The sequence below is a fragment of the Arvicola amphibius genome, chromosome 10 (genome assembly GCF_903992535.2).
Source record: "Arvicola amphibius chromosome 10, mArvAmp1.2, whole genome shotgun sequence".
Classification (NCBI taxonomy): domain Eukaryota; kingdom Metazoa; phylum Chordata; class Mammalia; order Rodentia; family Cricetidae; genus Arvicola; species Arvicola amphibius.
The window spans coordinates 50,450,493-50,594,671 of NC_052056.1; the positions used below are offsets into that span (position 1 = coordinate 50,450,493).

The following is a 144,179-nucleotide window of genomic DNA, read 5'->3' on the forward strand; positions in this document are numbered from 1 at the left end:
GATAGGCTGGGGAGAGGATCCCCAGCACCTGAACTTGATCTCCTTCTCATATGCAAGAATTGATCTCCATCCCATATACATAAAGGAGAGCAGCTCCAGGCTAATCAGGGTCCATAGATGCCATGCCAGCGAAGTGCAGTGCAAAGAGTGGACGGAGACAGACTGGCAGGTGTGCTGGTCGCTTTTATTTTCACTGAGATAAAACTTAAGGCATGAAATATCTGTTTTGATTCTTGGTCTCAGAGGTGTTAGTGTCATCATGACATTTAGGGCATTGATGGAGCCAAACAATCCCATCATGTCAGCTAGGAAGTCCAGTGAAAGGAACAAAAGAAGAGGCCACTGCAAAATAGACCTTCTAAGGATATATTTCCCAGTAACTTATTTCCTCCAATTACCCTACCTTTTCCCACTTCCAAGACTCTACCAAGGAATCACTTCAGAGCCCTCATGATCTAATCATCTCCAAACATGCCATCATAGTCATGCTTAGAGCAGTGCTTCATTAATTCCATAGGCATCTCTCAATCTAATCAAAGTTTGCAGTGAAGGATAATCATCACATAGGTGCTTACTGAACCCTTAGAAACCACCAGCTGTGGTTTTCCTCATATTTTAAATCAATCACATGAAATGATTAGAAGTAGACAGAATGAGCACTGTGGATCAAGTTCGTGGTCTAGCTGGTCTACACTCTGCTCCCCCAAGATACAGCCAGGAAGACAGTTTAGGAAATGAGTGAGCTAAAATTCCTTGTTATGTTATTCGTGTATTTATTTTGATTTGAGTGGTTAGAGAAGGGCTAGGCCAAGTTTTTTTTTTTTCTACAAAGGGTCAGATAGTAAATACTTTAGGCTCTATGATGCCCGTGGTCTCTGAAGATACCACCCAGCTCTTCATCGGTAGCTTGAAAGCAGCCATGGACAATAAAAGCTTATCTGAACAAAGCTTAATGGATTGTGGTGAGATTTCACCATAGCAAATGGTTTGCTGGCCCTGGTCTACAGGCTCAGCATCTAGTGATGTTCAGTTATCTTTTCCTTCTAATCACTCACCTCTTCCAGACTAAATTATGTTAAATTTTGCCAGATAATCACATTAGTCACTTTGTGATTCATATTATTGTCTGACTAATCTTTTCTCGATTTTAAATAAAATATTTTTGTATGTTTTCAGAATTAGTGTCTCAAACTTTAATATGATTATTAGAAGTAAAAATACCTTGTTAATCATTTAAAGATTATTAATATTCATTCAGTTGAGGGGATATGATATTTCTTGATATAGATGAGCAAAATTAAAAAAAGATGACCCATTAAACTATCAGTTTAAAAATCATTTGCTTTTCAAAACTGTAATATTTAATGCTATTGAGAAACAAAAAGGAACTTCTTATTATGCTGTCCTAAAATATGCATGAGGAAGTTTGGATTTTAAAGACTATTTTTGTATTCAGAATATTGATTGTTTAGCAGACATTCTCAGGATTTTATCATTTCTAGTTTTCTTATATGACATCACTTTTTTCTTGTCCTAGGTACACATGGGGTTTCACAGATAATGGAGAGAAAGCTACCATTTGAAGCAGTCAGTTTGTTGTAGCAAAATGTATTATTACCATATTGAGGATTTTGAAAGCAGGCTAAGGATGATTTGGTCTTCCTGTATGTGGGGAGTTGTCTGGGCAAAAATGGGAAGAATGGAAAAAAATGTCTTCAAGCTACGGCTAATTAATCAATCTGAGTAGGCATTACTATATGAGTTTGTGGGGGTCACTATCTTGGAATACAAAGACTGGTGATAACACCAGAAATTCATGTTCACACAGTTCTAGAGCCTATAAAGTCTGAGAAGATAGGGTTGGTGTGTCTGGTTTCTCCTTAGAGCTCTGTCCTCAGCTTGCAGGCAGATGGTTTCCTTCTCACTTTGTCCTCCCATGACCTTTCTCCTTCTTTACACACCCTTGCTATCTCCTCTTATTCTTGTGAGGATACCAGGCCTGTCGGATTAAAGCCATAGCCTCATTTTATCTCAGTTGTCTTTGAGAGGTCCTGTTCTCAAATACAGTCACATGACTCAAGTTTGAGGGTTAGAGATTGCACAAACAATTTGATAGGCTTTATACCTTAACTATGTCTATTAACTTAATATCCTTGTAGACTTTCAGGATTCCAGCCTTGGAACTTAACAAATGCCCAGTTCCTAAGGAAAGGATTCAAAGACCATACCTTGTATGGGCTGGCAAAATGGGGGTTGGTGGAGGAGATGGCAACTTACCCTGAACTATGGAACATGCAGACGTATTTCTCATATATTTCAATGACTTCTGAGAATTAATTCCCATAAGGGAGAAACATCGTCATGATAAGTGGACTCCACCTCTGACTCACCTGCAAATCTTGATCATATTCATCTGCAGACCATGTAGACAAGCTTGCAGATCAGCATATGGGCACCAGGACATCAATGAACATCCAATTCCAACCCAGATGTACTTTTACAGTTCATTCTGGAAGTCTCTATGAGGAAGAACAGAAGATAAGGATGAGAAACATCCTAATATTTTCTACCATAATCTTCCCAGCACTAGGGACCCATTTCATGAGGCCAGCTTAACAGAGCTGTGACCACAAGCCATTGTGATGACAGCTTACGCAACCAAAACCTAAAACAGTGTGTATTTGTCTTGCTCAAGTCAGAGTCCAGACGAGTCAGAGTTAGCAATGAACCACAATTCAAATTCCTTCAGAAGACAGAGCTTTTCTGCTTTGTGATGATGCACATAGAAAAGAGAGACCTCAGATGCATACAAGTACAAACTTGTATGATCCAGACTTTGAATAGTACCCTTCACTAAGACTGAGCCCATCACCTGGAACTTAGTCACATGGTTCCAAATTATCTCTAAGAGTTTTGAGACATGGAAGTTTTCATGATTCCTATCACATTATTTTTAATTGCTATTTTGAACACACACTACTGTCAAAGTTTCTTTTTGTCAGTATCCAAATACATTTCAGCAGAGTTTTTGTTTTCAGAACACAGTATTAAAGTAATTTAATAACAGGTAGTGAAACGATTAGAGAGAAATATACATGTGTGTTGTAGGCAGTTTAGTATCCCTTTACTAGTTATTATTAGAGCAGAGTTGCTAAATTGAGGTCTAGAATTTGTTCCAAGCACTCAATCCCTCTTTCCTGACTTGTACTGACATTTTCCAACCACTGAAAGTTTATGTAAGGATTATGCTTTCTTCCTTCCTCATAAATAGTAGATTCTGCCCTATTACAGACTTGATAGACATTTCAGATAATGTTAGAGCTGCCCCATAAGAAACTTGAAATAATCTGGGTGCTTTTTTGATTGGGGTGGGGGTCTGGAAATGTTTGATCCATATGCTATGATAGATATAGACTCACCCAGTTTAACATCCTCACCCTCCTTGTTTTGATATAAAAACTGTTCAAAATTAGGCTATCATTTTAAAGTATCCTTATACTTTGATTTATCTCAGGTATTTGTTTGTAGGTGGAATAAAGACAAAACAGAAAGTTGGTAATTGGGTTTGTTGGTGCACACTTATAATCCCAGCTACTCAAGAGTTTGAGTGGAAGGATCTTAAGTACAAAGCCCACCTAATCATTTAAAGTTGAGAAAGAATAAAAAAAAACAAAAGGGTGGGTATAGCTCAGGAGTAGAATGCTTCCTATCACTTACAACCTTAAGGTTCACTCCCCTATAATGATAAAAACTAGTTGGTAGCATGAGTGGGGCCATTAGTGTAACACTACTATATGACGGTATGGTTCAAAAACCTTCAGAATTGCTTTGCAAGAGGATTTGGAAAATTTCAGAGAAACCAGCTAGAGAAAGTATAGAACTTATAGGAAAAATTTCACAGTCCATAATGGCAAAGGGCTCAGAAGACTAGAATATTGCTAGGAAATATACAGAGTTAATTTTCTACTGTTTGGTCGCATATAGAAATAAGGAACTCTTACTACAAATCAGACCACAAGCCACCTTCCTCACACCATGATAAGAAGTTGAGTTCATTTTGTTCATGTCCTCAGACTAATATTGGGGAATCGAAGTTTAAAGGAAATGGACTAATTGGGTCTGTTGGAGATCTCAGACAGTAATCTAATCAGGCCTTGGTGAAAGAGTGTTTTGCTTGACGGTTTTCATTAGATTTGCAATGAGAGTTAAAACAGCAGAAAACAAAAAGAGTCCTAAACTCGCCCTTTGGTCTGCAAAGGAGTTTGGATAAATTTCCAATGGAGGGATAATGTGGAAGCTAAGACTAGAGCTATTATAAAGAAGCTGGTTTGTACCAGGATGGTGAGAGCTATACCTTGAACGCATTTTAGGAGTTAGCAAGGTCCTACCCATTGCAGACTCAAAGGTATAACACTGTTATATAACTTCAGTGAAATTTCTCTGAAAAGAGAGCCTTGGACAACGTGTTTGCTCAGAGTCACTCTTGAATTATCCTTGGCATTTGTTTCTCCACATTCAGCTCTCTGGGCACACTGAAACCACTTCTGTTGTGGTTCACGCTTACCAGGCCTTGCCTTGCTTTGACAGCAGGCCTCATATCATCCAAGTAAACCTTGCAGCCATACAAAATACAAGAGTCATGGAAGCTTCCATAGAGATTGTTTTTCTAAAAGCCTAAGAGTCTAGACATTGTATGATAATGTTGAACCTAACAATTGTAGAACTAAACATGAATATGCAACAAAAACTGAAGTAGAGATATCAGGTAGTTAGTTAGAGATGTGAAATGTGGCATGTCTGCCAAGAGCCGTGTATGTGTATTACAGTCATAAAGACTACAGGGTAAGATTTACCAAGCCCTCAAGAATCCACTTGATAACTATTTTGTTATATGTAATTTTACTATGTTAAAGTTAAAGCCTTCCTTTTTGTTTAAACAAAAACGGGGAAATGGTGTAGGAGTTCCTACTGTTTGTGTGTTGCTTCCATTGGATAATGAATAAAGAAACTGCCTTGGCCTAGTTGATAGGACAGAACTTAGGTAGGTGGAGTAGACAGAACTGAATGTTGGGAAGAAGGGCAGAGTGGCAGACACCAAGGATCTCCAGCTTGAGACGGACCTGATTAGAAATCATGCCAGTAATGCCACAGTCATGTGGCAATACACAGATTAGTAGAAATGGGTTAAATTAAGATGTAAGAAGTAGCCAATAATTATTTAGAGCTAATGGGCCAGGCAGTGTTCAAATGAATACAGTTTCTGTATGATTATTTCTGGTGTAAGATAGCCAGGTGGCCGGGACAACAAACAACCCACTCTTCCTTTTACATCGACTGGACATGGAGACTTAGAATTTATTGTGTGTCCTTCTGGGTATTAACCTCACTTTGGTCTTATACTTCCCATGCCCCTATTACTCCAATTTGGTTACATATTACTATTGCAAGATAAAACTATATGAATTGTTTTTATGGGGCTTACAACTAATAGTTTGTCTTGAGTCTTGGAGCAGACATTGGACTTGGTCTCTTAAAAAAGGCTTGGATTGTTCTAATTATTTGGATTCTTGTAAAGGATTTTGGATAATGGGATAGAAAAGAGGCCTTTGAGAGACAGATATAGGAAAAATCTATATAAAGTGGTCCCACAAAGGTCTATGTTTTAATGGCTTAGTTGTCAGCATTTGGTGCTGGTGCAAGGTAATATCGACTAATGGAAAGAACCTTCATTTCACTAGGAAGGAACTAACAAACTGTTAGGTGATAAGACCTGGTGGAAGGACCTTAGAGACTCTAATGAAAAAGATATCAGGAAACTGGACCTTGTGTTCTCTCTCTCTCCCCCCTCCAGCTGTGTGTGTGTGTGTGTGTGTGTGTGTGTGTGTGTGTGTGTGTGTGTGTTCTCTCCCACTCCTTCAATCTATCCTCTCCTCTTCTCCCCTCTTCCTCTCTCTCTTTATGTCAGCTTTCTGGCCACCATGGAGTGAACAGGTCCTCATGTGATCCCACCATGGTGTACTGTGCCACCACAGCTCCTAAGCTACCGTCAAGGGACCATGAACCAAAATCCATGAAACCATAATCAAATTTAAACCCCTTTTCTCATTCATTGAGTCATCTCTAGTATTTGTTATCATATACAAAGCTGACTAACACAACTCATTCTGCAAATTATCTAGTATTTCTCCTGAATTTTTATTTTTTTTCTACTTCATACAGCACTGTGAACACAACAGGCATCTATTCTTAACCAGGGTGTGTGTACTATATTCCCCTGGATGTTATTCTAAAATTATTATCAAACAGGCCATAAGCTATGGACTCCCTTCAGGTCTAGTCTAGGTTCTGAAGTTAAAAGCAGAACTTAGATCATCAGTCTGAAAAGGATAGAAGGGATCTCAAGGAGATGAAACTCTATTTAGATCTGCCAACTGGCTGGTGTCACAGCCAACCACATCCTTGAGCCAGCTTCAGAGTCAAATGAAGGTATTTCAAGTAAAGTTATTATGGGATGGAAAATGCTTCTGAGTACATTAACCAACTGTGCAATAGATTGTAGTGAACAGTAAAGGTGGGGACAGCAAAGTCCATCCTTAACAAGCACTGGAAACAGGACTACATTCAAATTGGTGAGTTCTGCTTAGAGCTCAGGTAGGCCTCCCAGACTGAACTCAAAGGGATTCATGCTCAAGGCCTGTGTTTTCTTTTGTAGGCCTTCAACTACAGCTTGATGACAGTCCACACAGGAACAATGATCTGAAGGTGGCTTGAGCTGAGCAGCAAACTGCTCTACTCCAGTCTGAGAAGAGGAACTGAGGGGTTTTGCAAGAGTAGACTAAGTATGGGTATGTTTTAATCAGGAATCAAAAAGAGCTCTTAGGAACCACAAAATAATGGTATTTTTGCATGTGCAGGTTGGAACCATAAGCTCTTTTATTAGTGATCAGTTGGTTGAAGACGGGTAGTTCCTGGTTTTGGAATTGGCCCAGTCCATACAAGATGGCCATTCATTGGTTGAAGACAGCATTTCCTGGTTTTAAATTGATCCAGGTCATACAAGATGGCCATTGTAAGTCTTGGGTTTAGCATGAGAAAATGTGGGGAGACCTGTGTATTAGGGGCTTTGTTCCCAAGTGTGATAGATTCCCAAAGCTGCTGAAACAGAGTGTCACCCACTGACGGCTTAAAAAGAAGTCTACTCTCTCACAGTCCTGGATACTAGACATAGAAACACAAGCTGTCTTTAAGGCCTGCTCTCTCTGAAACCCATAGAAGGCTCTTCGGTGTTTCTTCTTAGCTTTACATGGCTTTTTGGGAAGCATTTAGTATTCCTTGGTTGATGATGCAGCATTCCAGGCCCTGGTATTCATGTCACATTCTTAGTATAATTCACATCAACTTCCCTTTGTGAGTGTCTGCCTCTGTTCAGATTTCTATATGGAGACATTTGTGTGTATTGAATAGAACATCCCTAATAAATTATTTGTTCACCTAGATCCACTTCATTTAAGACCACATTTCCAAATATGTTCACAGTCTCAAAAACTGAAACTATATTTTATTTTTTATTTTGGTGAAGATATTATTTACCCATGACACTAAACCTTCTGTCAGAAAAAATGACTATTAAGCATCCATTAATAGTGAAAAGAGTAATGAATCTTGCCTCGTTTGACTACAGTCTCTAAGACACTTGTTGATTTAAAGCTTGGAAATATTTAAATATTCTTATAGATAGGATAATTGTCAGAATCCTAGTTTCTAGAGTAAGTTTATGCAAGTGAATTAGAATGAATTTTGTATCTGTCACCATTCTGGTAGAAGGTATAGAAGGACAAATCTATGCATTAAATAGGCCCACACACTAATGAATTTTAGGGCACCTTCCATACACTGAATAAGCAAGACTTGCATGAAGACAAATATCTCCACTTTCCCAGACAGTGAATGCATAAGCAAACAACTGTAGCACATAACTCTGAGTGTGCTAGAGGAAGCACACACTCGCCTCACAACCTAGAATTAAGTAAATGATTCTTTACTTGAGTCATAAACGGCATGGAAGAAGTCACTGGGCACAAAGAAGAGTCATGTTGGAGGAGGGGGCCCCTTGTTTGTACCGGCTGCCCAGCTCTGAAATAATCACACAGAAACTGTATTCATTAAATCACTGCTTGGCCCATTAGCTTTAGCTTATTATTGGCTAACTCTTACATCTTAATTTAACCCAATTAATCTGTATATCAACACGAGGTCATGGACTACCAGCAAAGTTTCAGCACATCTACCTCCAGCTGCGGATCTATGGTGTCTCTCTGACTCTGCCTTCTTCCTCCCGAAATTGAGTTCTGTTTGTCCCCGCCTACCTAAGTTCTGCCCCTATTAACATGCCAAGGCAGCTTCTTTATTCATTAATGGTAATCACAACACCAGAGGGACTCCCACATCAGAGTCAGGGGATGACCATGGATTGGGGATTTGGGGTTTGAAGGAAAATTCACATACTAGAGTACAGAATGGATAGGAAGGTTCTGCAGGAATAATAAGTGACTGAAAGTTCGAATGAAGCCTGCATGTTATTTGAAAATAATGGATTTCACAGAAGAATTGTAGGTGTCTGAGAGTGACACCACTAGATCTATTTTTCAGAGAGTTTACACTGGTGACTTTTGTGAAGACTATCTGAAAGCAATGGGAAACATACTAGCATGCTTTAAGCTTCAGAGGAACAGCCATGGGGTTATTTTGATTGCCACCTTTTGATTGACTAGGAAGTGCCTAGAGCATTTAGTGGGCAGGGTCCAGAAGTCCTCATTGAAAAAAGTAATCCCACAACACAAAACATTTCCCTTTCTAGAAGAACAATGGACCCCCAGTTAGAAATTTTGGCTAAAATAACACATGTTCCAGAAAAGTGCCAGCTGCAAGATGCTGCAATTAGTTTGGGCCTCCAGTTTGACTTTTGTATCTATGTGCATCAGCAACTTTTTTGGGTGCCAGTGGATATGGAACACATAGGCTGCTATATGCTATGCAAAATCCCCTCAGGCTGACTCACTTGAATACTTTTTTTCTCCTTCAAGAAAATTCTAAATATACTGAGTTGTTACAGGCTAGGGGTGTGGTTCCATGGTAGAATGTGCAACTGATGTATAGAGGGCCCTGGGCTTAATCTCCAGTAACACTCAAACACCAAACGAACAAAAAAATTAAAAAATAAAATGAGTTGGATTCATATAAAGTGGAATTGTGAATTTTATTAGCAAGTTAATCATCCACTGTGGACCACTTCATGGGAATTAGTGACAGATCACTTTCCGTGCTTGTTGTAAGTGCAGATACAAAACCCTCTGGGCTAGAGAAAGGAAATGAGAAGAACAAATGAGAAGAACAATTAGAGGGAATCTAGGCACCAAGAAGGGGAGGACATTGAGATGCAGGCTTTGGAGACCTGGCACGTGGGACAGAATGTCCCAGGTGTTTGTGTCACTACTCAAGAGGGAAAATTTGAGGCTCTCACCACAACCGCCCTGCATCAGATGCTCTGCAGAAGGACCAGGGACTCAGAAACTTCTCCAGGGCCACTCTTGATCTCAAGGCACACTTTAAGCAACGCTAGTCAAGGTGACCGTGCTTCCCCCAAAGACCTCTTGCTTGGAGCCACAGCGTGGCCAAATGGCTTTGAGTAATGGCAGGGGCATCCTTTTCAAACCTAAGCTGTGACAATACAGATAACCCTGTGCACAATGCATGCTACCCTGCTCCCGCCTAAAAAAAGAATTCATTAGGTTTGTGGGAATGTTAAACGTCACCTCCCTCGGAGAGTTTTAATGAGTACCATACAAACAAATCAGCGTTTATTCTTGTGCCCTCCTTTACAAAAAAAGAGCTCCTAAGGAATTGTGTGCAGTGAGCATCCACAAAACACAGCAGGAAAACACACCTCCTTCCCCCCGGACACACTGCTGGACAGGGCCCGCTTTTGCATAGGTGGAAGGAGGCCCTCTTAATGGTGTTCCGGTGGCTCAAACAATGCCTTTGAGCCTGGGATACCTTCTTTCTCTGCCCAAGGCTTCGTCTACTCCGAGAAAAGCAATAACTAGCGGACAGTGGCAGGACGATGGGAAAGGAAGAAATGAAAAGAGAAAGGGAAAGTGGGAAGCCCATGCTTTTCACAGCCGCTCTTTGTGCTACGGTTGCACATGCTCACAAAAGCCGTACTTCAAACACAGGGCAGACGCAGCAAAGAAGGCCTTGGCCTCCAGTGCGACAATCAGGAAGGAACTGGGGCAGCGCGGCTGCAGAGCACAAAGGCCTCCCTTTAATGGCGTCCTAGGGGCTGAACTTTCTGTCATCTGCTTTCCCACCTCCTCCTCCTCCTCACTGCAGAGAGAGGAAGGAAGGCGGATAGATGGCCACGGAGGGAGAATCCATTTACTTCCTGCAGCAGCAGGCTGGAATCTATTATTCCTCTACCTGTCTCAACCAGGCGTCTGCATGTGACTCCAACTTCTGCTCTGGGACACTTCTTTCTAGCACACTGAACAGGCAGAAAGACATTGCTCAATGAGTTAAAAGCTAATTCTATGTTTGCACTGAAGGTCATGTGGGGCTTATTTTTTTCCTTTGTGATTTAGGCTGACATCTCTTTTGTCTTGGACTCGCACGCAGGCAAAATCTCTTCCACCGACATTTGTTTGGGCAGCTAAGCAACCTGGAGTTGGAGATCTTGCCTAACTGTATATGACTGACTATGATAAATTGCTTCCACCCAGAGCTACTTGCCTGTGCATTGCTGGTCTCAGGTTGCCTAACTGGAATGCTGTCCTTCCTTAGAACACAGGCCTCCTTAGCCAGAAGAAGAAACCAGAGGCTCAGATACAGAAGTAAGCTGGAGAGTAGGTGCAGAGGTGTCAGAAGGCAGAAGAAAATGCCAGGAAGGCAGCCGCTGGGGTGAACTCGTGGACTGCTCAGTCTTTCCTTCCATAGTTCACTGGGCCCTGGGACGATGGAAGCCTTAAGCATGATCCATCTGCAGCTGGGAAGGAGGCCATCGATTGCCCATATGGTCAGGAAAAAGTTAGATGACCTGTTTCCAGCCTTAAAAATTAAGCCAATTAGCTCTTCCAACCTACCCTGACAATGAGAAGGAACAATTGAGCTGCTAAAAGCAAAATACTATGAATGAAACAGTGTAGATCTTGCTTTTGTTAAGTTTAACTACGTCTGCTTATGAATCAATATACCTAACATATAGAAACAGTGATGTATTTTGTGGCAAATGCCTGTTTTCTTGGGGGTCTTTCATGGTTTTATCATGAGAATTTAGAATACATGCTTCAGTCACGTGTTACACACTCTAAGATACTGTGTCAGCAGCAAAAGCAGACTGATCCCAATGGCTTTGGATGCTTATGGACCCTCTATTAAGTTTATAATATAAAGCTTTAGATGGTGATTGTTAGATGCTTCTCCTATCACTTTGATATGATACTCTGACAACAGCAATTTAAGAGATAAAGGGGTTCGCTTGGGTCACAGTTTAGGGGTAGAGTTCACCAGGGCAGAGAAGTCTAGGTAGAAATAGTTTGCAGCAGCTAGACACTTTACAACCACAAGCAAGAGCATAAATTAATAAGTGAATGTCAGTTTTCAGCTGATTCTCTCTATTTTTATATAGTCCTGGATCCTCTGCCCAGGGAAGTGGTGCCACCCATAGTGGGCAGATATTACCCTATCAATTAATAAAATTAAGCTAATGGGAGGCTGGCACACTCAAAGGCAAAGTAATTCTATATCTCATCAAGTTGAAAATTAACACGTTAGTATCCCAGCAACCCTTTTCCTAAGGGATATCCGTGTACCTTTGTGGGAAAAAATAACATCCTCCAGCTACCTGGTATGGGCAGATGCTGCAACTCCATAGCAAGTAGGAGGTACCCCCGAGAAAGAAATCCGTCAGTAAAGACATGAAGGGCTCAAGTATTGATGTAGAGGGCCAGGAATTGCAGGTCCTAGAACTAGCTAAGTCCATAGCTTTGTTTTCGACTCTCCTTACCACTCCCCAAGAATGGCTTGATTGCGGTCCATCCCATGTGCAGGCACGTGCAGTAGCTCAGACCCTGCTGTGGGAGGGGAAGCTGTTGATCATCTTGTTAAAAAGAGTGTGGGACTGTGGAAAGGGGACCGTCAATGAGATTTTATAGTAGTCATTTTTTAAAATTCAAAGAGAGTGGAGAGCTTTAATCTGTGTTTACTCAAGCTATTTGGCACATGGAGAATAAAATAAAGTCTTTGCTCCAAATTCCAGCCACCATGTCACTGTCAAATCTAAGCTTCTCCTGGCATAGAGGAGTCCACATGCCACAATCAATTTTCATCTAGGCACATACTTCTGTCTGATGGAAATGAGGTGTGGAAAAAGCTAAGGGTGTTTATTGACCAAGGGAAGTTAATCTGCATAACATGAAAATCCACAGAGGGACAGAGGAATGAAGAGAGACTTAATCTTCCTTCTTCTTTGGCAGATGTCTGAAGAACCACACACAAAGACACTGCATGTGCTTGACCTTGCTGTGTGTTATAAGATTTTCTCAATAATGTTGAAAGGTGAACAACTGCTTGCTCCCCCTGCCCAGTTATTCAACCATGCTGCTCTGCATCTCCTGCAGCAGAGCAGAACCCGGAGTTGCTTCTGCAATTCACTCTGCATGCTAACCTCATCCTCAACCTCTGATGAGGTGGACAAAGAAGTTTGGGTTAGAAGGATGGCGCTCTAACATTAAATGCACTGAAAGAGTCGTGGTACAGCTTCTTATTTGGGTCCTGGATTAAACCCAAGACATGGTGCATGCCAGGCAAATCCTCTACTACTGAGCTGTATCCCCAGCATGATAGAGTTCTTAATGATTGCCATGAAGCAGTGTGCTCTTGTCTACATATCCAAAACTAAGAACAGACTTCACAGTTAACTTTGCTCCTGCAGAGTGCTGGGGCTGAGAACATCTGTTACTGCCAAATTCCTGGAGCCTAAATGTGTTTCCAGAAGTGAATCAGAATTATAGAAGGGAGATGGAAAAGTAATTTGTGGAGGCTGTGCTCTGCACCCTCCACTCCCGGCACATCACCTGACACCCACTTTTTTTAACTCAATGATAAATGGCGTTCTAGTACTTTAATTCAATTAAAGCCATTGCTGCAGTTAGTCATCTTTCCGGCAAAACAGGTTTTGTATTATAATGTTTATATGGTACTTCATTTTTGATCTCGTTCCCTGCTACTCAGTCCCCAACTTTCCCATGGCTGCTGCTATCTCTATTGCTTCATTGTTCCCAGGCTGAAAGGCAGCAGAAGTTTAAAAAACACGGTGAGAGAAGAAATGGTAGAGACAGAAAAAGCCATGGCACCCAGTCCGACCACGAGCTGAAGCTCAGCAGCAGAAAGTCAACTGGCTCCCTGGCTGTCGGTTCAGTCTTTCTGAGCCCCTGTGAGCCCAGGTTATTTGATTCTGTGAGTTTTCTTTGGATATTCTTAACCCCTCTGGCTCCTACAATTTTTCCTACCCACTTCTTCAGGATTTCTCCGAACTCCGCCTAATATTTGGCTGTGGGTCTGCATCTGTTTCCATCAGTTGCTGGATGAAGCCTCTCTGATGACAATTGGGCGAGGCACTAATATGGTCACAGAAGATGGCCAGCTCAGGCTATGTATCCACTATTGCTTGGCATCTTAGCTGGCATCCTTGTAGATTTCTGGGAGGTTTCCTTGTGCCAGGTTTTACCTGACCTCAAATGCACCTCTTTTCCAGTAGTGCTCTCCCTTCTGTGCCCCCCTTAACCATATACCTGTATCAAGTCTTTTAAAGCAAGCATGGAGATCTCAATTAGTGTGTCAACAAAGAGAATTGTATGGTAAATTCCTATAAGGTAGATGTCCAAAATGGCTAGAAAATATGGCCATATGACTTACCCACAAGGAAACTGCACACCTACTGACCGTTCAGCCCAGTTACACCTTCCCTGCGAGAACCAAGGAGGGTTGTTTTGCTTGAGTGGTTAAAAAAGACAATAAGAGGAAGGGGGTCAGTCTGAAAAGGCCTACTCATTCTTCAGGGTGCCAGGCTTCAGTTCTAAAATGATTGTCTAAAATAAATGAATTAGGGTTTCTGTTGCTATAAAGAGACACCATGACCCCAACAACTCTTATAAAGAAAGCGTTTAATGGGGCTGGCTTATAGTTTCAGAGGTTTAGTCCATTATCATCACGGCAGAACAAGGCTAAGTGCATACAGACATGGTGTGGGTGAAAGAACTGAGAGTTCTACATCTTGATCTGCAGGCAGCAGAAGCAACCATGTCCCATATGGGGCATACCTTGAGCATATAAGACCTTAAAACACACTTCCTAAAGCAAGGCCACACCTACCCCAACCAGGCTACACCCCCTAACAGTGCCACTCCCTACAGGCATCAAATATATAAGTTTATGTGGGTCATACCTATTCAAACCCCAACATTCCACTCCCTGGCCCCAATAGATTTGTAGTCATAACATAATTCAAAATTAATCTAGCCCAATTTCAAACGTCCCCATGGTCTACCAAAGTCTCAGCAATGTTTAAAGGTTCACAGTTCAAAGTCTCTTCTGAAATTAATGCAATCTCTTAATTGTAATCCCCTGTAAAATAAAAATAAAAAAAGATTTCCTAGTACTAACATATTATGCATCCCTGTTATATATTACCATTCCAGAATGGAGGAAAGGGGAACATAGTGTGGAAATACTGAATACCAAAAATCAGCTAGACAAACTCTAAACTCTGTGTATCTGATGTCAAAGCACTCTTCAGATCTCCAACTCTGTTCAGCTTTGTTGACTGCAACACATATCGTTCTCTTGGGCTGGTTTCATTCCCTTTAATCAACTCTCCTCGGCAGGTATTCCATGACTTTGGCATCTCCAACATCTTGGGGTTTCCAAAGCAATCCAGGATTCAGCTTCACAGATTTCCACAGTGGCCTCTATAGGCTTGCATTCAGGGGCACCCCTGACACATGCCTGGCCTTGTTGGCTTTCCTCAGTCATGGAGGGAGATTCCATGACCCCTTTCTTCTATCTTTGATTCTAAAGCCAGAACCATGTGACTGAAGCCACCAAGTTCTGCTGTTTACTGGGGGTGGAACATGACTCCCTCATTTATTTATCTCATCACCAGCTTTCGGTTTGCCATGGTTTCCTTCACTGCCTAACCGTGGCTATCCTGAAACTGGATCTGTAGACCAAGCTGGCCTCAAACTCAGAGATCTGCCAGCCTCTGCCTCTTGGGTGCTGGGATTAAAGGCATACATCACCACAATTGGATCTAAGTTATTTTAAAATCCTTTTCAGAAATTAGAAATTTAGCTGGGTGAGATCTTGCCCTAAGGTCACCATTCCCTTTATTCTATTTCTGAATCTGTTTATCTCCTCGAACACAGAATTTCGCTCCATTCTACCTCCTGGTGCCTCTTTTCTTCTCAGTCTGTACATTTTGTGTTTTCACTTGCTTAGCTTATTCCTTTTCATTATAAATCTTCATTAGAGTTAGCACTAGTAACCAAATGACAGAGTCTATACAAGCCTGTTATGAGATTTCCTCTGCCAGAGGAATTAATCCAAAATTCCACTTTAGCTGCAAGCAGACTTTTCAGACAAGGGCAAAAAGCAGCCACATTCTTTACCAAATTATCACAAGACCAATCTCTAGGCTGCATGCTACCATTATTCTCCTCTGAAACCTCTTGATCCAAGCACCCACAGTTCACATCACACTCAGAACCACTGTCTTCCATGTTCCTACTAGGATGGTCCATTGAGCCCCACTTAAACATTCAAATGTTCAGTTTTATTTTAATACATAGTCCTAAAGTTCATTTTCCTCCAAACAAATATCATGTTCAGGCCTATCATCAGTCCATGGCACCAACTTTTGTCTTAGATAGGGTTTCTGTTTCTGTGAAGAGACACTATGGCCATGGCAACAAAAAACATTCAAAAGAAAAAACATTCAATGGGGGCTGCCTTGCAGTTTCAGAAGTTTTGGTCTGTTATTTCATAGTCAGAAGGAAGGCAGTAAGTATGCTGCAGACATGGTGTTGGAGAGGCAAGCTGAGAGTTCTACATCATCTGCAGGCTGCAGTAACAGGAAGTAAACTGTCCCACACTGGTCATGGCTTGAGCTTATAGAAAATCTCAAAGCCTGCCACCACATTGGCACACTATAATCCTCTAAACAAGGCCACACCTACTCAGCAAGGCCACAGCTCCTAATAGTGCCACTCCCTATGGGCATTCAAAACACATGAGTCTGTGGGAACCACACGTATTCAGACAACTACAATGATGACTGATAGAAGGTGACATTTGAGTCCAGGAAACAAAGGGAAGTCATGCTTGGCTGTCTGGTAGAATTGCCCTCAAAAGAAGCAACATCCTACAGCCTCTCCCAAAGAGGCCTTTTCTCTCTCTGCCATTTTCCCACTAGCAGTTGACATCATCCAACATACTCTATATTTCACTGTCATTTGGTTTGCTTCTTCTCATAAAAAAGTATGGTTATGAGGGGGGTGAGGGATTTGCATCTGTTTTGTTCATGGTTCTATCCTTAGCTCTGGAATGTAGGGCACAGGAAACAAACTATTGAGTAAATGCCATATTCATTTTCTTGTAAGGCCACAGGAAGTTTTCAGCTGTCCCTTTCTTACAAAGCAGAGCTGTAGCCCTGCGTGTGACATGTGTGTAATAGAGATTCAGAGTCTGATTCAAGCAATATGAACTGAATATGTGGGAGCATCTTATCAGGTCATGAGGAATGGAATCTCAATGCTGCCGCATGCAATTCCTTGTCTGGACTGAGAGACAGCCATGTAGCCCAGACACGCACGTGGGTGTGATTATGCAATGTTGAGGTTTAAGGAAAGCTTGCCTCCTCTGTTTGAATTAACCTCTCATATTCTCTCGAGTCTTACCAGTAGATTTTATGAACTCACATACTTCAACTGACTCTCTTCCGGGGAGGTGTTCTCCCACATAGATTGCCCTGCTTAGCCCCAGCAGAAAGAGAAAGACATACCCTTCCCTAGACTCTTTCATTCTTTCAGTGGCTTTTCCAGTTGGCAAACATGTGGTGGCCTTGCTACCAGTGTGTAGTCTGAGGTCATGGTTTAACCTGCAAACAGCCTGGACTCTCAGTTCCTGCACAATGCGGAGGTCCAGAGGGAAGCCTGAAGGGTGAAGCTTGGCATGGAAAAGCTGATCTCTCACCTGCTCCAAGAAGCCATTCTCTGTGATGTGGCTGGACACTGCCTGTAGCAATGGGCTCCTTCCAGCCTAGAGCAGTGTCCTGGAAATCCTGTAGTTCCCTCTGGTCCTTTGACCTTCCAGAGAAGCAGGCAGAGCCTCTGTGTCCTCGGCATCCAATGCTTGCTGTTTGGCTCCGTTGTTTCCCAGAGCTTGCCGAGAACAAAATGAGAGCCAGCAAGTTGCAGTAAGAATCGGAAAGCTATTTATACCATCCTGATTTTTTCACATGTAGTGTTTGCAGCACTTTCCAAAAGATGCCTTCCTGTGAGAGGCTGAGTGAGAACAATGTGTAAATGAAGTGACTGGGAGAAGAGGCTCGGAGCGGCTACGCCACCAACAGACTGCACAGGATGCTGACTAATTAGACGGGGGACATTTTGACTCTTGTTTTCTGGTTATGCACACACTCCAGGCCACTGAGGACTCCGTTCCTTCTACCAGATAGAAATAGAAAATATGAAAGAGAGGTGTCTAGATGTATCCTGTACACCAGATCCAGTCTTAAGCAAACAATTGGGAAAAGGGTGAGCAGAAATAAGTAATCAATGTACCCCTAAAGAAATGATATGATCATTCATACGCATTTTGACATTACCCTCTTTTCTTTCTAATTGAGTCCCCGATGAAAGAGGGATTCTCTTGTGCACATGTGAATGCCTAGTAGCCTCCTTCCACACAGTAGGTGTAAACATTGCAGTGTTGAGCACAGAGAGCAGGCGTCACTGCCTAGCCCTCTCACATTACAAGTATCACTTATCCAGAAGAAAAGGGACAGTCATGTAGGCACACGCTGTTAAAGGTCCCTTGACAGCACAGGGGCAGGATGTGTGTGTCCCAATTCTGGTTCTTGAGACGTGTTGTTGGAGACGTCAAAACCTCCTTCCCATGCAGCAGGAGGCATGGTGTTGATAAGAAAGTAGAGCACTTCAAAAGCATCATCTTGGGCTAATTAAGATGAAATGAACTACTTGCATGGCTTTTATTACTGGATAAGTGGTTCTTTTTTCTAAGATGAGTCTCTCTGACACTTACTTAGAGCATATGGGGCCTATCAAAGTCACTGAGGAGTAAGCCCATGATACGGGTAGCTAAGTAAGTAAACATCCAGAGAAAATGAAAGCTTGCTACTCTATCTTCCAGAGGGTGAGAAAGCCACCATGCTGAAGAAGTGAAATTGATGCTTGTTAATAGTGTCTGGGTTTTCCTTTTATTTTCTCATTGATCATTTTTATTGTTTTCTTCTTTAACACATTCATTATGAAGAAAAAAAAAGCAACAAAGCTATAATTTGGGAGGAAAAGGTATTGTCCCAAAGAATGTATTCTTTTCCTATTGTAACTCATCTCCTTTTCTTCATTGCAGTAACCTTGGTGTTTATAATGTACTGTACTGAAGGCTCATTTCTTAATTACATTCAAGTGTCTGCATAATGCTTAGAGAAGAGCCATTCAGCTAGAAATGATTGTCTACCATCAAATCAGAAAATGCCTAGTGAGTACCTACTTTGTATAAGATAGTAAGGCACACCCTGTAATTTGAAAGCTACCCTACATGGACATCCACATCTCTTTCTTCGGTTCATGTTTAGTTTACTTTTGTTTGTTTTTTTTAGACAGGATCTTGCCACTTATTCCAGACTGGCCTCAAACTTACTGTGATTGTCCAGGCTAGCTTTGGATGTGTGGTTCTCCTGTGTTTTAGTTACATTGGTAACACAGAGATGAAAAGTTCTGACAGTGGGCAGGAGCAGTTCAGTTCGTGGCGGCAAAGTTTGCATACCCACTTTGTCCACAAAGTAACAGAGAAGAACTAGAGAAAACATGGCAAGACACGAGGTAAAGTCTTCAAGGTTCCAACCCTAGTGACAACCAACCACCCAGGCTCCACTAAAGGATCTACAGCCTTCGAAACAGTGTCCAAGTTGGGCCTGAGCATTTAAAAATATGAGTTGGTGGGGACCATTCCAGAGTCAAACCATAATTTCTCGCATCAGAACATAACTCTGTGAGTGCTGTGATTGTTGACCAGTGTCCTCATGCTTGGGTCATATTTCTTGCTATTTGCATCTGTTTTTAGAACTGTTAAAGGCCGATGCTCTGCCAGTTCAGTCTATCCCTTTCTATGATCAAAATGCACCTCGGATTGTAAGACACCATTTACAGGTGTCCTCTGGGTGGGGAGGGGAATCACAGTTTAAGAACAGAAGGATGGGGTTATTTTCTTAGTGACATTCTCTGGGAAGATTCTGTGGCCATACACTGCACACGACATCAAGGGTGGCCTCTCTTCTCAATAGATCAATGACTTCTCTCTCCTTCTTCAAGCACTTCTTCAGCTTGGAAATTTGTCTCTCTGATGCCAAGAGAAACTGCTGTGAAACAGTAAAAGATTAGGAACTTGTACACGTCCTGAAGGGGATGGCAGCTCCTGTGTGTACACTCTCCTGTGTCTGCTCTCCTGTCTTAATTCCTAGAACTCAATCAAAAGCCAGGCAAGAGTGCTTGCTCCTATAACCCCAGTTCTGGAAGACAGAGACAGTTTGATCCTAGGGGCTTATTGGCCAAGCAATCTAGCTGAAACAGTGAATTTCAATTTCAATAAGAGACCCTGTTCAAAAGACAATACGGAAAGAGAGAACATGGCTCGGTGGGTAAAGATACTTGCCACATGTGCCTAGAAACCAGAGTTCTGCCCATGGAGTTCACATAAAAGTGGAAGAAGAGAATTTACTTCACTAAGTAAATCCTCTAACAACCACATGCATACACCTGCTCACATATGCAGACATCACACAGAGGCATCTATATGCATTATTTTAGTGTCTTTAAAAAGGAAATGGAGAAGCAATTAAAGAAGATACCCCGACATCAACAGCCACACCCAGTCTCCACATATGCTTACTTGGGCAAGGGACCGTCCACACATAGAATCACACACACATGAAAAACACACATATACACACACAGAGAGAGAGTGACATACACATAGTGGGGAGAGAAAGAGAGAGAGGGGGGGAGAGAGAGAGAGAGAGAGAGAGGAGAGAGAGAGAGAGAGAGAGAGAGAGAGAGAGAGAGAGAGAGAGAGAGAGAGAGAGAGAGAGAGAGAGAGAGAGAGAGAATGTTTGTGGTGATACCCATGAAAAGTAAAGAGCAAACAAAACAGAATAGATGCAGAGAGAGCCTCAGGCTTCAGTGTAGGACTGACCCAAGAAAGTGTGAAAAGAGGGATGGGTAGAAAGATTCGTTCTCTGGAGTGATGCCCTTAGCATCTCTCCAACACAAAGGTACTGAGAAAACAGCCTGAAGCTGAGCAGTGTGGGCAGGAATTACACTAGTGATTCTGTATGCCCAGTTATTGTTGAGAGGCAGTGAGAGGTATCGTGAGCTATACTGCCGCATTGCCAAGGCCGTGGCAGATCCCAAAGGCACTGCAGGTGGAAGCTGTCAGGTGACTGCACTTGTCATAGTTAAATGGCATGTTCTTTTCTGGAAGGGACACATAGCACACAAATGTGGATATCATAGTTATGTCATTCCTCAGATTGAGATGCGACCCTAACATCAATGACTTTGCCTTCCCAAGTGAGAGGAACATCATTACTATCAGCAGCCATGCTAAACTAAGATTAGAAATTAATACTGTGTTGATATTAGAGTTTCTTATAAATAAACAGTTATGAATTCTCATATTGCATGAGCAATATTAACAACAAATTATTCAAAATACAGTCCTGCCTCCGCTCCCTAGGTTAACCCATGTACTCATGACTCAGTAACTTTAAAATTAATACTTAATTGTGAACCATCAGAATAAACTTTAAGGTGGAATGGGCTTCTGGGTGGTGGAAATAACTTAACCAAACCTACAGAAGAGGGATATATGGATAAATATGGGGCTATAAGCCTGGTTCAGTAGGAAGGTTTGCAGGATATGAGTCAGGGATCAAAGAGGAAGATGTGAAATAAAGTTCTTTAACAGTATCCTAAATGCCCATCAAGCAGCAAGGCTTACTAACCGATTCAGTGCTACGGGAGTCACTGAGACTTTTAAGATGAAGGGTTTCATGGAAAAAGTCTGGTTATGGTGAGTATGGGACTGAAAGGAACAGTGGGACCCAAATACTTCTGTTTTTGTCTCCCAGATGCCAAAGGCAAGAGGGTTGGTTCCTCTACCACTTTCTGTCTTACACAGACTATTGGGACCCCGCGTCTCTGCCCTCTTTGTCTGTTTCCCAGATGCCAGCGGTAAGAGGGTTCCTCTGCCATGTTTGCTCTTACATGTTCTCTCTTACATGTTCTCTTTTACACGGACTCTTGGGCCCCGCGCCTCTGCCCTCTCTTTCCGTATCCTAGATGCACTTATTCAGGTGGTCAGTTTTCTCCCCAGTACGCCGTCCCTGCCATGTGCTGGCCTTGTCACAGGCCTGAAAGTTAGCATGACTAACTCTGAAAATTCCTGAAATTGTGGGAAATAAATCAATTAGCCAATCAATAAATCCACAAATACCACAGACCCTTCTTCTTTTAATCTGATTGTTTTATGGGGCCGCTTGCTTGTCCCAGCCACCCAGCGAGCTTAGCCCTGAAATAACCCTAAGATTTTGGGTAAAGTAAGACTGACTTGGAAACTGAACTGGAGACCATTCTTGTCATATTCTGGTGAATAATTCACATGACATGTCTTTTTGTGACAAATGTTCCAGGTAAATATTTGGGCCCTGCCCTGCCCTTATGGGAAGCTGAGCTTTGAAGATGACAGGCCATTCTGGCATGGAAATTTCAAGACAGCAAGGCATTCAGGCAGTGTCAGGAGTACTGGTGACCACTTTAGCCAGCTTTATCATGAAAAATAGGGCAAAACAAAGTGGAGATATCTGAAAAACTAAGTTTAGCACAAAAATAGGTGGGTTCAAAGATGCTGACAGGAACATAGTTGTTAAGGAGATCAGTGCTTTAAAAAGGGAGCCAAGAACTTTGCACCATGAGGGCAAGAAAGATTCACCAAGAGCATCTGAAGTCCTGACAAGCTCTTGCTCATCATGGGGTCAAAGGTGTGGCCATATAAACTTGCTTCTATACTCTGCTTTGAAAGGTGAGTCTTTGGGCCTCAGATAACACAGAGATGATGATTAAATCATTTCCCTGAATTAATTTCACCTTGGGTATGAACATCAGAACACTCAGAAGTGACTATAGCTGTGATCATGGTCAAGTGTGCCCTTTGTAAAGCTCACACTGGGGACAAACCTAGATGCCATTCACATAATACTGCTTTTGCAACATACTGAATGTCAAAGTTATAGGGTCATTAAAACTTCCACCTAGATTCCAAAATAAGTTAGGAAAGACAATAGTAAATAGTGGAATCTCTGGTACTGTGAATCCTTTAAGGATTCACCTTTAAGGATTGTCTCATGTATTTTGATCCAGTAACACAAGTTTACCAGCAGGTGGAGCCAGTGACAACATGTGAACATGGGGTTGGGGTGGGGGACAATGGGTAGATCTGAAATCAGCTTCTCAAGTTGTAGTAAATTGAGATATTTCTTCATTTGAGAAGTTAAATAGCTTCAAACAAGAATGACTGAAATTACAACGGCTCACTAAACATGGAAGGGGGTCATGAATGGCTCTTTCTACTTGCTTATCATTCATTGCTTTCTTTTCTCAAAATAACATGAGCTCCGCAGAGCCCAGGTGAGACAACCTGGCCCAGATTTCCTTCAGCCAGCCCCAGTCTGAACTATAATTAAAACACTGAGAAAAGATGCAGCAATGTCCACAGAACTTGCGCATTTGTCCTCAACCTCTGCTGATATTCAGACGAGAATTCCAGGAAACATGCATTTTCTATAGCTCATTATTTGAAGCTCAAAGTCAATTAGAACTTCAAGTGGTGGTTTGTTGGGAGGATGTTTGGTTTCTTGTTTTGCAGATGTGGCTTTTGTAATGACTTACTAATGGGTTTTGCTCCTACTGAGAAAATTTAGGTTAGGGTAACTTTGTTGGGATGGAAGGACAGAAGACCACATTGAACCTTACACTGACTTCTAGCTGGTAGGTGGCTGTTATGAACCAATAGAAATGACTCTGTTGTTACTCAAAACTACAGTTAACACGTTTTCAAAATTTGGAGAAAGTGAAGTATTATAAATCATATTATAAATATAAAATGTAATATATTTCTAATCCTAACATGAAGCTATACCCAGTATAGAACACAGGATCCTTCAAACGACTTTCACGTGCTTATCTCTGCATTTCAGGCACAGGCAGACAAGACACATATGAACAGAAGTCAGACTCTAGTGGTCGAAGTTCAGCTGAAAACACAAAGTCACAGCAGCAACTGGAGGCAGCAGAAACTTCCAGAGGCAGAACCAGTGCCATGCATTTCCCAGCTGTTGCTGTTGGCTGATACCCTGAGCTAGGCAAACAGCTTGGCAGAAGGGACCAGGTTGGCATCATGTCTGCCCAGTCTCTGATTTTGCTCAAATCAGAATTATGGCAAGAGAGTGGAGGGTGGGACGTGGGGGGGAGGGGAGTGCTGCTTTTCCCTACAGGACACCAGAATACTCTCCATTGACCTTGGGAGTGCAGCCATTCATGTTTTCTGCAAGATAGTTGCCAAGCAAAAGTAGGGTTGGCTCCTTCTAGATTTAGTTGTCATACTGGGGTACCCTTGTAATCAAATCTTAGATAAATATACAGTTTGCATTACATTCCAGTTTAGCCTGGATACAGCTGTTGACAAAACCACCCGCATTGAAATAAAGATGTTATTCTTGATAGCACAGCTTCACAGATTCATAGACTATAACCAATAATCCTAATAATCAAGATGTATATGTACATGTGTGTCTGTGTCTAATAATATTTTCTAGTAAGAGGTTTTGAATTGATTAAATTATTTGGAATAAAGCGTCACTGTGTCAAATGAATACCTATTGATTCATGTCACTTTTTAAGTTCAGTCCCTTCTGCCCAGTAGAAGAATGAGACATTGAACTAACAAAGCAAGCAGCTGTGGCTATTACAGACCATGGCAAACCTGTGAACATTAGACTATGACATACAATTGGTGAAAACTACCAACCACATTTTGATATTCTAGGGATTGACAGCTGTCAAAATGGACCCTGTATGCCTGTTCCAAATTTTGGGAGCATAACTAAACTTGATTTTCCATTCAGTACTCAAAAGTCTTGATTATTCCTTTCACACATTTGACTATTTCATGTCAGAGAAAATAACAACAAAAATCTATATACTGATCTTTTAGTATTTTTTTATTTTTATAAGACCCAAAAGTCAATCAATATGTTTACAAGTATTAGATGCAGCAGCATGGGCTGAATAAAGTCAATGAAAGGGCAGAGATAGCAGAATCTCATGTCAATAAACTCAAAGCTAAAGCAAAAGAATTTTGGGGAAAATGTGATAGATATTCAGGGGTTCTAACCTTTGAAATGTATTGGCCTAGGGCTCAAAACATTCCAAGTATCAAAATAGATTTTGTCTTCTCTTTTTTTTTAAAAAGAATAACAAGAGAGAAATCCAATTAAAATCTTCCACTATTTATAAAGTTCATCTTTACCCAGGTATTACTGAAGTGCTAAGTATTTGAGAAGGAAGCGCTTTTAATTCCTTCAAATGCTTGAGTCCAGGTGGGCCCTCAGTTCATGTGTGTAGAACGTGCAGGGGTCCATGCAGCAAAGATAACAAAGATAAGGCACAAACGTGTCTGCTGAAAATTCCAAATGAACACTCCATGGTACCCAAGAACATAATTTTGTCCTGTATTGATGGAGACCTAGAAGAATAGTACTTAGTGTAGGGGCAATGATGCAGAGCAGGGGGAAAGAACCCTCGGTTTTAGGTCTCTGCTTTTTACTCCAAATATTCCCCCAAGCAAAGACAATGGATCATGCGACAGCTCTGTGGTTCATTAACTGGCTATTCCAAAGCTGTGGTAGAAGCCAGTGGCCTCATTTTCTGCTCAAAGTGAGGAAGGGACACAGAACTTTGAAGTGAATGCTGGGCGGGGGCAGCTTCTTTACTGAGATTTTTCCCAGGAACAAATTTTTTTTAATGAGATTTGGATTTAGGAGAAATCAGTTAAAGAAGTTGGAAAATGAGTTACCATTCACAGAAATGGCTGTAAAGCAGTTAGGACAGTCCCCAGTGTAGATGGCACTCTCCTTTCTTTTCAGAAGTTTGGGGGTGCCTAGCCTTTTTATGATAAATAATTTACAAATGGTCCCCCAAGGGAAGTTGATAGTACTGCCCACAAAAAAAAATTACCTGAAAAGAGGTCAAATGGATTTCTTGAAGGAAGCTAAACGTTGGCTGCATTGAAAACACCGAGATCAAAGTATGAGAAGCCTTGAGTCATTGGCAGCTCCAGAGAGTTCTCATTGTGCCTGAACAGCTGTCTCAAGGTTTAAGTCCCACTTGGAGGGCTCTAGACTTGAATGCTGGCCTCAGCTGTAGAAGTGTTACCCCACTGATTCAGGGTCTCTTGGGCAGAGCCTGCCCAGCAAGGCCATACAAAGGATTTGCTTAGGGAGGCACCTCCAGTGTGCTCCAATTGTACTCAGCTGCAGGAGGTCACAAGGCCTCCAAAATACACCCATGCATTTCACCTTGTCATGGTTGTGTCCAAGAATGAATAAAACAAGTGAGGGAGAAATTGCTTCTGGCAGGAGCTGAACAGGAAAACCTTGCTGGGCAGTGCTATGACTAATTGCTCCCCATTCACAGAAGAAAAGCCTAAAATCCTTCAACTGCTGTCAATACAGGGAATGGGTTTCCTGGTGCAATTGTGTCAGGAGCAAACTGGTGAAGACCGCAGAATCCTTTCCCCATGTAGAGCGGGGGCAGAGATGGAGAGGAACAGAGCATGTCCTTGGGGTGAGTCACCAGGGCCAGCTCTGCAAGTCAGATAATTGCTCAATTCCTTGCCTCCCTTGGAAGCCCATGGATTGCTGCTAAGGCCTGCCTTTCTGTGGAAAGGGCTTCCATGGGTCTGAAACCTCTCAAAGTCTCTGGAATTTCACAGGACACACTGACATATACACTGTTTTCCAAGTTCAAGGAGAATAAGGAGTTTCTTTTTCACAAAGATCAATCAGAGAAGTAAAAGGCAGCTGCTAAGCCACAAATCAAAACTTAAATTGCATTTGAAAGAAACACTTGAAAAAGACATATTTATGTAACTCGGAGGGCACTTAAACAAGGTGATTAAAGAAATGTAAAAATTAAATGGCATACCATTGCTTTCAGGACTACTGGAGATTTTTGATCTCCAAATGAAAGTAAACACAAAAGATTAAACAGATACAAGAATTTCCTAACCTCGGATGCTAGGAAAATAATTCTTTTATTCCCTGTTGCCTTTTAATATATAAAATTCATAGAAGGCATCTTGAGGCTAATTGTGTTCCAAGGGGCCTAAGGCAGGGCAGGTTGGCAGTGGTTACTGAAGTTAGCTGACTCTGCTTAGCTGGTACCTTCATTTGTTACTCTATTTTTAGCTCCAGTGGCTAAGCACTATGATGACAACATTGCCCCAGTTAAGCATGTCAAATGTGCAATTAAGACCTTCCTAAATAGCGCACACTGGACACTCCTGTGGACTTTCACTGTTAAGGTAAACTGTTTCACCCAAGACAGTGGCAGGCCACATGTAGGCTTCATATTGCTACAGCATTGCTAAGCAGGAGGGACAGATCCTAGAATTCCTCCTTGCGGGGTTCTGTGTGAGAGCTGGTCACCAGAAAAATGATGTGGGATTCCCCTCTGTATGCTATGAATATCATTGGCTAATAAAGGTACAGAGCAAGGCAGGGAAACCTAAATGGAATGCTGGGAGAAAGGAGGAGGAGTTAGAGAGCAACCATGTAACCCCACCGGAGCCAGACGGAATGTTAGCTGGTTAGCCACAATCACGTGGCAATACACACATTAATAGAAATGGGTTAAATTAATATGTAAATGTTAGCCAATAAGAAACTAGAGCTAATGGTCCAAGCAGGGACTTAATTAATACAGTTTCTGTGTGATTATTTCCGGGCTAAGCGGCTGGGAGCCAACAAATGGCCTCCTCTTACCAACAGAAAAACTCACAACTGATTAAGCAAATGTGAAGGAGCAGATGTTCATTTCTTACTCATAAGGTCAGTAAATGGCACTGTGATCGCTCATATAGTATAACCAGAGGCCAAAAACTCGAGCTGGCAAAGATCAGTGACTGCTGTCAAGATTGATGACTCTGCCGCTTTCCTTCAGCTTTGCAGAGTCCCAGACAGGCTGCTCTGCAGCTCCAAGGCACCAGCACCCCTGCTGAGCACTCCCAGCTTTGCCCTGGAGCTCACACATCAGGGACAGTCTGGTTTGCTCCTGATTGACCGCTTCCATTCTCACTCCACATCCAGGTTTGTTTCCTCAGCTGACCTAGTCAAGGGAGGCCTGGCCCCCACAGTTGCATATGGCTGGATCTCAACTACAGATCCTATTCTCTGTCATTCTCGGGGGTTCTGCCTCTCTGCCCAATCCCGCTCACACTGGAGTTTCTGAGATTAATTCAGGGGCTTAGCACTGTCAGAAACAACCAAAAGGCCATTCTTGTCTAACAACTTACATGTGTGGGGCTTTGGTCTCTAGATTTGTGTCTCTCATTGCTGCATAGGGACCACAGCAGTTCTCAGACTCCTCTCCTAATACAATATCTGTGTCTTTTTAACGTTTAAAATAGATATGCCTGCCTAGCCTTCCACAGGAGTAACATTACTCTGCCTCATTAACTAGACTTTTCCGCATTCCTGTGCTGAGCTAATTTTGAGGTAGAACGACAATGACCAGGGTTGGTTCAGACAGGTCACAGCTGATCCTCTTGAATGTCAGGGCTATTCCAAGCACAGGATTCCGAATTAGAGTTTTGAGTGATGGGGACATAGTGTCTAGGAAGTCAAGGCAGCAACCTAGAAGCAAGAACTGAAGCAGAGAGCACAAAGGAACCCTCTTTATTGGCTTGCTTCCCCTGCCTTGCTCAACTTCCATTCTTAGATAGTCCAGGACCACCTGCCTAGGAACAGCAATGCTCAAAGTGAGCTGGACTTCCTATGTCAGTGACCAATCGGGAAAAAGTCCCCACAAACATGTCCACTGGCCAGTTTGATGGAGGCATAATCTCTAAATCGAGTTTTCCTCTTCCCACATGTGTCAACCAGACAAGCAAGATGAGCCATTACAATTGATGTGAGCTGCTTTGTCTTCGGGAAGCTGCGGGGTCTCCAGCAGGAGAAATTTTGTTTTAGAAAATAACCATTTGAGTTCTTTCAAATAGAGGGGTAGATCTCTATCCATTTGGAAGGAGAGATCTCTATCCATCTTGAGAAACCATCATGAAACAGCAAAATGTGTTAATATCCTTTTCAGGGATACATTTGAGTAAAACTGAATTGTTCACCTTTTCTCCACAAGGTGCCTGTCCTTTATACTACCTTAAAGAAAAGTCGTGGCTTAATTCTCCCCCAAAAGTAAATTATAGAGACAGAGTAAACAGCCTTCTACCTTTTTTCTGTTATAGACTTACAGGCCTTATTGTCCTTTTTTTCTTTAATAAAAGCCACAAGTGGGTAGAACACTTCATGTCTGAATGTGAAGGTAACATGAGTTATGAGGCTCCTTAACAATTTCTTTTTGTTTGAGCAATGGAATTTTATGCTCCCCTGAGTCCACCAGGCATTTTCAGTAAGTTTATATCCTTGCTGTGCTGCCTGCCCATTTTCTCCCGTTCCTATGTAAGATATGCTTATGTTTTATTTTGGGACAGTTATCGAGGCCATTTTTGTCGTTTCCTCTACCCATTTTGCTGTATAGCCGCCATAGCTTTTAAGTGTCCTACTTATCTGCATGCTAGCTAGAGAGTGGAGGAAAGTCAGCTAAGCGTGTTGGAAATGTCCCCTAAATTTTAGGTGAGGACTCCCAGTGTTATGCCTTGTTATGGGACAAAGTGAGCCTGGCAACAAGGATTCCTTCAACTTTGAGGCATTTCCAACAGTTTTTTTTTTTTTTACTATGTCCATTTAATAAGGAGTTCTAGTTCTATCAAGTGAGGCCACATTAACATTTTTACTGTCATATTAAAAGTTATCCAAGGCACCTTGGTGGTCATTTGTACTCATTGAAGTCCAGCTTTCAATAAACCAGGGACAGCTTTTGTCCTTAAGAATGTCACCCATCATTGTGTCTGAAGGTCTGTCTCTTTAGCAGAGTGGGAAGAGCCACATTTTCTTAGAACTCTGTAGAGAGTAGCTCTTTTCCGGTGTCTTGGTTTTCCACAGCTATGGCAAGCATTACCCTTTAGAAATTTCTATCTGTGATTTCTCTGAAGTAGCAGGTACTTTATTAGCCTGGTGAAATATATTATTCCCCATGGTTTAGGCTATCAATCTGGCTAGTTCTTTTGTCTGTGGTTACTTCCCAGGACATTTTGACTGTCTCTGTTTTATCTCTGGTGTGGAGAATTGGTGTATCTAGAGTGGCCCCATGTGCTTTTGTAGCTCCTTCCTGACGTATGGGCATACTGACCCATGAAATAATTACCCAGGAAAAATCTGACACTAGAATGTTTAATTAGCATTAACTATAGTAAACTTAACCATGTGCATTTCTAATCATTGGATTCTATAGTTTTATAAACACTTTTGTGACTTGCCTGGACCTTGGGCAATGTGAATAAGTATTCCCATTTTGTCTTCACTTTTTTCTATTTCCCTTTAGGAACAATCCTTTACTTAGGTCAAAACTACCATGTGAAATCCATTCTCATCTAAAGCCATTGCCTTTTTACCTTTAACCTTCCTTATCAAAAACATACTTCACCTATAGCTCTCTACTTCCTTTTCTTGATGGTTCCTATCTATCTTCTTTGTCTTTGGAAAATATGGTTTTTCTTAATAAAAAAGTCTATATTCCAATGAAAATACAGGAAGCTACATCTAACACTCCTAGAGGTATTTCTATCTTGCCTCTAATTAAAGGGAGGATAAAGGTCTGGTATCTCTGCTTCATTTTGTGTTTGTTTCCTTCCTTTAAATGTATCTGGTTACTTCTACACATTAGCATGAAGAACCATGAGGACAAGCCTTGCTTTCACTGTATTTATAAAAGGGAATTGGATCTTAACTATATTTAAACATATTAGGATTAAGTTCATATAATATCATTTGTAAGATTCAAATCACACAGAGTAGGCAGCAATGATTTTGTCTTAAAATAATCTTTTCTTAATCTGAAATTGGTCAAGATAAGGTCTTAATAAAAAAAATAATCTGTTTTGTGTTTCTAAAAAAAAACAGTAGCAAGCATGGGGGAAAGAAAGCTCAGGCAGACAGGCAATAGCAGCTCCCATTTCTTGATGCCGTAATGGCAAGTTTACAAAGCATCATCACAGAGGGCGGGATCTGGCTTGGCAAGTAAGGGTGCTTGCTGTCAAAGCCAAAAACTCGAGTTCAATCCCTGGGATTCACATGGTAGAAGGAGAGAATCAACTCCCTCCAGAAATCTCTTCTCTGGCCTGCACACATGCACCATGGCAAATGCACGTCTGCCACATAAAACAAACAAATAAATATAATGAAAATCATCCTGGAAACATTTACCTTTACATCTCAAGTTAGGCATGCCAAAAATAGTAATTTTATCATAAAGTAAGTTGGAATATGAAAGAAAGATTTAACTATCATGGATTTTACTACTCATTTCCAGCAATTTGGGAGGCAGATTGAGTTTTGGCCCAAGCGAAAATCATACCTAAAAACAATTATGTGGAAGCAATTATAAACATATATGACAGGATTACATTAAATCAGCCTTGCGATTAATTAAACAGAGTAGAAAGTTTATACCTCTACATCTCTGAGGTGAAGCAAAGGCCCCAGTGAAAGCAAAAGGGGTCGTGAGGTGAAGCTTGTTAAATAGGCTTAGGTTAATATCTTTTCCTGTTTAGGAGATAAAAGGCAGAGGGAAGGGCATCTTGGGTAATCTTAATATTGTAAAGAGCTCAATTAGCCTGTTGAGAAACACCCCCTTCCTTAAGTGACCTCTCTGATCTTGCCAGAGTTAACAGATGTCTTAGTGTAATTTTCAACCCTGTGAGGAGTTCATGCAAATGATCTATGGCATCTCCAGGGGTGCTGTAATCCCAAGCAGTGCTTCCTGATCTGGATGTGTCTGTACTGTGGGAAGATGGTCAAGAGGGTTCTTGTTCTAGGGGTCTCTCAGGTTAATTCTTTCTACTTGGGTAGAGCAGTGTCTCTCCTCTGAGGCTCTCAAAAGGCTCAAGAGGTTAGGCCCATCAGAGAAGTGGCTTGTCCCGACAAATGGCTCTGGTCTCTTTTTCCATATTGCCATTCATGTGTCTTACTAACTGGGAGACTAAATCCAGGCCTTTGCTGCCAGAATTGCATGTAGTAAATGAGCAGGAACACACACTGAAAATTGGCAGAGAGTGGTGACAAATGAGCAAGTCACTCATTTGCATGTCCCCTAACTTCCACCCAGGTCATCTTTCCCCTTTGAGGTACAACAAGCAGAGAGAACCAAGTCCAGCTCTCTCTATTGTGAAAGAGGATTCCCGTAAAGAAGCTGTGGCTGGCTACAAAGGCTCATTGAATGATCAAAGTGAAGAGCCAGAGGACTGGGGAGTTTGCCATGAGACTCTCTCCTAGTGATGTCAGAAAGTATGCCCATAAAGTCTCATCAGCATGACTACCTACCCATGAGCTGAACAAGGACCACCCCAACAGACATGCTCAACAGAAGTGGGTGTGGGAAAGACCAGGAGGCCTCAACCCTACACAAAGAACAACAGGCAACTAAGAAAAGCTGAGAATGGGAGAAGTAATCTCCAGGAAGAAGAACACATACTGGTTATACAATGCCAAAGGGTCAGTCCTGGAAACATACATACAAGTTACATTATACAGAGTGAGCAGGTTGTATTTAAGAATATATTTGAATATATTTATACATCTATAACAACAAGCAATGAAAAAGAGGTCATGGATTTGAAAGAGAAAAAGAGGGGGACACAGAAGAATTTGGAAAGAGAGAAAGGAAAGGGAGAAATAACATGATTTCATTATAATTTCAAAATTAAAAAAAGCACACCGTCAATGCCTGTCAAGAATTTAGGATGCTGGAGGTTCAGACCCTTGTGTGATCTGTCCAGGAACCACATGGACCACATTCTGCAATAACTATCACAAGACTGAGAAGCAAGCTCTTGTTCTAGGGGTCTCTCAGGTTAATTCTTTCTACTTGGGTAAAGCAAAGTGTCTCTCCTCTGAGGCTCTCAAAAGGATCAAGAGGTTAGGCCCATCAGAGAAGTGGCTTGTCCCGACAAATAGCTCTGGTCTCTTTTTCCATATTGCCATTCATGTGTCTTACTAACTGGGAGACTAAATCCAGGCTTTTGCTGCCAGAATTGCATGTAGTAAATGAGCAGGAACACACACTGAAAACTGGCAGAGACTGGTGACATAGAAAGACAATAGGGATACATGGAACAAATTCAGCAAGGAGTCCAGAAGAGGTTGAGAATGGGGAGAGGCATGGGAGGCTCCACCAGCTCAGGGGAGCAGTTCAGGATCCAGTAGAGGCAGTCTGGGCTGGATATCCCCAGAACTAGGGCTGCTCTGTCACATTCACAGCACACTTATCACATCTGGGCCTGCAGGTCAGACTCCCAAACACCCAGGTTTCCTGGCACCATTTATTGGCCACTGTGACTTGAATCCTTAGTTTCTGACTATCCAGGAGCACCAGACAGCCCCCTCCCCCTCTTACCAAGGGTCTCCAGCAAGGATATTAAGGGAGGTGAAAGCACAGGGAGGAAGCAGGAAGGAAAGGATGGCTGAGGAGGAGACCTGTTAGGGGAGAGAGATAGGGAAAATATTCAAGACTTCCTTGCCATTATTATTATATTATTATGTCCTTAGCAGGGAGCTGATATAGGAGTGGGACACAAGACAGTGTGCTGTTCTGAAGGGCACCTTGGTGAGGACTAGCTTCTCACCTTGGCACATGACCAGATAATCCTGTCCAGGTGATTTTCAAGCAGCTGGCATCCCAATAGCCCTTGAATGGTTCCCTCCCTCTGCTCACAGTTTGAAGCAGCTCCTATCAGTCACCCCAAAATGAGTTGGAAGTTTAAGAGATTAGAAACACAAATTTACCTCCTGGCTGGCTCACCAACTGACATTACCAGTTAATGTCAGGTTGTGAGGACATCACTATAGGGGTTTCAGGCACTTATATCCACAAAGGATTGAGCAGAAAACACAGGTGTAGCTAAATCAGAGTTACTTTATTGAGAATATTCTTCCAAGAGAAGAAAGAGCCAAGGGCGGTAACATGGAGGAAGTCCAGCAACTTTGTTCACTATAAACTTTTCTTTCTTTCTTTCTTTCTTTCTTTCTTTCTTTCTTTCTTTCTTTCTTTCTCTTTCTTTCTTTCTTTCTTTCTTTCTTTCTTTCTTTCTTTTTTGTCACCCATCTGCCTTTATTATAAACAGCAGGTGAACACTTGTAGCAATAGCAAAAATTTAATTTACAAAGGCAGGGACTTGGTGAAGCTTCATGGTGGGTACCCTTGGTGTGAACTTTATTTTCTAAGATGTATTTTGCTTTTTGTTTTACGTATCTGAATATTTTGACTGCATGTATGCCTGTATACCATGTGCTTGCCTTGTGCCCATGAAAGTCAGAAAAGGGTATCAAATCCTCGGAACTGGAGTTATAGATGGTTGTGACCCACCATGTGAGTGCTGGTAATCAAACATGAATCTTCTGCAAGAGCAGCGAGTACTCTTAACCACTGAGACATCTCTCCAGCTTAAGTTCTTAACATTTTCTTGGTTTAGCATGAATTTTTTATCTATTTGCATAATGCTAACTTTTCTATGCACACTCAATCTGTTATATGTTCAACTTGCAACTTCTCATGTCATATGTCTAATCAGCATTTTAAGTCTCTGCCCAGGGATGTGTTTTAGTATTATACTGAGCCATAAGTTACTCTTGGACAATGAAGAGTCACTACATCAGATTGGCAGCAGGTCTTAGTTGGCCTTGACTGGAGTGATTCTTGACTCTTTCTTTGCCAACCTGTGTTTTTCATAGGCTAATTTTAACTACTGCCTCACTAGGTAGCAGGGGTATTACAATTGATTGAATTATAATATTATCTCAAGGGAGTTTTTCTTTACATTGGAATCTTTAACACATTGCTGTTTATGAATATCTTACACAGAAATATACAAAAAGTTATCAATACTAAATACAAAGTATACAAATATGATACCAAGATCAATTGATAGAAAAGGTTAGACAGGTGGCAATCACACCACACTTGAGATAGAATCCTTAAAACATTACTGTTTATGAATATCCTATATGGCATCACACAAAAGGTTACCAAGACTATATACAAAGTATACAAATATGATACCAATATCAAATGATAGAAAACTTTAAATAGTTGGCAATCAAACAAACTACAATCTCAAAAATTTGATTACCTAAGTTTTAAAAAAGTCCAGTTATATCATATTGACAAACTTCCAAATACTAACTTCTGTAGTGTGGTGCTATGGGCAGGTCTGCTTTTCTTCCTGCCTGGCTCCCGCACGGCTAACTTAAAACCCAAAATAACAACACACAAATTGTATTCATTTAAACACTGCCTGGCGTATTAGTTTCAGCCTCTTATTGGATAATTCTCACATCTTGCTTTAACCAATATTTAATAATCTGTGTAACACCATGAGTGGTGTCTTACCGGGAAAGATTCAGCATGTCTGACCTGGCAGCTGGCTCCATTGCATCTGACCCAGAGAGAAGAGGCATGGAGATTGCCCGAGGCATCTGCCTCACTCCCAGCATCCTGTTCTGTCTACTCCACCCACCTAAGGGCTGGCCTATCAAATGGGCCAAGGCAGTTTCTTTATTAACCAATGAAATCAACACAAACAGAAGACTCTCCCACATCAAACATCCATCTTTTTTCTCTAAGTTGATTATTAAAATGATAGCAGCAGATCATCAAACCAGCCAGGCTCTAAGTTCAATCCCTGCAGAATGGTTATATGGAACTTCCCACTTGTTAGAAGGCTGATGAACAAGATGCCAACTGAAGAAGCCTTCTTCAAATAGTCCTCAAATCTATCTGTCAGCAGCTATGCTAGCCTGGTGTTGCCAGTTGTAACTCCCAGCAGACAGATCAGTTCTAGTGATGATGAGATCTCTTTTCCTAAGTAGTCTTGGGGACACTGACATTCTTACTCTCCAGGGTCCTGTAACTCATCCTAATGCTAATCAGTATTGCTCAAACAACCATTACCTAAGACTAGGGTACAATAATCACATCGGTTGTCTTGTTTCCAGACCGTAAATAGCTCTTTACAGTTCCACTAAGGATAATCCTGCTCCCACCTGCTCTCAGATCTTGAAGCAACCTCTAATCATACAGTTCTACTGAGTTATTGGTGGAAATGCACAGTAACATCCTAGCTTGGCTGCAACAGTGATGTTCATTGATAAGACATTTGTTTTCTAAGTGGAGCTGGAATTCTCTCCACACAAATACCCATTGCTTTAATGAAGGTAACAGATCAGCAATTGACGTTTACATCCTGAAGCGTCAATACAGTTCTGGAGGTCTTCAGCCAGTGTTGTTGCACAGGGAGTAATTTATAAAGAAAATAAATTTAATTATAATTCTTCAATCTTGGAAGTCCAGCATTAAGGTGTTAGCATCTGGTTTGAGCTTTTTTGGCAGAGCATCCCTTGGCAAAAGTCTGAAGGTCAAGAGAGGTCAAGAGAAAGAGAATGTACTTTTAGATCAAACCAGTTTCCCGGTAATTAACCTACTTCCATAATATTGGGGAAGACCTCAACACAATTGCTTCTTTTGGGGGGTTTACCCTCCAACACTATTACACAATGTTTCTAATACACGAGCTTTAGAGCTACATTCAAATCTGTGCATGTGGGAATTGTCAAATCTGACAAGCCATCGCCTGGAATGACAGTGAGAGAGGTGAGCATTATGTCAGTCAAGTAAATCTGCAGGTAAATGGAGGAAATCAAATAGAGGATTTCTTCTGCAAGACAAGCACAGGAATTCGCTTGCTGGCTGATGCTTCTGAGAAGACTAGAAGCAAGAAAATGAATCAATGTCTGTTAACCAAGTCAGAATAACCACTTTTATCTTAAACAATGATGTTACTTGGTTTTGTAGAAGTGGGAATGGGGAGATCCAAGCCATCACTATATCTGTGATCATAGATCTCTGAATCAGTTATAAAATAATAGTGACACAGCCTGGGTCATGTCAGCCAACTTTAATCTGCTTTCTAAATGTCCCAGAGTTTAAGAAGTTTTAAAAACAAGTCTCATTTCTACCCCTTACCTATATTCAGATTAGGGGAACATGCAAAACTGTAAAAAACTGATGCAACAAAACGAAGTAAACTATACATTGTGTGTGAAGTGTGTCAAAATTTTCTATTGTGTAATGAAGGAGCAGGAATAGGTTTGAATTCTCTGACCTTTGGTCAGGGTGGAGCAGATCCACCTCTATGGGCCATGTTAATGTCTTAAATACCAAATAACCACACCCTAGGTCAGGATATGTAGCCACAGCTGTTGTCAACAACTTTGAAAGAGCAAAAGTAAGCTCAAACTCTCTGACCTCCAGTCTGGGTGGAATACGCTCACACTTGTTGGTCCCCACAATGTTGTATGTCATATCCATTGGAGTTATCACCATTCATAACACTCTCATTAATAGAGATAGGGTGCATTTCTAAAAGAAAGAAAGAACAGAATAAAATTCTCTTTCTAAGAATTCACATTCTTCCTCTTTCCCATCTCTTTGTAATCATGAGAATCACCTTGGTTACTTCTCTCTTCACATATTATCTCAACAAACAATATTAAAAATACTTTCAGTGTAGCAATATGGCATCCAAAGTAGCAATTCGTTTCTATGATTGACTTAAGTGCTCCAAAGAGGAGAATAAATACAAGTCAAACAATGAGAAATTCATGATTGACTCCAGCTGTTGGCCAGGTTTCCACCAAGCACTAACAAAGGAAATATCCTGGCCAAGGAAGGGCTGAGAGTGGCAGTTAGGGCACAAGAATAGAATGTTGTTTGTCAGGGAAGCCCTTCTTTCTTAGCCTTGCTGAAAACTCTGACCATCTAAACTTAGCCTAGAGTAAGAGCATTTTAAGCAATAGAAAACTGAATTAAAAATCAAAACATATGAACCATAGCATATTAAACAACAACCGGGAACCTGGAGACAGGGTAGATTTTATAGGATTTAGTATAAGAGCTCCAAATATATCTTCATTACCTCTATCTACAGAAGTGTAGGATGTTTTTCTGTCAACTCAGTGGCTGCCCTTGAGTCTATTGATATTTTAACCATTGTTGCAGCCTCGATGTGTAGGTTTAAACTAAGTCTCTATCATTCTATTTGCCAACCAAGACTTGGAAGTCAGATGTGGGGGTGAAAATCTGCTAGATCAGAAAAACTGAGAAGCAACCAGCTGAAATTGCTTTTTGGCCCACTTGTCCCAAAAACTAAAAAGAAGCACCAAACTCTAGTAATGTCATTTCCTTCATTTTCATCTTCTCCACCCAAATTCCTGGCTTCTCTATGGCTAATTCATGTCAGGTAGTTGCTGGCTCTGCTCACCCCCTCCCCTATTCAAGGATAACAGTCTCAGAGTATCAGAGGGTGATCAGATATCACACAACAATAAAGAACATTTCTCTTTATGATCAAGAGGAACATACTACTACCCTTACCTGAATTGTGCTTGTTTACTTCATCAGAACCACATTCTACTTCTTCCTCTGGCTGGTGAACCTGGACGCACTGGTCTCCAGCAGCAGAGTATGTGTACCTTCTGGTCCCTAGTTTGGTTGCAGATCAGAGGGAAAAGGGATAAGTAGGTGTTCTTCCCCTCAGCTTCTCCCTTGCATACTCTTCTTACTTTGGCTGTGTCTTCTCACTGAAGGTCACTCTAACCTAAAGGAATGATTTGATGTGACTCCCAGTTGCAGGATTGGGGAACTCTTCTCTCTCCTTGCCACCTCAAGTTTAAGTTTGATTCTGATTCAGATGTGGAGAGCTGGGGGTTGAGGGTGAATGCATTATCTTCTATTCTAATTGTGTAAGGTCTGAGTGTTCTGTGTGTTTTTCTATAGACCTGGATGCAGGCAAATTTCCAGGGCAGAAGCTGTCGTTGTTAAGCAGCCTGTGATAACCCATCTCCCATAATTTGAATTTAATCCAACCACAGGACCATTATCATAACCCAGAGGATAAATCTGAAAAGAAGTTGAACTATTTGACATGCACCATCTCTGACTATTTCTAGTCAATTAAGTGGCGGGTTTAACAATCAAGGCCAGCCTGCTTATTAGACTGGATGATCACAAGATCAAAATTGGTGAAATGATCCTGTGATGTCACCTTGAAACCTTATTCTCAATAATGGTTTTCCAGTAACCAAAATCTTTTACTTGCAAGAAACACATGCCTGGGACATGAGATTTATCTGAACCCCCAGGAAACCCGGGGCTTTCTTGGGGGCCAGATGGTGCTCTTGGAAGCACTGTGCTGCTGTTGACACTAGTGGGCACAGGGATAGCTAATGTACAGTCACACAGACCTGCTTCCCCAGTCTGCTTGGTGTTTGAACACCTTCCCAGATTCACATTTCCTGGAATGTGGAAGTAAACTAATCCCTATTTTGTACAGATTCCTTCCAGGTCAAGTTCTGATCACTGACGAACATTTCAATAGAATCTAAGGATGGGTGGTCACAGTATTTTAAGGCATTGTTTTAAGTGATTATTGGACAATACATGTTTGTTTCACAAAAATTAAGAAAATTGTTTTTTGATGTGTCAAGGATTTCAAAAAACTACTCAAAATTATAGCAATTTTTGAAAGCATCATACATAGAACAAGGTCTGTGCAGCACACAACTGAGTCTGGGGACATGAAGGAATTACCTGCATGAGGTGGAAGGTGGAGAATTAGGATTCAGGCATTATGCTGACCTGTCACCTGGTAGGATGCATTCAGGCAGTATCCTGGCCCACCCAGGGTCCTATGACTGTTATGTCACTATGTAATCTGTGCACACGTGCAAAAGGTCCCTTTAAGAGACAAGCTCTGCCCATTTCAGTTCTCTTTCCCACTGTTCTTCTGAGGAGACAAGCAGGTCTCTGTCCCTTTCTCTCTTTTTACCTCTGTCTCTCTTCCCTCACCCATTCCCTTTATCTCAATAAACTCCTCACTTAAGCTCTGTCTACAGCATGTTATTTGTTTCTCGCCCACCCTAAGGACTCTAGGTTCTCACCCACTGGTGTCTTTTGCATGCAGAATCCTAACAGGGAAATCCATGATCTACTCGCTACAAAGACAACTTTTTAAAGCTTAGTTTTATTTCCTTCTAGCTATTTTTTCAGTGCAAGCTGATCAGATCATTCTGTTTACTAGTTTAAATAATAATTTGAATTTTTTTGTAAAAGAGCACCTATGATGTTCAATTCATTAAACGATGTTCCCTACCAGTGATTAAAATAGTCAAAACCTGGGAATAGTCACAGTAAGCTACAGTGATTGTGCTTATATATGCCTTAATGTGCCTCTGACCTTTTGCTCAGGACAAATTTTAAGAAGCAGAATGTTTAGGTGAAAACACAAAAGAGTGCGAATGGATTTTGATAAATTTTAGAATGACTTGCAGAAAAATAAGGTGTTTACATCCACAATCAGCAGTATTACAGGTGCTTTGTTAAAGTCAAATTCTCCATATTACCTTCAGAGTCTGTAGAGTCTCTTCCCACTTTATAGCAACAGCAACATGTTGCTAGAAATATCAGAAGCAGTGAAACTGATGCCCAAATTCCAACATGTTTTTTCTGTAAAAGACTGGAAGCTGAATAAAACAAAGTAACAAGGGCTGTGAGCTGAAGGAAACATATAAAGTGAAACAAATATGAGAAGGCTAGTGCCCAGATAGATGTTTACTATTTTTAAGATTGGTTATAGGATCACTATAATGTTAATCAATTTGGGTCTAGGTAAATGGAAAATTTATGAGAGAAAAGAGTTTGAAAACTCGAACAGCAAGCACTCAACTCTGCATTTTAGTTTTCTATTGTTTTATATTATATAAAGAAATTAACATTTTTAAAGGACTGATTAAGAATGGAAACCTGGGTTAGCCTGTGGTTCTCCTCAGACCCTCATCCAAGAGTCTTTCCACACTGGTCTGGAGAAAACAGTCCTAAGGGAACAGTGATAGATGTTCATGGTAATGAGATAAAGGCTTGGGGCTGATGGGGGATCTCACCAGCCAATGATCTTTAAGAGGTGAGACCAGGTTAGGGCATGACATTTTGGGTACCCAGAGAAAAACACCGGGTGGCCCAGGGTTTGCTCTCTCTGTGGTTCCCATGCTATACAACTGGTCATGGGCTTCTTGTTCTTGTTTCATGAGTTTGCCCCTTATAATAAAGAAAAATAGAATTGGTTTATCTTGGGGTTAGCCTGGTGTTCTTTAACCCGTGTTACTTCAGCATGAGGCAATCATAGTTTGAACTCTGAGTTCATGAACAGCTTGTTTTACAAGACCTAGTTCCAGGACAGGTCCCAAAGCTACAGAGAAATCCTATTTCAAAAAACAAACAAAAAAAAAAAAAAAAGGAAAAAAAGGAATAACTGCGGGAGTCCACGCTTCCCATATGCTGGCTTGGACTAGGATTATTAAAATTACTATAAAGGAAGCATGAACTGGTGTTGTGGGATTCCCCTCTATATGCTGTGAATACAGTTGGTTAATAAAGAAACTATCTTGAGCCTGTGATAGGGAAGAATAGAGCTAGCTGGGGAAAACTAAGTTAAGTGCTGGGAAAAAAGAATGGTGAAGTCAAAGAAAAGTTATGTAGCCCGGCCAGAGATAGATGCTGGAATTTTTCCCAGTAAGCCACAGCCACGTGACAATACACAGATTAATGGAGATGTGTTAAACTAATATGTAAGAGTTAGTTAATAAAAAGTTAGAGCTAATGGGCCAAGCAGTGATTTAATTAATATAGTTTTGTGTGATTATTACGGAAGTCTAAACATCTGAAAACCAACCAACAATTAGTCTCCTACAACAAATTGGCATGTCAATGTGGTTAACTAAATCTACATAAAACCTAAAAGTTAAAAAGGAATCCTAGACACAAGAAAACAGAGTTAAGCAAGGTTGCCTTGAACATCCCTCAAAAAAAATCACTTTGCCCAATAAACAGCAAAAAAAAAAAAATTAGACAGAACTACACCCATATTCCCAAATATTGTCTATAAATGTTTATTCACATTTAAAGGGGGATATGCTATAGAGATTTGCATTGGTATAGATCTTGGTTTATTTATACAAATTTAAGGTCAATTTTGTTATATAAATTTCTGCTCTTGATTAAGGTATTGTGTTTGTGCAACTCATTTAAAATGTAATATATAAATAAGAATTATAGGTTAATAGATAATCAACTATAATATTCAAGTGTATAATCATGTAAGGTTTTCTAGATATATAGAGATATATTTCAGTTAGATACATATTCTTCAAATCTTTTCGAGATCTTCAGAATATGGCATTTAAAATGTTTAAGAACTTAGGACTTTTCATGACAATGAAACACGTCTGCTCTAAGCAGCACCAATTACTTCAAGAGAAAGATGGGCATTGAAGAGGCTCCTTATGGAGTTGGTCAGCCATTTGGGCAAGAAACTGCTCTTGCCTGGACTGAGGCATAAAATGGACATGCAGTACCCACAGAGAGATGACCGCTGAACTCGCCTAAAGGTGAGATGATCCTTCAAGGTTTCTGTTTCATGAAAGAGTCTGCCAGACATTCTTCAGGATGCAGAGAAAAGTGACTGACAAACTGCTAATATAGGCAAAACTCTCTTTAAAATTTTCTGCTTTGTGGAAAGGTCTGCTGGATACTATGGGTCTTTAGGTTAAAAATTGATGACCCATCAGTACAGGAAAAGTTTGGGAGGTGTCTGTCGAAGTAGCAAGATGTCTCTGTCATTCTTAGAGTTTTGAAAGTTGTTTACAATATTTTTCTTGTTTTCTTAGGTAATAATATATCCTTCTGGAGTCTTTGATGGAGTCGAAGAACTTATAGTTATAGTTTTCCTTAGTTATGATAAAATATAAAGTAGATATAAATATTGTAACTGTAATTATTGCTTGATACCTGTTTTGTTATTAACAAAACAGTTAAAACCTTCCTTTTATGTTTAAACAGAAAAGGGGAGGTGATGTGGGATTGCCCTCTGTATGCTGTAAATACAATTGGTTAATAAAGAAACTGTCTTGAACCTGTGCTAGGAAAGAATAGAGCTATGTAGGGAAAACTAAGCTAAGTGCTGGGAGAAAGAAGAGCTGAGTTAAAGCAAAGCCATGTAGCCCTGCTAGAGACAGACACCAAAACTTTTGTCGGTAAGCCACAGCCACATGTCAATATACAGATTAATGGAGGTGGGTTAAATAAATATGTAAGAGTTAGCCAATAAGAAGCTATAACTAATGGGCCAACCAGTGATTAATTAATATAGTTTCTGTGTGATTATTCTAAAAGTCTAGGAAGCTGGGAACCAACAAGCAGCCTCCTCCAACAAACTGGTAAAGGGGTTTGGATTACTAAAGTGAAACCCAGCTGATCTTACAATCCTACCAAATAGTATGTAGTATTAGAGCACAAAGGCTGATGTAGGGTGAAACAATCTTTATGCATTGTTCTTTAAAATGATTATCTTTTTTATGTCACATAGAAACAGTTCTGAACACAGTTATTATTTAATAAGTCTGCATCCTAACAAGGAAAATATTAATCTTTCCATTTAGTTGCTGATTCTGAATATCTGTCTCATGAGGAAGAAGAGTTTAAGTAGAGAGGACATGTTCAATTTCTAATGTATATCCAGATGTATGTTTTCCCTTCTGAAAATAGATCTGGAACAATATAATTACTTCACCTTTTTTCCTTTGGCCTGTAGTCCCTTCCAGAGTGAAAAGATGGATACAAAATCACATATTAACTCAGAAAGACAATTTAGACAAGAGTGCTTAGGTCCATTCAGTTCAATGAAACTTTCATTGAGCAGATCTAAACACTAGGAATACTAAGTGGATTCCTAGTCTGCATTCTGTGGCCCCATGGTGACACACTTTCTCCAGCAAAGTTACATCTAGTCCTACAAGGCCATGCCTCCTAATACTCATAATAGTGCCACTTACTATGCACCAAGCATTCAAGCACTTGAGTCAATGGGGGTCATATGTATTCAAAGCACCACACTGCATCATGCTTGTAAGTGTGATCAAGATGTAAGCTCTCAGCTACTGTTCAGTGTCATGCCTGCTGATCTACTGCCATGCTCCCTGACATAATGGTCATGGCCTTACCTTCTGAAACTATAAGGCCCTCAATGAGTTTTTTGTTCTATATGTTGCCTTGGTCATGGATGACCTGTTCATTGATAAGAGTTGTGTATTGTAATATCCCACTAATAATATAGGTTTTGTTATGTGATTTAAGCTTTAGTAATGTTTCTTTTACAAATTTGGGTGCCCTTGTGTTTGGGACATAGATGTTCAGAACTGAGATATCATCTTGGTGAATTTTTCTTTTGTTTTTTTTTTAATTTTTATTTTTTGGTTTTTCGAGACAGGGTTTCTCTGCAGCTTTTTTAGAGCCTGTCCTGGAACTAGCTCTTGTAGACCAGGCTGGCCTCGAACTCTGCCTCTGCCTCCCGAGTGCTGGGATTAAAGGCATGCGCCACCACCGCCCAGCTGAATTTTTCTTTTGATGAGTACAAAATATCCTTCTCCACCACTTTTGATTAAATTTGGTTGGAAGCCTATTTTGTTAGATATTAGAACGGTTATTCCAGCTTGCTTCTTGGATCCATTTTCTTTGAAAAAATCTTCTTCCAAGCCTTAACTCTGAAATAAAATGTTTATCTTTGATGTTGAGGCCTGTTTCTTGGGTGCAGCAGAAGGATGAAACCTGTTTTTGCATCCATTTTGTTAGCCTGTGTCTTTTTATTGTGAAATTGAATTCATTGACATTGAGAGATATCAATGACCTATGACTGTTAACTTTTGTTGCTTTGTTGTTGTTGTTGTGTGTCTGTGTCTGTGTATGTGTGTGTGTTTCCCTTATTTTTGTTTTGCTGGTGTAAGATTAACTATTGCCTTGTTTTGTGGGTATATTTAACATCCTTGGGTTGGAGTTTTCTTTCTAGTACCTTCTTTAGGGCTAGATTTGTGGGTAGGTGTTTAAATATGGCTTTGTAATGGGATATCTTGTTTTCTCCATCTATAGTTATTGAAGTTTTGCTGGATTTAGGAATCTGGGCTGGAATCTGTATTCCCTACAGTCTGTATCACATTTGTCTAGGCTCTTCTGGCTTTTAGAGTCTCTATTGAAAAGCCAAGTATAATTCTAATATATCTGCCTTTATATGTTACTTGGACTTTTCTCCTTGTAGCTTTTAGTACTCTTTCTTTGTTCTGAATATATGTTTTGATTACTATGTGGTGAGGTGACTTGCTTTTCTGGGTCCATCTATTTGGTGTTTCATATGCTTTTTGTACTTTTATAGGTATACCCTTCATTAAAATAGAAATTTTTTCTTTGGTTTTGTTGAACATGTTTTCTGGTCCTATATAACGAAGGAGAAATGGGTTGAGAAAGAAATCAGAGAACAACACCCTTCACCCTTCTCAATAGTCACAAAAGAGAATATCTTGGTGTAATTCTAGCCAAACAAGTGAAACACTTATACAACAAGAACTTCAGGTCTTTGAAGGAAGAAATTGAAGAAGATACACAAAGTTGGAAACATCTCCCATGCTCACGGATGGTAGAATTAGCAATAGTAAAATGTCATTTTATCAAAAGCAATCAACAGATTCAGTGCAATCCCCCTAAAATTTCCAGCACAAATCTTTACAGACCTTGAAAGAACAATACTCAACAACTTTATATAAAAAAACAAAAACACCCAGGAAAGCTATAATAACCAAATACAACAAAAGAACTTCAAGAGGTATCACTCTCCTGATTTTAAACTCTACTACACAGCTATAGTAATAAAAACCTCACGGTATTGGCATAAAAATGGACAAGTTCATTAATGGAATCAAATCAAAGTCCTACATATACACCCACACACTTATGGACACCCAGTTTTTGATAAGGAATCCAGAATTATGCAATGGACAAAAAGGAAGCATCTTTAACAAATTGTGCTGGCATAACTGGATGCTAGCATGTAGAAGAATGCAAATAGATCCATATCTATCACCCTGATCAAAACTCATGTTCAAGTGGATCAAAAACCTCAATAGAAATCCAGTTACACTGAACCTAGTAGAAGAGAAAGTGGGAAATAGCCTTGAACACAATGGTATAGGAGATAACTCCCTGGATATAACATCAGTAGCACAGACACTCAATAATAATGGTACCTCATGAAACTTATAAGCTTATGTAAGGCAAAAGACACTGGCAATAGGTCAAAATGATAGCCTATAAAATGGGAAAATATCTTCACCAACCCCACATCTGACAGAGGGCTGATCTCCAAAATATATAAAGATCTCAAGAAACTAGACATCAAAAAACAAATAAACCAATTAAAAAATGGGGTACAGATTTAAACAGAATTCTCAGCAGAAGAATCTCAAAGAGCCAAGATATACTAAAAGAATTGCTCAACATCTTTAACCATTAAAAATGCAAATTGAAACAACTCTGAGATTCTATCTTACTCCAGTCAGAACAGCTAAGGTCAAAAACACTAGTGGCAGCTCATGCATGTGAGGATGTGGAGTAAGGAGAATACCCCTCTAATGTGGTTGAAGTACATACTTGTACAGCCCCTTTTAAATCAATATGGCAGTTTCTCAGAAAATTGGAAATTAATCTACCTTAAGAGAACCAGCTATACCACTCCTGAGCATATACTCAAAAGATACTCGATCCTACCACAAAGACACTTACTCAGCTATGTTCATAGTAGCTTCATTCATAATAGCTAGAAACTGGAAACAACCTTAATGCCCCTCAAATAAAAACGGATAAAGAAAATCCATTTACACAGTGGATTATCACTCAACTATTAAAAAAAGAAAATCATGAAATTTGCAGGCAAATGGGTGGAACCAGAAATATCATCTTGAGTGACGTAAACCAGACCTAGAAAGACAAACATAGCATGTACTTATTAATAAATGAATATTAGCTGTAAAGTAAAGGATAATCATGCTACAGTCCACAGACCCAGAAAGGCAAAGTAACAAGGAGACTCAAGGGCAAATGCATGAATCTCTCAGGGAAGGGGAAATAGAACATATATTGTGGGTGGACTGAAGGCAGATGGGGACAGGCAGCAGGAGGGATCATGTGGGGGAAAGATAGAGAGAGAGGGAGTACTGGAAGAAACAACTTGAATTCGGGGAACAATTCAGGGGCAAGGTAAGAAACCTGGTGCAATGAAAACACCCAAAAATCCATTAGGGTGACACAAGACTCCTAATAATGGGGGATATGGAGTCTGAACTGATCATCTAATATAACCAGGCAAGGCCTCCAGTGGTTTGGGACCCCAACCCAGCCACAAAATCTTCGAGCTACAACTTGACCTGCTAGCAAGATGTGCTGGAGCAAATGTGGCACAGAAATTGTGAAAGGGGCCAACCAGTGATGGGTTCTGCTTGAGACTCATGTCATGAGAGTGAGCCTATCCCTGAAACTGCCTGGAAGATCAGAAACCAGGGGCTGAACAGCCCAGAGACCAAGGATAGAACCAGACAAGCCCTGGGAAAGAAGTAAATCAAATGATTCCTAATGATATTCTGCTATACTCATAGACAGGAGCCTGGCATAATCACCATCAGAGAGGCTCCATCCAGTAATTGATGGAAACAGATGCAGAGACCCACAGCCAAACATTAGGCAGACATGGAGAAAGGACTGTAGGAGCCAGAGCAGACAAGGACACAACACAAAAGCCCACAGAATCAACCAACTTGGACTCACAAGGGCTCACAAAGACTGAATTGAGAACCAGGGAGCCTGCATGGGACTGACCTAGGCCCTCTGCATGTGTTATAGTTGTGCAGCTTGATGTTTTTGTGGGGCTCTTAATGGGGATCAGGGAGCTGTTTCTGACTCTTTTGTCTGCTCTTGGGACACTTTGCCTCCTACTGGGTTGCCTCGTCCAGTCTTAATATGAGAAGAGATGCCTAATCGTATACTGCAATTTGATATGCAATATTTGGCTGATATTCCTGAGAGGCCTGTTCTTTTCTGAAGGGAAGTGGGAGAGACAAGGAACTAGGAGGAGAGGGGGAGGTAAACTGTGGTCAGGATGTAATATATGAAAGTATAAATTAGAAAAAAAATTAATGATGATCTTTTGAAACCAGACATATAGCAGGGTACTCCCTGCATGGTAGTCTGGAAGGGCCATTGGGTGAAGCTCTGAAGGTGAAGCCTGGATTGTGTTAGAGACCCCAAGATGGTGGAAATGTGAGAGCCAAGGATGGCTATATAGAGAGTAGAGCCATCTCAAAAGAACGAAGTGTTTTTCAGTCAGGAAGCTAGAAGTGTAAAGCCATTTAAGCCCTTTGACATCACACATGTTGGTGTTGGATCTGTTAGGTTTCAGTCTTGATTTTATAGCAGATAATAGTTAAGGGATCACCTTAATCTTAGAAGAGACTGGACTTTTAAATAGTTTTAAGACTGAAAGACTACAAGGATTTTTGGAGTTGGACTAGATGCACTTTGCACTGCAATATGGCCACAAGTTTATGGGGACTAAGGAGTAGAATATAGTGGTATGAATAAGAATGGCCCTGACAGGTTCACATATTTAAATGCTTGGTCCTTGGTGGAACTATTTGAGAAGGATTAGGAGGTGTGGCTTTGTCAGAGAAGGTGTATCTCTGTGGGTAGGCTTTGAAGTTTCAAAAGTTCATGTCTTTCCCACTTAGCTTAGTTCTCTCTCTCTCTCTCTCTCTCTCTCTCTCTCTCTCTCTCCTCTCTCTCCTCTCTCTCTCTCTCTCTCTCTCTTCTCCAGTACCATGCTAGTCTGCCCATTGCTATGCTATCTTCCATAATGGCCATGGGCTCTAACCCTCCGGAACTGTGATCCCAAATTAAATGCTTCCTTTTGTGAGTTGTCTTGTTCATAGTGTTTTGTCATGGCAATAGAAAAGGAACTAAGAAACCAAGCCTCAGTAAAAAAAAAAATTCTTTTCCAGTACCATGACTGTTCATTCTGGTCTCTTCCCCGAAAGAATGCTTCTGCTATGCCTCTTCTAGGGAGTGTGGGAAGACTCTTTCCCTGGACATACTTGACAGGGTATATTTGAGGATGCAAGGTTCAAAAGAACAAAAACAAATAACTTTTCCATAAATGGAATTTTCCTGTTGCTTCACTTTGGCTGAACTGAAAACTGAATCTCTGCTTAGGAAGATGGGGCACATGTAGTCTTCACACATTTGCTTCCTGATTGTTTTTCTATACTCCAAAATGAATCCAGTATGAGGCAACAGTTTTAAAAATAGAATTTGGGCTTCACTGCATTTTACATAAAACCAACACTCTTATTGGAGAGAAAAGTAGGAAGTTTAAATGCATCCTTATTTTTCATCCTATATCATCAAAAGGAGTTTTATCATTCAGTATAGAAGCTTTCTTTGGAAGCAACATAACACACAGATAACTAAAAATTTATGAAATGTAATAATTTTTATAATCTCAAATATCCTTATTAAGAAATGAAAGAGAACTGTTAGTGCTTCCTCTATGCCAGGGTGGTAGAAAATGGAGGGGAGGCCAGCCACCTCACCCAGAAAGCCAATTTCACGTCACATATTCCGAGCCTGGTCAGTGGACAAGGAGCAGTTCTTAGAAACAAAGAATTTTGGCAACTGACTGCAGTGAAAAGTGAACGGAACCAGGCACATTCTTTGTGCTTCAAATACCATGTGACTGTTTCCACCAGATTAACAGACATTACCATGTTTCCCAGCATCCAGCAGTTCCCAATTCTAACTTTCCCTGTGCCTAGAGCCTCAACTCTTAACCAGGTCATGAAGGTGTATTATATACACAGCAGTGAAGAGGAGTTGAAGGTACTAGAACCACCAAAATGCACGTTTTCCTTCCTTTCAAAGTACAGAAAACAGAAAAGGTGATCTTCGAAGAGTAACTTTGGTCAAAAGATGGCATGTCACCTACCACCATGAGCAAAGGTATCTCCATCAATGACATCGTGAAAAGTCTTAGCAAACCCTTGTTGCAACACCCAAAAACCATTAGTGTGCCCTATTTGCAACTTACCTACATGCAGCCTGTGAACAGTGAGTAATGTGTACTCAGTAGAAGAAACATTACACAAGTATTCCCCACTGTCTGAAGCACGAAGATCTTTCAATATTAAGAAGAAGTCACTATGATTTCTCAGCTCTTTATTCCCTGAGAATTGAGGGTCTTTAGTAGTTGTGTCCTGTGAAGAGCTCGGATGCCAATCCAAGACAGCGGATGCCCCATTTACAACCTTGAACCAAGAAACTTGGAAATCTTGATTTTGTAGAGAAAAATTGCGGCTGGTTGTACACCAGAGAGAAATAGAGTCACTTTCATTCTTCCAATGACTACCTAACAACAGAAACAAAAAGGAAACTAGTAAAGACCAAACTTTTGGGTGGATTTTGCAAATTTTACTTAAGATTAGGAAAGAATACAAGCTACATTACTGATGTCTGTGGGAAAAGCATTCTCGTGTCTGTATTGTAGAGTTTCACACACGAGAAGCTGCCCTGGTTCTATTTTAAAGTTTCCCGCTAAGGTTATAGTAGATCTTCAAGTTGTGCTGGAGTGGGGTCTTTCAGGGAGGAAAACTGGATTTTAGCTCTTCTACCCTGAAGAAGAACTCTGGAGCATTGGACCTGCTGCTAAGCTGGCAGCCTGAGGTCAATTCCCAGGAGCCATGTGGTAGAAGGAGAAAACCAACTCCTGCAAATTATTCTCTGACTTCCTCATGCTCAATATAGCATTATGTTGCCCCCAATAAGTAAAATAAAAATGCTTTTAGAGATCAATATTTAAAACCCAACAATAATCATAGTTAAACTTAATAAGTCTTTTAACTGGAGAGAATCAGGGGCTGTGATCTGCTAAAAGACACATATTCCTGTGCAGGTGGGAAATCCTGTTTGGAGGAGGAACCATAGGAGGATAAACATTCATGGACAGATCCCTAATGTTTTCACTCAGTGTAAAAGTGCCTATTATGATACTATTTTATGAATAGGAGCTGATGCTCAGAACCAATGTAGTCAAATTATCCCTTCTGCAGATTGGTTTTCTTTCTTGTTTCCTTGTAGATCTATCCCCAGCACCTCCCAGCCTCTAATATAGCACTGTACACAGAAAGTCCAGTGGAACCTACCTGCCAATGTCCACTCTCCTCTCCATGTTTGATTGAGAAGTGAATTTTCAATAGTACATTCAAAAGACGAATTTGATCCTGTAATATTCAGTGTACTACTAATATTAAAAGGACCCGGAGCTCCGGTAACTTGTGAACTGTTTACAGAGACATTTGAATTGTCCATTTTCCATGTGATATGTGGATAAGGGTAAACACTCGGGATACTGCATACCAGAAAGCTCTCCGTGTCCTTCTTTTCATATTTTATTAAAGGTGTGTGAAAAGCTGCACAAAACAAACAGTGAGTTATGAAGAATTGGGCCATTAGTTTCTTTATCAATACCTTTGTAATAAAAGCTAAATTTTATAAACAAAATCTCTTAATTTCTTAAGAAAAAATAACCCCCCCCAAAAACTAAAGAAGCTGATGATTGTGTATTGTTGTTCAGGAAGAATAGAAAGAACATGCATGATACACAACCAATAATCACTATTCTCTGGAACCTTCTCTGACAAATTTAATGGCCTCACTAAGCAAGAAAATGGGGTCAAAATCTATAGAGTTCAGGCAGCACTTTCTGGAATTCTTAGCTACTGCATCAGCCAACTTAAGTTTTATTTTTTTAAATAAAATTTTGATTCAAGATATAAAACAGTTAAGTGTGTCAGAGGAAGAAAGAGTAAGAATTAAAATTTAAAAATATATTAGATGATATCCTCCTGACTCATACAATACTGAACAGCACTCTATTGTACAGAACACTCTAGCTGTGCACACACTTACACACACTCATATTCACTTGGCAGAGTACTTAAAAATGTGATTTTTTTCTTCTGGTCCACTAATGTATAGCAAATATTGCAATAGAATAAATCATATGATTTTTGTGATTTCCTGAAGCATATGAAAGCAGTTCTACATTATTATATACAAAGTCACTTACATATGCAATAGTTTTATTGTTTTGTTTCATTTGAAACAGGTTCTCTTTATGAAGTAGTCTGCCCTCAAGTCATGGATCCCATTTTTTCTTTTTCTTCCTTTCTTTTTTCAAGACAGAGTTTCTGGATGTATTTCTGGCTGTCCTGAAACTCAATCCATAGACCAAGCTCTCCTTAAACTCACAGAAATCAACCTGCCTCTGCCTCCCTAGTGCTGAGATTAAAGTGTGCCCCACCACCACCCTGCAATAGATCCTATCTTTTCAGCCTCCCTAGTGTTGGAATTATAAGTACATGTCTCCACCTTGTGTTCTGTAATAATAGCCTTATGTCTTAAGATCTATTCTCAGCAATTGAGACATCTAAGTCACAACCCTCCTCTCAAGGCTCAGTGGCTATAGTAGAAGAAGGGAAGATAGAGTGTAAGAATTACAGGTTGTGGAGGACTGAGGTAAAGTAGTGTCTTTGGATATGACAGATCAATTGCATTCATGAATTTACAAAAGCTATGGTCGCCTGCACAAGACCTGCAAAAAATCAAGCCAGTCGATATGCCAGTGTGGGGAAGGCAAGGCATGAGCTTCCATGCCTGGCTGAGGAGCTAGGAAAGGGATCAGTTTCTTTACGAGTATGACCCTCTAGTAGGTTGACGATGGTCTAGTAGATGGCCCGACACTCATACATATATGGGAAGCACTAATTACATACAATGGGTTATTTAAAAAGAAAAAACAAACAGGAAGTTGGGAAGGGAACATAGATCCAAAGAAGTCAGAAACAGGGAAGGGGATTGGATATGATCGAAATACATTGCAAATTTGTATAAATGAAAACAGTATATTTATTTAAAACTACAAAATACCACTGAACTAACAACAAATTCATAATAGCAGCAAAATTGACTGTGAAATAAAGCATACTATCTAACGGCCATGTCAACATCAACATGCCATATCAACAAGAATTCTTGGTAGTACTATTAATTATGAATAGGTCATAATATTATTTCTATTATTTCTTAAGTTTAAATTGCATTTTAGGTTAATTAAACATTAACGTAACCATTGGCAACCATGAGTACATTAATCAAACAGTGTGGTTAGAGTTACAAAATAGTTATTGCAGAGAAGATAAAGTGTTGCAATACCAACAGTAAGTTCTATTTTATTTCAAAAGGGCCAACTTAGAACCTAGACAACAAAGAGGACCCCAAGAGAGACATACATAGATCTATATAAGAAGAAGAAAAAGACAAGATCTCCTGAGTAAATTGGGAGTGCGGTGGGTCAGAGCAGAGGGTAGAAGGGGAAGAAATGAGGGAAGCAGACAAAAATGTAAAGGTCAATAAAAACAATTAAAAAGGCAACTTCAATTCACTATTTCCTGTCACCATGTTGGAAGAGATGTTTAGGGCTGATAATATTCAGTGCTGGTAGAACTACTAAGGAAATGAATGTACTTAGGTTGCTAGTGTTATTGGAATATTAAAACCTTACTGCTGGTATTTTTATTTCAGATAATTTGTCATCGTTTTATGTAACTATAAAGACATGCACCATAACAGAGTCTGTGATATATTAAAAAAAAAAAAAAAAAAAAAAAAAAAAAAAAAAAAAAAAAAAAACACTGGAAGCCCTGAACACTCACCAACAGGGGGATTGGATAGATCAATCATCACAAGCCCATACTATGAGATATTATACATTGGGCACTGTCTATGATATTATGCCTTGAAATAATGAGGTAGATTTGTAGGAAGTGACTTGAAAAATATCTTACCATAGTAAATTCAGAAAAAGCTGTTTCAGAATTATATCAAATTATATCATTACACCTTATTAAAATGTGCATGCTCACTGACCTCCCACTTTTAGCACCACTGTGTTTTCAGTTCGTGTACTTGTTGTTCCCACATAGCAGATATAAATTCCTTCATCCCGAAGACTCAATCTTCTGACAGTTAAAGAGGCATTCCCATTGTTAATTTCACTATGAACGAGGGATGTCCTGTTTGCATAACTAAAATGCTGTTTTTCCAATTGGTCCTCACCACTGTAGTAACTGTGAACGTAGTTATCTTGACTTAGCCAGTGAATTACAACTTGAGACCCACTCGTAAACAGGCAAGGGAGAATGACATCTTCATCATATCTTCCAAGAATGAGTTGCTCGTTATTACTGTTACGGTGACTGAAGAGGACTGGGAGGAATAGGTCTACATGCAGAGCAGACACAAAATGAATAGGTTAGTGGCAGGTGCTTGTCAGGGTTTATGTCAGGACTTCCCGAGAGAACCGCCTAGAAAAACAGCCTGACCACATCTCAAGAAGCTCTGGTTTGCTAGTCATTAGAAACCAATCCTGATTCTGTGATGGGGTATCTTCGCTTTCAGTTGAATTGAGTCAAAATAACTGTGAGATTGGCAAAGTCCAAGGCTTAAGCATATTAGTTTGCGACCCTCTTTTTTACTTATTTATTTATTTATTTATTATTTTTTAAATTTTTTATTAAAATTTTCTGCCTCCTCCCCGCCTCCCATTTCCCTCCCTCTCCCCTCACTCCCCTCCCCCTCCTTCTCCAGCCCAAAGAGCAGTAAGGGTTCCCTGCCCTGCGGGAAGTCCAAGGTCATCCCCCCTCCATCCAGGTGTAGGAAGGTGAGCATCCACACAGGCTAGGCTCCTCCAAAGCCAGTATATGCAGTAGCATCAAAACCCAGTGCCATTGTCCTTGGCTTCTCAGCAGCCCTCATTGTCTGCCATGTTCTGGGAGTCTGGTTTTATCCCATGCTTTTTGAGTTCCAGTCCACCTGGCCTTGGTGAGCTCCCAAGTTTGTGACCCTCTTGACCAGCAGTTTGTCTCTCTCCAAATCACTGCTGTGGTACTGGGAAGAGTGAATTCATAAGAATTCATCTTTGATATCTACTGCAATATTAGTAGGTTTTGAAGCTAACTAGATCCAGAAAACCCTAAAACTGGGGAGAAAATAGTTTTACTTAGTCAATAAGTATGTGGAGAATTTAGAAAACAATTTTGGGTTCAACAGTCAGTTAGTAATCTGGAAGACAGTCTCAGTCCAAGAGGACACAAACAGGAGACAAAAAAAAAAAAGAAAAAGAAAAAAGAAATGAAGTATTTCATTGACTCTGGCTTTAAAACTGTACTAGTGATTTTTCGTTGTTGCGAGAAGACACCTGCTAAGAGCAACCCAAGGGAAGAAATATTTATTTCAGCTCATGGTCTCAGAAGGTTCAGTTCATCCTGGATGAGTTGATTGTTTCCAAAGCAGCGGTGAGGCAGATCATTGTGATGGTGGAAGCATCTGGCAGAGACAGAGAAAAGGAGAGGAGACAAAACCAGGGTATGGCTCCCAAGCTCCCACAATGACCTACGTCCTTCAGCTAAGGCCCTGCTCAGTGAGGTCTGGACAATGACGTGCAATAGCCGTACATTTTGGTTTCGATTAAGTGACTATTAAGCATGAAGCAAGCAAAAGTAAAAGAACAAATAGCAAGCAGCGGGTAGATATAATCTGAAGACAGAGAGCACAGCACCACCCCTCATGTGCTTATAGCATCAAGCAGAAATAACCAGAGCAGCCTAGCTAAGAGAGAAACAAAGGTAACACCCTCAAATCACCGCCGGAGTTCCCAGCTGAGCGTCTCCCCATTGATAAACTTCTAGTTTCCTGTTCCCATTGAAAGGTTTTTTTTTAATCTCAGGATAAACAATAGCAATGTCTGTGAGGCATGGTTTGGCTTCTATGTGTTTACAAGAACAATGTTTTTGGTGCATTTATCTGTTTGCTCCCCACCCATATTTCCTGTTACAGAGAGCCAAGTGGCCAGCCTAACTCAGCCCAGGATTTTAGAGGTTGCATGCTAAAACCATGCTTGAGTCTTATACAAGGCACGGCTCCAGTCTCAGAACCTGCTTTCAAAATGTTTAAGTAGCACATTGCTAGATCCCAGAAAGTTCATATATTCAGAAAAGAGCTCCCACTGGATTACCGAAGGATTTCTGCTGGTTAAATAAAAGCCAGCATTATTCAGGAACTTGTGAAACCAATTGCCATCTTCTAAAAGGGATCATTTCCCTTACCTCTGGTGGAAGGAACAGATGGCTCTCTATGGACATGAACATGGGGTTGCATATCAAAACCCATGCTGGCCTCCAGACTCCCTCAGTCTCTACTCACACTACTACTTATAAATTTCAAAGCCCACTATAGCCTCCTGGACTTCCCTCTCAAGTCCCCAGCTACTCATTCTCCTTATAACCCAGCCACTCTTCTATTCTCTCCCTTGCTGTATCCTGCCTTTTGTGCTGTCTCGTGTTATCTCACTGTCTCCACTATTCTCTCCTGATGTTTGCCTGTCTCTCACAGATAGTGCTGGCCATTCGCTCTCCTCCTCTTTCGCTCCACTCTGGACTCCTGCATATGCCTCTGGATATATTCTCTCTTTCATTCACAACAACCCTACCCTCTTAACCATTCTACAGAGCAGACATTTTGGTGGCTTCTTTCCTACACCTCCTCACATACACACGTGACGATTTTCCAATATGTGTTACAGTCCCCAACTCCTGAGTTTCCAGAACTTTTCAAAATAGCACTAGTAACTGGAAGCCAAATATTTAACATGGAGTCTGTGAGGGACAATTCACATTCAAATCGTAGTAAGACCAAACTCACAATACTCTATGAGTCAGACAAACGAAATTTGGGGAATATAATTATGAATAGAAATATAAAATTCTAATACTCTTGAGTTATTGGATTTGACTGTTGTTTTATTGTGAATGTGAGATTTCAAAAATCAAAATAACTCCAAACAAGTAAGGGTTTTGTAATGAAAACATGCTTAACTATGTCACAGCATTGAAAACTGTATCTACTTTGACTAATCATAAAAACTGTAAGTAGGTCCTATTTTCTTCACTGAATTCTGAGATATTAAGTGAGAAAGAACCTTCTGTTATGGACAATGGAATAAATCCTTTTGGAGTTTTGCCAACATTGCCTAAGACTGACCACTTGAGCACTGGCATGACTATCTTCTACCTTTGTCCTTGTCCACTCCCCTGTGGATGTTTCTCGCTGACCATGCTTTATTGCTCTTTCTCAGAGAGACATAGAGTCTCTGAAGCAAATGCGAGAGATATGGCATTACATTAAGAGGAAACACTTGGAACAGTAAGGAAGAAAAGAAGTGACTGTTGATTCTCTAGCTGTACTGCCCCACCCCTCTACTCCCCACTACAAATGGGAGCACATGAAACCCCAAACCTTCTGTACAGCAAAGAACACAATCAGTGAGTAAAGAGACAGCCTACTGAATGAAGAAAATCTTTACCAATTAAATGTCTTACAGAGGGTTGGTGTCTAGAAAATACAAATAACTCAAAGAAATGAAACCTCAAGAAAACAAACACTGAAATCTTAAAATGGGGCATGCAAGTAACTCAATGTAGAATTCGTTAAAGATTAAATAGAAATTTCTTCTAAATTAAGAATTTTTTTAAAAAAATGTTCAGCATGTTTTGCCATCAAGAAAATGCAAATTAAAACTACTTTGAGATTTTGTTTTACTCAGATCAGAATAGCCAAGAGTTAAGAAAACATAGCCAGGAAATGCTGACAGGGATAATGAGAAAGGGGAACAATTATTCACCGCTGCTAGGAGTGCAAAATGGTATAGCCATCATGGAAATCAGTGTGGAGTTTCCTCAAAAAACCTAGAAATAGATTTACCACATGTTCCAGCTCTACCTCGTTTGTACAGATGCTCGACGTCATTGCATCTTACTACAGAGATATTTGCTCTTCAGTAGTCATTGCTCCTTTATTCACAATAGCCAGGAAGTGGAAACAGCCTAGATGTCCACTGCTTGATGAATGGGGAGTGAAAATAGTGCATATTTATATAATCACATACTATTCAGCTGCATGAACACAGCCCTAGAACGACTCCTAATAACATACCATAGAGCAGCACATCACTCAACTCTCATCTCCAAGCTGGGTGTGGCAATGGAGAGAGTGGAAATGGGAGGAGTCGGAGAAGTGAATATGATCAAAGTGCGTTGTGTGCAATTCTTGAGGAATTAATAAAAATATTTAAAACAAATAAAAAACAAGAAATAAAGCTTCACTCTAGAGTCTGCTTGGGTTATAGTCTTTTGAATGACTACCTTGTAAGCAGCTATTTTGAAGAGGTTTTTGTACATTTAATGGGTTATGTGCCTGTGACTTTCAGCAGTAAAACTGTGTATCTACATCGTATATATTTATAAATGGTAACGGTTTATGTGCTTCATGTGTGCAAAGTGACCTGTAAAGGCTGTTTTCATTATATTCGGATGGAGAGCCTGGAATCTGGATTGTTTTTTAAACAAACCCCCTATGTGGGGCTGCAGAGATGGCTCATGGTTAAGAGCACTGACTGCTCTTCCTGAGGACCTGGGTTCAATTCTCAGCACCCACATGGTGGCTCACAACTGTCTGTGACTACAATTCCAGGGGACCCAAAACCCTACACAGGTATGCAAAACATGAATGCACATAAAAATGAAAATAAATAAATAAATAACAATATTTTTAAAAAAAAAAAAAGCCCTCTGCATTCATTTGTCCTGACTAAATAACAGCTTTACCAGTACTGACACACAGTGACCATAGCACAAGACTTGCCTAGGTCCCAGCTAGACAGGGTCAGGGTGTTGAGAAGGGGACATGAACACAAGCTCCATTCCTAACCAAGAAACTATCTCCAATTGATAACTCTGGCAAAGGAAAAAAATAGTATTCTCCAATAGAATCTCACTGGAAATATAACCCATATTTTAAGACTGGCTCCATGTGCAGCAATAGATGGCCAAAAAGAACTCAAGGGTATTTTGGGAGTATTTTTTAGTTGTTGTTATTTTGTTTTTGTCTTATATTGCTTTGTTTGAACATTTTTCTTTAACCTTACTGGTCTTTTGCTTGTATATTATGGTTTTTAATTTTGTGTTTTCAATGGGTTTTGTGTGTGTATGTGTGTGTAGGTGTATTTCTCATACTTAGTCTTTGTTTTAGTCATTTGTTATTATTATTGTGATTAATATTTCTGGTTCATTTTTTTCCTTTTTATATAAAGAGAGAGAAAGAAGACGTGGAGTTCAATGGGTGGGAAGGTGACAAGGTTCTGAGAAGAGATAAGAAAGGGGGAACCATGGTCAAAACGTGTTGTATAAAAATTATTTTCAATAAAAAAAGGTGTTTTGATTTCAAATTATATATATATATATATATATATATGTTTTATATACTATACACTTACACTGAATGTATGTATGAAGAGTCCAAGAAAAAGAATATAAAAATATAGATTCCAAAAATAAGTATAAATAAATAAATATAAAGTTGTAAGCCTAGGAAAATGAGAGCAGGCTGTCAGCAGCTTTCTCAGCAGCTTAAGGATTAACTATTGACAGTGGGTTACTATGCTTTAAAACCTATAGTTCTATTTGTGAGGCTGAAGCAGCCCTCTGCAAACTTTGGGTTGCTTCGAAAACTGAGGGTCAGATTTTAGATAACTCACCGGCCACTCATGTCCAGCAATTGATGTGAGCTGAGTTAAGTTTTAAATGATGGGATGTACATGACTTTTGACTTTTTGCTTGTGCATTTTCCCATACCCTTCCCTGCCATGCTAAATTAGCAGCGTCGGGGGAGGTACAGAGCCTTTGTAAGCACTGTCAGGGAACACCAGGAGAAAACAATGGACTAAATACAAACACTAGTTTAGCTGAAAAACTCTGTTGATGGAAATTGCAAAGAAAGGCAATTTGTGTCTAAGTTTCACCTCAAGATTGTAAAAATTCCTTTGTTATTGCCTAATGCTTGTTGCTTCTAATATAAAAAGGGAGGGTTCAAAAGCTGTCCTTTGCCACAACCTTACAAATCCATCTCTGAGTGTGGTCTCAGGTAGCTGTTAAGCGTTTGTGCTCCATGGAGATTTAATTTTTAATTTTTTTTCTTGGAATAAAGTTTGCTTCTGGTTTACTAGACTTTGGTGGTCTGCCATCTTTGCACAAGCCCCCTGCTTCTCCCCCCAAACACACCGTGAACCTATTATGTGTAACTGAAACCTTTCTCAAAATCTGTAAGAAGTCAAAAATTTTAGTTTTTGCCAGTGTGATAGCCCCATTATTGTATTTGGCTGAAAGTTCTGAATTTATCTTGCATAGTAAAGCTGACTTGGTATGTAAAGGACTTTTGTGTGCTTCTGCTATGATGCTAATTGTTGCTGGCTCTTTTTTTTCTGTGTGTGATAAACCTTCTAAGAGTCGATGCTTATGAAAACAGTTTATCTAGATGGCATTCTCTAAAAGGAAAATAATAATGATGGTTTAAAAAAAAGAATGTCGATGATAAAACCTTGGAAATCTGTCAAGCTTGGGTACCAAACTTCCACTCTGGCACTGCACCAGTCAAACATTCTTTTCTAGTGATGTTAGTAGCAGATAACATATTAGAGAGCTAGAAATAGAGCACAGAGAGGAAATGTGGCTTTTAACATTCGTGTATACTTCTGGGCTGCTGTTTCTGCTAAGACACAATCTGATCACTCAGGAAAGAAAGCTCCCAGGACTGAGGAGATAAAGTTTGAGTCCCCACAGCTGAAATCAAAGCTGGATCAGACTTCTGCAGATTCAGGGTATTTGAACATACATAGTGAGATGACTGAGGGAAAGACCCCAATTTAAGTACCACTCGCTTGGAATGCTCCCACCCACTGAGATGGTGGGGCTGATCAATTTGGAGCTTACCAAGCCCAGCTGTACTGGGACTGAAAAAGCATGAGATAAAACCGGTCTCCCTGAACATGGTAGACATTGAGGGCTACTGAGAAGCCAAGGACAATAACACTGGATTTGGACCCTACTACTCATACTGGCTTTGGGGGTCCTGGCCTGTTTGGATGCTCACCTTCCTAGACCTGGATCGAGGGGGGAGGAACTTCGACTTCCCACAGGGCAGGGAACCCTTACTGCTCTCTGGACAGGAGAGGGACGGGGAGTGGAGGAAGGAGGGGGTTAAGTGGGAGGTGGGGAGGAGGCGGAAATTTTTAATAAAAAAATACAAAAAATAAATAAAAAAGTACCACTCGCTTACATATGGAGACCCAAAAATGTAAGCCTACTGCCACCTTGTCTGATCATCAGAGAGTTCAAAGGTTGCTCAGAATGGTTGACAAGTGGAGCTGCATGTTCTGATTCAGGATGTGATTACCTGGTTCTTTTGACATGAGGATGGCTCACACAAGTAGATCCATTCCATCCTGGCAGATGATCTGGATATGCAAGTGTAATTTTGCTCCTTCATTTGTAATTGGAGGTTACCTGGGGAATGGCTGCCTTCAGGATACTTGGTCTAGAGTGGTTTCACTACCTAAACGACCGAATTCTATGATTTGATACCTCAAATTTTAAGCAATTAACTGTTCAAGTTGTCCTTTGTCTATCTTAAAGAAGTCTTTTTTGCCTTCTTCCCCCCTTTGCATTGGGCTATAAAAGAATAGGAAAAATTAAACATGGGCAATTTCAGTATTCGCTGGAACGTCCTCCCAACACTATTCTATGGTTTCTGTTTTATTATTTTTCATGTATCTTCGTATTCTTTGCTAATTTTTCTAAATCCCCACACCCATTCCCTGGCAAGTGGTATTTTGTCGAGGCTGGTCCCCAGCACCTACATTCTGTGTACACATTATACACATAACCTAATGGAAAATGTTTTCACTGTCACCTGTCACACGAGGTCAGCGGTGGAATATCCCAACTGTGGTGTCATGTCAATGCTCAAAATGTTCTAGGCTTTGGAGCTGTTTGGATAAGGAATGTACAATTCATATCCAATTTATTTAATCTCAAGTGATGCGAATAACTAACATCCCGTATTACAAAAAAGAAGTTACCAAAAGATCCACAAGGGTACAATGTGACAGCGAAGAAGATACACAGCCGCGCTTGTGCCTTCATGTCTTGTGGAGGTCATATTATCTGTGCTGTTGAACACAGAAAAAAAATTCACATTACGAATTGTAACTTCAGAAGAACCATAGTATACAATTGAAAAGAAGTACAGTGTCTGACTCCAGGAGATTAAGTTATTATACAATCATACTAATAATTTGCTGTAGCCATTACACACAATATTATTCAGTTCAGTGGCATTGAATCCCTTCCTGCCGCAGAGGAGAAAACTCAATTATGATACAAGTTGAAACACTATGCTCCTGTTTCTCATTTGTTTGTTTGAAGAACATGCCTTTGTGCATACAAGACAGTAGCAGGATCCATCACCAAATCTACATGACGATGTTAACGCTAAAGGGTGGACTTGACACCCAGAGCTGGGTGTGCAGTGTGTTAGTCACTGATAAATGGCTGCTGAATGAATAGGGATTTGGCGGTGATCCTGCGGTGGCCCTCTAGACAATAGCTGTTACTTATGAAGCCTTCTACAGGGATTTGTAGTAAAATATACTAAAACTAAACTCAGTTCAATATTAAATGCTGATGATAGCTATGGCGTTGTTTATAATCATGCATAAAAACAGTCCAAGGATGACACCAACCTTGGCACACACCAAAGGCTGCTGTTAAAATGGGGCCTGGAGACAACACATAGTGTCTGTGGTTTCAGTGAGGGATGCTGCTCATAGTCTCGGATGTTTGAACACTTGGTCCCCAGTTGGGGGTCATGTTTGGGGAAGCTTAGTTGGTGTGGACTTGCTAGTGGAAGAGGAAGTATGTCATGGGGTAGTCTATGGACTTGGAGATTTTATAGTCTGGCCTCACTTCCAACCCCCTCTCCCACTTCATTCTTGTTGTTAAAGAAATGATCTCTTAGCTTTCTGTTTCTGCTGCCATGCCTGTCACTTGCTGTCATGACTCCCCACCATGACAGACACTTATTCCTCTGGAACAGTAAGCCCAAATGTGTTCTTTCTTCTGTAAGTTGCTTCTGGTCATGGTGTGTTATTACAGCGACAGACAAGTGTCTAATACAGATGATTACTTACTTGTCTACACACAACATAGTTTCACATAAAATAGAACTGATTTTCTTGAATGATGGGATTAGAGTTAATTTTTCTCTTTAAGAAGCAGTGTCTTTAAGAATAGCCTATAATTTGTTTTAAAATCACTAGAAGATTTTGAAGAATCATTTGGCAGTTCTACAATCGAGAATATTTTAAATGTGCCATAAGATATAAAATTTTAGAATGATTAGAATTATTCTAAAAATTTAAATTAGACTCCTTCATCAAAACAAAACCCAGTAGCATAATAATTTATAGTTTCAATTTTACATTTTAAAGGCTGGAAGGAAATAATTGAATTTGCAACTTTGCAAAGAGTTTCTTCAACTTGACTCATCTTCTGACTTTCTATTAAAATGTGTTCATTTTCTATTAAACTTGTTCATTTTTATTAAAATATAGTTGCATAAAAATCAGAAGAGCAATAAAGACAAAAACAAACGCTAAAATATAAGCAGAGTGAACATTTGCAGCAGGACTAAGGTGTTATCTATCAGCTTCTATCCCTTCAAAGCAAAATATTTGGCAAAATGAAAACTTTTAAAAAATAGCATTAATTATTAAAACAAGGTATATTTCTTCTTACAGACCTAATTACATGTGCAAGGTATGAATAGATACTATATCACAATGACAATCTATATGAAAATATCAGTAAACTCATATTTTTAAGATTTATTAATTATTTTGCCTGTATAATGCCTCTGTGTGTGTGTGTGTGTGTGTGTGTGTATACCTCCCTATTTTCACCTCAGTAATCCTTAAAAAAAATCCACTAACTATCTCCATTTTTCATTTTTCCCCTTTTAGGCTCACCTTAATCGATCCTATCTTTTTTTTTTTTTTTTTTTTTTTTTTTTTTGTAGGCCGTATCAAAATTGGCCTTTTTCACTGGCATCGAGAACTCCCATTTGATATCATGCCCTCTTACTCAGTCCCAGAGTGCCATAGCACAGTTAACTGCTAACTCCCCCAACTCTCCCCCCGCATCCCTGTCACCTCACTTATGCCTGAAAGGCTGCTTCAAGGTACTGTTTTCCCTGCTTTTTCTTCTATTGGATCCCTTGGTCCTTTACTGGTTCTCTACTTGTCCTGATTGTGTGGAAATAGGGAGTGTTCTCACGCTTTCTTCTACCCATGCCCTCTGTAAGTGAGTTCTTTATTCCATGGAAATGCAGGCTGTCAGAACCAAGGATCCTGAAACTTCTCCTGTGAGCCAAGCCTTTTCACAAAGTCAGTTTGAGCCTGAGATATGTGCTTTATCCCCCTTTCATTTGGCTCCATTCTCAACAAAACCAAATGGTAATAATTATCATGTGCTCCCTCAAGTATTCATCCTCATAACTGATACCAAATTCTTCCATTGTTTAAGCCAAAAGCTAAGCTTCTTTCTTCCAGTTCCTCAAGCCCACATCAAGTCCATTGGCCAGTCTGTTGTCTCCTTCTCTCCCATTCCTCTGTAATCATGTGACTCAAAGCACCACTGTCTCGTATGTAGAAATCTAAAAATAGACATCCGGATGATAATCCTTGTCTGCCCTTGCCTCCTTATAGATCACTGTCAACACAACAGTCAAGAATCATATTTTTAAAATATATAAGTCATTCTGTGACATTATCCTAATTAAATCCCACAGTGGCTTCCCACCACCAAGATGAAGATTTAAATTCTTCCTCCTGCACAGTAAGCTCTCCATGCTCTGCCTTCTTCCTTCTTCAGCCTCCCCCACAGCATCCAATAGTGTACATTCTCAGAGACTCATGAATGCAAGTACTCCAGTCTAAGGGTCAGCATAAGCATGAACTGAAAATTGGGTCCTTGAGACAATTTAATTCATGTATTTTGAATAAAATGACTAATTACAGTAACCTACTTATCATCTAAGATAAAGGGGCATGAATAAAGTACACAAAAGCTTGATTTAACACTATAGAAATAGTTTCAGCATTCAGCTAAGTGAGGCAGGCAGTTAATGAGTATTTGGCCCTATTTTTATGCCTAGGTTTTATTTTTAGACATTTATTTTTTCCCCTCAAAGCAGCAGAAAGCATCTACCTTGGATGAAGCTGGTTGCCCAAGTTGCAATCAGCTGGCTTACAAAAGGGTTCAAATGTTAGAAACAGTTTGTGCTAGTACACTCTGACTAGGTTCCAGATGTGAAGGAGAAAAGCAGAAGACAGCCACTGGAAAGAACACGAGCAAAAGGAATCCAGATGCTAAAGGCTATCAGTCAGAGGAGAAAGCTGAAGCTATTTCCACAATGGAACATAAGGGTGAGAGAAGAGCTAGCCCTGTGCTCATCTTATCAGCTACAGACACTGTCAGCAGCAGATGACAGTGATGCCACACATCACTTGGGGCCGGACCAGGGGCTTGAACTTATACATTGCCAACACAGGCCAGTACTGGTCTCCAGCCAACAAGTCAGCAGCTCTATTCTCAAAAACGTGCAGTACATCACACATCGCGGGGCCAGTCAGCCTTCTGAGTTCCTTTGAGAAAAAGGCAGATTCCAGGATACTTCTTCCTCTTCTGCATTTTAAAAAATTTCACTGTCTCTCCACAGGGTCCATGGCACTGAGCCAATTTGTAAAAGAAATGGAAACAGAAGGGCAAACTCTTTGTAGCATCCTGGGGATTTCTCCTTAGCGTCTACTTAGATTTTAATAGTATTGCCTTTGTTTAGACAGAATAAGAACAAAGAAGAGGACTAGGATTGCCTCCTCTTTATGCAAATATCTCCCCTGATGTTTTACAGCAGAACTCCACCACACAGGGGACTCATACACTAAATTGAAAGTCTGAATCTCTAGGGGGTACCATTATTGCCTTAGGATCTATTGGTTGAGATTTCTGTTTTGTTTTGTGTTGGAAACCAGGTGAAGAGTCCACACTGATGCATTCTGGGTAAGATGGAAAGGCAGAATTGTTGAGCAACAAGGGTGTAAGAAAGGGGGAATTAAGCAAGAGCGGAAAGTAGATACAAGATGATGGTTGTCTTCTTGGCAACCAGATAATCAAAGAGCCACTGGCTCAGCTGAAAGCTCTAAGGACCACAGCACCAAGAATCCCAGGACGAGCACAAATTTTTCCTATGGCCAGAGGAACTCCAATTTTCTTTCTGGTTGTACACCTCACCTCTTGGGACAGCCACTAAGGAAGCAAGACGCTTTGGTTTACACACATGTATGAAATACGTGTGTGTGTGTGTGTGTGTGTGTGTGTGTGTGTGTGTGTGTGTAAATGCACATGTGGCTGCTGGGCCCCACAGAGTCCAGTGGTGTTGGGTTCCCTTGGAGCTGGAATTAGGTAGTTGTGAGATGCCTGACATGTGTGTTGACAATCAAACTCTGGAAAAGCAGTATGTGCTCTTAACCATCTCCCTAGCCCTACTGTATGGAATCTTAACCTTAAAGCACGCTGCGCTACTCTAGAGGGTGAGGAGCCGCAATCTCGATGAGTCTCTCTGAGGCAGGTCTAGACTGTACTGACTGCAGCTTCTCCTGTGGAGAGTCCAGTGGAGGACCTGCTGAAATTGGTGAGCCAAGGTCAGACGTTGACACATAGAAATGTGGCAGTTCAATTCAGACCTGGACTTTTTTCCCCTTAATCACCCAAGAGACAGTCCACACCAAGTGTGGTTGGTAACTGATTACAATCAAAGTACCCATTTTTTTTTAAGTTCTGCCTTGAGACGTGAGTTATTTGGGAAGAACTTCAGATGAGGAAATACGCTCCACCAGATTGACCTGTGCTACATCTTTTGACTGATGATTGATGGAGGAGGGCCCAGTTCACTGTGGGTGGTACTACTACCTGGGTGGGGTGTACAAGAAAGCAAGCTGAGCAAGCCAACAAGCAGCATCTTCTTTGGTCTCTGTCTCAGTTCCTGCCTCCAGTTTCCACCTTGATTTCCTTCCATCAAGGTTAATGGGCTGTGACTAGAGTTTGTGAGAACCAAATAACCCTCTCCTCCCCGACTGGCTTTCAGCCAAGATGTTTTTATCACAGTAATAGAAACCTTAACCAGGAGAGGTACTCATTTAATTTCTGATCTTTTCCTAATTAGAAGACAATTAATGGCCTGCCCAGGTCCCCTACAATTGCCTTAATCAATTTAGCTTTTGGATGTGAGTTATCCAACTGCTTTTACTTGTTCAGTAACTGGAAAGTTCTTCAGAAGGCAGTGGCCTGTGGCAGAAGCAGTAGCATCAGCGAAGTTGATTATTTCTCTACTGTCTACCCTGGTGGTAGGCTTAACACAAAACACCTTCTGCAGTTCAGAGCTTCCCTGAGTAAAAGCTGAGCCTTTATCTGGTCACACTATGCCACACTGACATAGGATGCTCCATAGGATTATTTGGATTTATCACCCAACTCTGTGAATTTCATCGTATTTATGGAACTGTTGTTACTTCCTTACAGGGCACCAATCTGAACCCTTGCTCACACATTCCCTCTCAGTTTGCATCTCCGGACATAAAGCCTAAGACTTGGATGTGAGGCCATCGTCTGAGAGGATCCACATGTGTCTCTGTGCCTTCAAAGACCATTTTCCAGTTTAGCTTCTAATCATGCATGAAATGCTGCAGGGGGGAGGTAAATTATAAAACCCTCCACAGTAGTATTCTGTAAAAGAAGGAATATTGTCAGAGTGAAAGAGTGGGCTTTTGGTTTTTCCTTTCTTTTTTTTTCTTTTTCTGTAGTGGGGATGCTGTAAAATCACAGGAGAAAAACTGACAAAGAAAATCAGCACGGGTAACAAAGTAGACAGCAGGCACCTTGTCAAGCACATAGAAGTGGGATACAATTGAAGAAGACTCCATTAAGAGTATAGAGCGTGTGCAAACGTGAAACCTAGGGCTTCTTAAAAGGAGTGACCGCTCCCTCTTTAAATCATGTCAGTAGTGCCAACTGCACACTAAATGTTTGTGGAAAGCCATTTCTGTGCACTTCTGCTCCCACGTGCTCCTTGAGTAATTTAACAGAATGGTATGTAATAGAATGTTAATTCTGCAGAAAGATGAGAACAAACAGAATTTCTGCAGCAAGGAAGTTGAGTAAGATGCATGTTTAGGAAAGGCTAAATGAAAGCAAAATTACAGAAAAGGAGAATTTAAAACCTCTGTTCTCTGATGAGGGATAAATGGCAAAAGCCTGAAAACAAACTGTAGAATCCCCAATGTGAACAGAGTCTCTTGAAGGCAGAGATGCCTGGCCATGTGCAAGCAGTCAACATTGAAGATGTGAGATATGACATTATAGGCGTGGGTAGCACAAGAAAGGAGACCCAGAGAAGCATCAAACAGCAGTTCCCATGTTCAGAGCAAAGCCTCCCTTCTCCCTAAAACCTAGACCACAAGTGGATTCCTCTAAGTTTACAAAATTTAGAATTTAATTGACTATGTAACTTTCTTAAAAACAAGCTCAACTACTTTCTTGTAAAGCAGATGCAAGGATTTCAACTGAAGCAATGAACAGTCCCAAATCCTACAAATAAGGTATCGCAGAGGAGGCTCACCAATATGTGGAGACTGAGGAGGCATGCCACACTGACATAGGATGCTCCATGGGATTATTTGGATTTATCACCCAACTCTGTGAATTTCATCCTATGCTGGTCAGAAGCACTGCATATAAATACAGCTATGGCAGCCGCTCAGTGATAGATCCAATGCACCTCATTTCCCAGGGGGAGTTTAATCACTCCATTTTAATTTCTGTCTCCTTCCTTCAGATTAGGAAGTAGGAAGCTCCTCCTTGTATCTCCATATCTAACTGAATATCAGAATCAAAGATTTGAAGTGCAGAGCAGGCATCAAACCAATCTTGAAAAGACTCATTCATAGTTGTGTATATGACTTTGAACTTCTATCCGGTGATGCTATATGATATATGACTTCCAGCAAGCATCCTGCCTAGGTACACCTGGATTAGTGACTTCCTGTCCTTAGGATTTAATGCTGCTGCTAACCTGACTGCCTGGTATATAAGAAAAGAAAAACTACCTGGCATAGCTCAGTGAATCACTTCTAACGTACAGTGGTTATCATGTTTGCTTTGTGCCAGTGAGACTTCTGTAGCGCTCAGGGTCAGTTCTGCCAAATAACTTTTGTTTATAAAGCGTTGTGTCTGAATCCCTGAATTGTATAGACGATCCATTCCTAAGTTAGAGTCAGAAAATGTTAAGATTATAAGACACAAGAACAAGTACCTCGAATTTATTCTGACCTCCTAAGAAACAGGACTAAGTTTTTGTCATGCAGCAAATTTGGCATCTTTTGGACCACTAAAACTATACAAGCTGAACATCACCTATGGGTCATAAACTACACGGATGAGTCAGATAGTCCTTAATCTCAGAAAGTTCAGTCTAGCACCAAAAGACAGGTGGATTATGAAATAAATAAATCACGGTACAGAAACATGAGCAGTAGTAAGAGCTCTCATGAGACGCTATTAAACACTAGAGCCTGCTGGAGTAGGGTACTTAGAAAAGGCTTTCAAGGCAACAGCTTGAAGAATGAGGAGAAACCAGCCCAGAAGGGAGAATAGAGAAAAGAGGGGGGAGGTTAGATATTCTAACAGAAAACAGAGCTAAGCTGCAGCCACATTGCAACATAAATCTTAAGTGCTACGACCAAGCAACTACATGAAATAGAAAGTACTGGAAAGAGGTGGAACGAATGTATCCTGATTATTCTTAGAACTCATACTAAGCACATATGTGCTAATCATAAAGTCAGACTTATATTTCAGAAAGGGTGCACCAGTACAACTATAATGGTTGACAAAAGGAGCCGGTCTATGGCTAAGATGGCAGCAGGAAATCATTCCAAAGCAGCTCACCAGTGTGAAAGGGGTAAACTCTCTAAGGACCATGTGGAATGCACCACTTCCTTTCCTTCCCGGCCCACAGAATTCCTCTGCCCAGTCCCATGCAGGATGTGATCACTTCCAGCTAAGTGGAGAACTGAGATGTTCAGGAAAGGTAACTGAAATGGCCAGGACTGGCTCAAGATAGGATTTGGAGTCCTCCGAAGCTTGATAAGCTGGTGGTCACACTGAAGTGAAGCTGAGTTGTGCGAAGTGTAAGCCAGCCAGAAATTCTCAAGTTCCTTGAAAGCTGGCCACCAATGGAACTGCGTGTTTGACTCTTGAGTGTGGCACCATGACCACAATACCTGTGTGTCCACTCTTTCCTACTCTTGAGTTTGAGTCTAATGGAAGTGATAAAGTATATTCAGTAAAGTATGTTCAATCTCTTCCACTGCTTTGTTCCCTAATAAACTTCTGAAATCAACATAAAAAAGAACAACAGCCATCTGAACAATGAGAAGGAAGAGAAGTCTGCAGGAGGATGTCTGTTGTTGTAGCTTGCTGATTTCCTCCCTGTCTCTACCGTCTAAGCATCAATTTGCTGCCTAGAGGGGCAGTACCCATCTACCAGGTATGTGAGGAGTGAAATAGTTAAATGTCACGGAGATGGACGAAAGGACAGAATAATGAGAAGATCTACATGTTTACCTTTTGAGTCCCTCCTCCTACTTGTTCGGAATCCCCTACTCCTGGACTGTTAATTAAGCAGTAGGTTTAAATTACCTTGAAATGAGTCTTCGGATGTCTCCAGGTATTTAGAAGTGACACTGAATTAAAACAATCAGTGAAGAAAAACAGATGAAGCTTTTTCTTATTTTTCTAATAACAAAGTACAGAAGAAAGCAATCTCTCGCCCTATCTCAGCAAAATGTCACAAGAAGTCCTATTATCTTTTACCAGAGTAAAGAGGCATTCATGTGCTTGGTAATAGTACAAGTAACATTTAATTCGAAGCTACAAACATTAGATATGAGCCATTGGAATTTTATAGCTAGCTGGATGCACCTTATGTTGTGTATAGAAGGTTTCTAACAGAAAAAGCACATTTACCTTAAAATTCCTCTTTTCTTTTAGTATCAACATTAAAACAGAAATACCGACTTTCAAATGAAGCATCGTTTTACAAACATGAGAGATTTCCACTCCACCAGAAAAGGGTTTGTCTGCCTATTTGACTCTCCAGGAAATCGTGCTTCCTTATTTATTTCAAACAAAAAAGGAAAGAAATAAATCCTTGTTTTCAAGGGGATTATAAAAATAAGCCTATAAAACAGTAAAGAAACTTCAAAGTAAATACCTGAGAAATAATGAAGCTGACATTTTACACTATAACTGTTTGTACTTCAAGGCCATAGAGTTAGTGCTGAGTCAGCTAAGACATTAAGAAGGGCAATAGAAAAGCTTTAATTTGGCATATAGGCTTTTACTTTTTGAAAAATTTAAGTTTTACTCATTCTGACATACATATATGTTCAGTCATACAAATTAAATGCCACAGTGCACCTACCTAGTCAAGCTCTACCCAGATCCATTGGGTTCTAAAGTTAGAGATGCTCTGGAATTGTCTGATCATAGTAAAGATGCTGCAAACTCAGGCAAGGGGATATGAAAGATGAGAAATCAACCAGTGGTGCATAACACATAGGAGAAGTTCCTATGAGTGAGGCATCTCACTGCCTGTGTATTGACAGTGAAGTCTAGGCCTGGTATAATTTATTGCCAAAAGATGATTGTTTCTCTTGAGGTGGCTTCCAGTCTCTTACTATTGGAAGATCAAGTGTTACCCACTTCAAGCAATACAAAATTCCCCATCTCTTTCTCAAGCAAACCCAACTTCTGATAAGTCCTCTGAATCTTTATCTTGGACCCTGATCTCATCTCTCCATAAATCTTCCTGTTTTTCAACAAGAAATTCTCATTTAGAAGACTTTCCTATACTTGCAAACACACAGCATAACATTTGTTTGTGCTATTGTTCCTTCTATGTGTTATCCTAATTCCCAACTACTTTTACCTTCTGAGCTTTTTCTGGGATGATATCTTGTTGTTGGAGAAGCTAACAGTCCATGAGTCCAGTTGCATAAAGAGCAACAAATTCACATTATTGCACTGACCCAAAGAAACATATTAACTAATAAATTTTATTCAATATCAGTCACTATTGTATGTTACCCTTTGGAGACTCTAAGTACAGTGGTGTAACAACAAGAGATTCTACCTCAGGCAGTGGTGACCCACATGTTTAACCCCAACACTTGGGAGGCAGAGGCAGGTAGATTTTTGTGAGTTCCCGACCAACCTGGTCTACAAAGCAAGTTCCAAGGCAGCCAAGGCTGTTACACAGAGAAACCCTGTCTAGAAAATAAAGGAAGAAAGAAAGAAAGACAGGAAGGAAGGAAGGAAGGAAGGAAGGAAGGAAGGAAGGAAGGAAGGAAGGAAGGAAAGAAGGAAAGAAAGAAGAAAAGAAAAAAGAAACTTTGCCTGACCTCTTATAGTCCCTCAGAGCAGCCTGGCAACTGAGCCCAGAGACAGCTGCAAGAAACAGGGGAGTCATTCTGTTTGGACACCTTGGCTCATTAAAGGGCTGGATGCCCTGTCCAATGATGTTCAGCCTGCGTAGGCCATGTGAATTATTCTACTGTGAAGATGACATTATTAATGGCAGCACTAAAAACATAGGATGGTTAGGTAACATCTGAGCAATTTCCATACCAACAAATTTGAAATTTGAAATGAAATAACTTTCTGGATACATATATCTGCATAATTGTACTATGGAGATATTAAAAACTCGAGCAGGCCAATAACAAGTTATAAAATTGAATCAGTAATAAAATATATCCACAAAAAAAGCCTGGGACCAGATACTTTCTTTTCCTAAATTTTATTTTATTATTTTATTAATATTTTTTCATTTATTTTTACATACCTATCACAGTTTCCCCTCCTTCTTCTCCTCCTCCCCATTCACTCCTCTCCCATCTTCACTCAGAAAGGGGCAGGCCTCCTTTGGGCTTGAACAAAGCCTGGCACATCAAGTTGAGGCAGCTCCCCTCCCTGCATCAAGGCTAAGCAAGTAATCCAGCATCGGGAACAGGTTCCCAAAAGCCAGCTAAGCACCAGGGACAGATCCTGATCTATGGCTTGAAGCCCTACAAACAGCTATACAGCTGTCACACACATACAGAGGGCCTAAGTTGGTCCCATGTAGGCTCCCTAACTGTTGGGACCAGATATTTTCACTGGTAAATTTTGCTAAACTATTAAAAGAGAATTAAGACAAAGTTTTAAACTATTTCAAAAACAAACAAGCAAACAAAACAAACCAAAAAAAGTATAAAGAAAGGAATTTCCCCAAACTCGTCCAATGAAGCCAATACTACCTTGATAACAAAACCAGATAAGAATAAGAATATAACCAAATATAGAGAACTATCAAAAATCAGAATCCCTAGGAAATATAGATTTAAAAATTCTCAACTAAAGACTAGCACAAAAAAGAGCACATACCAGGATCAAGGAGGATTTATTAAAGTGATATAAGGATGGTTCACTGTACGTAAATCAATAGATGCCATACATGGCTTTAAAAAAGCATAAGATCATTTCAATATATACAGATGTTGTATTCATAAAGTCTAACACTCTGTCCTGATAAGAACACTCAATGAATTACGTGCAGCAGAAATGTACCATGACAAACCGCTACATGGCAAACCCTTAGCCAGCTGGTGAGGAAAATCTGAAAGCATATCATTCATGGTCTTGAACCAGTCATATGTCTACTGTCACCATTTTATCAACGTAGTAGAAGTCTTAGCCACAAGAACCAGGCAAGAGGAATAAGTAAAAGGCACCCAGATAGGAAAGTATTATCTCTGTTTAGAGATGCCATGATTTTATAGATAAGAAAGTCTAACAAATCCACTAAGGAAATCTAATAAAACAATAAGTGAGCCTAGTAAAATTGTAGAACACAAGACCATCATACAAAAAATGTATTGATAATTTTTTCTATCACTATACATGTACTTTAGATAGGTAACAGATTAAAAATCTGCTTTGGCTCATAGTTTAGAAATTTCAGTCCATTCTCATTTGGCCGCATCACTTTGGGCCTGTAGTAGCAAATCATGGTGGGGCAAAATCATGTACCTCCTGGCCAAGGAGGAACAAGGAGAGAGAAAGAGATAGTGTTGCTCAACTACTGAATACATGTTGTCAGAGGTCCAAAGACATTCTATTAGGCCCTATTTATTTAGGGTTCTATCACCTCCAGTGACACCAATGATTAGACTAACATTTAAATACAGGCTTATGGGGCTACTGAGATGGTTTGGAGGTTAAGATTATTACTGCTCTTCCAAGGCCCAGGGTTCAATTCCCAGGACCCATAATAGGGGGCTCACAACAATCTATAAAATCAGTTCTAGCCTTCTTTGCTGGCCTCTATGGGTACCAGACATACAAGTGTATACATAGGCATACATTCAGGCAGAACACCGATACACATAAACTTTAAATAAACTTTCAATTTATCAAAAAACCTAAATATAAGAATTAAAATTACAAAACTACTAGAAGAAAACAAAGGAAGTACTATAAGAGCAAGACATTAGTATAGACAATGATCTTGCTAGATAAGACTCTAAAACGATAGACAACAAAATCAAATTAGACAGTTGGAATTATATCAAAATAAGAAGCTTCTTTATGCTGAAGAAAATAGTCAATGACACTGAGACAAATTGTGGAATGGGATAATTCATCCAATATGACATCAATGTCAAGATGAACAAGGAAATCAATGGAATTTTAATAATATTCCAGGCTTTTGTTTTTTATTGAAAATAAATTTTCATTGAATATATTCTGATTATGTTTTACTCTTTCTCGTCTCCCCCCTTCTCTCGACCTCCCTACCCTTTTAACTCCTTACCTTCTTTCACTCTATCTAAGAAGGCAGACAGACAGAGAAGACAAACAAGGAAAAAACAAAATGAAAACAAGAAACAAAGAAATAACACAAAAATGCACATATACACAAACACATACACAAAACTCATAAAAATACAAAATCAGAAATAACATACAAGCAAAAGAACAGTAGAATAAAAAACTAATTAATTAATTAAACTAAAATTTAAAACGGGCCAATATGAGACACACACAAAAAAAATTCTCTAAAATATTATTTAGTTCTTTCTGTGTTTGCTATCTACTGCTAGTCATGATGTTTGCCCTTCTGTGTGATATGCCCAGTGAGACTCCCTTGGAGAAACTAGTTTTTCTATCTTAAGTGATTATTAATTAAAAATAGCTTTTTGGTTGGGGATGGGAGCTTGTGTCTATTTCCCCATCTCAGTTCTGGGACTCTGAATTGTTTGAACCTATGCAGGCCCAATTCTGCTGTCATAATCTCTATGAGTTCATATGAGCATCAGTTTGTTGTGTCTGGAGGATACTGTTTCCTTGGTATCTCCATTCCCTCTGACTCTTAAAAGTTTTTCACTTACTCTTCTTGAGCACTGAGGAGAGGGATCTGATGAAGACATCCCATTTAAGACTGAATGTTGCAAGATTTCTCACTCTCTGAACATAGTTCAGGTGTTGGTTCTATATCAATCAGTTCCCAGCTTCTGCAGGAGAAAGCTTCTCTGTTAATAAGTGAGTGAAATACTGGTCTATGGGTATAGAAGAATGTTGTTAGGAGTCATTTTATCACTATGTTCCATTAGCAGAAAAATAATGTTTGATTTTGCCCTAGGTCCATTGCCTTTCTAGGCTCAGATTCTTGGCAATCCAAGCAGTGTCAGGCATGGGTTCCATCTCATGGAGGGGACCTTAAATTCAATCAGACAGTGGTTAGTTACTCCTACAACATTTGCCCCACTACTACATCACCACATCAAGCAAGCATGCCAGAATTGTAGATCAAAGGGTTTGTAACAGTGTTGGGTTTACCTTTCTCTTCTAGAAGCGTGCAGTAACTTCTAATACCATGAACACTATTCAGTAAGGGTGAAGAACCTTGGTAGTCAACAGCTTGATGTCTGCATGGTCAGTGGGTCATGTAGGTGTTTGTGAGTATTTTATTGAGTATTTTTACATCTATGTTCATAAGGAAAATTTGATCTGTAATTCTCTTTCTTTGTTGGGTCTACATGAGGGTTTCTTATCAGAATAACTGTGGCCTCATAAAAATGAATTAGGCAATATTTCTTCTGTTTCTATTTTGTAAAATAATTTGAAGGGTGTTGGTGTTAACTCTTCATTGAAAGTCTGGTAGAATTATGCACTAAAACCACCTGGACCAGGAATATTTTTTTCTTTTTTCTTTTGGTTTGATACTTTTAATACCTGCTTCTATTTCACTAGGGGATATAGTTCTTTTTTAGAATTATGGTATCCTCTTGGTAGATTTTTTTCTTTTGATGAATATGCACTATTCTTCAGACAGGTTGGGTTTGAAGAGTATTTTGCCGGGTATTAAAGTGGCTACACCTGCTTTCTTATGTGTCCATTTTCTTAGAATATCTTTTTCCAACCCTTTACCCTGAGGTGATGCTTATCCTTGAAGGTAAGGTGTGTTTCTTAGATACAGCAACAAGATGGATCCTATTTTCAAATGTGTCTTTCTATGAAGAATTGAGGGCAATGATGTTGAGAGTTATCAATGAATAGTTTATTGATTCCTGATGTTTTACTGTTATAGTGTGGATTCTTCCCCCACTGCCCCACTTTGATTTACTTGTTGAGGATTATATATTTGTTGTGTTTTCTTGGATGTGGTTATTTCTTCAGATGAAGTTTTCCTTCTAGCATCTTCTGTAGAACTGGAGTGGTAAACAGATACTGCTTAAATAGGGTTTTATCAAGAAATATTTTCTTTCTCCATCCGTTGTGATTGATAGTTTTGTTGGTTGTGGTAATCTGAGCTGACATCTGTGTTTTCTTAGAATTTTACAATTGTTCAGGCTCTTCTGGCTTTTAGAGTCTCCATTGAGAAGTCAGGTGCTATTCTAATGCAGTGGTTCTCAACCTTCTTAATTCTGTGACCTTCTAACACAGTTTCTCATATTGTGGGGACCCTCAATCATAAAATTATTTTTGTTGTTACTTCATAACTGTAATTTTGTTACTGTTACAAATAATAATTTAAACAAGTGTTTTTAGATGCTCTTAGGCAACCTCTGTGAAAGGGTTGTTTGACCCTGGGGTCATAACCCACTCGTTGAAAGCCACTGTTCTAATTGATCTGCCTTTACATGTTTCTTGGTCTCTTTCCTTGTAGCTTTTGATATATTTTCTTTATTTTTTATGTTTACGGTTTTGATTATTATATACCAAAGGGACTTCCTTTTCTGATCCTGACTAGTGTTCTGTAAGCTTCTTTTATCTACCTTGAGAGGGTACCTCCTTCTTTAGGTTAGAACATTTTTCTATAATTTTATTAAAAATATTTTCTCTGCCTCAGACATAGGTTTCCTTTCCTTCCTTTATTTCTATTATTCACACATCTGGCTTTTTCACAGTGTCCCAGATTTCTTGGATACTACGTGCCTAAATTGCCTTTTTTTTTTTTTTTGACATTCTTTTTGACTGAAGTATCTGTTTCTTCTACCTTGTTATCAATACCTGATATTTCCTTTTCCATCTCTTTCCTCTTTCTCCCATGGTGGCTACTGGGGATCCTGTAGACAGTGTTTATGGGTATTAGGGGTTGACACAAGTGGATTCTGAGTGAGGGAGGATAGCAAGGTTTAGCAGAATCCCCAGGGATGGAGGAAGGAAAAGAGAAAGAGCAGACCTTTACAAGCACTTTGCTACAGAATTTGGGAGAGACTGAAGATATTGAAATAGTGAAGAGGAAGGAGAGTGGAAATTGTCTACCTGCATTCAGGTCAGGTTTTTTCACTGAGGATCCCAGTAAAGTTAGTTGTGGTATTCTAACATATGAAGGCAAGTCCTGTAAAGGATACTGTTCTTCCTACCAATCCTGAGGGCACTTTGAAAGTTTCTAGCTACAGAACAGAAAATGCCAAAGACATCCTTAAACCACAAGAGAGATATCCAGCCATTCCTTCATACATTTTGGTGGATTTTGTTTGGTTTTGTACTGGTCTTGAAGAAAACAATTGGTATAACAAGTAAATCAAGATAAATGAAATAATTAGTGTGAACAATGTTTACTAGAAGATTTTACCTGCTAGGAACACCTACAAATTATTTTCTTTATGTTCTTTATCCCATTTTGGGTATTTTAGCCTTTTAGAGTTCTAAACAAAGTATAATATTTAACTATAAGCAATTTATAAATACATCGTATATAATATTACATATTTTAAGCATAATCATGTGTCATATTATAATTACCATTTTATAGTCAAAGACAAGTATTTAAAGGCACTGAATAACTTGTTCAAGGTCATACTTGGCAAATGTCAGTCGGGACTTTGAATTTCACCAGGCTCACGAATTTTGAGATTTCTGTGGGCTGCTCTGCTAAGAAATCTTAAACTGAAAGCATGATTCATCACCCCAGAATTATTCCCCTGAGAACCAATCATCAACAAGTAAATGTTTCTTTTGTGAGTCATAACCCTTTTCTTAGTCTTGGTCCTAGTTCCTAGAATTTATTTCGTCTTGGCAAGTGCTGGCTGGTGATTGTGAAATCCTATGTTGCTTTTCAGTCATAACTTGTCTTAGACCTCAGGGAAGAGGTTAGTTAGTGCAACAGTTCCAAATCGCCTCTCTTTCATTTGCTCAGCTTTCTCCTGGTAGGATAAGTATATATTCCATTAATTATTCATGGAAGCCTCTTTCCTTTACAAAAATGCTCCAGTTTAGATGATGAACTTCATGATTATCATATCATCATATTGCTGTTGACTGCTCAGACATTTAGAGCCCCGGCCAAGGACGTAGGGGCCATTTCTTCATGCCTAGTAACCTTCCCTGTAAGTCAGTCTTTCTTCCCCAATTTTCATTTCTTTCTGAGAAGGATCATTAATCTTAGCTAATCACAGTCACGTCCTACTATTCCAACCGAGGATAAGCTAATAACTCAGGCACAGCGGTCATAACAACCTATCCCTATGCGCAGTAGGGTAAGTGATGCAGGAGAAGCCACACCACTACTGAACCTTAACCAAGATCTACCTATGCAGCAGCAATAATTCCTACTAAACAAAAGAAAGTTCTACACAGAAAGGGAAGAAGTAACCACCAGGGCCTAGGGCGAGTGATTGTTGGAAAGCAGGTGATTGCATGAATAAGCAAACATGCTGTCTAAAACACATGCTCTCCTGACTTGGTCCATACATTTTTATTCAGTTCTATCAACTACACTGGTGTCTTTGCATATATGCTAATAAAATCCTTTCTGTCTTATTTAATTTGAATTCAGTTTCTATAACTTGCAGATAAAAATATTCTGACACTTCCTATCACCCAATTCACCCGTCAATGATTTATAAAAAAGAAACGAAAAATGCAAATATTGCCCCATTTCCAACTTAGAAGAATGTCAAAGAGACATATATAGAAAGATGCATACTTATAGGCTCATGTCATTAGTCCAAGCGACATATATGGATAAATGTACAGCTACACACTGGGTTTCATTTATCCAAAAAGCTTCATGCATTAACTGTTTTCTATTTTTCTTATTTTGGAATATTAACATGTATATAGTAAGATATCTTACATACACACATATCCTGAGTGTAATCTTATACAATATTTTTAATAACTTTGTACTTGAAACAAAGTTTGATGAGGCAACTATTCCTGCTTGTGGCATCATTGCTATTGTTTAAAGACTTCGGTTTTAGAATATTTTATTTCAGAATTTTTGGTTGGGCATGTTTAACCTAGCACTCTTTTTCACATGCATATACTTATATACATGTGCATTTGCTATTCCGTTGTGGGAAATACACCAGGAAACAGTCACTTAAATCTCAGATAATGACATGGACTAATTTTAATTTTTCTGAAAAATAAATCAGTGATATTTATCAAAAGCTTTTAAGTGTAAAGTCCTTTTTGTCTGTGGTGGTTTTATATATTTGAAGGCTTAGTCACCAGTGACTGGAAACATTTAAGATCATTGGAAAATTTAGAAGGTATGGGCTTGGTAGAATACGTGTGGTCTTATTGGAGGAAGCATATTACTAGGGATGAGCTTTGAGGCTTCAAAAGGCCAAGCCAGGCCCAGTATCTCTCTCTTTCTCTCTACTTGCTATCTGTGGATGAGGATGTAAAGCTCTCAGCTACTGCACCAGCACCCTGCCTTTTTGCCTACCACCACACTTCCTGCCGTGATGATAACGCACTAACCTTCTGGAGCTGTAAGTCAGACCCAGTTACATGCTTTCCTTTTATAAGAGTTGCCTTGGTCACGGTGTCTCTTCACAGCAAAAGAACAGTACAAAACAGTATCATTTAAGATAGGTTTAGTGACAAAAGAACAGGTTACAAAAAAGTGCGAAAGTTATGCAAAAGGAAGGGAGTTTCAAGGGGAGAGATTAGAAAAGTAGAAGAACCTATGTTGTCTTAGATAAAAAGAACAACAACAACTCTGGAACTGAACAAGGATCAACTAAGTATCGAAACCAGCAGAGACCCAGACAGTCCAGGAATGTCAGCAGTAACACTAGAGACTAGTAGAATTCTGGCCTACTGGGCTCGAAGCAACTTCTACTCTGATGGGTCTTTGTTCCACTTTCCAGCTTTCTTTTTTTTTTTTTTTTCCAGCTTTCTTAAAGAGACCAATCTTTGGTTATGAATGTCTGTGCTTGGGAAAGGAAACCACAGCTAATACACAAACTGGTTAGAAGAGGAAGAGAGAAGATAACAAAGACAGAAGCTGCAGTTTATTTAAATCTCAAATCTCTGTGCACTACTTTTGACTACCCAATCCACACTCATTCCTCTAGCTCTCTGTCTCTCTGTCTCTCTGTCGCTCTCTCTCTGTCTCTCTCTCCTCTCTTTCTCTACCTATCTATCTATCTCTATCTCTCTTTCTGTGTATGTGTCTCTCTCTTTCTCTCTCTCTTTCTGTCTTTCTCTCACACAAAGCTTCCTCATCTAACACTAATAAATGCTCTGATAAAAGTGGCAAGCTTTGCCTCACAATGAAAAGTTTAAGCTCCACAGGGCTACTGCATCAAGAATCAAAGCTATGCTTTCCAGGCCGCCGCTGTTCATGGAGGTCAGTGCTTCTCAAACTGTCTGTAGGAAAGGGGCAATAACATTTGTTTCACCATAGGTGAAATCACTGGAGAAATGCAATAAAAGTGAATTTGTAAAAATTAAATTAAAGGGGCTTCCTCTTCAAAACTCAAGTTATTATCACAGACAATAAGCACAATGTCACAGTAATATTGCAATACTCTGTTTCTGTGCACTAGTGCTAGCCTATGAACTGTTCCTCTACTTTGACTTGTACTGCTCCAGATGATATCCATTGCTGGCCCAGTTCTTCTTCAAACAGTCCAAGAGACACCCTGCACCACCACCACACTCTGTAGAATTTGGAGACAAAAGATAGCATTTGCTTTAAGCTATAATACAGCTAGCAAGAAAACAGCCTTCATTTTTCTGTCACTTATGCCTAAACCAGCTGTCTCCCCACTAGAGTACCCTGTGTTTTGGTGTTTGAGCTCTGTCAGTTCTAAGTGGCTTTGCCCATAGGAGGGAAAGGAGACCCCTATGAACCCTTGTCACTGAGCACACTAGGAAATGAAAAAGATCATCTACTGCCTATCATGTTCTCCAGATCTATTTGTACTTTCCCCCTTATTAGATAAGCTCAGTCACCACAGATAGAAAAGAATTCCATCTTCTGCCATTTCCTTTTCTCCCAACCTCAACAGATCCAGAGTAGCTCATTTTGTCTTCTAATTCAGAAGAATCATACGTATTCCATGGTTTCTCCCTGGGCACAAATGAGCAATGAATGACACTATAAGAAGCAGTCGGTCAAGATTTCGCAAGAGAGTTAATGAGTGGAGGTATTGGCACATCATTGCCCCTTCCACTCCATGTCTTCTAGCTATAAGAAACAGCACTATTATTTTGAGGCCACAGTCGATTCTCACTTGGATTCTGCAAATTGCTATGTTATCAGGTAAAGGACTGTCCTGTGAGTTTCTAGGACTTGGTATTAGGGCCATTTGACCCAGTCATGAGGCTATCACTTTCATCAATAGAGAAGATGAAACAACGAATTACTTCTGAATTTGCTCATCAGCTTCATTCTTTAACCAAGGAACTTCCTTCACAACTATTTTGGGTAGAAATAATAAGATGGAGTATGAAGTATTTGGAAGAAAGTCTGGGGTTGACAGGTCTGGCAGAAGCATAGCCAAGAGAAAGAGGAAAAGGGAATGCTGTTCCCTTTCTTAGTTGGAGTGGTTAAACATAAAACCAACTAGAGCTGATGGTGATGCAAAATCGGAGATGTAGGCAGGTCCCGAAGGTGGGGCAGATGGCAACACTCATATATGGTTGTAGCCTTGTCTGCTTTGATGACAGGAAGGTTATGGAGTGTGCCTAAAACCTCTTTTCCTACCCCAGTGGCTGCATCTTCCATGCTCCATTTCATTGTCAGGAAAACCCAACTTTGAAGGAGGCTTTCAGATGGATGCGGGTAGCCATCTGCACAGTTAGGTTGGTCTAGTCTCTGTGACATGCTTGTTCAGTGGCCTCCAGGGCTATCTTATACTCTGGATCCATTCTTAATGACCCACGGTTTCAGGTTTCAGATTTTTTTCTTCAGTCCAGTAGTCAGTTTTTTTTTTTTTTTGTTTCCTTGATTGGCAGGTGCCAGAATGAATACCAATCCTGTCTTTATGATCTTTTCACCATGAAAAAATGCAGTGAGATGCAATGTTCAATATCCCATCTACTTGGAAGTTTTCCTCCATCATCTATGGTCATCCAGAGGTAACCCTGCCAAGGGTAGGGTGGCTGTGAAGACACTACTCAGTACTGATGATGTTTGGTATCCTTAAAAGCCATTCTCCTGTGCCTTATTTTATTTTATTGCTCATCATTATTGTGTGTGTGTAGGTAATGGAGGGATATCTTGGGTACTGTTTTATTGCTGTGAAGGGACACCATGACTAAGGCAACTCAAGGGAGAAAGCATTTAATTGGGGGTTTGCTTACAGGTTCAGAGGGTTTGTACAAGGCCAACACAGTGGGGAGTCTAACACCAGGCAAGCAGGCATGGCACTGGAGCAGTGGCTGAGAGCTCATATCCTGTACATCCTGATCCACAGACAGGAAAGAGAGAGAGACAGAGAGCGAGACAGAGAGAGACACACACACAGAGACACACACACAGAGAGAGGGGGAGAGAGAGAGAGAGAACTGGAAATGGCTTGCTTGGGCTTTTGAAACTTCAAAGTCTATGGCTAGTGACACACTTCTTTCAACAAGGCCACACCTTGTTGGGGGAGGTTGTTTCTTTGTTTGCCAGCTGCTCAGACCTGAAATAATCACTCAGAAACTATATTACTTGCAATACTGTTTGGCCAATAACTTAAGCATGTTGCGAGTTAGCTCTTATATCTTTGGTTAACCCATTTCTATTATTTTATATTTTACCATGAGGCTCATGACCTACTGACAAGGTCCCTGCTGGCAGCTTGCATCTTTCTCCTCTGGTGGCTCCATGACACAGTTCCCTAATTAGCCTACTCTCTCGCCTTCTATCTGCTTGGAACTTCTGCCTAACCTTATTCTGCTAAAGCACTGGCCAAAACAGTTTTATTCATTAACCAATAAAAGCAATACATAGACCAAAGGACTTCCCACACCAACACCTCTTAATCCTTTCTAAATAGTCTACAAACTAGAATCAAACATTCAAATATATGAGCTTATAGGAGCCACTCTCAATCAATCTATCACATTCTGTTCCCTGACCACCATAGGCTTGTGGCCATATCATAATACAAAATGTATTTAATCCAACTCCAAAAGCTCCCATAGTCTTTCAGTCCCAACAATGTTTCAAAACCCAACATCCCTTCTGAGACTCTAGGCAATATTTTAGCTGTAACCCTCTGTAAAATCAAAAAGCAAATTGCATACTTCCAATATATAATGATGCAGAATACACATTCCCACTCCCAAAGCGAACAAAGAGACCATAGTGAGTAAATGCTGGACCAAAGCAAAAACGAAACTCTAAATTCTGTTTCTATGCTCTGTGTCTTCCACTCCTTCCAGGTTTGCTGACTACAACATGCTTCTTCCTCTAGGGCTGGTTCCATGTCTTATCTGCAGCTTTCCCTGAGAGGTATCTTATGGCTCTGGCATTGCCAACATCTCAGGGCCTTCAATGGAATCCAGGCTTCACCTTCACAGCTTCATGCAATGGCCTCTCCAAGCCCTCATCCAAGGACTCCTCCGCCACATGTCTGACTTTGGTGGCTTTCCCTAAGTGCTGAGAAAAATTCCGCAACCTCCTTATACCCCGTAATTCTTTCTTAGCAGTTCACTGACAGGGAACCAAACATTGAAATATATGAGCCTGTGGGGACTGTTCTCATTTAAGCCCCCACAAGCAATGTCAGAGGACAATTCTTTCCTTCTACTCTATGTGAGTTCCCAGGGACTGAACTTAAGTTACTTAGTTTGTAAAGCAAATACTTCCTCTCTGAATCATCCTGTCAGTCCCATACCCCGTTTTTTTCAAAGCAGCTCTTCCCAGAGCCATAGCAACATGTGAGGAAGGACCATAAGCATGGTAGTCTCAGTGGGCATGAAATCAGCGCACTCGTAAAACATATTTATTTTGTGTGGCTTGATGGAGTTCTGACAGGGAAATGTATCTTTGTCCTTCCTTACTTTGCTGTGGTTCTGGATTCCTTACCATGGAACTTAAAATTCAAGTACCTTCTTGATTCAGAATCTGAATCAGCAAGGTTTCTAAAAATAATAGCCCCAGCAAAAGGTAGCAGTCTTTCTCCAAAATCTGAGCATGTGTGTCACAATTGTGCTAATGGCGTTTGCCAGAGGCATTTTCCAGCATTTGGATCTGCCTGAGTCATTGCATAAACTTGCTCTAATAAGGAGATAACATATGGAATAACAATTTCAAGAAGAATTAACACCAGACTAATTAATTAAATATTGGGAAGGATTTTTTTTCCATGACTTAAAGTCCTATTAGGGCCCTAGCTTCCCTGAAGTAACCTGGCCTCTGAAATCTGATAGAATTATTTCTAGCTTGAAAGTGACTTCCACATGTGCCTAGTGTTGCAGCAAAACAATTTCTTCTGAGTATGGGATGACCATTGAAACCAGTAAATTCATTGGTTTCCCATGCAACACACAATCAACGCCCTGCTGATTTCTGTATACGTCCTTAGGAAGACACACGAGAAATTAACAAAACCAAAGATAGGTCTAAGTGGACCAGTTTTATAGCTTGTGCCATAAAAGTGAGGCTGTTTCATTTGAGAGTTGAGTATCCACAGGATAAATCCTAATATAACCTCCTTCTACGTGGTGTCCAGTAGCACACCTCCCTGGTGAATGTGGTCTGCCATATGAGTCTGGGGATACCCTCAAAATTCCAGATGGTCCAGGTAATGCATTGCAGTCCTTGCAAGAAGCACATACAAAATAAGGTTATAAGGAAGTTCTGTGGCAAGTTGTGAGGCCTTTGCTGTGACTGATAAAGCACAAATGATGTTGCGCTTTCTGCCCAGGGGGGGAGCTGTCCTGAATAAGAAAGAGATGTGTGGAAGAATCTTCCTTATTAGCCCTGATTTATCAGGAAAAATTAGGTCAGAGGAAGAATGAGATGCAGGTATTGGCTTGCTGATACTTGCAGCTAGGGGCAGGGCATGGGGTAAGGGGACAGTAAAACCTGTGCCGATTAAGCCCCTCCTGAGGTTCAAACACCTAGGCGCATTGGGGAAAATCAGTAAATGGGACAGCACTGAGGAGATGAAATGAACGTAATGGTCCCAAGAGAGGCGATGCTTCATGTCCAATGTACCAGGTCAGACACTGGATAGTAAAAAGAGAAGTTAAGTCAGCGACGATGCCATGTGCCTGTCAAAGTACTCAGGATGATGAGGCAAGACTGTTTTAAGGTGAAGGACAATCAAGGCTACAAGGGAGTTTCTGTCTCAAACGCATACTTTAATTTAGTGGAAAATTCAGGACTATTTAAGGTTTTAGTGGCTTTATTGAGTTTCATGGTAGGACATGATTTTTTTTTTTCATGAGGTAGGATTAGCTTTGGTGGAGCTGAGTGAGTGAAGTCATCATTTAAATTGGATTTGTGAAGTCCGAAAACATTTAAGAGGGGCTGAGGGAAGGGTAATGTAGACAAAGGGGCTTGTCTGGGTCACTTGAAAAGAACTGGCTAAATTTATATCATGTGGGAGTTGCTGGAGAAAATGATGACAGAGGACCAGAACTTGTGCTTGTGCTTGAGAAGACAGAAAGCCTTTGCTCCCCTATTGTTTCCTTTGCTCCAGAGCTATAAAAATGCACATGGCATGTGTACTTGAAGTTAGAACAGTATCTTGTCTTAGAAGAACTTTTCTTCATTACCAATCAGGTACAATCTCTCTCACTTACTTTTAAATTAACATGTTGGTTGATCTCTCTCTCTCTCTCTCTCTCTCTCTCTCTCTCTCTCTCTCTCTCTCTCTCTCTCTCTCTCTCTCTCTATCTATCTCTCTCTGTCTGTCTCTATCTATCTATCTATCTATCTATCTATTTCATCACCCCCTTATCTCTATAGGATAAAATCCTGGGGTAACAGACCACAATTATCCCAAAAGAATGAGTTTCCATGGTTTGTAATAGCAGCCCCAGTTTCTTCTTTAACTAAGTGGTCTGTGTGTCTACCTGTGAAGACCAGGCAGGATGACTGGTGGGCCCAGGGTGAATTTCCTTTGAGCTGTTGGCCAGGCATACCCCATGAGGTTTGCTGCAATAGTGCCCATAGTGAGTATGCTGATGCTGTAATGCCATAGTGTACTCTGCAGGCTGCTTGGAAGGGCGATCACCAAGGGTCCAGTCCGGCTCTGAATCCCACATGTTCCTTTGTGAGTGTGCGAGCTAATATGTGCCTGCTGGTGTAACAGTGGCATTACTGTTATAAGCAAAACCAATTACTTTTGGATTGTATTTAAGTCCTGCTCTATAGAAGGGAGCCCATGTTTCATATACTTGAGGGTAAAATCTGTGATTGTGAAATCATAAGTCCCCTTGAGAAGGCTATTAATACCATTTTTGTTTAAAAAAAATAAAATGTGTTTGCCTAATTCTCTTCTGAATATTTGTATTCACAACCAAAGATCACTGCTGTTGCCTATAATAATGAAAGAAAACCTCCTTGGCAGTTGTTGATACTTCAGACACTTTAGCTGCTGAGAATAAGTGTCTTTTATTGTGGTTTATTCTGTCATGCTCTTGCTTATACTGCTTGTGTGGCATAGTGACCCAGTATGTGTTACAAATGCATATTCTCCCCCCTCCTTCTACCCTCTCTCCCCCATTTGATACACACACACACACACACACACTATCCAAGACTATGGGAACATAATGGAAAAGAGAGCAGAATTAATGTATGAGCCAGAAGAGGGTGAAGCGGTGTAGTGGAGGTGGTTCCACTGGGCATGACATGACTGTTGGATAATGAGGCTGGGCCACTATGGTGAAGGGATTAAGGCAACGCCATGTCGTCCTGACTCCATTCTGTATCTGCTTCTACACTCCTCAGCCCTCTACCTACCTCCCCATTAACAACCACATCTGTTTTGACAACTCTGGGTTTTCCACGACCTTGACCATGTTCTGGATGCATTAACCAAAATAATTAATGTTTGTACAATTTAAGAATAAACAAAAATAACAGATAATAGTATAAATCTTTTAATTAATGATCTTGTATCTGAAATAACTATGTTCTGCCAAAACAGATGTTACAATGTTACTCTGATCCTTATTTAAGATTGATGTAAATGTGGTCTGTGAGGTCTTCTGGCTTTAAAAATGCTGTGCCCTGAGCTTCTCCAACAAGGATCTTTCTGAGGCACTATCCCATAATAAACTCTTACACTCTTAATTGGCTTAATACGTGTGGTACTCTGTAATTTCAGGTGTGGTTCATTTGAGTGGTATATAGAATATCAAGGCTTACATTGTGGTAAGAAAATAAGCAAAGCAATACAATGATGACTAAGCCCATGGTAATGGCAATGATGAGGTTATTCCATAGTAGCAGGGGTGAGTATCACTAGATTCTTACTTGGGATTCCACCCACCATGCCCTCCTGCCTGTCCCCAACTACACATGTCCTTGGGAGGTGCTACAGTACATAGGAGATGGGCATTTAATTAGGGACTGGGACGCTAGTGGTGCAGCTTTCATGAGTTATCACTCATGCTAAGGTGGACCTTTCAGTGATACAGCTGCTTCTAAGCCACCCTGTATTCCTGCACATAACCCCAACAAATTAATTGGCTCACCAAGCTGGACTTGAATGGAACCTTTCTTTCATCTGTCTTTAGCCTATCTGGAGCACACAGCCATTTCTTTATGTATCCCCAGGAAGAAGCACACTACAGCTGGGTTTCTTGTCATTGTCTGCTGGTTTTTCAGCTTTTTGAGCCCATTTCCCTACATTAAGCTCCCTCTATTAAACATACTTGATGTGAATGATATTTTTCTGAATACAGTGGGTATCAACCATCCCATTTTCACTAGTACCCATGGGTCTATAATTAAGGCTTTTCTCTGATTACATGTCTATTCTTGCCAACTTTCTGAGTCCCCAAATTGGTACCTTGCGTTTTTTATATGTACAGAAATGTGGTATATTAGGAAAGCCAGGGGGCAGCAATTTGTTTGCTCTTCAAACTAGTAGATTAAAATAATGCTACATTCTAGGCTGTTTTCAAAGCATAGAAGGATGGACATATGGATATTTATACCTTTTTCCTTTCTAATTTTTTTTGTTTTGGCTATGATACAACTTTGATGACACATGGAGAATAAAATTTTTTGTTTCATTTTCCAAAGTTTAGATAAATAAACATGGGCTTTGAAGACTGGCTCTAATTAATCCCCAAAGCTCCTATATTTAGTTAGAGCCAGAGATTTCTGCTTCTTTGGGTTATTTCCTAAGCACTGTATACAGAACTGTCTTTGGATTCATGGCCGTAGCCATCTGGAGTCTGCGGTGTTTTGTCTTTGGCATGACACTGATCTATGCTACGTTAGAATCCATTAAATTGTACAGCTGACTCACCTGTAGTCCTGGCCTTGGAAGTGGAGTAATGTGCATTTCAAAGGATTCTGCAGCCTGCTTTAGCAATCTGTCTCATCAGAACGAATATTCCTGTGGTCCAGGAAGCAGAATAGAAACAGAGGTAGTTGAAACACACATAAATGAACATGCAACGTGCTCGCGCCTGCATGCGCACGCGCACGCCCGCCTGAGCGCGCATACACACACATACACACACAAATAAAAAAGGAAATAGCAGAAATCGTGATACTCCACTTCTATGATTATTTCGTATGTTTCCCTCTATAGCTACAATCTTTTGATGAACAATCCTATGTGAAGACCCACATGGCAAGGAACAAAAGCCAAAGTTTCAGAGCAGTTCATATGAACGGCTTGGAAGCAGTTTCAACAGCTTCAGCTACCACATCCTTGGCCACACCTTAACTGAAACGCCTCAAGAGACTCTGTGCTTTTGGCAGACTCTACCCTTCAGGGCATAATTGTCATGCAGCAGTAGATAGCCATGTTAGTCAACTTCCATCACCCATGACTAAATACTTAGGAAAACCAACTTGAAAGGGGGAAGGTTTATTTTGCTTTATGATCGTAATGAGTTCCGATCAAGGCCACTTGTCCATGTTGGTTTGGGGACTGTGGCAAGAGGCATGCCTCACTCATTTTAAGTTCATAGTCTTCTAAGTATGTTTGAACCTGATAGAACATTTTGCCTCTCTCCCCAACTCAGCAATAATGAATTCTCATTGATATGCACCATAGTCAAGCTAAAGACAGCAATTTGTTCATCTTCTCCATCTCGATATCTGTGATTAAGCTGGTTTGCATCTGATTTCTGCCACTCTCAATGAAGGTTCTGCCTGGTAAATAGTCTCTGCAGAATCAGCCTTGTGTCTCACTCCTTAATTTTCTCCTTTTATGGTCTCTTTCTCTCCAAGGTCAATTTGACTGGTTCTGAATCATGTTAGGCCACACCTCTGTTTCTTTGGGTACAAAAGAAAAAAATGTGTTTTGTTCATCCGTGCTTCTAAGAGAGCTCCTGTGGCATTTTCTCCCAGGGAAGACTTAACATAATGAAAATATAGCCTTTTGACTAAGTGATCTGCATTTGTTCCAGGGTAAATTTCCTCTACAGTGTATGTGTTTGCTTCAAAACTTAGCTAATCAAACACCTTCTGGGTACTGAGCCAACCATCCAAACTGAAGCAGCCTGAGCAGTCATTGTGGAAAGCAACACAGTAAACAAATGTCACACATGAATCCAGCAAACATTTCCAAGTTCTGAGATGCAGTCTCCCCGTACTTGTTGCTCTCGGTGCAAAAGAGTCTTTGGCAGCATTCGCTCAACCCCAAAGCCTCCGTCCTCCCAATTAGGAACTGCAACACACTGGGCTCTTTTCCAGTGAGTCCCTCTCCCCACATCACAGACATTATTTCATTTTCTTTTAAGAATCCATTGTTGTTTGAGTCTGAAATGTCTCCTATGGGCTCATGATTTGAATGCATAATACCCAGCTTATGGTTCTATCTTATTTTATTTTTATATTTGTTATTGAAGTGTGTGTGTGTGTGTGTGTGTGTGTGTGTGCGCGCGCGCGTGTGTGCACGCGTGGGCATGTGTGTGTGTGTACATGTCTGTGGGCCATGGCTCACAAGTGGAGGTCAGAGGACAGCTTGCAGGAGTCACTGCTCTTCTTCCATCATGTGGGTCCCAAGGACTGAAACTATCAAGGTTGGTAGCTGGCTCCTTTGCTGGATGAGCCATCTCTTCAGGCCCTCTGGTGTTGTTTTAATGGATGCAGCACTTTCAGTAAGTAAGGCCTGGAGGGTGGGAGGAGCTTACTAGGAATAGGGCTCTGAAGGTGATAACTGCCCCTGCTTCAGCCTCTCTTCATTGCTTCTTGGTCCACTGAGATGTAAACAAGGCATATCTGTAAGCTCTCGCCATCACGAGACGGAGCCACTCTGCCATGCCTTGTTGATACGAGGGACTGCAACCCTATGAACCCATGAGCCAACTAAGCCTCTCCTTCTTTGAGTTGTTTCTTTCAGGTGCTCTGCTCACAGTGACCCAGTAGCTACATAGGTGACATGTAGATAATACATTTAAACCTTACAATCATTAGACAAAATAAATAAAATAATATTTCTCTCCTAACTGCCCCCTGTTATGTAATGCTAGATTTTACCATTCCACAGGACAATTTGCTGTCCTAATTCTAAATTGACTGTGATAGCAATGTATTATGCCCACCCAATTTCCTTTTCATTTTCTAATTAGCATGTAAACTATAGGTTTTCTTAGGACATTTTTGTACATGGTTAGTTTTAGTTGATCAACCCCCTCATCTCTCCCTGTTTGCTCTCCCCTCTTATACCCTCCAGGATTATCCCTCGCACTTCCACATCACAAGTGTTCTGTTGCCCTATACATCACTCTTCTAAATACCTTTGCCCTGTATCTCATGAACATCTGCTGATAGGAATGTTTACCAGTGCAACCCCCAATATGGAAACTAAGATTCAAAGTGTCATATGATCAAGCTACCCCACTCAAAGGTTTATATGCAAAGGACTGTACACCACAGCACAGAGATACATGTGTTTGTATTTCATAGGCGGGGATGGAATCAGCCTAGATGTTTGTATCCACAGATAAAGAGGTCATCAAAATGTCATTCGCATATACAATGAAATTTTATTAAGTTATAAAGAAAATCAAGTGTCCTGAGACTATAAAATTTGAGGGAAAGTGGATGAGATTGGAAAGTCTTTTATCAAATGTGGTAACCCAGGCTCAGGAGGATTAACACTGCATGTGCTCTTATGTGAGGATCTAAGCTTCTAATTTGTGTATGTATGTGTTTATGTGGAAATGAGTGTGGTTAGGAGTCACTATACAGATGCAGTCCTTTAGTTAGCCTGGTGACCATTCTCAAAACTTGCCCCTGAAAGGAGAAACCAAGTAATTCTAATAGCATTGCCTTCTAGTTACACACATCCAGAAAAACCAGGAATATAACCAAGTTCAGAAGAATCGGCATAGATATTAGATGTTCTTATACCATAACAACTAAAATCAGATGGATGGATTTGAAGCCCAAGTTATTCCATGACCAAAAAGCATGATTCCTCTCTGCCTCAGCTTCACATCTGAAGTCCTGGGAGGGTTATATAACCACCTCAGATTCATTGCTCCAAGGGTTGTCTTAACAATGTTCGAAACGCAACTAAAATGTATATGTATGTATCAAATAGATATCTAGACAAATCATACTGAACTTGATTGCTTTCCTCCCAACTCACTACAGGGGATGCTTTGTGAGCTTTAGCATAATTCAGAAGAGGCCATTATCATCTTATCTTGAGAAAGTTAGGCTTTTCCCTCGTGCTGTATTAATGAAATTACATCAACTTGACCCAGAGGACGAGAGTCCCAGCAAAACGGAACATAAATCCTTTTTGAAGGATGTTATACCAAGTTGAAAATTATTTCAATATCTTGCAAACAAATCATGACACATGATTAAAAATATAACAAGTATTCAACGACAAGAAAATTATCAAATAGTCAGGAAAACTTCAAATGTTGGAGGTTTTCAACACAAATTTTAAAATACTCATTTTATTCAAAGAAATAAGGCTAGGGAATTCAGTAGTACAAAAGAATAATAGTAAGGAAGAAAAAATAGTAAGGAAGAAGCCTGGATAGATTCTGCTTAATCAGAAAGAACCTCCAGCATAACACAAAGAGAAATAAAATGACGGGAGACATTAGGATGGAAGACAAGAAACAGCGGATACTACAGATAACAGTGTGTGTGCTATTATATTCCTTAAGTGATACCCAGGGAAAGGAAAAACAGTGCATATGGAAACTATTTGAAGAAATAGTGAATAAAGATTCTCTAAAACTTAAAATTAGCAAGATTCAAAGGCATAGAAACCCTCAAACAAAAAGAAATTAAGTTACACCATAGTAAACTGTCACAAATAATAGAAAAAGAAAGTATTTTAAAAACCAGAAAGGACAAAAGAACACAAACTAAAAAGATAGACTGCCTTCAAAACAGTAAATATTAGAAAGATGCCTGACTTTTAAGCACTCATAATAGAAATAAAGGGATAAGAAATAATAAATATCTCCTAAGTGCTGAAAGGGAAAGACAAAACCTTTCAACTCAATAAACTGGTGAACATGAGACTAATTTAAGCATGTATCATAGCAGCAATAATGCCAAAAGGTTTAAAGAATAAACATTTCAAATATAACTTGAGTACATTATTAACACACACATTTTAAACATGAATGAAAAACAGGAAGGGACAAGAAGGGCCTCAAAAGTTTAGAAAAGGCTAAACAAAACCTTAGTTGCTTCCCATTCCTTATGCAGACAGTAAAATACCAACTGACTTACGGTCCTAAGAACCAAGGACACAGCTAGTAATCCTGCAGAAGAACGTAAAGGAGTGGATAAAGTTGACTGTCCACTGATGGGATCTGTCATCACCATGGAAATAAATCTCTGGGCACTTCTGTGGAGATTATGTAGATCTAGGCAAACCCCTTAAAGCAGGGCCGTGCCCTTCCATGGTCTGAGGTCTTGTACTGAACAAAATGGAGAAAGTAAGGCTAGGTACAAGCTTTCAACTCTCTACTCCCCAGCCAGGAACACAATGTGACCAGCTGTCCCAAGCTCTGGTTGCTATGACTTCCCAGAACTATGAGACAAAATAAACTCTTCTTGTATTTATCTATTTTTAAGTTATTTTATGACAGCCAAAAGAAAAGTAACCAATACAGTGAGTAAAGAAAACTGAAATAATAAGTTATTGGTAAGGTTCCAACAGAAGGAAGATTGGGCAAGGCAGGCAAGGGACACACAGAACAGGAAGGACAAATGAGAACCCCAAGTTAGACACAGAGCAATTCCTGTTGTACAATTCTAAATACCTGAAATAATCAAAGCAGGTGTGTCTTAACCATATGCATGAGGCTCCATATTTAGGCAACAACATTAAAGACAAAGAAGAAATACCTACAGACAGTATGGAGAGGCATCATGTGAGGTAAGCGGAGACATTACTGATCTGGAAGGGACCTGAGCAGCTTTGCACAATCCTGAGAGTATTTTTTTGCTTGGCTAACCTGAGGAGTTTTATTTTGTGCTGATTTGTTTAGCTATGTCCCATTTCATATATGGCTTTATTTTATTCTATTCCACAAAAACCAATAAAAGAATAAGACAGATGTAATTATCTGACTATGGAATAATCTTCAGAAACATAGTTAAATATGATCTAACACAGAATAGCAGGCAAAATATGCTATTCTTTGTGTTTTTAAAGCTCATGTGCTCCTATCATGATTATATCATACAGTCATTTTTTAAGGATACATAATGCATTTAATCTGACTCACTGACTTGGAGCAGAGACTAGAACTGTGGTATATATGGCTAAAAAAATAATTTACATCTTTATGCTTTTATTGTGAAGATTACTTTGAAATTTTATTTTAACAATACAAAAAACTTTTACTCATTTATAAATTAACTATGAAAACAAAATAGTATTACCATGAGATGAAATGATTGTTTTCAAACAAAGAACCTCATTTCAATTTCTATTTTTAGCATTTTCTAACAAAATTTTTTAGCCAGATAAGAAAAGTTAATTCCCTTTCATTGTAGCTTCTTTCTAGACTGATGGCTGGAGGGTTTGCATCTCTATTACAATGGAGGGCTATTAATATCAGGAAGCAGATATAGGTCAACCAAATGGCTGAAATCAAGAGTCAACTGTAGATAGAGAAACTAAACATTAGTCTCTTAGTAATGCGGACAGTAGATTGCATCAGAATCTAATAATATAATTGAACTGCGCTCTGAGAGCAGTAAGAGCAAAACATGTGTGCTCTTCAGGAATTCAGCAGTCCCAGGATGATAGCATCCACAAGGTGTGAAGAAGGAGCTCATGGAAGGTTTCTGGGATAGCAACACAAATTAGACACTTGCCTTTAATTTTTTCCTCATCTCCTTAATTCAATAAACACTTGGCAAAGATATTTATTTAAAAGACACAAAGCCATTAAACAAAAGAGGGAAAGAAAAGATAGCAGACTAAATTTGGGGGTCCATAACAATAGATAAGAACTGACTTATTAGGCCTAAGAAAATTAACATTTATACAGTACTAGAAAACTGTGAGAGTCAACCAGTTTGTACGAGGGTGTCCAGAAGACTTAGGAACTGCTTTTGGAACTGGTTTGGGGAAGGGATGTGAGGGGACAATTAACACAAAACAGCCCTCTCTGAAAACAGTTTCTTATAGTCATCCAATACAGGGAATTGGGGCCCATCTCAGTTAATAGGTGCTATGAGATTGCACCTCCTAACAATGTTGGAAGCTATGCCCGTAAAGTCTCACCAACATGACTGCTTACACATGAGCTGAACAAGGAAGACAGCAATAGACAAGTGGAAGAGGGGAAGCCCAAGAAGTTCCAACCCTATACAAAGACCTACAGGCAACCAAGGAATGCTGGGGAAAAGCACACCAACTGGCTATCCAACACCAAATGGTCAGCCCTGAAAATCCACATGTAAGAGCAAAGTTATGCAAATTGAGCAGTTTGTGTTTTTGTATTTGGAAGTGTCTACGTGCATGTGTGTGTGTGCATTTGTGTGAATGTGTGTATAAAAACAATTAATAAAAAGAGACCATAAATTTGAAAAAAGCAATGAAGAGTATATAGGAGAGTTTGAAGGGAATAAAGAGAAGGGGGGAAATGGTCCATTTAGAGAAATGTACTAAAATACAATAAGATCATTTTAAAATGCTCAAAAGAAAAAAAAAGTAGGTGTGATGTCCTGCCTGGTGGACATCTATATCATCTATATCATCTATAGCTGGAAACAAGAAACAAAGGCATCATTATTGTAGACCTTCCTAAGAAGAGCAGGAGAGTGCCCAAACTGCCCAGAAATTTGCCTGCAGGATCTCTGTGGGGAAGGGAATTGGGGCTGGTGTGAATGGGAGCAGCTGAATCTGTTTTATATTAGGAGAGAAACTGTGGGGAGTTTATCTGTGTGCTCTGACACCTCTGCTGTGCCAGGAGAAAGAGGGAAAAGCTTCCTCATCAGCTGACTGAAAGAGAGTGGAATGAACAGATCACAGCGGTCAAAGATTATTTTTTTAATGGAGTCAAGACAAAACATAGTGGTGCACACCTTTCATCCCAGGTCTGTGGAAGGAGAGGCCTGTGACTCTCTGTGAGTGTGAAGACACTTTGGTCTGCATAGGGAGCTCCAGAGCTCCAGGCCCATCAGTGAGGCCCTGTCTAAAACTTGAAAAGGCTCCAGATTCTACTGCACCACGCAAGAGGAAATGTCTAGGCATTGCTCTCCAGGCTCTTTCGTCCATCCCTCTTTGCTGAACAATTGCGCCTACTCTGGGAGATACCTGGAGGCTTGTTCCCTACAGAAATTAAAAACATGAATATCCAAGTTGACAAGCCAGACACAGTTTAGAGCTGGACTGTGAAGAGGACTGAATAGTTAATGAATGAATCCACTGCTGTATAGAGGCCCTTGCAATGCCCTGCCCAAAGGTAACAAACCTAGGTGATTAGCATGATCCAAAGTGCAGGCTCTTGCAGCCTTCTACGGGCTTCTTAGATCCCCTTTCTTAATATTAAGGAGACATTCAGTGACTTTCAGGCACCAGGAGGAAAGCTGTCATAAAAAGTAGAAAACACAACAGCAGCTTCCACAAAAGGCATCCTGATTAAATAAATATGTAGGTAAGAAATCAAAAAATACAGTAAACTGCCTGCAATAAAACTGTCTTTTTATTCCCAGAGAGATAAGAAAATGCTGCACCCATAGAAGAGGAGTGAAATGCCATAAAAATTAACAGACCATGTGTTTTGAGATGCAGAGGTGAAGTCTCTAGAAACAAAAGAGAAAGTAGAAGAGGGTTGTTTGACAGGAGAGTAGAAGAGAGGAACAAAACAGGAGAAAAAGAAAACTCTGAGGCCAGCTTTATAAAGGCTGGCGAAAGGGGAAAAAGAAGAGAAAGAACAGAAAGCCGAGAAAAATTACTATACAAAATTTCTAGAACATACCATATAAGTGTCTATTACCGAAATACAAAGACAGAAAACCCTTACTGAACAGACACAGTAGATGGAAAAACTTAAGAGTCTCGGTTCTGATAGTTCAGGACATAAGAGGGGAAAAGAAAAAAAACTCTACAGACTCCCAAGAAGAAAAAGATCACAGATCATAACAATTTTCAGCTTCACAACAGCATGACTTTGGAGCGAAAAGAAAATTCTCTGCCATGGGGAATTCTAATGGAAGATGACCTCCAACCCAAAATTACGTCCAGCTCAAAGCTTATGAGGGCAGAATGACATTTTCAGACTCACACAGCCTCTGAGAAATAACCCATCTGCCCCTTGTTAGGAAGCTGTGAGAGAAAGCGCTCCACCAAATGTCCACCAAAATGAATGCAAAAACAAGAGAGGCGTGGCCTGGGAAGGCGGGTTCCTGCACTTCAGGACTGAATGAACTCCAGGATGGATGGCCGACATCCTCAAGAAGGAGCTGGAAGCCAGCCCAGAAACCAAGCGGGGTGAGTCTAGACAGATGCACTGCCCGGGAATGGGACCATTTTTCAAAAACCTGAGAGAAAGCTCTGGACAGCCCACATAAGAAGCTGGCGATCTTGAAAACGGGTTAAAAATCCCCTGCTCTGTTCTCCAGGAAGCCCTCTGTACAGATTTACAGATTTATCTTCTTTGGGCAAAATGCTCCGCTCTGACTTCTGAGAGAGGGAACACCGCTGGACTGCTGGGAACGTAGAAACAGGAAATGCAGGACATTCCTCCAGAGCTGTGCTTAGTATTTCCTTTGTAGTCTTTTTTTTTATTTTTTTTTCTTTCAAATTCAACATTGACAGTTGGGCTCATAAGCTCCCTGGACCCAGACATCTAACCGGAGACACGACTAACTTCATCTCACCCTGGAATCCCTCACCTATAAGTGTCAACCACATTCTCTTCACAGAACTGAGTTTTAAAATTCATTTTTAAAAATATATTGTTTTTTGAGTTTATATAGAGAGACCTGCCTTATGAAAATGCCAAGAAACCGTGAAGAAACTCAAGGAATTATCATAAATTCTAGACTAGCATCTAGAGGAGCCTATCAATATCCAGGGAGAAGATGGGATTCAGACAGAATCAGCTGTCAGAATGGCTATCAGCCTGTAGGAAGGACAGGCCTAAGAAGAAATAATGACAGGGACAAACTCAGGAAGATGCTGAACTCTAGATCATAATCTTTGTGGGTGACTCTGAAGTTGTCTACTGCCTTTGGGATTGTATATTTGCATTTTACATATAACTCCATCTGTAAATAATACAGGGGAGAGAATAAAACCCACTTATGCAGCTGTACAAACTGGAACTCCCTGTAAAGTGTACCAACTATGAAGACTTTGATAAATCAGAAATTGACAGTTAGAAAATTGGAACCAAAATATGTTGTCTTTCAGCTGTGATGCTCGTGTAACTGACCAGTTTACAATTAGATATGAAGTTCACTGACATAAATAAGGTTTACAATATACTATACAAGAAAAATGCTTAAGCCCAGGCCATGTGAAGAGTGTGTGTATTGCTTTTCATCTGCTCCCTGAGGATGAGTGAGCGATATCTGAACAACTGTTCAGAACACACTTTCTAAGACAGTACTGTAGAAGTTGCTAATACAAGTGCTTTAATGATGATTAATTCTATCAGTGTTGAAGGGCCCGCTAACTACCATAAGAGATGCTCAAAATATGTTTTCACCTGTGAGTGAACAAACACATCTGCTCCTGCGTGGAAATAGAATAGAAGCCCGTGACTCTGGGAGTCCTTAGATTAGCATATTTCAATATTTCTCTCTAGGGATCTTCTCCTCTGAGAACAGCTCGTACCTTGGAGATCAGCAAGCGGGTAGACACAGACGTTCTATGACTAGAGTTTGTAATTTTTTAATAGCCACTTACTGGATGTGTGTGCTACTTGGCTTCTTCTAATAAAAGGATGGTCAGTGCAGCCGATATATTAGGGAAATACTTACCAGGAGAGAGTGTGGCGCTAGAGGAGGAAGGCTGAACCTGTGACAAGAGACAGGGAAGACAGGTCTCACGAATCACTGAAGTCCAAAGAAGCTTCGATGAGACCTGTGATGTAATCTCACTCCAGATTCCTAGGTATTTTTATGACATTTTTATGTCTGGTCAAAGGCCGGCAATAGTTCAGGTTATAAAACATATTTGTAACAGCCTTCTACTCATCCATGCTGATAGGCACCCTACTGAGTCCCTCTGTGAGTCCTTAGCTAACAGACCTCCAGCTGCCAGATCTCTCTCCTAGGGAAGTGTGTTTACATGAAAGAGAATATGGGTGGGCACATTCCTGCTCTTCAAACCCTGAGCTTGCCTAGAGTTTTGCGCTATGAAACCACTCTCATCCTCAGAAATATATAAGACCCATGTGGGTCCTGAGTCCTCTCCTCAGAGCTCCTCCCCATTGTCTAGCTCTGGTTTTGGAGTCTAAACTCTCCTCAGAACCCCCTGTCATGCTGCTGTCTGTTCATCTTCCTGTCCATGGCTTTAATAACTCTTCTAACAAATTACTTAGACCCCACAAGGCATCTCAGTGCCCTCTTGAATGCCTGTCCTCATTGGAGGTTTTTAAGTGGAACATTGTTTAGGAGTAGCCATTCAATGAGTTACTATGGAGGGGTCATATAGCTAAAGGTATATGTTAACACTCCTAACCATGCTCAGCTACTGTGAGGAGCAGTCATGGGAAAGTACAATGAGGCCGTTGATCCAGAGGGTTAAAAGCTGGCCCTGCAAGTCATTGATACTGCCCTAGCAGAGGATCTGAGTATTATCAAGGCTGCCATGAGGCAAGCTGTGGCATGAGGTAGGCTGAGACACACCACTCAGAAAAGAAATTGTGAGTCTTCTTACAATCTCTAAAGATCCAACTCTCTCTCTCTCTCTCTCTCTCTCTCTCTCTCTCTCTCTCTCTCTCTCTCTCTCTCTCTCTGTCTCCCTCTCCCTCTCTCTCTCTCTCTCTCTCTCTCTCTCTCTCTCTCTCTCACACACACACACACACACACACACACACACACACACATGAAAGAGAACTTGATTGTTCTGGTTAACTATAAAATGTAATCTGGAGTTGAAGCGATGACCCAGTGCAGAGGGATTGAGCTCAGTTCCCGGTACCCACCTCTAACTCCAGCTCCAGGGCATCTGAAGGTGCATAAGGTGCACACAGGTGCTGGAGGCCTTGCCGCAGATGAGTTCAAGGACCTGGGATGGATGTGTGGAGTTCGTGCTAATAAGGGTTTGTGATCACCGGTGGTCATCCGAGCACGTAGCCCCGAGTAGCTTGCACCATTTTATACAGTTTCAATGGTTTGCATGAACAGAACACTTTTTACTTCCTACGTTTCTACGTCTTACATTTCTTTTTTTTTAAAAAAAAGTTACAGTAATTATTAGCTTGTGTCCTGTCTCTTTCCCCTTCCACCTCCCAATCTTCCCACGTGTAACCATTACCCTTTTGACCTACATCTCTAACGTCAGAAGCATAAGCAGTCTTGCAAGCTACAAAGGGAATTTTCTGACTAGGAACACCCACAGGCAGAACAGTGTGTCCACTTGGCAGTACAAGTGGTTACAATATCATGCAGGGTGGGAAACAGTTTTGTCTCTTGTGGTTAACTTTTTTTTTTTTTTGGTTTTTCGAGACAGGGTTTCTCTGTGGTTTTGGAGCCTGTCCTGGAACTATCTCTGTAGACCAGGCTGGTCTTGAACTCACAGAGATCCGCCTGCCTCTGCCTCCCAAGTGCTGGGATTAAAGGCATGCACCACCATAGTCCGGCCATTGTTAACAATTTTATCTATATCCTCTGATTAAGTCTAGGGTCTCATAAATAACTCACCAGCCAGAGCTGGACGAATCCATTCTATGTTTTACACTGCTCTATCCCCTCTGGAGGCATACCAAATTTTTCCATTTATCCTATAGGCAGCATAACTTAGAACCTTACTCTTCATAGCTGACAGTGTCTATTCCTTGTCCTTGTGTCTAACTCCCTTAATGTCTTCGGGTATTGGTACAGCTATTAGAAATGAGGGAAATGTGGGTTTCTGTGAGTCTGCTTCACTCTGTTCCTACTGACTATGGATACCAACTAATAAATAGCATTTCTTTAAAGCTCTTATGGTTCAAATCATTCTTCCCAGAACAGTTATGCAAATGTGTAATATTAAACTTCATGACTGTAGCTTGCTCAGGCCAGCAGTAGGGCTAGCATGGTGAAAGCAAAGAGAACACAACAGCCACGCTCCCAGGGTCATGCCCGGAATCATGCAGCAAACCATCCAAGTGGCTCGGGGAATCATGAAGCAAATGGTCCAAGTGGATCAGGGACTCCAGGAGTTTTGCCACAGGGAGAGACGCTCATGCTGTTCTCAGCCCTTGTTTCTTGAAGATGTCACATGGCTCCCACCACACAGGCACTCGTGCATGCCAATGCATGGGCAAATACACATACATACAATTAAAAATTAAAAAATCAGTTCAGACATCCTCTCCTCTATTGCTTAGGGTCTCAGCTAGGTTCATCCCTGTGGGTTCTTGGGTGTTTTTCTAGAGCCAGGTTTCTTGCTAACTCCATAATGGCCCCCTCAATCAAGATATGTCTTTCCTTGCTCTCATATCGGTCCTTCCTCCATCTCAACCATCCCATTCCCTCAAGTTCTCCTCCTCCTACCTTTCTTCCCACCTCTACCCCCCGCCCCCGTGCTCCCAAATTTTTGTCTGATTCTAATTTCCAGGTTGATCTGTATATGTTTTTCTTTGGGTTCACCTTATTTTACCCTGTAGTCAGACTGATAATTATCTTAAATATCACCATAGAACCTTCGCCCAACAACAGATGGGGAACAGAGGCAATTATCCACATGGGAGCACTGGACTGAACTCCCAAGATCCAGTTGAAGAGTGGAGGAAGTTAGAGTATGAGCAAGGAATTCAAGACCATGAAGGGGTCATCCACTGAGACAGTTTGCTTGAGCTAATGGGAGCTCACCAACTCCAACTGGACTGTGAGGGAACGAGCATGGGAACAACCAAGCTCCCCTGAAGGGAGTTGACAGCTGGGGCAGACTGAGGGGCCACTGATAATGACACTGGGGTGTGTCTCTACTTGCATATACTGGCTTCATGGGATCCTATTCTCTTTAGATGTGAACCTTGCTCAACCTAGACGTAGAAGGGAGGGCCTTGGACTTTCTACAGGGTGGGGTACATGGCACTCCCTTAGGGTTGGAGGGGGAGGGGGAGGGTCTGTGGAGGGAGAGAAAGGGGACTGGGAGGAGGGGAGGGAGTGGGAATTTCAACTGGTATTTTTTAAGTAATAAAAAAGGGGAAAATTTTTAAAAATCATGATAATGTACTGGTTATAAAATGGCCACATTTGATTGACTCTATTCTCAGTAAAATAGCTGAACAGGCCAGTTTCAAGGAGCATAGCATGGTACCCACTTTTTAAAAATGAAATGTTGCTAAAGTTGAGTGAAAATAAAAAAACTGCTTTACTGGCTGACACTATCGTTTTCTGAGGCTCGCTTCCTAAGGCACTGTGAGTAACAAATAAGAAGGAATCTGGGATTAAGAAGCCCATAAGAGGGAAAGTACTGAGAAAAAGCCTAGTGTCTTAATTTGGGTTACTGTCGCTATGCTAGAACACTATGACCAAAGCAACTTGGGAAGGAAAAGGTTTAATTGGCTTATACTTTCATACCACTGTTCTTTATTGACGGAAGTTGGGATAGGAACTCAAACAGGGCAATAACCAGGAGGCAGAAGCTGATGCAGAGGCTATGTACAGGTGCTGCTTACTGGCTTGATCCTCATGGCTTGCTCAATCTGCTTTTTTTTCTATTTTTCCCATTTTTCAAGACAGGGTTTCTCTGTTGCTTTGGAGTCAGTCCTAGAACTAGCTCTTATAGACCAGGCTGGCCTCGAACTCACAGAGATCTGCCTGCCTCTGCCTCCTGAGTGCTGGGATTAAAAACATGTTCTACCACTTCCTCAAGGCTTCAACCTGTTTTTCTATAGAATCCAGGATCACCATCCCAGGGATCGCACCACCCACAATGTGCTGCGCCCTCCCCCATCAATCACTAAATAAGAAAATGCCCTACAACCAGATCTTATGGAGATGTTTTTTGTTATTGTTGAGGTTCCCTCCTCTCTGATGACTCTAACTTGTATCAAGCTGAAATAAAACTAGCCAGTACACCTATGGTACCACAGGCAGTCAGTCAGTGACCAGATGACTTTAAAGCCTTTACGCATGGCACTTTGTGTCTGCGACCAAGAGCTGTTTTCTCAAGAGACGATAAGAAAATATCTACAAGATGGAAAAGGTGAGCCAAGAGGACCAGTGCTGACAAGGACGAAAAGGAGTCTGAATTCCAGAGGCCTTGGGACAGATGACAGTTCAAGGTGACCTGAGGCCACTGGAGGAGTAAGGACCAGCACAGTTTACTTATTTCTTAAAACATATGCATTTACACATGCAGTGTATATGTGGGTGGGCAAGAAGTGGCAGCATGAATAAAATGTTGCTATTGTTCTGCGTATAATAGGATTATGGTGTGATTTTGTCTGCTTCCTCATTTTTCTTGCCTCCTTGCTTTTTCTTGTTTGCAATTTCTGATTTTCTTCAATAAGCACAAATAGACATAATATAAAGGAAAAGATATTGTGGGAGGAAGAGAAATGATGTAGGTAATTGCTTGTTTCCAGGAATTCGAGTAAACATTAGCTAAGTAAAGTGTTTGTTTTCAGCACAGCTCCCAACGTAATTGGCCAATTACAAAAGGATTTTCTGGAGTGGGTCAGTCTACCCTGCAACCCTTGGACCTGTTTTATGGTTAATTTATCTTGGTGGGCATGTTTAGGAGGCTTTAGACAAAGTGGAAGGTTCAGCTAGGATCTTTTCCATGGTCATAAGGCCATCTAGATCCTCCCTCCAATGCCCTTTGGCCAGGATCATTTCTTCTTTATCATAAGGGTGAAGGAAAAATGTTGTCTGATAAAGGCTGCATTCAAGATTGGTGATGATACAACTTTATAATTTCGTCATCATCATTATTACTAATTGTTACTATGTGTGTGCATGTACATATGTGTAAGTGGTCACACACATGCTGCAGCATGTTCACGGAGGGGAGAGAAGAACTTTCTCTCCTTCTATCATGGGTTCCTGGAATATGATAATCAAACTCAGGTCATCGCTCTTGAACAGCAATCAATGTTAACTGAACCATCTCTCCAGTCCAAAGTTTCTGATTTCTTCTAGAAGCAATCTTCCGGCATCCTAAGGTGTTTCTCTTACAGAATTGTATAGGCAAACTTCTTAACATACATGAAATAACGAAGTGCCTATCCAATGGCTGGGATATCAAGACATCCCCTCCCCCACTGAATTCGCTCTTTCTCTTGTCAACTTAATTTCTAAAGTGTATAGATGCAGCATAATTCAACAATAGCTGGCATGCAGACCCCTACTAAAAGGCAACCAAGGACAGGCTATTCATTAAACTAATATCTCACTAAATGAATGAAACAGACATCTTGTTTGCAGTCTGCATGCAGATTCTTGTGGAACTGATGGGTTTGATCCTTACATTAGACCGCTGGAAGTGTATGGTCTACAACCAGCCACTGTCTGCCTATAAAGAAGGGTCCTACCCCCATCCAGGCACATAGTATGGGAACAGGAAATAGGGCTGGATTCTAGTTCTACTCAACCCACAAGCTCAGTGTACTGAGCATGGTTTTCATCCCAGAGCAACTGTTCAGGGAAACTGTCACTTGTGTATTTTGAAAACCCTGCCTTAGTCAAAGGAGAAAACTTTGCCACTAGACAGTGCTTCTGCCGTCAGTTTGCACTAACTTCATGTCTCTACAGTCAGATTTGTTGAAGGCTTAGAAGACCAAAACTTCCTAGCTTTTAGATTTCCTAGACGTAGTAAACTTTAAAAAAAAGTTTGTGGGAACTGACGAAAGGTTTTTAAATTTTAGTTGAAAAACAATATAAGATTTAAACTATATAAATTACAAAGCACAGTAAGTCCAAAAGAAATCATGCTTTTCCTTTCAGGAAGTAAAAAGTATGTATACACTCACATGCTAACTTTGATCACACTGAATCGGAGTCCTGGGGCATGGGTGGCTGACTGAGCAGTCAGTGCTGGCCTCCACAGCCCCCTCTCTGGCTCTTTCTGCAGGTACACTGGCTCAGTGTAGCATCTCCAGTCCACCCAGCTGCTTCTCCTGCTTTCCTTAACCTGGCTGATGTCTGCCGTTTCTCAGGTGTCTGACTAGAGAGTCGGAGAAGCATTCAGAACTGTTAGTCTTTCCACAAATTATACGAAAACAAAGTACAGATGGCCAAGTGTCAGCAGGCACAGCACTTACCATATCTGCTACTGTGAACTTCATGAGGAAGGACATTTTTACCAGCATCGTTCTGCCTCCAAGGCACCTGACCCAGCTCAGGGCTATTTAGCATGTAAGTATCTGTATAATGATGTTAGCCAACATTCCCAAGACAATGTTTCCTTTGGTTTTTGAAGCAGAAGAAAGTGTTCTCTTCTTTTGAATAGTAATGATCATACAGAATATTTCTGCCCTGGTCCTCTTCCCACACCCTTAGGTACATCACAGATACTCTGTTGATTTCCTTTCTTTGTTTACTCTTTCATCTCTTTTGTCCTTCTTATTGTTTTATCCTTTATTTGAAGCAGTTCAGAGTTGCTCCAAATCTTTTCCCCAAAAGATGTGCTGTGTAAATAAATAAATACGAGCCTAATAATGTAATAGCTCACCTGTTCTGGAAATAAAATGCTGACATTTCAAATGCACCTTGTTCTAAAGGTTAGATGATTAAACGTATTCCTTTTCTGCTGCCTCAGATTATTCAAATAAACATCAACCCCTTGCAAACCACACAAACAGATCGGGCTTCTGAGAGCAGGTAGCTCTGAGGAACACATAGATATTTGAAATCAGGAGAAAGGAAAACACAGGTACAGCATTCCCGCTTGAAAACAAACAACTTTAAGAAAGCCACCAAATCTATTTATGCATGTTACCTGCCCTTTCAAAATACCAAGAAATCCAGCTGCCAACCAAGTGATTTTTCACAAATGTTGGCAAAGCACGTGATTGTTGCATCCTGAGCCTGTGCAGATCTGCTGTTAGCCTTCTCAAAGCTTCGGGCTGGCTCTCTCAAGCTTTCTAATAACACTTAAAACTAGACCAAATCTCAATTAAGCTTCAAATTCCACATTATTTTCTAACAAAGAAGACTTAACCCAAAACACACAGAGACTGATAATCTCTATTTGCTTTAATTCCTCCTCTAAGATATACTGCCTGTAGTATCTGATATTGCTTTGTTATCTAGAGGAAAGCTGAAGGGGAAATTTCCCACCATACGATAAATGATCTGAATTTTGTCTAATAGCTCACCTGTCCAAACATGCCAGAATCCTACAAGTAGATACGAAACCTCTCAACATCCTAGCCAGCACCAACCCCTCCCTCTCACATGCATGTTAAACCAAGTGCAGCAGGAGCTAAGAGACCTGCCCAGAGCCACACAAAAAAGGAGCCACAGTCCAGGCTGGGCAGCCTCCTCTGCACCTACAGTAGAGAGGACCAGCTGAAGGGTCCAGTGGCAAAGGAGAGGTTAATAGCTCCAAGAGAAATTAATACTGGTCCTTCGACACATACTTAAGCATTCTGTGTAGCAGGGGATCTCTGTTATCATCTTTGAGTATTTTCCAGTTGCCAATGCCCTTGTCTCCAAAGGCACAGAGCACACCCAATCAGTATGCACAATGCTTTCATGAAACAGCCAGTATTCGGTGCTGAGCTGGAGGCTCTTCTGAGGGCAGGGAACACACCCCTGGCCCACACTTGATGAGCTACCTTGAATTTAATCTGATTCCACAGGGCAAGAACTTCTGAGAAAAAGGCTTAATGCGAGCACAAAAGCACTGTTTTCAACCCATGTGGAAAAATAAAGGCACTTGCTCTTCTGAAGAGCCAAGAAGAAGCTTTGGCACAGAGCCTGGCATCTTGCTTGGTAGGCGCAACAGCTCTTGTATTCAGATGAGTTGAGAAAAAAATAATTCCAATTGGAACATCATTCTTATTAGATAGCAAGGGTACCTTGTCAGCCTTATTGGATAGCAGATAGCGAGGGTACCTTGTCAACCTTATTAGACAGTGAGGGTCCCTTGTCAGCCTTACTAGATAGCGAGGGTACCATGTCAGCCTTATTAGATAGTGGATAGCGAAGGTACCTTATCAGCCTTATTGGATAGTGAGGGTACCTTGTCAGCCTTATTGGATAGCAAGGGTACCTTGTCAGTCTTATTGGATAGCAAGGGTACCTTGTCAGTCTTATTGGATAGCAAGGGTACCTTGTCAGTCTTATCAGATAGTGACGGTACCTGAACATTGCTGCCAGGTCAGGAGCAGGGGTTGTAGAGTGGGAGCTGGCTGTGACTTTCAGATTCAAAATTTCCTAGAAGGCTGACAATACCATAATCTGTGATCTCTTACATGTGCAGTAATATGCATAGTTACAGGGGTGACAGTTACCAGTAGCTGTTTTAAGCCTTATGATTCTTACACTGTCCACCTGCTGCCATGTGTCACCTACCATTACGGACTCAGTCTCTGGAACTAAAAAACCAAAATACATTCTACAAGTTCCTTTTGGGCATGGTGTTCTATCACAGCAACAGAAAAAACAAAAACAAAACACCCTAAGGTGTAATGTACAGCAAGAACCGAAACCAGAGAAGCCAGCCTTGCTCTTTGACAACCTGCTCTACCACTACACCGGGAATGAATCCACTCACGCCAGACTTGGCCAGCTCTGTAAAAGCAGCATAACCCAAACACCTTCCATTGCCAATCATCTCGGAAGGCCCCGTCACCTTTCAAGGCCCCTGCACTGGGGGGCAGGGAGATCACACTTCTAGTATGTGTAAAATGTCAAGGAGAGAAACCTCAAGACATGGGATTGAAGGCCCTTTTGTTTCTTAGAGGACAACATAGGACCACGGATGTGCATTAGTCCAGGTAACAAACGTAGATTCACGGGAACATAGAATTCAGTTGAAGGTGGTTGATGGCTACTCCTGGCCTCTTCCACTTCTTTCCTCCTTTAACTCTTTCCTCTGCATTGGATATTTTAAAGGAATATTTGCTAGCACTGGTGACATTGCCAACTTGTTAGTATTATGGGCACAAAGATAAAACCGAATCTGTGCTCACCCAGAGAAATCCATCAGAAGCAAGGTGTACACTGCACCAAAGTGTGTCTAGACTTCGGCTGGGGACAAGGGCACTCAGAAGAGTGAGTCTTGTTAAACAGTTACCTTCTCTCCCTGTCTCAGAAACAATTGAGTTATGTAATGCAAATTAAGGGGAGGTTGAAGAAAATGCAGCATAACCACCTGAAGAGCCATGATGAGAAGGAAATCCCTAAGCACGCAGCCTCAACCCACACCAATAAATAAAAATAGTGTTAAAGGTCTCAGAGCTTAATTTCTATGTGCAGTCCAGGCTGCACTAAGTCAGTTGTTTTTCCTAAGCACTCTGTGTTTATTCTGTACCCTACATATGAAAGCAGACTACACTCAGGTGGTGGGAGTACATTGTACCCCACATGTACATGTACTTGACGTCCAACTCCTGTGCATGGCTTTAATCTACCTGGCCACTTTGTAGCAACCAGTTCTGGGAAAGACTCCGGTCCACTGTCCGCAGCCTGAGGTACTCTGCCCGAGGACAAGCCTTGACCTAGAGCGGTCAGAAGCAGGGAGAGGGATAATCACAGCAGTGCTCTCAATTCTGCCCCCAAGACATTATACACATCCCAGAATCAGGAAGAATGCCCTGTCCATGAAAATGCTGGGAAGGAATGGACAAGTGCCTCCCATCCCTCCTCCTGGCAAATGGTCGTCAAATATACTGCCTCAGCAAACCCACCCTGGGTTGCACACAGTCATCAATGGCGACTTTACCCATGGTGCTGCTCTGTTTAGCTGCTTCTGCTATTCCTGGCCTTACTCCCACTAAATTGCACGGTCCTATTTGCATCTCCACAAGACTACACATGCTAGCCCTTTTCCAGAAAAGGAGATGTATGATTCAACTCTGAGAATTCCTGGCTTCATATCATTATCTTAGCGTTTGGATTTCTAGTCTTGCATCAGACTTCATTTATAGTTGCCACCCGGGTATTTGCACTACTGAAAACTCTGCAATCAACTGGCCAAAGGCACAGTACCACCTTTCTGCCATAAAATCTAGCCTCTCTGCGCCTCCTTCCTTTCGGAAAGAATATTATCTTTCTCATCCCCGAGACGCAGGGCTTATAGAAACAACCTATAGGAGACGCTGTTTGCTTTGTCTCATAGTTTCAGGGTATTTTGTCTCACTGGCTCTGTGTTTCAGAGCATCATGGTGCTAGGAAGGTATGACAGGTGAGCTTTCCCATGACAGGCATGAACAGAGAAAAGGGGAGGTGACATGAAGAAGCCAGGGCAAGGTTTGGTTTGGATTCTGGTTACCTACTTCCTCCAAGTAGGCTCTGCCTCTTCCCTTTCATAGCTCCCTGTTCTGTCACTGTGGGATGAATCCATCAATGGACCAATCCATTCATTGTGTCAGAGCCTTCATGAACTGACCATCTGGGACAGTCTCACAAAACCCCCAGAGGTACACTTCACAAATAATCCCATGGGCATTCCTTATAGTATGTATCAATGTTAAACATCATAGCAAGGCTCTTTTTCTATTCAATTTTAAAACTTCAAACTTCCACCGACTGTTCATTCCTCTGGATGTTCTGTTGCTGTTGCCTTCCCCCATCCAATTACTCTTCAAACTGTTGAAACTTGATAATCCTAAATTCCATTTATGCATCTCATTGGATTAACAGATTTTTCTTTATCAGCTCTATAAGCACACTGTAAACTCTGGTTTCCTCATAGCAGTGGCATAGATGAGTAGTACTCATCTCTGCGTGGGTCATGAAGAAATGAGGAAGTAATGCAGAGAAATGGTGAAAGCCTAGCAGGGTAGGCTTGGCTAAAATCTAGACTTTGACTAATAATAGTCTAGGAAGCACTGAAAGCTGAATTGCACCACAGCCTTGCTTTGTCCTGCAGTAAGTGAATGTTTCCGCCTCTAAATATATCAGTTCTTGACTAAGGGTAACCCCTGGTCACACGGCATAGCTTCCCAGGCATCCCAGAGCAAAGGGCATCATAAGTCATTAGTAGCAAGAACCCACAGAGTTCGGGTCTACCAGGCAGATTTGTGTAGAACATGGCAGGGACGACTGCTCTTGCTGACACCTGCCTGGTGACATAGTAGCAGTAAGAGGGTCAGGCTAAGAGACAGCCACAACCATGGTTGAGCTTTGTTTTTTTTTATTTTATGTTTTTTATAAGGGAGTGAATAAAATTATCTGGTCATTGTCAATAATGAGAAGCTGCTACAGGCCTAGATGGGCAACCAAAGAAGTTGGTAGGAACAGCAAGGCCTTCTTTGTGAAAGCACAGAGGAGGGACAGAGGAAAAGCAACCTCTGCTGGGACACCTCAGCAAGCAAAAAGGGGGAGAAAAGTCTGGCTGCTTCACTCCTCTCTGGACTCCCGATTGTCTGGCTGTGCCTCCCATTGGCTGATGCCTCCCATTTCTGAAGATGTCATAGAGAGAGGGAGCCTGGAAAATGTGACTCTTTGTGATTGACAGCAGCGTAAAGGAGAGCAGAAAGAACAAGTGTCAATCAGTGGCACTAATACCACTCATCTGTTACAAGCCGATGCTTCTGCTCACACCAAGCCAATTGTGTGCTCACCCAGCAACTGGGTGACATCCATTTTTTTTCTGCTGTTCTCTAGAATTAACCGGTTTGGGGACATCTATATCTCTATAGATTAAAATAGAAGTAATCACATTTATGTCACGTCCCACTTATTGCAATCAAATTCTATGTGCCATGTGTTGTTTCTCTGGCTCAGATCCTAGCTTCCAAACTGTGCAAAAGACCAATCTTGAAAACTCCGCTCCTGCTGATGCCCATTCCCAGCCCCAAATTAGAACGAGCAAAGAAATTAGAAAGAGTTAGAACTTTTGAAAGTGGCATCAAGGACGGAGGAGATAGGGGAAGGACATGGTGACATCAGCCAGTTGACATAGCCAACAGTCTATAGGGTCAGGCCAGGAAAGAGCAATGACCATAGGATGCCTCATTCTTTTTCTAATTTTGGCACAAGCTGACTTCACAGGGTACTTCCTTCACTTGTATTCCTACCATCTCCCACACATATCTAAGTAAGTTATATTTAATGTCTGGTGTTACTTGACATTTCCACAATCCTAACCATTACTTCCAACATTTCACCAGGCACTGAATAGCATAACTGAGCATGGGTCATGGGTCCACTTTTAGAGGACACATGTACATATGCCTTTAATTATTATTTTTCACACTAGAACAATACTTGGATTACCTAAGAGACAGTTGAGACAAAGACCACCCCAAGGGATGTAACTGATTAGAGGCCTCCTAGAAAAGAGAGAAAAGAGAACGGCTTCCAGGTGTTGTTTTCTGTCACTTGTGAATTACACAGCTGGGGTAGGGGGAGAAACAACAATGGATTTGCTATGAGTGGAATAATTTCTCAAGTCTACAAGTACCATGCAAAGACATTAGCCCATTTATACTTGGTAAAGCAAAGAAAAGCAATTGAATTCTGCCAGCATTCTTGACTTGGTATCACTTTAAAACAACTTGAAAAAGTCTGTAAGTTATAACGGTCTACCAAACCTCTAGTGCATTTTGGTGACAAGCAAAAGCATATGCAGTAAATAGTATTTTTCCATAGGTGTGTTAGCACACAGTTACTGTGACTTTATTTGGGCTGGCAGTGATGGCTGAATACTCCTGCTAAATGTCGCATTTAAAAAGTTTCAGTTCTCAAGGAATTTATACACTTGAGGAAATGACATAGAGTGAAATGTAATATCAAGTACTTACATCTTCCCTACACCCTCATTCTAAATGGCCTCTCAAGCTGTCAAATCAATCTTGAGATGCACCATAAGGGCATCCAGTTCTATATTTGCTGAGATGAGAAATCAAATCCACAATCATAACAAACAAGCAAATTCATCCTTGTTGCCAATATGCATGGAGGATGCAGTTCATTTTCAGTGATTAACAACTTTTGAGAATCAGAATCCAGATCATTATACTAGAAAAATTTCCCTTGAAAATCCAAATGAATTACTCTGACTTGCCAAGAATTTTTTAAAAATCAACAATTAAGCCAGCTGATTTTCCTAGTAAGAACAATACATCATTAATGTCAACAGAGTATGATTGATGAAAATAACACAAGCCCGTTAACAGAGTCTTTTGATGAATTCTGCATTTTAAGGTATTTTATCCCTGAAGGCAATTTATAAGCTGTGTAACTGCTTTTCCTCAGTGTAATGTCTATTTTTCTTATAAATATCAAAACCCGGGATAAAATATTTCCTTCCAGCTTAGCTAGACTTACTCTGGGAAAATACACTTTCTCGGGCCGAGGTAGATGCTCTTGTGTGAGAAGGCACATTTGGGGAGCTGCGAAGAAGGGGAAGTGAGACAGTGATAAGTTTCTGAGAAGTGAAGCAATGACCAAAGGGTACAGCTCTCGACCTCAGAGTCCCTAATGGCCAAGGCTGGAAATTTGAATCAGCAAACTAAGTCACAATGTTGGGTTTTCTGACACCAGTCCATGGTGCAATTAATTGTTTCTCTTACTAAATAATTCCAGAGAATGCCTCTGCACACAAATTCCTTATGACAAGTGAAGTTCAACACCTATCTTCTTGAATCTCGCCTGGACTTGGTGCCTCCTAATGACCAGAGTACTCAAGGGAGGAGATCATGATTTCAGTGGGAAAGCCTGACAACTACGTTGCACAAGCAAGCAGGTTAACACTATCCACGACAAGTTGTGATGCAATCTTGCACTGCGTTACCTACGATGTTAAGTGTACCACATCTGTAGTACCACATTCATGATGGTCAGGATATCACACCTGTAGGTAATACGCAACAAACTCACAGTCTCATTCTAACCATAAGAAAAGTATAAATCAGAGCTACAATTTACTTCACCCCTACTCCCTCAAAATTATGGAAAACAAAGCAAAACGAAGAATGTACAGCTTAGAGAAAACTGGAGAGACAGATCTGCTAAGTCTGTTGAGGTGTCCTGATTGGGTCTTATGGGGAAAGCTGATGAAATTCAAATAAAATTGATAGCGTCCATAACAGTACTGTCCCATTGCTAATTTCTTAAATTTTTAGAATGCAACATGAATATTAGATGCTAAGCATTGAGGGACCTGGGGGAAAGTAAATAAAACTGTATTGTGTTCTTGTACTTATACTTAGTGTCAGATTTGAAACTATTTAAGAGCTCTGAGTTAAAATTTTTAAAAGAAATGAAATAAAAATACATCATATGGTGACAGATGTCGAAGGTGGCAAGTGGTTCACCGCTCAATTATTCTACAGTATGACAACAGACCTCCTTTCTATGGATGTCCAAAGTAACCAAGTTGTGTCTTCCAAGGAAGGTCAAAGAAAGGTTAGTAGTAGAGAGATTTATAAATGTGATTTGCCACCTTGGATGCAAATCTCAGGAGCCTCTTTAGATTGCTTTGTCTTAACTGTTTTATTAACTTCCCAGCAACTGTGAGATGCTTGTTCATCATTTGTACTGAATGCCAGGCCATTTTCTCTGAACTTCACTTCAGAGCTAAGCCAGCTAACCACACACCTGCAGAGCCTGGCTCTTCCTCACATTTCTGGAGTAAAATGAAACACTTTACTGCAGGGCCTGGGCTGGCTGTGGCATACTGAACTGTCATCAAAGGGACTAGATGATGAAGTCTGGATATATTGGATAGTTTTCCTCTGTGTACTAAATCTATGTATATATGTGTATATGGGTGTGTGCACACATTAGTTGGTGTGAATTTGGGCATACCTGAGGTAGTCAAAGGAGAACATTGGATATCTGTCTTTGCTGCTCAGATAGGGCCTCTCTGCTGTTTTTCTACTTTGTATTCTAGGCTAACTGGCCTATCAGCTCCTGGGTATTCTCATCTCTCTCTCTCTGGTCTCCCATTAGACAACAGGAATTATTGATACTAGAACTGTCTCTGGCTTTCTTTTACAAGTTCTCTGGGTCTAAGAACAACATCGCATGCTGGCACAGCAACTACTTTTATTCACTGACCCATCTTCCCAGCAGGTGTGTGTTAAATCTTTATGGGAAGGAAGCAATAGATCTGGCAGATGAATGCCATCTCTGCCTTTCATCCCTCATTCTCATAGAGTACTCCGAGACACAGCCCTTTATTCAGGCTATAGGCCTGCCCATCATGCTGAGCCAATGTACCTGTCTGCCACAGAAGTTCTCAATCTGCTTTCCATGGCTCAGGAAGCAGCCAATACAGAAACCCGTTTCTCACAGAGTCACCCCCCATCTCCTCGCTGCATCAGGTTGTCACCTTCAATGTGAAAGAATATTTTAATCCTTGCCCCGGGTTCAGTTTTGAGAGAACACGGGCTTATAATTGACTAGCTTAGAACTGAAAATGAACCCTCTGCTTATGTGCAGAAAAACTAACAATTTGCAAAAACAATTAACTTGACCTCATTATATAAATAAAACACATTTTAATGTGATAAATGTTAAGTCTTCAAAAATTTCAACAAAGTCCCATATCAGGAAGGAGTAGAAATGCTATAGGTCAAGGATATAGAATCAGACACGAGTCCTAGTTGCACAGCAAACACAACAACCCATTGGAGTCATCAAGAACAAATGGCTGGGGCTGAGGCATTCTGTGGCAGTATAGTACTTGTTTAACACAGGGAGGCCCTAAATTCTACCTCAAGCATCTGGTGGGGACTGGAGGAACAGGGAGACCCATGGTGCACATAAAAGTCGGGCACACAAATAAAAATTTTAAAAATTAAGATAAAATAAAACAAAAATCTCCACCAAGTCTGTGGGCAGAGCTAAGGAAAAGCAACATGAATGGTGTGCCACACCCACAGGCAGAGATAGTGAAGAGCCAACCTGGCCAATTTAGGCTGAAAGAGGGATTTACCAAATCCAAAAGTCATGGAAGGTTAGAGGGCGGGGCTCTAGGAGCTTTCACCAATTCCCAGACTCAATAGGCTTGTGATTTGTTGACTAGTTCTGGAAGTTCTTCCTAGTACATGATAGTGAGTTAACTCAGATCCTGCAATATTCAAGCCCATATCTGAAGATAGGAACTTTGTGAGCAGGGAGAAGATAAGGTCAAGGGAAGATCATTCTGGGCTGTACCCTAAATCCCAGTGAGAGGCAGAGAAGGACACACAGATGCACAGTAAGAATGGTTATGATAAGACAGAGGCTGGAACTAGAATCACATTGCCACAACCAAGAAAGCCCATGCCACACCAGAATCAGGAAGCGGCAAGCATGGATTCCCCTCTGGAGTGCGTGGCCCCTGAACCCAAGATTTCAGACATCAGGGCTTCAGAACTGTAAAAACAGTATTTTCATAATTCTAAGCCATCATATGTGTGGGAGCCCCAGGAACCTAATCCATACAGAGAAATATTTGTTTGTTTTATTTTTGTCTTCTCTTTCTAAAGTCTAGAATAACCTAACACAAGAGGAAGCATAAACATGAAGCTGACTCTACAGTTGAAGTAGTGCTTATACTACTACACCTCAACTGTGGGAAACCACTGTGGGAAATCAGACAAAGTCCCAAAAAGTCACCTCAGACACACAAAAACCCAACAAAATGGTCTAAGCACATGAATGTGATTTTTAGTCCATACAAAAAATCAGCCATGTTATCTAACAAAAACTACACACTATTTAATGTCCATCCCAGCAAACAATACAGGCTAAGAAGATTGAACTATAACACAGTAGTCAGCCCTCAGTGAGTCCCGTGATGTAAAGGAATAGCAGTTACAGCTATCATTATGAGTTATAAGGTCTCAAATGTAGTGCCAAAACTAATTAAGCATGAGGCTGCCACATGTATATATATATTAAACCAATTTGAATTTCTGAGCAAAATAAACATCACATTAAATATGTTACAGATAACCAAACTCTACAGATGGACTAGACATTAGAAATAGCATACTTGGGAAGTAATGGGCAGAATATACACAGAACAATGCAAGGACTAACAATAAGCTGAACAAAATGGTAAGATGAGAGAGGATTGAAGAGCCAAGGAAATAGTTTTTTCAGTGGCAACCAGTAGGAATATACAACTTGTAAAGCCCAGAAGGCAACTGTTAATGATTTTTTTAAAAATGCTGCAAGATCCCCTGTGGCAGTAGGCAGCAAAAATGTTGTAGGTCCCCAAATGATGGTAGGAGGCCATGTGGCGGCAGGCAGCGGGCCCTGGATGCAGCCAGTACCAGGCAGAGATGGCTGCTGGTCCCGAGTGGTGGCTGGTTCCAGGCAGAGAGACACATGGCGGGCAGGCTGGTCCCAGCTAGCCCGGCCGTGTGAGCAGGCAGCAGATAGGAGGCACATGGACAGACACATCATACAGAATAGAATTAGAGGAGGGAGGAGAAGGAGAAGAGAACAGAGAGAGAGAAAAGGGGACAGCAGAGAAGTAGGGAGAGAGGCAGAAGCGAAGCTGCCTCTCCAAGAGAAAGAAGGAAAAGAGAGCGAGCTCAGACCGGAAGCTGAAGATCAGCCTGCATCAGAGGATGGGGAAGAGAGTGGGTGTGGCTTGTACAAACAATCATAACAGCAACCCTTTGGAAATCATTCTTGAAATAGAGGAAGTGTTGAGCTGGTCTGCTGAATTCAAATGACTGGCATCCATGAGGTTACTCCTGAGGACACAAATGGTGCAGCCTGAAGTGAAAAAGCCACCAAATGGAGCAGATGATGCAAGAATAAAATAGAATTAGTCCTTAAAGTGAAAACAAAGTGGAATCCTTTTGCCCAAAATAATTTTACAGGAAGTCTACCTTCAGGTGAAAGTCAATCTAGAGTACTCATGGCTAGGACATACAGTAATGAGGCATTTAAACATCAAATAAAAGAAGAGGGGAGAAAGAAGGGGATTAACCTTTGGTTTCTACACAGAAGATAGTGGTATTTGCTGTTTTCATGGAGGGAGCAAGTAGCAGTTAGAAAATGCAGGAACTGTTTACGAAGTAAGTTCATTACATCTTTGCCTTTATTGTTCCAGGTGGACAATGAGGTCTAAAAGAAAAGGAAAGAGAAAAAAAAGAAGGGAAGGAAGGAAGGAAGGAAGGAAGGAAGGAAGGAAGGAAGGAAGGAAGAAAGGAAAGAGAGAAAGGAAGAAAATTGGTTGTCACCTTTGAAAAGTCTGTGTGACAAGAAAATACAGAGGACTTTCCTGTGACTTAAACTGAGGACACAGAACAGAACTTTGAAAAGCCCTGGAATTCAAAGGCAAGACAAACGGACTCTGCTTCTCACTTCCCTCAAAAACAGCTAATGGCGTTTGGTTGTCAGAACCCAGGACTCCTCACCAGTAACCTGAACAAATCAAAGTAAACTTGGCAAGGGAAGAAGTAGGGAGATATGTCAGATAGTTAATGAAGTGTCTGCCTCTGCCAGCCTTCTATCAGTAAAACAGCAGGAGGGAGGCTCAATTCAGAACAGGGAAATAGTCACAGGTTTCTAGTTACCCTAGAGTGATATCTGCAGATCTGCTGTCAGATAAATAATTAACTGTATTCTGACAGGAAAGCAAAGTGAGTTGAGAAAACTTCTTCCTTCAATCTCAAGTTACCACATAGGGTCAAATTACTAGGTCATCCTATCAATATTCATTTCCCAACAAGAAAAATCAGCTAAACTCGGTAAGTATATAATCTTGCATGAGACAATAATAAGCAGCCAGGCAAAAACTAAAGCTCAGCCAGTTAGGTGTCTTATTTCCTCACTTTGTTTTACAGAATAGGCAAATAAGAGCCAGAAAAAGTAAAATTTCATGCCAAGGACTTTTTTTTTTTTTTTTTTTTTTTTTTTTTTTTTTTTTTTTTTTGGTTTTTCGAGACAGAGTTTCTCTGTGGCTTTGGAGCCTGTCCTGGAACTAGCTCTTATAGACCAGGCTGGCCTCGAACTCACAGAGATCCGTCTGCCTCTGCCTCCCGAGTGCTGGGATTAAAGGCGTGCGCCACCACCGCCCAGGCGTGCGCCACCACCGCCCGGCATGCCAAGGACTTTTGTTTGCGGTTTGATGCTGAGTATTTGCACTAAGGCAGAAGTGTAGCACCCAGGACCTGTTCAGTGTTCTGAGCAGAGACAGTTTCTAGGAAATGAAAAGATTCAGTTTCACCTTATCAGATTACAGCAGCATATATCAAGATTATCTACTGCTATTTTTTCTATTACCCAAGGTCCCAAACAATAAAGTGATAATAAGTATTAAATCCTAATTTTAAAATTATTTGTCTACACATTAAAAATAAAATTAATTTAGTGACTTTTTCTTGAGGCAGCAAAAAAGATACAAAAAATGATTTTGTAAAAAATTATCCGATGATTCTACTAAAATATCATTGCCACATTCTTCCCCATCTCTTCCAGACATCACAGGGGTGAAGTTTGCCACTTTAGGGTAACTAGCAAGCCCAGTTTTGTAACTAGATAAGTACAGATTGCACCTACTGAAATCAAACGTCCTCAAACATTTTTTAAACAAGCATTATCCAGCCCCGCCATCTGTGTCTTGTCAGAACACTAAGACTTCTCGTTTTTTTTTAAAATTTCTCCTATTTAAAATACATAAGCAGCATCCACCAGCCAACTTTTTATTATTTGTTTTGTGCATGTATACTATATATGTATATATGTACATGTATATTTATACATATTTCTACTCAATTGATTTAAAAGATCAATCATATTTTTCCCTAAGATAAAAGTAATGTGTCAAGTAAAAACACTACACATTTGATTCAGTCACGTCCAACTCTAAGATCCAGATATAAACATTACGGAAAGAAAACCTTACCTTCGTTAGAACTCCATACCATCTAGCCAAATGCCAGGCAATCCATTGGGTAAACACTGAATGCAGAACTGGCAAGACGGAGTGAGGAATAGAACCTGTTACTAGGAGGAAAGTAGAAAGCCAAGAGTTCTCTTCGTGGAACCCCTCCCTAACTTTGACTCCACCCATGCTGACTCTGCAGGGAGTAAAGGGCACAGCTAGGTAAACAACCAGAAGATTCCACTCTGCTGTGTGGGCCAGCAAGATAGCAGAATGACAGCCTCAGAATTACAAAACTTCCTAAGGTAGGCTGCTTGTCATCTTCATGCCCACTGCAAAACTGACTAGCTTGCTGCAGAGTAGTAAAGAAGCGTGCTTGCCACTTGACAGTTCTATGTAAAGGAACCACAGTCCACAGGAAATCTTTCACACCTATCATCTTTATTGCTGTCCTGGTTGCTACTTAAGCTTAGCAAACAGAATCAAAGCAAAGCCTTATCTCCAAAAAAGATTCTCTCCACGCTATGTGGAGGACTTAGCCCTGTTTCCTTTACACCAGTGGTTCTCAAGCTTCCTAATGCTGAAAACCTTTAGTACAGTTCCTCATGTTGTGGTGACCCCGAACCATAAACTTATTTCATTGCTACTTTGTAATTGCAATTTTCCTGTTGTTATGAATTGTAATCTGACATGCTACCACCAAAGGGATCACAACCCTTACAGATTGAGAAACATTGCTCTATGCTATAGCATCAGTGATGGTTATAATTCCCTTCCCCTCTCTCTTAGTCTCTCTCTCTCTCTTAGTCTCTCTCTCTTAGTCTCCTCTTAGTCTCTCTCTCTTAGTCTCTCTCTCTCTCCCTCTCCCCCTCCCTCCCTCCCTCCCTCTCTCTCTCTCTCTCTCTCTCTCTCTCTCTCTCTCTCTCTCTCTCTCTCTCTCTCTCTCGTCACATGTATTCATCTCCACAGTAGATATCCATGATCATCAATCACACCTGTTTCCTCAGCAGCTAGCACTGTGTTGTGGCTCTTACCTGGTACTGACTGGTATGTAGTGGATGGTCAATACTTGCTTGTTGAATACACGGGGGTAAGTCACAAAAGCTACAAAGTGAACAGAAAAAGCATGAGGACCAGCACCAGGAGTCTTCTATCTGCGCCAGGCCTTAGATCAGCATGTGATTTTCTCTCTCTCACCGGACTTTGTCTTTGTGTATCACTCACTACCCTCTTTACCCACCTGGGAGAAGACAGGTGCATTTGGGCACTTGTCCCCTCTTCTTTCCCAGCTCTCCCTTACAACTCTGTCCTGGGGTCACCTGTCCTAAGACTTCCTTCCACTGCTGACTGAAAACTGACTGAGAAACACTGAATCCCCATTGTTACACACTGCAACTTTTATCATTCTTTAGTAAGATTTATTATGACACAAGATCAAACTGAGACATCCTTGAAGAACGCAGACAATCCCAGCTTCCAATTCTGAATCCCTGAGAACCACATAGCTCCTGACACGTCACTGCAACTCTCGTGTTAGTTTAGGGAAATAACTAAGATCCGAAAGTATTAAAGTGTAGGAACACAGACTTTCATAGAATCTCAAAATAGAAAACCTGGACATTCTTTAAAGATGTTTGAAGTTTTAGAATGAAATGGTGCATGCATCCAGAGATATTTGGTGTGCAGAGATTGTTCACACTGAGGGTAACTATAGAGCTAAGGTTTTAAACACTACCAATGACTGAAAGTTAAGTCAAGAGGGATGTCACTGGTACTACACATCCATGTCAATGTTGAAGACTAGGTAGGTTAGCAGCTTCAGAGTTTGTACTTTTCCCTTGTGAAGTGTTTGCCTCAACCACCCCAGGAAAAGGTACCTAAAAGGAAGTAGGAAGGATCATTAGGAAGCTCCAGAAGGGAAGTATATAGGGCCACAGCATGCACAAGTTCAGCTGTTCCTCACTGAATATATGTAATCATTTCAAACACCAGTTTGAGTTCATTTCTGCAAAGTGGCTTCTTAGTCCCTTCAAGAAGTGCCATAGGAAATACGGTTAACTATCATTATATCTATAATGCATAACCACCTTTATCTGTACTCCCGAGGAAATTTTTTAGTAACATTGGTGTTTAACCTTCATTAAATATGCAAAATAGTGAAGGAATTAAAGCATAACTGTCTTACAACTTAAGGAGGGAAGGAGAGCCACTGGTTGATGTCATAGAGATCAAAAAGGCTGAAATTAATAATGTAACTGGAATCTTTCCATTGTCATGGCACTGCAGAAGAAAGTGAACTTGAAGTTTAAAGCTGAGAAGCAGAGGCATGACTAAAATGTAGATCTTCAGTAGGTTTGAGATAGACCAGGCATTAGATACTCTTTGTATATTAGTCCCTTAAAGAGTGTATATCAATTGATATTAATTCTAGCAAGAAACATTCTTCTAACATTCCAATGAATGAAAAACTTACGTGTTGGAGTTACACATTTTCCCCCAAATGCTAAATGCAATGATGTTATCACTTATGTGAGCCTTTTGCTCTGGTCCATTGCTGTTTTAGAACCGTCACATGAAATCAGGGATTCCTGTGACCTTTTCCATGATTCCTCTGATCTCTTCCCTGTTTTATGGCTATGCATAAAAGTTCTACAATATCCTCAGAAACTGTCAAGTTTCTAGTGGGTTTTCTGCCAAAGAGTTTCATGATGCTCTTTTGGGATCACTGTGGAGAACAGGCAGGGAAGGGGATCCTCCTGTCTCTTTTAGGGTGAAGAAATAAGACTGAGTGAGCATGGTATTTATAATTAACAACTCTTAGCATTGGGAGTTCTGCTAGATATCTTTATGTTCCTGTCACATCCCCTCAACCCAAATGTTCGCCGTGCACATTTTTGAGTCAACTATATTCACACAAATTCTTAGTATCTTATCTCAGCTGTAAAACGGGACTGTCCTGCTTGTTGTCCCATACACTCTTTACTTCCTAGTATGACTCCTGGAAAAGATATCATTGATATTCTCTTCTGCTAATGTTAGCCAACTGGGGATCAGGCTGCCCCATGTCTATGTCTCTAATCAATAATTCTTAAAGGTATTTATTCTACATGACTCCCCAGCAGGAACAGGTCCCTATCACCCATCAGATAGCCAACTCAGCGATGTACCCTAGAATTAGGTCCCCCTCCACCCTATCTTATTCCTTTCAGGATCTTGTCCTCTATTCCCTTGGACTTGAAAGATGTATTCTGGCCATGTTTCTTGGTGTACCATCATGGAAAATAGGATAGCAACATATTCGTTCGATTATCCGGTCCATTCTTCTTATTACCCTAACAACCACCAGATCTAAAAGTCGATACTCATTATACCCTTTTCCAGTCTCAGACGAAGCTATAAGATTTAATATTTGAATAGACAGCATTTAATCTCTCTATGTCCTGCATGCTTTGCATATATTAGGTGCCTAACAATAGAAAACTCTGGTTACCTCAAAGTGAGGGTTGCTTCAGAAGAAGAATTCATATGTAAAAGTAGCGCCCGTCTGCAGACAACTCAAGAGAGCTGGAGGAGCTATCTTTACCCAGTGACATTTTAGTCTGTAACGCTTCCTAGCAGGCTTCTTTTCATCCTGAGTTTTCTAATAAGAAGTCAGACTTTAATTCTCTTGGCTTCTTATTTTAGATGTGCAGATGGCTTATTTTAAGCAGTCTCACTAAGCAGAGAAAACAGAGTATCTTTATAGATCTAAGGTTTATAATAGAAATTGCATCAATATTTACAGCTGTAATTACATGTACATGTGTGTATTTGTTGTGATTTGCCCTTTAGGGGTTTATTGATGGGACATGGGCATCATGTCCTCTTTGTTTCTTGTACAAGAAGGATATTGAGAAAAATAAATGAAGCCTCTAAGGTGAAGTATCATATTGACAGCAGCATACTGTAGAGCATAGTACCAAGAAAAACAAATTGCTCTTCTTGAGTCAAAAAGGATAAATTTTCACATAAGTAATAGCCCCAAAGGGATTCTCTATTCACTATTCTGGCTATCAGATTAGTTTGTCATACTACTTCTGAGACAAGAGTCTCTAGGGGTCACTTTACATATTTGATGAAAAAATATCAAGGCATGAAAACATTGGTGTGTTTCTTCATAACAAACTGAGAGATAATATATGAAGTCATAAGTTTGAGGAAAGACACTGGTCTTGCAGGTCTTAGCTATATTGACTAAAGTGTTTGTCACTCTAAGACACCAGTTTTTGTTTATTCTGTTTCCTACATGACATATATCTGGTCTGTGTAGAGTAGCCAGTAAGTTCATTTCTTTTAAAGCAATCTTAAAATAGAGACCCTCTATCAGTAATTATTCTATGAAATGGGCACTAGAATTGCCCAAATAATTAATAACTTGATACAAAAGAACTTGACAAGAACATGCAATTGTCATTTTAGAGTTGACTGACTGTAGTTTCTTGTAGTTTGATTTCACTTAACCAGAGCATAAAAGTAATAGCAAGTTATCTTACTTGGAAAACACACACACACACACACACACACACACACACACACACAGCACGTAAAACTCATAATTACTTTTAACTCTTTTGGGAAAATCGATTCTGGAATTTTGTCTGTGCCTTTGTTTGACAGTCCTAGGAACTACCCAGTCTCTTGGGTTTTACCATTGAGGTCCATCTCCAGGTCTCTTTTTACTTTGATACAAGGTTTCACTAAGTTTCCAAGGCTGGCCTTGACTTACTCAGTAGCCCAGGCAGTTCTTGAACCTGTGATCCTCTTTCTTCACCTTCTGAAGTAGCTGAGTTACAGACCTTCACTACTGGGTCCATCTAAACGTGCTTTAAAAAAGAACTCGTGCTTACCTCTTTTCTCCCTAGCTGCCCAGGTATCTACAGTCCCCATAAACGACACAGCAGTTTTGAGCTACACAATTTCATGACCAACCAGTTACCTCACAGGAGACCAATGATTGGTGATGGCCTTTACCACAGAAAGGCAATGATTCTGAAGACAGGAATTTTAGGAAAATTAGCCAAAATGTGTAAGACCATCCCAGAGTTCATCTTTCGATGGATTCAGAACTCCTTTTGGTAATGGCAAGACAATAAATAGCCTTTGACGTTATTTAGGATTGGGGCTGTTTGGATTGCACAAAGAAAAATGAACCCAGAAACTGACTTGCGAGGTTTAGCTTGCATGATAAGAAAGACCTTCAAGAGAACAGCGAGAAGAGTGCAGAGGCCAGCATGGTACTAACAATAAGCAGAAATAAAGATTTTGTGATGGCTTTCTTCAAGTAATTGTGCAAAGCAACTCATGAGAGGATTGATGAACTACACAAGCATGCTTTAAAGTTGACCTCGGGCTGGAGAGCTAGCTCAGTGTAGAAAGCGCCAATCCCACAAGCATGAGGATCTATGCTGGATCGCCAGAATTTGTGTCAAGAAACTTGGGTGGTTGCAACGGTACATATGTTTGTGTTGCCACTGCTAAGGAGGCAGGGCACACAGGTCCCTGGAGCTTCTTGGTCATCCAGTTTGGCCAAAGCGGTGAATTCCAGGACCGTGAAAGGCCCCATTTCCAGAACTGGTAGTCAGCACCTAGATAATAACATCTAAGGTTGATCTCTGGCTTCAACACATACTGGTTCATTCATTCTCACACACACACACACACACACACACACACACACACACACACAGCCTTTGAATCTCCATGCAATTTGCTAGAAAATAAAATACTCTTATTTCTGTAAGTCTATTTCTGGGCTGACTTCATATTCCATTACAATATAAGTTCTCCCAGTTATCATGGCTTTCTGTAGTCCCCAACATTATTATCAAAATTTAATTGCTGTTTTCATGAACACTGTGACAAAGGCAAAGTTGTGATAGTCCTCTCATAGGTTTGATTAAAATCCTACATGCTGAATTGTCACTAGTCATTAGCAATACATATTCAGGAAAGATCCAGGCATTCACAAGAGAGACAGAGACAGTAACCGAATTGCAGACAGTACAACGGCCTTGGCTGCCAGGCAGCTTTAAATGGGTGCACATGAACAAGAGGAATCAACCGGATCCAGCAGGATCAACAGTGGAAAAATCGCTTTCAAACTGAAATTAAGTCTAAGGTGTCAAGTAGTGGTAGACAAGGTGGACTTTATTGGATATGCATTATGAAATCTTCCTTCTGGGGGAAATTACATACTTGCTCTGGAAACAGGGCAATTATGTGAAATGTTAATGAATACTTTCACACAAAAGAAGTGTCAAAATAGCAAAGTGGGATTGGATTTTCTGAAGAGGTTAATTTCTCAAGGCAGCAAAATATTCACAATGTCAGAATTACCTCTGAAACGCCTTATGAAAATCTCTTCCTCCATAATGACCAGACAGAAGCAGGGGAGTCTGTATGTTTTAAATGTTGTGATTTTTTTTAAAGATATATATTGTACATATATACTTAAATGTATTGTATATAATTTTAGGTAAATATGGAATGATTCATTGAGGCTTTATCAAACAAGCTTGGTGTTATTTGTTCTTTGTTCCTCCTTTTCCTTTTTTATTGACCTAGCCCCTCCTCCTTTATTGGAGACTCTCTTTGTTATTCCATTCTGACTCCATATTGTTTGGATGAAAGCATCATTCTAGCCCCTGGCATCCATATAGCCAAAAAGTCTGGAATGTTCAGGTGGAAGTTCCACCCCAAACCTCCACCCCTGGGAGTTGCCTCAGTCCAGACTCCACCCCTAAGAAAGCCTGCCAAACAATGATTCCTCCAAAGAGATACTCTAGACCACTCCCACAGGGTATTTAAGCTGCCCCCCAGAGAACAAACACATGGTTTTTCAGTCTTCCTTCCCCAGCTCCTTTCTGGGGGCCTGGGAAGCCATCTGGAAGCATTGGTATCCATTAAACCTCGGCTTTTTCTAACTCAATTTGATTTGGTCTGATTCGGATTATTTCATTGGCAGAGAAGCTTATAGGGGAGCAGAAACTTTTCACCTATCATCTATATCCTGCGATTCCCTCCTCCAAATCCCCCTGACCTCTAGTCTTTCTATTTTACTGATTAATGTGGTTACTCCATGTCATATATTCACATAGAAGGATTTGGAGGTAAGAACTAGAGATGAAAGAGAGCATGTGACATTTGTCTTTCTAGGTCTGCATTATCCAACTCAGTATAAATTTTTCTACATCCATCTATTTACCTGAAAATGTCATGATTTTGCCTTTCATTACAGGTGAAGAGTATTGTGTATGTATACCATGTTTTCATTTTCTGTTCATCTGTTGAAGGACGTTTAGGTTTTTCCTATTTCGTGGCTCTTTTGAATATGGAAGCAATGAACATCTCTGAGCAAGTATCTGTGGCGAGGAACGTTGAGTCCTTTGGACATAAGGCAGGGAACACTGTAGTGGTTCTAGTTAAGATTAGGATACATATGGAAGTCAAGCCACTTGGACTGACAATGCTTACAATAACCATAGAGGAACAAAATCTTCAGTACCAGGCATAAGAAACCTCCTTTCAAATGATTGGTCAGGGTAGTCCAAGTGACCCCCAAAGCTGTATATTATAGATGTAGCCCTTAGCTGCTTTTAAGGGGCTGAAAGTTCTGCCCTACTGATGAAGACACTACATACATAAGACACAGGACTTGGATGATTTGAGTTGGATCTGACCTGAAAGCCTCTTTCCTTCTGTCTAGCTTCCACAGTTACAGAAAATACAATACACGCTGCCATGGGAATTAAACCATGCTACCCAGCCATTGCATCTATGAACCATGGCAGTTACCAGCATGATAAGATATGCATGAAGGTGCAGTAACATCAGTGGCAATCAACAGCTGTCTAAATGGACTGACAGCCCATCCAACAGGACCTTAAAAAGGAATCTACTACTGCCACTTTGCTAGACCCGCATAGCTCCTAGATATAGTCTAAATTTTATCTTTGTACCCATAGGTAAATGAAGCTACCACCCCTCATCAAAGCCTCTCTTTGTAGCAAATGGAGACTATCACAGCAAAGCACGAGCGCACATGATGCTGAGACCAACTGATCAGGGAGAGCTCAGGCCAATGAGCACATCTGCATCATAACTCCTGCATCTAAGGCTCCAGGAACACGGTGGAAGACATGGTAGAAATCTTAGAAGAGCTGGGAATACAGTCTGCTATGAACTGGCCTCTCACAGAAATGGTTGCACAAGCAAGACCAGAACAATGACAGGATCAATAGGCAAGTTCATATGGAAGGAGGAAAATGTTTTGAACAAAGAATCCTTAACAAAGAATTACAGGCAACGAATGAGTGCTGGAGGAAGGTTAGTCTCTCCCAAGGATAGGATGAGCCTATTTAGTCATTGTCGGGTGCTGAATGGTCAGTCTTGAAACCATTTACACACAGATAACAACAGGACTCAACAAGTTGTGTGTGTGTGTATGTGTGTGTGTGTGTGTGTTTGTACATACACAGACACACATATACATTCATACATGCACATATGTGTGTGAAATGATAATATAAAGAGGTTATCAAATTGAGGTGGAGACATAGGAGGGGTTTGAGGAAAGGTGTCTGGGAGGAAAGGGAGGGGAAAACTGATATAATTCTATTTCAATAAAAAAATGAATACATGGGGGAAAAGAAAATTGCTATTTTCTCATGTGAAGACGTGACATGGTTGACTTATATTTAGGGGCTATGCCGTACCAACATATCCATTTAAAAAGCAATGTTCCTCTAATTACTATGAAATGGTGTTCCTCCAAATTGTTCAGTACGATTTCTAGAAAATTGGAGAATACAGTGCAGTGCCAATCGTCTCTAAGACTGCTAAGGCTTTACTTACAGGTGGACGTGGCAGCAGATGTCACCCATTATACTAAATTCTAGGTCTGGGAGAGTGGGTCATTACTCCATGGAAAACAGCAACCAGGAAATGTTGGCCTACAATGAGGAAAATCAGAAAGCTGGGTGGAGTACTACAGTTGGAGCTACCAGAGCTAGGACTCTAGGTCAGCCTCCAGATTAGTCTCTGAAGTCTAAAATTATACTTTGGATTATTGACTCCTCTGACACAGGACCAGGTCAAAAGTCTGGGCCAGTTTTGAGCACAAACTCTTTCAACAGATTTGCATTTGAACCCTAGAATCACTTTGAATGTTTGTTTTGAAGGTACCCTGAGCCTCCTGCTAGGCAGCTATACAGGTAGGGTGGTAACCCACTGTATTGTGGACCAAGACCCTAGCCCTCACACCTGGAAACTGACAGAGGCGTGAAACTTCATCAGGTGAAGAGGTGGTACTGGTTCCGGCCCCACCTACGTTCTGGCACCTCTAAGCAGCAGTCCTTCCAAAGCATCCTTAGTGGCCCTGCCACTGCATCTGTGGCGACCCTTACTTCTTCATCTTACTGGCTGCTCAGGAAGCAAGAGAGAATGTTCAACTCACTTGAAACCACTGGTCCTGATGTGAGATGTCCTTCTGTATATGTGTTGCTTTTATTGGACACTGAATAAAGCTGTTTTGGCCAATGGCTTAGGAGAGCAAAGCCAGGTGGGAAATCTGAACAAAGATGTTTATAGAGAGTAGGCGGAGTCAAAGAGATGCCATATAGCTGCTGAAGGAGAAGGACGCTGGAACCTATCAGCAAACCACAGCCTCGTGGCAAAATGGGTTAATTTAAGATGTAAGAGTTAGTTAATAAGAAGCCTGAGTCATTGGCCAAACAGTATTGTAATTAATATTTATATAGTTTCTGTGTTATTATATGGGTCTGGACAGCAGGGAAACAAACTAACAGACTCCCTTTAGAGGTCCCTTCAGTAGGAATACATTTTGACATCCATAAATTGAGCAGACTAAAATTTATCTTGTGACTTACTAGACCCTCATCTTGTGACTTTCCAGACCCTCATCTTGTGACTTTCTAGACCCTCATCTTACTTCCATGGATGACTTCTGCCATTAGTTCTCTCCTCCTGCACCCTGAAACTACCAGGGAAGGAGGGAATCCAGTTCCAGACATTTCAGAGATGCCAGATGTCTCACACAGAACCTGACATAGTAATTTACAGGGCCAATCAAGTATTTACACATGGAATCTGCTGTGAGTCAGTTCCCATGTTGGCCAAAAGTTTAATGTCAGCACAGGATCTTACATACCAGCACAGAAGATACCATTAGATTTTAGAAATAAATTTATGCCAGCTTGCAAGCAGAATCTGAAGGAGAACCAAAAGGTCCTTAGAAAATCTGCGCTTGCCCCAGACTGCGGCTCCAGGACTCTGCAGATCCCGGAAACCACTCCCTGCAGGTCACTCGGTGCCTGGCCCTCTGCTGAAGCTGAAGCTGTAGCCTCCTTTAAAAGTCAGCACAGCCTGGAAAGTGACAGTCAGATCCTCCCAGTAAAAATACACTGGGGAGCATAAGAGAAGGAAGAAAAGAATCCCAGACCTAGAGGAGAGCGTAGTGCTTGTCTCTGCAATCTAGGGTCATCAGAGATAGCTGCAGGAATACTCCACCGGTGATTGTGAGACCTCCAAGAGCTGACAGTGATGAATTGCCAAGTGATGAGCCCATGGAGAGCTGAAGGCAAGGGATCCAGGTGGCCATCAACATAAAAGCAACACAGAGGATTCTGCGTCCTCGGAAAGCAAAGAGAACTTCCTGTGCAGAAACAGAGCCTGGACCTGACTAGCTCAAATTCTGAGCAAACAAGCCCATTGAAATTGCCGCGATTTAGGCACATGGATGAGCCGCTATGTCATCAAAGGCAGTGATACGCCTGAAAGGTGGGCAGAAAAGCTGTAGGGATGAATTCAAGCATCCTAACACACAATCCACAGGCCAACCAGCTCCCATGGCCTTACAATACTCATTCATGCTGCTTATGCTGAAAACGTGTGTTTCCTGTGTGGATTTTTCTGATGTGTGTCTGGGATGTGTGTGATGCTGCATTGGGAGGAAGGCAAGTTTGCCTTCTCACCTCATTTCCCTCTTGATCTCTGAACACTAGCAGCTGAGGAACTAGCTGCTTCTCAACTAGCTTTTTTTTTTCCTTTTATGCAAAATAATCTAAAACGTAACAGTTTAAAAAAAGCAAAAAACAACTCTTTTGAGATGACTGACACTTCACAGGCAGTTGTAGAAATCATATAGGCAATATCCGATGTACTCTTTACTCAGTCTCCCTGGCAAGCAACATCTCCCCATAACATAATATATAAACTATAATAGAGTATCATAACCAGCATATTCATTTCCTTTGCTATAACAAAGAACCAGGGGCTGGCTGACTTAAACAACAGAAACAAAATTCCTCCCAATTATAAATGCTAGAAGTTCAAACAAAAGCTATCAGAGAGGTTATTTCTTCTGAGACATTCTTCTTGGGCCTACAGATGCTGCAGATGGCTAGTTGATCCTGGTAATTCAAAGAATTGTTCTTCTGTATCAGTCGTCTGGATCACTCTACTTAAAAGGAAGTCAGGCATATTAGCATACTAGATTACAACCCAGTGACATTTTTTCTTTAAGTACCTCTTTAAAGACACTATCTCCACCTTTATCATTTCCACAGCCTCTTTTTTTTTTTTTTTTTTTTTTTTTTTTTTTTTTTTTTTTTTTTTTTTTTTTTGCTTTCTTTCTCTTTTCTTTTGTTGGTTTTCCGAGACAGGGTTTCTTTGCAGCTTTGGAACCTGACCTAGAACTATTGTAGACCAGGCTGGCCTTGAACTCACAGAGATCTGCCTTCCTCTGCCTCCCGAGTGCTGGGATTAAAGGCATGTGCCACCACCGCCAGACTTCTGTACCCTCTTTCAGATAGTATCACTCCCACATAACTTTTTGGGGAAAAGGACTTTTTGTTAACTCAGTCTAACTGTCAGGAGACTCGTCCAGGTTGCTATACATATCAATGGTTCCAATCTCCTTATAGCTGGATGGCGTCCTGTGATACACTCCTGTCTAAAGGTTTGCCCACTAAAGACACTGGATTAGCTTCAGTGATTGGAAATGTGAGTCCTGCTGCCATAAATATCTGTGTAAAATTATCTGAGTGAATATAATTTTTTTTTATTTCTCTCTGGGAAAAATGCCCAGGTGAGCAACTGCCTTGATATTTACTGTTTTAAAGAACAGGCCAAACTGTTTTCCCAGAATTCTGTACTATTTATACTCTCACCAACAACATGCAAAACCTACCAATGATTGGAGTGACCCAACTTCTATAAGTCCTCACCAGATTTGATATTGTCATTATTTTTTATTTTAGTCATTCTCTTAAGTGTGTAGTAGTATCTTGTTTGGCTCTAATTTGCATTTCCCTAATGTCTAATAATGTTGAACATCTTTTCATGTGCATATTCACCATCTGCATATGCTTTGGGTGAAATGTCTGTGCACATCTTTTGCCCATTTCCTAATTGGATGGTCTTCATGCTGTTGAGAATTGAAGGTTCTTTATATATTCCAGATTTCATCCTTTGGCAGCTATGGAGTTTGCAAATATTTTGTCTCATTCTATAGTTTATGTTTATATTCTTGTAACAGAGAGTTTTGCAGAGCAAAACCAGTTAATTTAAGAGACGCTGGCACTTATTTTTACATTGTATTTTAGTTGCCTTTTTCTGACATAGCTCCAGCAGGGGAAGTGCAAGAAGGCGTTTGATTACTGCACACTGCAGGCAGAAGTCCAGGTCCTTTGCCTAGTCTCCAGCAATACCCTGGAGATCAATGCTCTGGGGAGCCCGGAATTCATGTTACTACCTGGGGTTAGGAAAGCCAGGACCTCCATTCTGCGTCCTGTGACACCAGCCTAGCAGAAGAGCAGGCACATTCTTACAGCTGCCAGGAGACAGAAACTGAAGCCCTCCAGAAGTTTTTCTAGAGTGTTAGACCGGCACAGAGAAGTTCTCTTTCCATGTTTCCCATATCCTGATCACAATCACAGAGTGAGATGGATTTGGTTCAGTCCTCTTTGGACTCATTGGCATGTCCAGGTTGCTGGCCTCTTCAGCTTCGACTCTGGAGTGTGGGAGTCTAAAAGTGTTGTTCCTTAATGCTTCGATCTTGAAACCTTCTGACCTTCCTACCCCTGCTCCAAGAGCTTCATATGTATTTATATGTGTCTTCCTACCGCCCCCAGAGCTTCACATGTGTTCTATGTATAATGCTCTCAGAATTGTGTTGCCTTTGGTGGGACTATAGGAGCAAGCACTTGAGCTTCCTATAGGAGCTACTCTTCACTATCACCCTATTAGTTCTGAGTAAATTTCAAGTGTAACTTACCTATAAATTCTGGGAGATATCATCTTCAAAGGGTAATTCATAAGAATAAGCATCACCTACATCTCATGGTACTAATGCTAGACACAGAAAAACAATTGTTTGAAATAAAGCCATGTTGTTATTCTCCCAAATTTCTAAGTGAATTTCCTAGTTCCAGTGACATTCAATAGCCCCAGGCCCTTCTCAAAACTGCTTAGAGTCTTCCTGGTTTTGCACTGTGGAACTGGTATACCCAAACATTACTTTCTTAACAAAGATCCCGTACAGAGTAGACAAAAGTTCTTTACTCAAAGTTTCTCCCTTATTACTGGTAGCTTGAAGTGAGTATTCTGACCAATAATCTGCAAGAAGGTGACTTTCTCAGTACAAAAGAGGAGATGCTCCTAATATCTAATATCTAATATCCTAATATCTAGGAGCATTTAGGAACAAATAGGCTGCCTGCTCTGTATTTTGCAAAATGCAAAAATGACACCTTCACAGTTAACAGCAACAAAGGTGCCTTTGCAATAGCACCCTGTCTTTATCAGTGGTTCCTGTCTGTCTTATTTTCTGTTCCACAGTAGGGATTAGCTGGGGGGAGGGGCATGGAGGAAAGCAGAACAGGAATAGAGATTAGAGCCAGTGCAGGACTATATTGTGTGAGAATTCTAGCCCCTGAGTGGGAAAACTCAAGCAGGACCTCATTTTGAGGTCATAACCCTGATGGAGGCGGGTCTTCTATCAATCTGTTGATTTCATTGGTTAATTAATAAAGAAAACTGCTTGGCCTAATAGGTTAGAACATAGGTGGGTGGAGTAGACAGAACAGGAAGAAGGAAGTGAGGTAGATGGCTCAGTCAGATGTCACGCCTCTCCTAAATTAGTCAGATTGCCATGCCTCTCCTCAGGGAGAGAGATGCGATGAAGCCAGCCACCAGGTCAGACGTGTTGAATCTTTCCCGGTAAGACACCATTCGTGGTGTTACAAAAATTATTAGATATGGGTTAGTCAAGATGTGAGTAAGAGGCTGAAAATAATGGGCCAGGCAGTGTTTAAAAGAATACAGTTTCCGTGTAATTATTTCGGGTGTAAAGCTGGCCATGCGGGAGCCTGGCGGGATGAAAAGCAGGCCTGCCCGCAGCTCTTTACTACATAACCCGGACTCTCTTTTATTAAAATAAAAAGCAGAAATCCATAGCTAGTGTGATGTAGACTTGTAAAGTCACGTGTTTAAACTGCTGAGTGAGCCCTACACATAGTGAAGAGAAGCTAATATTCCGAAAGAGCACCCCTTTTCCCCCCATTCTCATGCCTCACTGCCCTCTGTGGATAGCTCAGATGCCCTTCAACATTCTTTCTTCCCTATGGCTCTCTAGAGGTCAAGCTCCCCTGAGTTGGGAGTATATTTCTTTGGCTACCAGGGGATGTGAGTATTAGCTCAGTCACAAGGAAGTTGTTCACCTCTCTTCATCTTGTGAAGAACACTTGTTTTAATTAGACTCTATAACAATAGAGCACATGTGGTAAGCTTTTAAAATTATTAAACAACCATTTGTCATTAATGGTTTTTAAATATTTCAAAGTCTTAGAGCTAGAGTGTGAGGCACCTGATCATCACCCTGAGTTTAGTTAGTTGACTCAGTTTTGGGATTCTAGCAAGTCCAAGAAAATCTCAGGTAAATATTCTGTCACACATTTGAAGAATGCTGAACACACTGGTCATCAAGATTTAGGCCTTTTTGTTCCACAAATAGTACAAAAATTGCATGAGTCCCTTTTCTTTTTTATTGATTTTTATTGAGCTATACATTTTACTTTGCCTTTCTACAATACTTTCCCCTCCCCTTCAACCTTCTCCCATGGTACCCATGCTCCCAATTTACTCAGGAGATCTTGTCTTTTACTACTTCCCATGTAGGTTAGATCCATGTATGTCTCTCTTAGGGTCCTCATTGTTGTCTAGGTTCTCTGGGATTGTGGTTTGTGGGCTGGTTTTCTTGGCTTTATGTTTAAAAACCACTTATGAGTGAGTACATATGATACATGAGTCCATTTTCTTTGGGGTGGAAACGTACCACGGTCTCCTTCCCTACTTTGAAATTTGATAAAGTTCCTTAAGAGCCTCCTGGTTTGTGTTGAGTTCAGGCATGAGTGGTCTCTGATTCTGTGTGTTGAAGTGGGGACTTTGATGTTCAGAAATGTAATCTTACTGACGTTCACTGATAGTGGCTGATCTTGGCATTTGATGAGTGCTTGCAGGAAGTCCCCAGTTCCCGGGTCCTGGCATAAAGAATGTGGCAGTGGACTAGACAATGGTGAGGAAAGCAAGAGAGCTGATTCAGAGGACACTCCTCCGAGGGAGCAGAGGAAGTCCAGTATCTCAAGTGTGCCTTTGCATCGGGGACTGGGTGTCTCCGGCACAAAATGAGGCACTCTTGCCTCATTTGCATAGCATGGCCTTTTTTGTTCATGCTCTGTTATATACAATTCTATGTATACACATACATTATATGTCTCATTAACATCTTAAAGCTCTGCCCAAGAGTATTCTAATTAGCATTGACTTTAGAATTAATAATTAATATTCTGATGAAACAGGTTATTCAGACCCTTTGAAATGCCTCTGAGCCTGCACCTGCCTTACCTGTCCTGAAGCTCCAAGCAGGGTTAGTGGACTTCTGGTTGGGACTTTCCAGCCTTTCTTTTTGCCAAGTTGTTTTTTTTTTTTCTTCTTCTAAGGCTGTAAGGCTTCACAAAAGACATTTGCACCTTGCCCTCCACCTTGTTCTCCTGCCAAACTGCCATCTGGGGATGAGTCAGACACCCTTTGACAGACATTCTTCTTTCCCTATTCTTCTCCAGAGGTCAAGCTCACCTGCAGTTGGGAGTATATTTCTTTGGTTACTAGTGGAGTAAAGTATCTTAATCACACATAAGCTTCTTATCTCTCTTTAACTTGTTTCAAAGTCCTCTTTCAGGACAAAGGCCTTATTACCATTGTTACACTCTGGCTCACTGACAGTAACTTAGTAGCAGGTATTGAATGCATAAAATCTGAAAGGTTTTTTGAAAAGGAAAAAAATGATTTACATGAGCATGCCTTGGGTGTGTTTGACTGGCATGTGCGTGCTGGGGTTGACATTCGGGTGTAGGAAACACCTCACAGTCAGCAGACATGATCAAGGCCACTGAGTTCAGTGAGAGGGGTGGGAGGACTATCTGGCTAAGACACCCCCCCCCAGGAGTGTGTTGGAAAATCTAGACCTCGAGCACCCTTCATGGGAATATGGTACCATGAGCCTTGGAGATGCATCTTCCTACTTTCGACGGGACTGGGTGCTGCCTTAGGAGCTTTCCATGCAGCCTAAAATTACTCCAGGCAGAAGGGGAGAGGGCAATGAAAGGACATGGAGGTACCCCCAGAAGGCAATGGGAATAAGCCAGAAATGGGTGAAAAGTCACAAAAGCCAGCAGAGAAGACAATGGGGAGGAAGGAGAAAACAAAACCACCTTGCATCTTTTGAGAACAAAGGGTTTTTTTGTGTTGTTTGATGGTTTTTTTCTTTCTTCACATTTCATTTTTCATTCACAGAAGGCTTTTCCAATTTGGGGCAATTGGAGTTTTAATTAGTTCTATTAAAGAACCCATTTCTCAAAATATGCAATCTTAATTTTTAGTAGGAAACAGTTGGAAATTTTTGACATTATAATAGTTACCAATATTTATATTTCTACTAATATGGTAGATTAAATGCCATAAACAATTTGTTTTAGTTAAATATGAGAAAAGGATTAGAAAATTAAAAGTTATTCTTGAACTATCAATAAGCTGGTACAAAATTAGAGACTACAAAAAAAATTTAAATCATCTAAAATAAAGAATACAGGATAATATCACAATAGATTTGTCAATCTCTGCTGGCCTCTGGAGATGCTTGGGTTTCTTCTGTAGACATTAATATGAGTAAAAGGAGCTAAGCCCTCTGGCCAGTGCAGTTGGAGCCTCTAACAGGAAAGCCTTGACTAAAATATTGATACCTTTAGGATATAAAGGGAAAGAGTACTAAGGAAAAAAGAAGGCAAAAATCAAGAGAAAAATACATTCCCAAACTTAGTTGTATGGAGCAAGTGCAGCCCTGTATATGAAAATGTCCCTGAGCATGAGCGTGGCCATGTCAAGGACACCAATGCCTCATTCCAGTAGAAATGGTAAGACCTTCCCCTGGTACAGATGTTGGATATTGACAGTATGTACAGGAAGAGTCAACAGCAGCTTCTCCCTCCCAGATGACTACAGTCTAAAATTTCCTGCTACAGAGACACCCCTCCAAAGTTCAGTCAACCTGCCTTTTCCTTCTGCTCTGTATAGTAAACCCAGGCTGAGGCTGGTGTGTCTCCATCAGCGCTCACCTGATCCCAGATTTCCTCTATGAAGTCTGTGGTTTCTTCATTATTCTGTGGCCCTAAGTTGTAAAATCAGCTAAAAGAAAATCAGTTCTTCCCTGAGAACCCATAATCATAAACTAGCCCTATGGTTAGCTGAAAAAATCAGGTCATCTGTGTTGTCCAAGAAAATCTTAAGTATACATTTTAATTTGAAATTATCCAGGATAAGCAATACCTCTGATAATGATTTTAAAAACATCAATTCTCTCAGAATAACTGGCAGCAAGCTTAAACTCTAAAACTCTCAGGTAATTTCCCATGAAACTGAGTATGCACACACACACACAAACACACACAGCCCAAGATGCAAATCAAAAAATAATAATGAAAGTGTGCTATGAGCTTCAAGATCATTAGTCAGTGTGTATAAAATAAGAATCCAGTGTGTCAAATTCAGAGTAAGAACTTGAAAATGCTGATTAATTTTATTTTTGTTCTGTGTATTCTTGAGGTACATTTTGAAGAGACTTCTAATATGTACCCAGGAAGATTAATGCTCAATTATAAAAGAGAAGATGTGAAAAATAGAAAGCCCTGCATAAGTCTAATTCTGGTTCCAATAGAGCCTAAGAACTGCAGCAAGAGAGTGACAGGGGCAGATGACAGAAAGAAGATAACGTGTGAAGAAAAAACACCACCTGAACAGTAACATGGAAGACAGAAGACAATGTCATAATACAGCTAACAGGAGAACAGAGAGTAATCACTCTCTAGAGTCATTCCAAAGGAAGAATTCTCTAAAGAGAATGGGAAATTTGGGGTATCTCTTAGAACAACAAAGCCCTTGTCTGATCTCGAGTGTGTTTTGTTGACTCAGATTGGAAATGTTAGACCCGATGCTGATGGTTTCACTAAACTTGTGCTGTGTCAATGGCCCCCAGATTGGTCAGGGTGTCTTACCACAGCAATAGAGAAGTGACTAAGGCAGATGGGGACCTGCTGGTTAGTCCAGCTGATAACCAGTATGAAATCCTAAGGTCCTGGCTGGGGAGACATGACAGGAATGGATGCCTATTGAGGACCATGTAGAAGGAGCTGCGGGCCATTTCCTGCCACCCAGCTCCCGGCCACCAGCTAGCTTTACCCAAAATAATTACACAGAAACTGTATTATTTTAAACACTGCTTGACCCATTAGCTCTAGCCTCTTACTGGCTAACTCTCACATCTTGATTAACCCATTTCTATTAACGTGTGTAGCACCACGAGGTGGTGGCTTACCAGAAAGATTCTAACCTGTGTCCATCTTGGAAAGGAGAACTATCGCATCTGTCTGAGGCGTCTGCCTCACTGCCTTCTTCCCAGCATTCAGTTCTGTCTTCCTGCCTACATATGTTCTGACCTATCAGGCCAAGCAGTTTCTTTATTAATTAACCAATGAAAGCAACACATAGAAAGATGACCCTCCTCCATCAGGACCATGGCTCTGGAGGCCTGCTGAACCAAAGCATATTAAGATAGTTAAACCCTTCTTCTTACACAACTTTGACCTCCAGAAAGAAGATGTTGCTTTTCATCAAGTTAAAAGACTTCTGAAGAATACAAAGGCTTTGTCTCAAAAAGCACTTAATATCTGCATCACCAACTGCCCCAGGGTCTTGGATTTTAGGCTGACAACTGGGGAGATCATAGCATGAGCCAGCTGAGTGGTTCTGACAGGCTTGTTGAAGGACAACAGACAGTAGATCTCTGGGGAACTTTAAGAGTTCCCTGACTTGCACTAAGAAAGACAAGGTGATTCTCTTTGTACTAGACCATCCTTTAATCAGAGGCTTCACTCTCCTTATTTACTCTAAATCCTCCTGGGAAAGTGCAAGATTCTTAGTGACTCTGGGAATCATTATAGACCCCACAATGACATTCTCCAGTAAATCTTTAAGTGGGCTAATGTCATTGAGTAATTAATTGCATTAGCTTCGATTCTCCCCAAATCTGAACAAGATGAACACAATTTCTGGAGTCTAATTACCATACTCTCTATGGCACAAATACAAGCAAATGGGATAACTGGACAGGCAGGGCACCAAGACAGAATGATTAATATAGCTATTCTAGATTCCTATCTATCCCCTGGAAAGCGATTAAACTAAAGTAGAAACTCCTTGAGAAGTTGATTCAATCCTCTCTGATGACCCTTAAATGAACCTAGTAACATAATCTTGCTGATCACTAGATTAAGAGATAAGACTTATTCTTTAAGTAGAAACTTAATAGTATTGAAAAACCCAAACAGAACTAGATAAGGGACACTGGGCTACCTTGAAACTAAAAGTCAACAATACCCACTGTGAGGTTGGTGTGCACACAGCTCTCGTGACTGTGATATTCTATCTTTGGGGTTCCTGTCTTTTTTAGTCCTAAGAATTGCCTAAGATCCAACCCCTTGAACCAGCCTGACCCCAAAGCCCATACAAATCTGCCCAGATGTACATATACAGGAGAATAAAAAAGTACCAGGCAAAAATTACAGGAAGACTTTCAACAGAAGAGACGTAAAGACCAAAGACACATAAACTAGAACTTCAAACCGTATCAGGCTTTCACTCAACATTATTAAGTATTAGATGCAATTATAAGTGCAGGATTGCTGCTGCCACTTATCACAAAAAGGACGGCAACAACAAGCTATTCAAAGAGTCAAATCCATTTTTACAGATATTGTCTTAAGATTTGAGGGCATCTCAGTCCTTGATGTTTCCATTAAGATCACTGACTTGGAGCAATGACTCAGCAGTTAAGAGCACCTGCTGCTTACTCTTCCAGAGGACCCAGATTTGATCTCCATGGGCTGCTCACAACCATCTCTAACTCCAGTTCTTGGGGATACAATGTCCTCTTTTGGCCTTCCCAAACACTGCAAGCATGTTGCAGATAGACACACATGTAGGCAAGATCCCCTTACACATAAAATAAAAGTAAATTAAAAAAAAATAACTAAGAGCAAATGTAAAAGACATTCTGAAAATCAGTTTTATGGCTGAACTCTTGATGTTTAAAATGAATCTAAGTGTTTCCAATAACCATAATTGATTTTTCTGTCTTTTTTTTTTTCTTGTAGCCTAAATGGTATAATCTCCTTTCTTTCCCAACCAAACAAACTTTGATAGTGTGCTTCTGTGTGTTTGGTGTTGTCAGCATCAGCTTACAACAGACATTCTTAAGAACCTACAAAGGCTACTGTGTGAGTCAGCTTTGTCAGTGTGACTGAATACCAACCAAGACAACAGAAGTAAAGTATTAACTGGGGCTGGTGGTTTTCGAGGCTACTTGATCTTCTTGCTTCGAAGTTGGTGATAAGACAATCATGGTGAGAAGCTTGAGGTGAAGCCCACCTGCTCACCTCACAGCAGCCAAAAAGCAGAGGAAAGCCTCTCCTTTACAATGCCCCACCCTTCCATCAATCAAGTCTTTCAAATGAGACTTTAAAGGACATTCCAGATCCAAACTCTAACAATTACTCAAATAAATATTTAAAAATTATATCTCTATCTGAGTTATACATGGTGATAGAAAGTATCTGGGGACTATGAAATAACTTTAGCTCTTCTCGTATGTTTAGATATATACATGGAGAAGTGTTTTCGAGATGTATTAAATGAGCAGTAGGCAAACTTGACAGCTGGAGGTGACACTGGCAGAGATGTATGCTCGGTGCCTCTAATTCCATTGGCTGTTGTCCAAACATCTTTGTACGCCAGGTGCAGATTTGAAAGCCAAGTTGCAAATAGCATAATGGGAGTCCTTTTTCTATAACCAGTTCCATCTTAGCGCTGGCTCCCCATGACTGCCCAGATACAGAAAAAAGTCATCTGATTCAATAATTTTCTTTCCAGCCAACTTCAAAAATCACCTAATTGCATTCCTGTTTAAAGATCTGATTTGAAGAGCTTCTCCTCTTTCTTTGAGTTTCTCAGAAATTATGTCACTTGGCTATGGGGAGAAAGGAAAAAAAATCATGTGTTTTCAGGCTGTCTCTGCATAGCCGACAGAGTCTAGGGATAGGTCCCTTAGCAGGCGTTCTATCAAATAGAGTAAGTTTTTTGCCTCTGTGGCCCATGTCCTGCTTTCTAGCTCCTCATTGCCCACTATTCTATGGAGATCTGACTAAACTGAACTAAACTGCCTGTTACAGCTTGGATCATGATTACACTCCAAAAGCCCATGTGATAGTGATTTATCTGGACGGTGGTTCTCTTTGTGAGGTAGTAGGACATTTAAGAGGTGAGTCTAAGCAAAAGGTCCTTAGAGACCCTGAGTCGCCAGCCTTATCTCGTTTTCTTTTGCCCCCTGGCCATGAGATGATTGGTTTTTCTTTGTCTCATGCTCTTGATGTGGTGTGTAAAACAGGCTGGAAATAATGGAGCCACTCAATCACAGACAAGGCTTTCCAAAAAGCTTGTTTAAAATAAACTTTTTCCCATTCTGGATTGATTACCTAGAGTATTTTGTCACAGCAACAGAAAACTTATAATCAGGGATAGATAGTCCCTAAGTATGATCTACAACCTGATTTTGTCTGTTGAAAGAGTTGAGACTTAGAAGTAAAGAGAGAAACAATATCCATACATGTCTACCAAACCTGAAGAAGTTGAAATTTTGGCCTTGAGAGGACATATCCATTTGAGGCTGTCAGATCTGTGGAACTGGTACTCTAGCATCTGCTGATTAGTGTTAACCACCTTGATTATTGGAGATATTGAGTTTTCTTAATGTCAAGCTCATTTTGTGTAGTTAGGGATGAATTGGGTGCTCTACATCCAACTCAGACTTCTTTAGCATCTCCATCCACCTTCTGTGTTCAAACAGAGCTACATTAGATGTGGCTGCTTAATAAACTCTAGTCATGATGCTAGTTCCTCTGCCCACATGACTTAAGGTGCCCACCCTAACCCCTATGGTAAAAGAGCATCATCGATTTCTCTTATGCCTCAGAGACTGTAGCTTAGTGTATTAATGTCAGGAATTACTCAAGAATTTCTCAAAAATATAAATTTATAAAGCTAGGCCTGTTGCAGTCTTATTGTAGCTCCTTGAAAGCTTCTGATTATGCAAATTTTGACAAAAGCCAGCTATGATCAAGTTATCCATCCTTTATACCAGTAAGAAAGCAGCCAGCAAGAGGAAAAGTAATATGAAGAATTTCTCAAGTGACTACGATCCTCTTACTATGTATTGGTTTTAGATACTAGTGATTTCAATCTTGATAGTCATTTAATATGTTACCTTTAGACTATTGACCTAGAAATACATGGTTTTAAGAGAAAATCAACCAATAAAATTTCTCTCTCCAACTCAGATTTAGAAAAAATGCTGTCCTGCTCAGGGAGACTTCATACTTACCTGCTACAACAGTCATCCATCCTGGGGAAAGAATGACTGGCTCAGGCACTAAATACATACCCAAAAATAAAGGCGAGATAACTGTTTATCATCATTCCATTAGCTAGGTGACAAGGAAATAAATTTTGGTGCATAGAAAAAGAAACAATCCATAGTATAAAGTGGTGAAACCTTCTCTGAAATGGTCACATGTGACATCATGGAAGTTATTAGACAATGTAAGTGCTTGATAAGATGGCATCTGTGGGGAAGGAGGTTGAAAAATAAAATACTATTTACCATTGGCGATGTTTGCTAACACATAAGAATGCAGTGACTCAGGAGATCATTGACTTATTTGGCACAGTGATAGGGAGAAGGGAGACTCAGGGAGTCTGGGAGTTGTAGGGCCAGGGAGTCACTGCTGTATCTCCTGCTAGTAAATGGTAAAGGCAGAGGAAGGGTCTTCTTAGAATTTGGAGTCACAGCAAGAATCAAGTCAAGGCTTAGAGCCATGGGAGGGCCAGTTATTTCATAACAGAGATCAGTTTCTGGTAATGGCATCCACTCAGTGAAAAGACACAAAGGCTTAAATCACCACACACAAGTTCAAGCCGAACACTTAGCTGAAGGCAGCGGCACAATTTTAAGAATAATTGTGTACAAGTCTATTGGCACAGGATGCTGTTTGAACTCAAACAAATGAGAATCCAATTACCGTGGTGATTATGGTCCAGAGAACCACAAGACTAATCAGGAACTGGTGGCTGTTTGAGACGGAAAGTGACGCTAGGTCCCTAAAACACAGCTTGAGAAAGCTTTCAACTGTAAAAGTTGGCATAATCTCCAACACTCTGCTCAGATGTGGCCGAGGATGACAAGGACTAAAGAAGAAACTTCCCCGTGGTGTAGGTAAAGATAGCAGAGCAGATGCCCCCATTCCCCGGGTATAACACTGTATCCTGGTTAGAAACTCCCACCTCGGTGTTCAGGATCCCTTGCCGTCCCTGCTGATATTAGGATTGTGAATTGCACTGCCCTGTGCTCTACCTTGTCCCACCTGAGCAGCTTTTCACTAGGGTTACCTTCTCCTGATTCTTCTACACACCCTGGCAGTGTGAGAAGTGAGTAATTAGTCGCCTTTACTCATTATCTCCAGATAATGGAACCATTCCGAGATGAAGGAACTTTGAGTTTGATGAACTGACTGGAATTGACTTTTAGGTGCTGTTTCTCAAAACTGGCAACTATTTTCTCACTTGCGAAGACGGCGGCAGTGTGTTAGTTTGGGCCAGGAAGAGTTAATAATAGTGCTTTCTGTCGTTGCTGCTGTTGCTGCTATTGCCATTGTTGTTTGTTTTGTGGCCCTTTGTTGCTGATTGCTTTCAAAAAAAATAGTAAGAATTTGCTTCCTGGCCCCTTTAGAAATTAGATGAAGTACCATGACACCTCTTGGTCAGAGAATTGTGGGCAGAACCTATTACTTTCAGGCCAACCATTTAATTTTTATACCAGTGCCTTCAACACCCCCCACTTCCATTTGTGTCTGCAGTGCTTAGAGTAATAGCATATCCGTCAGTCCCTGAGTGACCATGACAAGCAGAGGCCCTGTGTTGATCCACAGTTGACGTGATCATTTCTCACTCAGGTGTGTAGCTGGTTCTAA

At 40.7% G+C, this 144,179-nt stretch overlaps 1 protein-coding gene across 6 annotated transcripts; it reads right to left on the reverse strand.

Moving 5' to 3' along the window:
• Window positions 1-35,276: 35,276 nt before the first annotated feature.
• Window positions 35,277-119,607, reverse strand: Hhla2 (HERV-H LTR-associating 2). 6 transcript variants are annotated; one of them, XM_038345883.1, is made up of 11 exons: window positions 119,455-119,607; window positions 99,306-99,342; window positions 89,173-89,262; window positions 61,861-61,950; window positions 53,760-54,113; window positions 50,975-51,241; window positions 49,864-50,181; window positions 40,256-40,375; window positions 38,229-38,336; window positions 37,129-37,214; window positions 35,277-36,204 (listed from the first exon to the last, which is right to left on the reverse strand). In XM_038345883.1, the coding sequence occupies exons 4-11, from the start codon at window positions 61,922-61,924 to the stop codon at window positions 36,157-36,159; spliced, it is 1,365 nt and encodes a 454-aa protein (XP_038201811.1). In that variant the 5' UTR covers window positions 61,925-61,950; window positions 89,173-89,262; window positions 99,306-99,342; window positions 119,455-119,607; the 3' UTR covers window positions 35,277-36,156. The 6 variants fall into 6 exon arrangements, with proteins under 6 accessions (XP_038201811.1, XP_038201809.1, XP_038201813.1 ...); XM_038345881.1 differs by lacking the exon at window positions 99,306-99,342; XM_038345885.1 differs by lacking the exon at window positions 99,306-99,342 and having other exon boundaries at window positions 37,101-37,214.
• Between the last annotated feature and the right edge of the window lie 24,572 nt (window positions 119,608-144,179).

What these genes read in the sequence shown, in the direction of transcription:
- Hhla2 (XM_038345882.1), bottom strand. Translation starts at nt 61,924, where the DNA reads ATGAAGGCACAAGCGCGGCTGTGTATCTTCTTCGCTGTCACATTGTAC. An exon ending in AGGAGAGTGGACATTGGCAG is followed by an intron (nt 50,182 to 50,974) that starts GTAGGTTCCACT and finishes TTCTGTTGTTAG; the next exon opens with GTAGTCATTGGAAGAATGAA. An exon ending in AGACTCTACAGACTCTGAAG is followed by an intron (nt 38,337 to 40,255) that starts GTAATATGGAGA and finishes CAACCAAACTAG; the next exon opens with GGACCAGAAGGTACACATAC.